General features: G+C 42.1%; 1 protein-coding gene across 1 annotated transcript; it reads right to left on the reverse strand.

Annotated features, from left to right (window-relative positions):
- Positions 1-23370: 23370 nt before the first annotated feature.
- MET (MET proto-oncogene, receptor tyrosine kinase) lies at positions 23371-93632 on the reverse strand. Its single transcript, XM_082479444.1, has 20 exons — positions 92418-93632; positions 77737-77928; positions 66036-66170; positions 64454-64627; positions 58590-58750; positions 57297-57399; positions 56955-57091; positions 54299-54463; positions 53337-53436; positions 44416-44634; positions 38276-38422; positions 36092-36248; positions 35143-35283; positions 32491-32721; positions 30014-30094; positions 29216-29397; positions 27514-27623; positions 24797-24962; positions 23760-23896; positions 23371-23626 (listed from the first exon to the last, which is right to left on the reverse strand). The coding sequence occupies exons 1-20, from the start codon at positions 93615-93617 to the stop codon at positions 23416-23418; spliced, it is 4149 nt and encodes a 1382-aa protein (XP_082335570.1). The 5' UTR covers positions 93618-93632; the 3' UTR covers positions 23371-23415.
- Between the last annotated feature and the right edge of the window lie 50547 nt (positions 93633-144179).

Here is a 144179-nt window from a genome sequence, read left to right on the forward strand (position 1 = left end):
GAGGAGTCAGATGACTTGTTTGTGAAATCCTTCCTGTTCCTTGGTCAAAAGTGGAAAGAACATGGGAAATACTGGTGTTAGCCAAGTTGAGTTTTGTGGAACACGGGGATAAAGTTTGAATAAAACTGGGTGTCTGTAAGCTTCATCTCATTAATATGGGTGCCAATTTCCTGGATGATATAAGAGCAAAGGCAGCTGAGAGAACAAAATAAATATCCTCATTCCACATTCTAAAAAAAAGACAACCCTAAAGCATTATGAAGTAAATCTAAATGTTACATTGCTTGTGAGGGGTACATCTTTTAGTTTACTGCATATTAATATGTAAGATAATTTGGAGCTTGAAAAGATTATATGGTTAGTATAACAAAGTTAGTAGGCAGAGTCTTGTGTGATGTTGAAATTGATGAAATTGACCTAGTTCTTCAGGATGGGAAAGGTAAAAAGACTGGTGTATTATGCCAGGGTGGCCATTAGCTGCTTCAAAGTGAGAGAAGTTTCAGAAGAATAAGAATTATTTATAAATTAAAGTTCTAATTCATTGAACGAAATATGGTCTGTCATGCCACAGACCACTTGGTCTTGCTAGAGAATATGTTGAACTTTGTAATGGTTTGTTTCTAATGTGTGGGAAGAGGAAAGTTTTTATTGTTACTTCAAACTGAAGGAAGTATGGTGGAGGAATTATATGTCCAGTGATAACTCTTTGGTAACATTTAAAAAATACAGCACAGTGTACTTCACCCCAGTTATGATGGACAAGGAAATGCTGCTCATTGACTGGAAAATCACTGGCGTCAAGATACATCTAAGTCAGTCATGATTAGTGGTATGAACGCAGCCAGCTGCTAGCCAAAGGATCTTGTTATGCTATAGAGTTCATCCACATCTGTCTGGCTTGCATGAGTATTTGTACACAATGATTAATGCTGTCACACGCAGTATGGCAAAATATAGCCAACATCTAGAATTTTTCAAGGCTATCAGTCTAAGTGCCCTAACAGGACTGTTACATGGAAATGAAGGAAAGTGATATCGGACAAGAAGTCATTATAGTGAAATGGGTACGTGGAAGTTACAATGGCACCGAAAATCAACGTAGGAACAAAGGATGAAAATGAAAAATAGTCAAAATAATGAATGTACAAGTTGGACAATGTGACCGATTCAGGAAAATTGAGGAGAGATTTAAAATACCTGTAGCCATGGAGGATAAAGGTAACGGACAGTAGTTTATTCGTGTCAGGAACAAAATAAAAGACAACCAAACCCAGTGTTTGATAAGGCCATTGCTAGATGCAGAGTGGTGAAGTTTGGAGCAGAAAAGGTACATCTAAAGGATGTTTGGGTTTGGAACATCTCACATATATTATTCGGACTCAATAATAAAAGATAATAGTCTGTAGCATGGGAAAGCATTGTGCAACATTCAGTTTCACACAACAGGACTTTATAATTTCCACCCAGGAGTCTTAAGAGTAACTAGCTGAGGAGGTCTGTGAAATGCTCCTGTTAATTTTTAGCACACCTTGGGATTTGCCAGCTAGGGGATGTTGGCAAGGATGTTGCTCTATTTAATATGTATTAAGAGGATAGTTCAAAAAGGTAGATCTTCTCAGATAAACATGAATAGTTTTCTCATAAGTTAATATATCTGTCTGTTGGATCTAACAGGTTTACACCATTTTTTTTTTGTGAAGTTTGCTAAAATTAGCATGATGATTCAGAGGAGGACTGTGTAGTCATTGTCGATACTAATGGGAACCTTCTGCATAGTACCCTGGCAGGTGCTTTACTGTGACCTTAGGACTTAATGGGAAATGAACAATCAAGCAGAAATAAGTACTGTTCTTGCCTTGTGAGTCAGTGTTTTGGAGCACTTATGTGTCTTTTCAGGAAGAATATGGAAATTTCAGGAGGAATTAAAGGAGGACTGAAAATAATCCTGAAGATGCAGACCAAATTTGAGGATGTGAGGCTTGAGGATGTGAGGCTTAAGGATGTCAAGATTAAGAAGTGACTTAGGAAATAGCAGTGATACCTGAGTTAGTTTGGAATTGGAACTTATATGCTTCTTATCTGGAGTCATACATCTTTACTTGCTGTTTTAAATTGAATACAGCCAATTTCCACACAGTAAATCTTCTCATGCTATAAAATTCACCCACATAAGCGAACTTTTTCATGTGCCAGTGTCTCTACACATTGATCAAAGGTTAATTTGCACTACAAACACATACAGAACAGCAAAATTTTCTATTGCTAGCTAGCTAGCTTATGTCTTTGTAGATGTCTTGTCCTACTACATGAAGCTCACTTTGGGCTAACAGATCTGTCTGATGAGCAGCGTGTGGTTTACTGATGCAATGAGAAGAAAACAAATGATTAAAAAAAAAAAAAAGAGCAGGTATTGAGTTCTACTTGATCTAATTGGACACGATAGAGCTACCAATCAAGTACCTTGCTGTTTTGCCGTACTACTTCTGTAATTTCTTTCTGTATTGACTCTTGAGTAGCATTGGGAGGAAGGGTGCAGCAATCCTGCCTGCAAGGTCTCCCTGCAGGGCTGTCAAAATGGGACAAGTGCAGTTTCTGTGCTAAAGGCATCCTGAAGGCTGGCGAGGAGGCAATGAGACATAGGGATTAGCACAGCACTCTGTCCTTTGTCCTTCTGTACTGGCCCCAAAGATTGAGATAAGCCACGCAGAAAAAAAAATAAATTGCATTTTCATTCTTCCTATTCCAGACAGGTGATTGATATTTGACCTATTGCATCTGTTCAGAGGACAAATTGATGAGAGGTATATTTAGTGCCTCCTCGTTTAATCTGGAGGATGCACCACACTGTTTCCTAGGACAAAGGTGGACTCCAGTCAAGCTCTGAGCCCTGCTCAGATGGTGCTCCTGGCAGTGGGACAGGAGGAGTGCCCAGAAAAATGTGGAGGGCTGTGTCCCTGCTGCCTGCTCCTTTCTGTGAGAAGCGTCTCAGTGCCTCCTGATACCTGTTGGTATGAATCCTCACGTTCCTGCGGGTCAGTGGGAAGCATAGTCCAGTTCCTGAGATTCCCAAATATGTATCAGATCTTAGGGCCTTGGGAATTGCCTGCCAATTTGTGTCTGTATTTTGGGGGGAGTTGGTGTTTGCAAACCTCGCAGTTTGCTCTTTGTACCTGATAGAACCTTAGTGGTGAAAGCAAATGGGTTTTTTATAGAGGAGTTGAATGTTAAATCCTTACAGCAGTGTTGGAAAGCAAGCTGTGACAGGAAGAAAACTATAATAAAGTGCAACTGTACAGCAAACCTGAGACTGAGCTTCTGTTTTAGGTCTTTTAGGCAACAACAGACATTCAAGAGAATGACTCAGTAGTCCTTCACCTGGTGTGGAAGTCCCATTTAGAGTCATAGAACAGCCCAGGGAAGGGACCTTGGAAGATTATCTGGTCCAACCATTCGTGTGAAAGGGAGCATAGGTGAGATTATCTCACACCCTGTCCAATTGCATCTTGAAAACCTCCAGTGATGGGGACTCTGTCGCTTTCCTGGGGAGGTTGTTCCAGTTCATGATTGTTCTCGCTGTAGATGTCTTTCTTATATCAAGGTTTTTGTTGATACCTTAGAATTTACTGTCCTTTGATTTCTTTGATCATCAAATTTGTGACCTTGCTTACTGTGGCATTTTTAAGATTGTTACAACATTCTTTATGCTTCACAACCATAATATTTTACAAGTTTTATTAATTTTGCATCATATTCTATGTTTTTCATAGAGACTATGCGTGTCATAATTATTTATATGACAAACTCGATATTTAGAGTGGATTTTTTGGGTCAGTTTTAGGGGCCTTTATTACCATACTTACCCTAGAAGCTCTTCTTGGGTTCCTCTTAGGATCACATTCAGATCTTATCCAGGCTTGCTCTGTGACTTCCTACTCTGTTTCTATTCTTGGGAGTTTTCTCAGCTTCTTTCTCCCCCCCCAACCCCCTCCAAGAATAGTCAGCTATATATCTTGCCTTACATAATTCAAATTCAAAGTCTTGCATTTGCCTTTCTCTTGACGTGTACCTATGTTTTAGGGATTAGATACCCATGCTGTTTCTTAGATTTATCTTAAAATGCAGGCCAGTAGTTTACTTCACTGGTGACAACAAGATTTAGTTCTCCCATAAATCAAGGTGCTTCTAAGGAGATGTACTCTTTTCAGAATTCAGAGTGGGATTATCTTTTTGTGATAGAGATTTTTTATTCAGGGATGGGAATGTGCGAAAGTAGGGTGAAAAAGAGCAAGTGCTGAGCACTCTAGAGGAAGGCAAGCAAAGGAAGGAAATACACCTAAGCCTTGTTGGCTGCTACTCCTGCTCCAGCAGAGATAAGGAGGTTGCAGGTCTTTGAAGGCAACGGGCAGAAGTGCAGCAGCATCTGCAAAGAGCCGAAGGCAACAAGAAGATGATAAGAAGGAAGTGCTGCATACTAAAACTTCTATTTTTGGTTCTAGTCATTCCTAAACTATCTTTTGGAAGGAGCAATTCTTATATAATCCAAATTATGTACAGATTTTCAGAGGTGCCAAAACATTTCATGTTCTACTGATTCTGAAGACTGTAATCTTTATATGTGGGGTATGTATTGGTAGGTTTCTCCTAACGTCTTTGTTATATTTGCTATCTTAGTATGTTAACTATTTTAAACCACACCGTTAGCTTTTAAAAGGTTGTCTCTACCTGCCAACTTCTTTTCTTCACCTGCCCTTTGACTTCTTGAGTGTATTGTTTGATAAAGTTGTCAGACTTGCAAGAGTGCTTCATCCAAAATTCTCTGATGAAAAAATCCCGATTTCCTTCTGAAATGTAAAATGAAGTACTGACAAGCAAAGAAGATTAGTGACTGCTTATAAAGCGTCTTTCATTACAGAATATCTTCTCTCAATGCTAATTTATTGAATTCTGATGCAATGTAAGGAACAGCAGTGTAGTAAAAGTGCATTCTAAAAGTATTCTTGAAGTTAGCAGTGCACGATGGATTGCCAGTACTGAGCAATTTTAGGAGTTTTCAGGAAAAATAGGACAACCAGAAATGTTTTATTTAGCATTGTTTACAGTGTTTGTGGAAAAGTTGCTAACTTAAACATTAGTCTGTGCTACAGTGATAAATATTTTATTAATAAGTTATATCATAACCACGTGCTGTGACAGTGCTTTGGAAAGAAGAGTATTAGCATGTCTATTTTACAGCCTGGTTTTCAAAGAGAAATAAATTAGCTATAGACAGGTACAGCTAGAGGTTTCAAGGAGAACATTTATGAATTGCAAAGGGTTCAAAGAATAATCAGGGACTGGAAATATGGACAATCCAGTCTGGTTAGTTTATCTGCAAAAAGCTTAAAGGTTTGTGAGTACTTATTGGGAGACTGGGAAGCTGTTAATTGGATTTTTGATGTATTAGGATATTACAGGATTCATGGCCATAAGTTGAAACAGGAAAAATTCAGGCTAAAACTAGACTTAGTAATAAATAAACTCAGTATTATTTATCAGAGTAGTTGACTACTGGGACAATTTAACCAAGGCAACACTGGCACTAGCAATTTCAGAGTAAAGATTGACCGTCTTTCTAAAGGATATATTCTACAGTTCAGCAAGGACTTAAGGAGTCTTGTGGCCTGTGTTGCAGAAGAAGGTAGCGAAGAATATGTTGAAGCAATCCTCTCTGACATTGTATGGCATGATCCTCTGAGCCCTTTTCCTGTTTGGCAACTGGTGAAGAGAAACTCAAGTGGTAACAGAAGTGGCTCCATGGAAGAGCCAAAGAAGAGAGAGTATAGCTGGAGCGTAGTGAACTGCACCCAGGGAGGACGGAGTACAGAAGGGGGGCTGGCTTTTAAAAGGGAGCAAAGAAAAGTACCAGGAAAACTACTGAGGTTACAGTGGGTATTAATGAAACAGGTAAGACCAGGGTCAACTAGAAGGGCTGTAATAAGGTTTAGTGGAGTATTTGAAATGGGCTTATTTGGGGAGTATTTTTGATACTTAATTTATAAACACCTGCGTCTGAGCTGGTAACCCTCGGCTCCTGTTACATCAACAGGGAGAAATAAGCACTCCAAGGGTGAGATTCATCTGACCTAGTTAAGACATCTGTCTTAGGATAAGATTATTGGCTGTAATTAGGTGGCTAGTTCAGACCCAGCTGTCTAAATATTAGGTGCCTGTGTTATGACAGCCAAATCCCCTTTCAGTATTAGAAGATCAAAGGGCAAGAAGGTGATGGACCAAGGAAGGGAGACAAGGGCTAAGGGGAAAACACAAAGGACAGCTGAAGTTACAAGGCTAAGGGAAGGGAGAAAGGGCTACGCTTGTAAATTGAGCATTGCTCTGTGCTCCTCAGGGAATCTATACTCAGGGGGGTGGATCACACACTTATCCATAAATGACTTTGTACCAAGAGGGCTACATTTCTGTACTGCCTTTATTGCAGCTCCTACTCGGACATCAGGAATGCTGTATCAGTAGCTATTGATAATACAGAGAGAGAGCAGGATTAGGATTAACAAAAGGAGAGGACAGGCTGGGGATTAGGAAGTGGGGGAGAATCAAAGTGTAAGGCTGAAGAGGGTCTTTAAGATAACTGTGTGCCTTACAATAGCTCTCAGACTTCTCTGAACTGAACCAGTCTAGCTCTGGCATACATCATTTGTTTGCCTTTGCTGTGTGTCAGGATAGGTTGGGAAGAGAAGGGAGGACCTGTAGAAAGCAGCAACGGTGCTAGGAGAAAGCAAATAAATCTGAGAAAAGCAAAGGAGTTGGAGTACTGCTCTCCCCAGCCATCAACTTGTTATAGGAATAGAGCATTGACTCACAGGAATAGAGCAGCCACCTGATTTTGAAAAGCTCCATGAGAAAATGCAAAAATTCTTTTCCTTCCCTCTCACTGAGCCTGGTTCCTGTTTATATTTTTAGTTATTCCTTTCTGGAGAAGGAAAGTGTAGTCTTCTAGCTGCATTTATTTACTTTAATTTTAAAGGAGACATTGTTTAGCAATTTTATTTTTCAACAGGAAATGGCAAATGTGCTGATTTGTTTAATGAAGTTGAAATTCACTGGAGGAGTCCAAATTCCTTTTTCTTTTACTCTCTGTAGAACTGAATGTCTTATGAAGATAAAATCTCAATAAGGGTAAAACATGTAAGCAGATGTGACTGAAAGGCTGAGGATTACTGTGGCTGCATAGAGAAAAATGCCTCAGAGCCAGTGGTACTTCAGGCTGCTTAACAGTTTTGTGGGTTCTTAATTTTTGATCTTCTGTCACATTTTAGAAGAAATAGTAGGAAGAGGAGTTTGGATTTTGAAGTAAAGCAATGTAATTTTATTTTTAATTGTTTGGAACCAGAATGATGCCCCAAATTAGTACTTGAGTACACTTGCTTCTGACCTCAGTAAAATTCCTGAATGCTAAATACTTGTGAAAATTATGGCAGTGTCTGAATGTTGATGTGGGAACATAACTTCAGTCATCTGCTTTTGAAACAGTTGCCACGTTGTGTATTTATAAAATCAAATTAATCTATTAAAAGAGGTTTGGGTTTGGTTGTTGTTTGTTTATTTATTTATTTTTGTTCAGCACTGTTTCATGGAAGGCTGGTGCAGATGGTGGTGCATTTTGCCTGTAGCAGTCATATAAACCCTGTCCTGTAGAACTCACCGGTGGCCTCAGAGCCCAAGATCTGCTTCCTTGGGAGATCTGTCATTTCCTATCTCTGCACAGGGACACAGTGAAACCAGCTGATATGTAAAAGAAACCAAGGAATTTATCTTACCATTCTCCTTTAGCAAAAGTAATCCCATATATGATGGTAATAATGGCATTGTTCTCAGTTTTCTGGTGCTTTAGAAATTAGTAGGTCTCTGACTACAAAGAGAGGCAGGATTTCACCCACCTGGATTCTGAAGTTGATGACGACCATGGGCCATTTCAGGTAAGATTAAACGATCAAGAATCATGGGAAGAGGTTACAGGCAAATGGACAGTGTGTCTGTGGGAGGGAATACCAAGTTTTACATGTTTTTACATATCAAGCTAGTATTTATCTCGTTTCATTTAAAAAAAACCAAACCACCATTTTCTTATTCTGAGGCCTCAATTTTGCACTTCATTGGGTTATATAATGGTACAGAGGGCTGTTGTATTTTATTCTTATTTTGTACTCAGCTGTGATCAGCTTCACAGGCTTCATATTGACACCCCTTTATTCAATGGTTTACAAGGAAGAATTCCCATCTCCTCCCCCAAGCATTTCCACTATTGATTATCTCTATGGGAATGGGATTTTCATTAGGTTAATAATTCTGTCAGTTTCTGAGAAGTTTGTGAAGAGGGGAAAAAAAGGTGTCTTTTTGTTGCAGTAAATTGGGATATAAGGATAGTTGGTCAAATTCTCCCTCAATTGGCATGACAGACAACTGACAAAAAGTCTAATGCAAAACCAGAGGAAAAACATCCGACCATACTGCCCCCCCCGCAAGAAGTGATCTTTTGGTTAAGAAGAACAACTCAGACCAAAAGTAACACGAAGATTAAAGGTCAGATTATACTACTTTCCTTTCTCTGTGTTCAAGAAATACACAGAGGAGTAAAACGTTATGCTTACTCTGAAGAAAATGCTGCCATTTTCCTCTTTGTGGCCCTTAGCAAGCATTTCATGTGGACTAATGGGGAGAGGAAAATATTAAAACCAGAACTGTATTTTGGTAATAATTAATAACGCACTAAAGAATTTCAATATCTAGATGCACTATTTTGAACCAAAGAAAACGCTTTTGATCCTGGAAAGGGAACAAAGTTTTATTCCGCATGTGTTTTAACCGGTTTTCTGATTTTTTAGAGAATTGCATTTGCTGTGTGTCTGTGCCTGTTTTAAGTGCTACTGCTGCTGTTACAATGATATCCCTGACTGATATGGATCGTTAGTCTGACAGAAAGCCTCACGTACTTTCTTTCCAGATGGTAAGCTCAGGCTTTTGCAATCTGTGGAAAGTTAGTGCAAATACTGCGCTCCACTTCCTTCCTCAGCAGAAGATTTTGAACTTCTGGTTTTAGTCTCATGTCGGATTAGGATATGCAGCAAAAGAAAAAGGAGTCTCATCCCTGTTGTGATAAGTAGGATGAGATGATGAAGAGATACAAACAAAAGTGGGATATCCAGATATGTAAGGTAACACCATCTAGAGTGGCAGTGAGGGGTCTCTGTTCTCTCTATTCTTTTTCAAATTTTCGTGGCCCTCAAGTCAAAAGTCATTTTTAGGGAAAGAGGCAAAGGAGAGCAGCAAGGAGACTTTATAGATGTTTCAAGTGCAACACAGGAGAAGACAAAGAGTTTTCTTGAAAATTTAATGATGGCAGGATGTGAGACTGGTAACCTATGAAAGACCTAGAAGGAATGATAATAGGCAGGAAGTGCTGAGACACAGTTGGACCACTGTTTTCCTGTGCTGCTTGCTGACATGATGACATGAAAAGCTGTTTCTAACCCAGCTGAGCTTATATGCAGGCATGCTCTGAGTCCAGCTTCCCCATGTGATCTGTGTCGTCGCACAACGCTGGATGTCGTTTTCTGGCTGGTCCCTTATGTAGCACGTGATGGTTGGACCCCTATGTATTCATTTTGGTAGTTTTTAGCTCTTCATTGCTACTTACTTTTTTCTGGGTTTGGCCTTACATTCGTTTTAGTCATAGTCTTTTCTTTGCTCTGAATCACATCAGGTTGGTGCTGCCACCATTGTTCCCTGCCTTGTGTGTTGGGACTTCAAGTCAGGGAAGAAAGAGGAGACCTAGGAAAGGAATGGCAAAATGGGAGGGCGAGGAGGAGAGGGAAGCAGATGTCATGGCATGATTTTTCCTTACAGCCTGTTGCCCTTCACAGTTTCCGTGCAATACAGCCTGCCTCTCATCGTGGGCTGTATTCCAGGGAAGGATTTTTCAAATGGGCTGTTAATAAGCCCTCCATCTAGTCATAAAAGTCTGTTGCAGCCCTCTAAACTTGGTAAAGTTGGGGCTTTGTTGTGTGTGTGGTGGAGGACCTGGGGGGGTCACCTGCTGGTGACCAGCCCTGCAAATGGCCGAGACTGGGAGGGATGGTGGCGAGAGCCTGCTCCTGCCCATGGTGCGTGGTGGAGGGGAGCGGGCTAAAACAGGCCAGATCTGTGTCAGCCCAAGGGTTTTGTTCCGTGTTTTAATATTTACGGGAATTTCTGTTAGCCAAGCAAAACAAAACAAAAGGGAAACCAAAACAAATAGTGAAGTGGTTTCAGTGGGTGTGGAGGGACTAGTTCCCCTCATGTCAGGGGAGGAGCTGATGAAGAAGGCAGAGAGGAATTTCAGTCTTGACTAAGCCACAAAATCTGAAGGATGTGTGCTTGACTTCTGTGTGTGCCGCACAGATCTGCGTGCCCAATGTCATCTGAGATGTGCCTGACACAATTTTGTATGGATTAAAGATTCGCGATACCAGTCTAGGGGTGCAAAAAAAACCCCGGTGGAATATGAGTCCTTGGGGTAGAAAGGAATCTTAGGCAATTGGCATAGAGATTGTAATCTTTCTTTTCCTGCTGCCCGATATACAGCCTTTATTTTAGGTTCCCTTTAGTAGTTTAAGGCAATCTGTGTTAAGAGCTGACAATGGATGTACATTAATCTAGTGTAGAGGGCCAAGTATGATGCTAGAGGCAGTGGGAGCACTCTACAGGGGTTTGGGAAAGGGAAACCAAGTCAGCATTCAGTGTTCCTGAAAGAGAATATTTAATAACAGGGGACATTAAAGTAGCCAGAGAGAAAGCTAAAATTGGGCGGCAACAAAGTGGGAGAGCAATTCTGTGGAATTGTGACTTCTGCGAGGGCTCCTTACATGGGTTGGATCCTGGCTCTTCCAGGGAAGAGGGTTTAGAACCAAGCCCTACATGCTCCGTCAGTGACATATGAGCAAAAGAGAAAAGTTAATGGCTTACATTTTTCTGATAAACACGATCAATGTCCATTAGTGAGTGGTATATTTAGCAGAATCTAAACAGATACTACACTACAAAAAATAAAATGGTACTGTCCTTTTTTTGCTTTCTATTTTTGCTCACTGTTGTGTATACATACACATCTAATAAAAAGCCATGAAAGATATCCAGAGAGCCTTATCTAATGTATGTTAGTGCATATTATAAAAGTACCCTCTAAAGACAACAGAGATGTTCCAGTGTAGCTCCTTTGAAACAGAACAGTTTAGAAACCTGAGCATTACTGTCAATTAGAACTTTTTTCAAATTTCAGTTAATTCACAGTAGTTAACTCTACTAATCAAGTAGATTTATCTTTATAGTTTTATTAATTATAGAAATGTAAATGTGATCTAAGACTTTCTTCTGGAAGTAATGTATTCCCTGACGGTATGACTTGAAACTTAAGGCGTATGGAGTGTGATAGTAATTTATCAGTCCTTTTTCGTGAGCATTGGGAAATAGCTGAAATAAAGAGTGATGCCCGTGATTCTGCATGGAGCTCTTTGAGCACAGCGGTACACTAGATGGCACTGTTGGTTTTAGTTTTACTGCTGTCTTCCTCTTCTGGGGAACTTGTCTTAATTAGCTTCCTTTTGAAAACAAACATGCTGTTTCAACAGAGGGTCAGCGTACATTGTTCTGGGCTGCTGCTTTTATGTTTATAGTCGTGTAATCAATATGTTGGAAGGGTAATTAATTTTTAACTTCAAGCCAATTGTAGATCAAATGCCAGTAGAGTTACTGGGTGGAGACAGTTTAATTTCTTTTGAAGCAATGATACTGATTAGCTGTAAAGGGTTTGCAGTGAGTTACTAGAGATCCAGAAGACCTTCTGCTTTGAAATACTGGTGTTAACTTTAAAGTAACATTATTACTGTGATACAGATTAATGAGATGTGGCATAATTCTGATAAAGTTCCTCTCATGTACTTGCTATATTTTGTCCTGTCAATTCCTATTTCAAAGCAGCTTTATTTGCTTTGACTCTTCAATTCCTATCAAAGGAATGGTACAAAGTCAACATTAAATTGATCAAGCTCACTTTCTGCTTTTTATCCCTTTTATCTCATTATCTGTCTTCAGGGACTCTAGAGGGCCCATGGCTAAGGATGAGATGTGACCCTCCATACAGCAGTAGATAACATACTGTAAGAAGCTGGGGAATTCTGAAATCTCTCCAACCCATGCTTGTGGGGCTCACTGGTGTCCTGGCCTCCCTTACCTTTCTCCTGCTGTCTAGGGCAGCTCTGGTCGTATCTCAGGTTCCTCACTTGGAGATACTTGCTAGCTCAATACTTCCAGTGCTTTCAGCCCGTCCCCTTGATGCTTCCTTGTCCTCTGAGCTGACCTTTCTTGATCATATTTTCATCCGTTCTCTCTCTTTCATCTTCTTCCTTGCCTCTGTTCTTCAACATTCAAACAAATTAGAATCTCAACACTTAGCTCTCCATCCCTGTCTTACAACTTTAACATCTTCTTCCTGCTCCTTTTTTTACAATCAATAAACGGGCTATTTTCATGGATAGGCTATTGATCACTTCTCCAGGTGTCTGGATTCTTTCTGATCTAGTGTCTGTGCTTTCCATTACGTTAAAATTTCACTACAGGCTCTGGCTGTCCATTCTTGGGCAAGTCTCAGAGCCTCTCTGCTGTCTTCATCTTCCTTGATCTCTTGGCTGACTTTTGATACTTTGATCATTTAATTGGATTTCATGCCAAGTAAAACCATGAGCACTGGCTTAATCTGAAATTAAAATTTTGTTTAGTCTAACATTAAAAAAGTAAGGTCAATTTCAAACCCAAAAATATTTCCCTGAAAAAAGCCAGCCTCTTGTATTTTTGGGCTTCAACTGTTAATTAAATTCAGTCTGGACTGAACAACAATTTCTGTCCTTTTGAGTCATACTTTTGAGTAAATCTTATCAGTTAATGGGAGTGTGTTACTGAGCTGTGCTGCAAACGTCTCTGATTTCTCCTGGAACCAAGAATAGCCCTCAGTATGGACAAGCACAGCCATCAGCTATTGAGACTTGTCAGATTTTTAACCTTTTCAGAGATACAAAACATCGTAAGTAGGATAATGATCAGCAGAGGTTAGGGTCCACGCCATTACATTTTCTGTCAGAAATGAATATTGTGACTAATATAGGCAAGACTGTAGTTACTGCAGCAGACTGCTCTGTAGACTGTAGTCTACAGTTGTTTGCAAGATATTAGATTAAGATCATGAAATTTATTCTAGTTTTGAGACAAACTAGAGATGGATATTTGTAGCATACAAGAAGATCGAAAACACGATTATCATAACCACAAGAACTGAAAAGAAAAATCTATGCTGTCTTTCTGTCTGTCGGTTCTGCAGGATGCATTTTTCCAGCGATCTTACTCACAGTGCTTCAGAGTAGTACTTTTATCAAAACTGACCATTTTGGGAGGTGATGGGGTGGCGGAGTAATGTATACCGATGTATTTACAGTAGAGGGAGCTGATGTTCAATGAGTGCATGTGTGAGTTTTTACTGCCGTGCCAGTCTTTGCACAGTATGAGCCATTACCAGTGCGTGTGTAAGAACTGTTGAAGAAGTATCTTCACCAGTTTGAGGGGGATAGCTCTGCGTCCCTCGCCCGCCGGCGGCCGTCACGACACAGCTCTCTGGCAGGGTAAGTGGCCTCAGAGAGCACTTGGTAGAAAGAGGCACCTCCAGGGGCCCCTGGGCATTTTTCCATGCACCAGGTTTGACATGAGGGAGAGACTGGCAGTGCTCTAAGTATAACATTGCAAAAACGGAGCCTCAGCGCACCTCCTCCCTTACCTACTGAAGTCTGATGTTTCCATCTTTCCAAATATCATAACTTCCCATTATACCGCAAACAATGTCTCTCTTGTGCTCTTAGCTTCGCGCTGCCCCCAGGGTTTGGCCTGGTTTCTGCCTGACCCGTCTCGTGAACAAGTGCTCAAGAAATACTTTGCTTTACAGCCCTCTAGTTAGAAGCCAGAGCTCTCTGGTTCTCTGGCAGTGCCTGGCTGGATTATACAAGTTATTCAAAGTTAATTGAGCAAAATTCTTTAAAACAGAGACAATGTAAATGTGAAACATCAGAATACACATGCATTCAAAAATATGAAGAGTTATCATTCTTTTAAGTGAATTTTATTGGGTAATGTGGGCTAAGGGACTGAAGGATTGGGGTTCCAACTAACTGAGTTCCTGCTCCTGGCTTTGCTGTAGCTCTTTGGGTGGAAGCTGTCCTACCAGTGAGGCAGCTTTCCCGACTGCAGTGGTTCAACTAAGGTAATCACAAAAGAATTAGTTAGGGAAGGGACACTGTCCCGAGACAAATGTAGGATCTATACTTAAAAAAGAAAAAAAGAGAGGAGTCAGAGAATTGCAGACACATCTAACTTGTCTAACCAGAAAGATCCTCAAGCAAGTTATTAATTTGCCTTGTTAGCACCTGGAGCCGTACTTCTCAATCTGCATCTGTTTGTGGACAAAACCTCTAAGCACGTAATGTGCTCTAGTCCCTTGCTTTTCCAAACAACTTGAATTATATCACTGGTGGCTTTCTTTAGCCATGAGCAACAGAGCTGCTGACCTAATCACTCTATAAAGTAGTATTTTTTGAGAGTACCGAGTTCATCCTTGGCACCACACTTAAGAAATGTGGATAGACTGGGAAGAACCAGAAAGAAGAAAGTTAAGATGTTTAGAAAATAAAGGACATGAGTAAAGGTCGCAGCAAACTTTTAAACTTAGGAAAGAGGAGATTAAGATGAGACATCTTTGGTTAAAAGTTTTCTGTAAATAACGTGACGGTCATTTGTTGGCTATGTAGCCAGTGTTGGGGCAGAAAACAAGGGGGGTGGGTCTCATGCTGCAACAATGAATGTTTAGAAAAGAAATGCAGAACAACTTTGGCACTATACAGATAATGAAGCCCTAAAGTCCTTGTAGTTTTTACAGTTTTTTTTAAAGAAAACACATTAGACAAATGTTTGCTGAGGCAGTTTAGGTGCGTTCACCCTTTCTTAGCGATGTGGGATGGACCAAATGATCCCCTGACATTCCTTCTGGCCCTGTATTTCTGTGCAAGTGCTTTGAAATCTATTGATGAAAAGCACTCTCTCCAAACTGGATAGTACTATTCATTATAATTCTTCTTAGCGTAGTTACAAAGGAAAACTCTTATCTCCAAAATTGGTTCTTTCTGCTCATTCTCTGGTCAGCTTTTCTCCTCGTGCCTTGGCGCTAGGCATTATCACAGCAGGCTGAAATTGTCACTAGCTGTTTAAACAGAGCAGTGTTTGATTAGAAGCATCAAGAAAGGGAACAAGGAGGCTTTTACGATTACATTTCTATTAGAGAATTCTCCCAATGTTTCAGTATTTCCTAATCACAAGTAATTTTGGTATTAATTTCCTTAACCAGTCCTCCTCAGGGTGATTGATTTTTGAGCTGTGTGCTGTTGTCCCTGTTACTGGATAATACTTTCATGTCGGACAATGTACTGATGTTATCTCAGCTGATCACAGAGGTAGGATGGATTTGCCTCTTTTTCAAGAGCCTTTTATCAGTTTCCCCTTGTCTTGAAGTATAAATTATTGTAGGCCGAGGAACATCTCTCATATTCTCTAAGTGGAGCTCGACTCTGCGGGAAGATGTGTTATATATGCAATCCGTATCTAAAGAAAACCCACTTCACAACATAAGCACCTGAAGTTGCAGTTACCTTTTACATACATGAAAAATACAGCACTGGTGTTGCAAAACATAGATGAGCCAAAGCAGCAGCGCTCCTCATTCCGATCCCCTATATCTGACTGACACAGCTTACCTCTCTGTTGTGCTTTACCGCTAAAGAGAAGTTCTCTTGCAACTGTGCAAGTCTGTCACTTTATGCTTAGATATTTGGAACTTGCGATACAGCTGGGAAGCGAAAAAAAAAACGCTGGGAAGCGTTTCAGATCTTGAAGGAGTTGAATGCTTCAAACAGATGGCTTCTTTCCAGAGAAAGCTCTTCCAGCTTTCAGAAATGTTCCTCATAAAATTTGACCTAGCTGTTAGGGGTGGCATATAACTGAGTAAGGGGGGTGGGGAGGAGCGATATTAAACTTGTAGAAAACAGTGTTGCGTACCTTGAGCAGTAAAATCCTTTGATCTCATTGCAGTCTCTAATTTCCTGATTGTGGCTGAATTTATGAACCATGGACAAAGTTTCTGTATTCTCATTCAGGTGGTAAAGGAAGTTTGGGGTTTTTGGGGGGTTGGGTTTTTTTTTCAGTTTTCACTGAAATGAGACCTTGTTAGTCTGAATTCAGATTGAAAATACCAGAGTGTTGCTCCTGTATGTTGTACTTTATGAATGAGTCTGTTTTATAATATCTGCTTGACAGACTGGAGCATAAGTACAGTATGACAAATATGATCTAAACCAAGTATTTCATTAAGGAAGGACATTTGTTATTGTCTTAAGGCCGTTAACCTTCACGGACATAAGTTTCTCTGCAATGAAGTTACTGTTTCAACGCCATTCAAGGTTTTATGCAGTAAAATATAGGACTACATAAATTTTAATGCAGTCGTGGTAAGTACTATAGGGACTTTGAAAGGGGGTGCATGGGAAAAGTGCTGTGTTGATAATGATTTGTTCAGTGCAGCAATAAGGATTTGTTTACATTGATCATCACCATCCAGACATTATCTTCCTATTCAGGATTGTCTGCAGAAAATAATATTGGGTAGATATTTGCACAGAGAACCTCCATATCGTGATGCTTTCTGGTCGTGTGAAGATCCTAGAAACAAGAAAAAGGACAAAGTACTTGGTAAGTCAGTTCTGGTGGACAGAAGAACCCTCAAGTGCTGCAGAGAACACTAGTTTCTGCCAAATAATCCAAAATCAGTTTCCCTGGACTCGTCCTCAACCAACTCAGCTTTGAGAAGAAAAAAAAAAAACCTATTTCAAGATGCCCAGAATGGCTAATAGAAGAGAATTCCCTTCATTTATCCAAATAGGCTGGCTGGTATATTTTGAAGGCATTCACTTTCCTAGACATACGACGTAGAACTAAACATATTTTAAAATAATTTACTCTGTATTTTTGTGATGGTCTTAAGAAAACCCTGCTGCTATAAATCAATATTAGGATACCTAGCAAATATATTGTATTATTGTTGCAGATGTGCAAGTATCTTTCCTGGATATTTTTGAGTAAACCTAATATTCACAAAAAGAAGTAGAAATAGTCCTGACATAGATGCTGTTTATTTACCTACATTTCGTACAGCAGCCCGGGTTTACGCTTGTCAATGAGGTGAGTTTGTTTTCGCCGCTTCAGTGACATGATTCGATGCTGGTGGGGACTGCGCGGCCCTGACAGACTTTTACCCTTTTCCCATCTGATTCAGAGCTGCTGTTCAAAAGTTCTGCCAATAGCTGCAACAATTTGGTGCTCAGAGGTGTATGGAGGACACAAGCAATCCTGGAGCATTTTTACAACTATTGAGCCATTGACCTTTGAGGGAAATACTTCGAATGCTGTTATGACTCTTGTGGCAGGTATATTCCATAGGCATGGCTAGTAATTCAGTAGACAAGCTAATTTTAATACGTACGTTTCTGGTACCTGAAAATGAATGAAGAAGCTATTCAGATAATTACATTTCTCCACAAAATGCAAAAGTTAAATGGTGAGAGTGTTTTTGACTTCTGAAGGTGGTTGTCCTTCCTGTAGCAGTAACCTTTTCTTAAGAAAACCATTAGCGTACAATTGGAGTTGGATGTGACTCACTCCTTGTTATGTCCCACTTGCTGACGAGGGCGTACAGGTTGTCACCTCATCGCACGTGTTTGCCATGAATTCTGCACCATGACCTCCAACCAGCTGCAGCTCCGCTGTCTTTCTTAAATTGCCTTTATTTTTTTCGGAGCTGCACAAAAGACAGAGAATATACCGCTGTTGTCTGAAGGCTGTTTTTCCTCCCTAATTAAAACTCAGACTGTATTTTTAGTGTTTGTGTTCAGTTTTGTCGCGCTTGCAAAGCATGCCAACTGCCCCAGTGAGCTGCAACCTCGTGGCAGCTGAGGTGTCCATGTTTGGTCATGCACCCTAAAGTTCTTGGCAATAATGCTTTTCACATCCTAAAGGAGGATATTCAGCTGTCATTTGTACCAGAGAGGGGCTCAACGTGCACTTGGTAATTAGAACTCTGGCAAGTGTTAATGCATAGCATTTGTAGAGACGCACAGGGCCTCAGAGGCCCGAGTGAGGATATCTTCCTCGTTAAATTGTAATGAATGTGAGAAGACACTCAGCAGATACTATGAACCTCCTAATGGCACCAGGCCGTGGCAAAGTACTTACTACTGAAAGAGAAAAGCCCATGGAAACCACATTAAATAAATCACCCTTCTTTGGTGTTCTACCTTGGATTGTGCAAACAAAATCCTATCAAGCCTGGCCTGCAGTTTCTGGCTATGTTCACCTAAACCCCTAACTACAGCCGTGCTGCGTTGTTGAACTCAGGAGCCCCGTAAGGCTGCAGAGCCGAAAGGTCAGTCTGCTGCCCCGAGGCCTTCTGTGCCAACTCCCGACCCAGGGAGGACGGGATGAGATGACAGCAGGGGGAAAAGAAACCTGAAAGTGCCTCTCCTCTTCCCTCTGACCTCAAATAAACAACTGAAAAACTAAAAGCTCAACGTGGTCTGCACGTCAGAGACTTCTGCTTAAGCCTGGTTCGGCTGGATAGCACCTGATTGCCGTTGAGCCGGGACAGGATTTACCCTTGGCTGAGGGTCTCTCCCCAGGCATGGTGTGTTGGGAGGAGGCTGCCAGCTCTGAAAAAGAAAGCACCAAAGTTAACAGTAACAGCAGCCAGGGAAGCAGTGTTCCGTACGAAACAGAAACCGTTTCTCTCTGTCCCCCCAGGAGGTCGTGGAGTGGCTACGAGTGCTTGACCTTAATCAGAGAAAGAGCCTGTCGGCGTCCTCATTGGAAGTGATTACACCTTGAGCGTTAGCAGGTGGGTGGGGATTTCAAAAGGCAAATTCAGGTTTAATGTCAGAGCACACGGCTCCCGTTCCAGGGAGAGAGGCTGATCTCCTCTGGGCTGGTGGCTGCCGAGTCAATCAACTTGCTCTGAGTTCTCCCTGCTGTCTGCGAGATCACAATTTCTTGTAAATGTTTTTACTAATCGGTCTGGCAAAATCCTAAGATTTCCCGTGTCTTTCTTCGATGCTCGGAATACTCAGTTCATGGCCTATTTGTTAAAAATAACGGTGATTGGAATTTCTGAGGAATAGATGTTTTGTTCAGTGAGTAAAAAACCTATTAGGATTTGTATTTCATTTATCTGCTGTGACCTTTTCTTGTGATGTAGAGTTATGGCTGAATTCCAGCAATGAATTTTCTGAAGGGAGAGTTTCATTTTTAGGTTTAAAATTATTTTGATGCTAGTTTGCAGTTGCTCGCCCGTACTGCTTCTGCCACCGTAACAAAAATTGCGGCATACCTTTCCTCTCTGTTTAGTTACATAAAGCATTTAAGTCAATTTTTCCCGATTTAATTTAACACGAGAGACAAAATCAGCAATATGCGAGGCCTTAGCAAACCCAATGGTACAGTGTGCTGTTTTCCTTGCTTTTTAGAGACTTTTAACATTGTTGGATGTATTAAAAATCTTCCTTAATACAGGCAAATTATTTTAAATGGTTAATAATTCACTAAAAAAGGTTTGTGTGAAATCAACAGGAAAATTTCTGTGGGGTGAGGATATTCCTCCCTGTTTTTTTTTAATCTCTTGGCTTTTGCGTAGGGTATCTGTTATGCAATTTTTTGATCACGGGCCACCTCCGCTGTTAATATTCATGCTGGGGGAAGGCTGCCAGTGTAAGTCAGCTGAAGATCTGCTGCAGTGCATACCTGGTATAAATAAAGTTACCAGGGTGAAAAACTGAGCATGGGAAGCTTGTGATTCTGTTGACCCTTTCAAAAACGCAATATATAGCATCCCTTAGAAATCATGAGAAGTAATCAGAGGAATGTGTTACAAATCTGGCATTTACGTTCAGACCATCATCTGGCTGTGTATGATGCTGGTTTAGATTGAAGACCCTGGTATTAATAGCGGACTGCAGTAAAACCTTGGATTTTTTACTGACCTTTCAGGGAAATCCTGAAAATGTGTTGGAAAATAAATTAGATGTAAATAATTAGAATAAAAAAATGTCAGACCTTTTAGCTGGGTTGGGCTTGTGACACAACAGAAGAATGTTTTCATCCTTAGCTGCTATTTTCAATGCCTGTTCCCCCCGAAATACACTTTGAGTTGAAACTGCGCGTATACATTCTCTGTTAAGAAGTAAATGTGTCTGGAGAAAACGTATTTTGGTGTTGGTTTGCTTGATATTGTGAAATTACAAGAGCTTATAAATGCTGTCTTTAATCAGCTGTGACTTTATGCGTTAAAATATTTCTGAGTCAAGTATAAAATGTCCAACCTGAGGTAACCCACTGGAGAAACGAGCTTGTAGTGTCATCTGGCTTAAGAGTGGCACAGGACAGTGCATGTTGCAGTGTTTGTGGGGTTCCCACTTAAAATACACTTCACAGAAGTGAACTTGTGAATTCAGTGGGAGGCACCTAATGTAACTGGGAGGATGTGTGTGGGAGAAGAGCGGGGCTGGCTCCTGTTCCCCCAGAAGACCCCTGGGGACTGCGACACCTCCTCTCTTCAGGTGTCACAGGTACAAAGCACCTCGCAGAGATGAAACGTGATGGATGACCGTGAGGGACAGGGCTTCAGGTGCTTCAAGTTTCTTGTGGATCATGACTGACTAGGGAGCTTGGATCCCAAACATGGGTGCTGGCATCCTTGTTGGGCCAAGCAGCTACTCTTTATGATGCCTAAATTTGGAGCTTCAAATGTTATCCCCCAACAAGTTAGAGGAGACTTTCTAACCAAATGGGCTATGCCATGATTATTCACGACAGAATCTTCTGCGCTTTTCTCTGAGGCATCTATTAATGGGTAGGAGGCTGATGAACTGCGCGTTTGATTTACGGGGGCACTCTCCATATTTTTATGGTTTTGAGTTGTTTCCATGCACAAGGTTGCTTTTCCCTTGTTCGTCAGAAAAAGCATACAGACTTTCATCAGCTTAACAGTCAAATATTAAGAGTAATTACAGCACTCGGAGCGTAAAGTATTACAATAATTCATTTTAATAACATGTTTATTAGGTCATAACAACAACTATAAACGTAAGTACCATTGAGCTCTTTTGCAGATATATGAACTTACTAACATCAAATCTTTACCAGAATCACGTATTCTTACAGGTGTCCCAGACACAACATTAACTTTATTAAGCAAAAGTTCATAAATAGTAAAAATGTCCTCTGTTTCACATTGCAGCGTTCCTCAAGCATGTATGTACAAGTTTGGAGTATCTTCTCCAAATCTATGTGTCATAAACTTCCTTAGCTGTTTTAACAACCATAGAGATGATTTTTTTTTTTTTGCCTGCAGCAAAGCCTTTTGTCCTTGAGCAATCTACAATTAGTATTGCTCTCAGCAGACATGAAAGTTCGTTTCTGAAATGAAAGTGGTGATGAAACACAATACAATATTATCTACTCGGTTTGCTTACACGCTCTGCCCTCATTATAAATCTCTCAGTTATAACACTGTCTCCCAAGAACAATATATCTCCCTTATATCAGTTCTTTATCTGCACTACCTCTCTTTGAAGGTCTTAAAATGGTTGGCTTGCAGCAACGGAGATATTATACTTAGGGTGGAGTGTGTTTACAGTCAGTTCGTTTCCTTTTTAATATTTACACGGTATTTTTTTTTAAGGTTGCTACAATTTATGAATCATGTACGTTGACATACATTTTCTGAAATGTTCACAGTGCAGTATTTTGTGGCCTAACCAAACTTTGTAAATGTCATTAAAAATAAACTTTTTTTTAATATAAAAATAGAATACTTTATGTGTTTACACCAACAAACCCAGTTCTATCCTATACTAAACAAGCTATACAGTAGTATGCACAGAATTCCACAGGAACAGAAATGACATGTGATGCTTGCCCTAAAGCTATAGTACTCTTCCCTAATGAATGAAAGTTTTATTTACTGTCTCTTTTCAAAATTGTTTCTCTGGTCATAATTTAGAAATAGAAGTAGGTATCATAACTCCCTGGGTTGTGCGATCCAAGAAAAGGCTAGGGGGGCCTACAGCCGTTTCTCCTTTCGATCGGTCTTCTCAGCTCTTTAGGGCTGGCACGAAGAAGTTATCAACACTCCTGCTATGGCACAGTCTTTTTAGGTCAGGGCTGGCTGCAACGCCTCCACTCCTTCCTCGCCTTTGGCGGCAGCTCCACCCAAGGGTAGGTGGCAGAGCTTCAGCTACTCGCTGCGTGACTCACCAGACAGCAGCTCCATAAGGTTGCCAGCCTGCCTGTCTCCTCGTCCTCTCTAGAATAATGCGGCCCGTATTACTACATCCCAGGGATTAGCCTGGCATTTAATATGGATGCCTTCAAGTTTTTATTCTCGGAGAGTGGTTAATTCTTTATTGAAAGAAATGGAGGCTTCGCATTTTTCGGCAAGAGATCTATCAATACAGGCTGTTAATCAAAGAAGTGGTTGAAAGTTGGAATAAAGTTGACACTAGAAATGCTTTAAGCTAGATGATTTTCCCTTCATTTTATGTACCGTCTGACTACACCAGAGGACTGGCAAGGCTGACACACTTATTTTACTGCACACCGTCTTTTGATGTTGATTTCCGTCAAGACATTTACCACGAGGCTGGCTCTCTTGGCTGTCAATGTTCTAAGAAACCTTGTTGATGTAGTGCAAAAAGCCAAAGTTTGGACTATGCGGGAGGAAAATACATTTTAAACTCTTGTAACTCTCATTGTTTGTCTTAGCCTTTTGTGTGAAAACCATTTCTGCACTGCTCATTATCCTAAAGTACATGCAACATTATCAGTCCTTCCAGCCGTACTGATTGGTATTCTGCTTTCTCCTTCATGGCATTAATGATGGATCTTTGTTCTTGGGTCTGAGCACACATTAATGAGAGCTAGTGGGAACTAGCTCTGGATGGTGGCACACAACATTTCCATTTGGTAAATTGACGCAGTTGTCCAAATACTCGGAAATTACTGTGACGGTTTATAGAATCCCATAGCCTTAAACAATACGATGTCATGTCCTTGTACTAGTGCAACTTGGGCAACAACATAAACATGTGCAACAGTGTTCTCACAAAGACCGGGCAGTAAAAACTAGTGGACAAAATGTTTCGCTTTTTGTTCATACAACTAAGAATGGATTTTCCTCTATTTCAGACATACCCGTCATGTGTCAACATCCATGTCTGTGTTGTCTTGTGATGATAAAAGAGAAGGATAGGGAGCAATGCACTTCACGTTGACATACGTAGCATTGACATGAACGTAGTGTTCCCCAATAAAAGTGGAGAAGATTGTTGATATTTTTGAAACAAGTTCAGAAAACGCTGGACGCATCTCAGGTTTTGGATGCCAGCACTTCAGCATGACTTCATACCTGCCATTCAAATAAAAGAAGTGTTCAATTATGAAATTACGTAAAAAGAAAAAAAAACCCACCTCTTTCCTCCCACAGTCTTGCTCACTATAATATCAGAATTTGCAGAAGGCTTTGCCAACTATTTACTTACAGTGGGTCGGGGCAGTATTCAGGTTGTAGCAGCCTTCTTCCTTGTAATAAGTAAACGGTTATATCAAAAGAATTTACATCAGGATAAGGTGGTGCCCCTCTTGTCATAAGTTCCCATAACAACACACCAAAGGACCACTAAGAAAACAAAGAAATAAATAATAAGTGATAGGGTTGGAGGGCTTTACATTCCAGTTTTAGAAGATGGTTTGACAGATTCAAGCATTCAAATGCATGGATTTTCCCTTTGAAAAGTTATTTTACTGCATTCAGCTTTCTTTTAAGTGGGCTAATAAATGCTGTAGGGACTTGAGGAGCCACTTAAATTGAGGAGCCAGAGAAACTCAACTAAGTAAATGAAAGAAAATAAAAGCCTATAGGCCTGCTACTTAGCTGGTATAAATTGGCAGACCTCTTTTGAGGTTAATGGAGCTCTGCCAATTTACATGAGCTGACGATCTGACTAACCCTGTGTAAATACTTTCTGAAGAGCATATACGTGGTGAAAATTCTATGCATCGCAGCCTAATTTGAATCTGGATTGAAAGGAGAGCTAAAATACAAAGTGATCCAGCCAACTAATGACTTCATCGTATAATTTTTTTCTTCATAAATAGCCAGGTAATACTTGAGATTGCTGTAGGCAGTCAGTAAGTATTTATAAAGCAAATAAAGTCTTTTTGAGAACTATTAAATTTTACGAGTGTCAAAGTTAACCTGTTTTGTCAAGCTTTCCAGAGCCCCTCCTATAGCGAGGTTCAGCTCCAACTTGGCTTCTGGGATTGTCCTTAGTTTCCCTTGGAGTGGGATTAAGCTCCTAACTCTTTCCTGAGCAGTAACAGATAATCAGGTCAACGCCTCGTTGCTTTGTAATTGGGACAAATACTGGTTTTGGATGTAGAAAGTGTCTCTTATGTGAACTGAAGTCAGATTCAAATACAAGTTTTGGTTTGGAGTTAGTCCATTCATTAAATGCTAGAGATGCCTCAAGCAGTATAAGATAAATTAATAGGTAATACAAATATGTTTGTACATTACCACATCTGACTTTGTTGTGAACTTCTGAGTTTGTAAACTTTCTAAAGCCATCCATTTCACTGGCAGTTTAGCTCCGGTTTTATTGTGCACACTGTAGTATTCTTTATCATAGACATCTCTAGCAAGACCAAAATCAGCAACCTTGACAGTGAATTTTTCATCCAACCTAGAGAAATGACAAAAAGCATTATCTGCAACTGAGCAGGTGAGATTTACAGTGATGCTGGATTGTAATGAGCATCTTGCATTTTTGAGACTGTGACTTTGGAAGGCAGTACTTTACCTTGGATCTATTAACTATTGTAACAGTAAAACAAAAAGTGCAGCAAAGTATATTTGACACCCACTTAACACAGTGAATGAACTCAGGAAATTACTGATATTGTTTTGATAATAAAATTTGAATTACAGTTCTTTTAAAACAATTGCTCTGTATAAAAAGATCTTTTCTAATAGCCTATACATTCGGATTAAGTGCTACATCATTTTTTTTCCACAGCTCACTCTTCTTCCATATCCCAAGGAACCTCTCATTTTTATTTCCAAGTCAAGGCATCATCTTTCCTGTTCACTCTCAATTTGCATAAGGAAGGACCCATCATTATCTCGGTGATTGCCCATATATAATAATGTAGTCCTGTAATTAAGGGAGTGTTTGGTGTCTTTACGGAGAAAGAATGATGGTATAAGCAAAGTCCTGCTGGGGTTACAGCTCAGCCATACCAGATGATCTCCCTAGCTTTGCTCCTCCTAAGCTTAGTGTTTGTCCTGATGAAGTGGTATTATTGTCAGAAAACAGATAGAGCATGGGTGTTGGCATGGTAAGCCTCTTTTTCATTATCTGAGCAGACCTAGCTACAGCAAACACCTGCTTTTGGGCTTCTTCACAGAATCACACAATCACAGAACGGGTGAGGTTGGAAAGAACCTCAGAAGAACATCTAGTTCACCATTACCTCCCCCGCTCAAAGCAGGGTCAGCTACTGCAGGTTGCCCATGACCATGACCAGTTGGGTTTTGAATATCTCCAAGGATGGAGACTCCATAACCTCTCTGGGCAACCTGTGCCAGTGTTCAGTCATCCTTACAATAAAACTGTTTCTTCTTGTGTTTAAATGCAATTTTCTCTATTCCAATTTGTGACCCCTGCCTCTTGGCCTGTCCCTAGGCACCACTAATATGAATATGGCTTCATCTTCTTTACTCCACCATATCAGGTGTTTATACACATAGGTAAGATCCCCCTGAGCCTCTTCCAGGGTGAACAATCCCACCTCTCTCAGCCTCTTCACGTGGCATTTCCCTGTCCTGAATTTATGAGGCTTCTGTCTGGACAACTGTCTAGTCTGTTGAAGTCCCTCAGAATGGCACACAACCATCTGCTGTGTTCACTGATGTAATAGCTAAACCAATACCAATGAAGGAGCATGAGGGAACTTTGATGGGTCAGCAGGGGACAGTTTATGCCATAGCAGATTCCTGCACCTCTTCCAGGTTACTGGAATAGAGTCAAGGGTCCACAGGGACTGTGCTTTCATCCTGGCTTCCTTTCTGATGGACATCGATGTTGTGGCAAGGGCTGTGCTTCTGAGTGCTGGATTGCACATGGGCCCTGGGGAACGTGGGTCTTCAACCCTACATCTTCTCAGGTGGCAGCGGCTTTCCAGGCTCTGAAGTGCTGAGCCATACAGAAGTACAAAAGCAGCCACTCAGTTGGCAATGTGAGGCATCCTGATAATTGATCCCTCCTCACCCAAAGAAGAGACAGTAGGCCAGAGGGAATGTCCTGTTGCCACTATTTGGACTTTAGTTAGATGAACCAGGACTTCTATCCAGTAAGCCAATTCCTTCGTTCTTAGGAAACCTGAAAATCATATTGCTTGTGGCTTTTTTCCTCCCTTAAAAACCAGCAGCTGTAAGAAAATGTTCTTTTTCAGAAGCTGTTCAGCTGCACGAGTGTGCACCCTCTGAAAAGGAGTAAGAAATCTGATGTCACAGGTGAATAACCTTTTTGCAGCCAGAGTTTTGGATTATGACATGCTAAAACTAAACTCTACTGTTTCATCCTGTATCTCATTAATTCATAAAATAGGTGCTGAATCAACATAATAGTATCAGCAACTCCTGTATCAGTTAGTCTGTGTGTAAACTGAACTGTCTGGCTACCCAGACACTAGTAAGATTCTTTGCATGCTCTGATTTTTTAATGTTAATTTGTGTGCGCAAATGAGCCAAAGTAAGATCATACTCATATAATGAAGTATTACTGTCAAGAGGTCTCTCTGGTGTTTCTTTGTGTTCCTGTTTTTCTCACAAAGTTCTCCTTGTGTTCCTCTCCCTCCTGCTAGGTGCGGCAGCAGAGATGTGCTGATTTTGAGGAGGTTGGGTAGAAGCACAGCAAGTTGAGACAACAGCAGTTCAACTTCCCTTAGGAGATGCCTTTTAAACTCTCTAACCAATGATTTTGAGAGACTACACTTTCACCTCAGCTTTTCATATTTCCCACACTCAAGAAAAGCTTATGTGTAAGTGAGCCCTTAGCAAGCTGAGTAGCAGCTCATCAGTATGCAAGACAAACTGGTATAATTATGGAACAATGAAAAAACCACTCTATTTTGACAAAAAAAGCAGAATCTTGGAAACTTTCATTTATCTCATCTGACTGTCTTACACAGGAGAGTGTGACAATGTGGCTGGAATGAGATGTTTGTACTTACATACAGTTTCTTGCTGCCAAGTCTCTATGGACAAACTTTTTGCTTGCAAGGTATTTCATCCCTTTTGCGACCTGAAGGCCAAATCCAATTAAATCTTTTACTGTTGGGTTCTGTAAAATACAAACATTTGTCATACAATGAATGCAGAAGCCCAAGGAGCAGACTGTTTTTTGCTGTTACTCTCAGTTTTAAGACACACCTATCTTGCCACCAGAATGATCAAGACAGGTTGGTGCTTGTAGTAAAACTGGCATAAGTAAAACTGGCTTAAGTGTTTCCTCACTGGAGATCCAGTGAGGAAACACACTTTAAGAAATCAAAAAACTGACAGACGCCAGAAGACTGGAGTTTGCAGCATAAGCAGCATGACCTGGGCTGGGAAGTGGAACAGTATGCTGAAACCTCACCATCACACCTGATACACAAAATTCACATTTGTGGACTTAGAGTAATAGCATGTAACTCCGTAGAAGGTGCTAACTGTGAACTTGGAGCTCGTCAGCTGGAAGCGACCAAGAAAGGACAGAGTCCTTTGAGGCAAAGTAAGTACAAGCTATCATCAGTATGGTGCCACGGAAAAGGCAAATGAGACCTTAGCAGTTACCAGAGGAAAATTTTCCGCAAAGATTGGTAACTCTTTCTGCTGGTCTGCAATGCACGAGTTAGACCTTACTGAAAACGTTAAATACAGAAATAATTATAATCTGCAATTCTTTTATCCAACAGCATGACTTGTTATGTAATAGTAAGGTCCCAAAGATTTTTGTGTTGTTGGCGTTGCTCGGTATCATATTCCTCTGGGGAACAATCCTGTTCAACTGTGGCATTACTCTATTTATTTCAGGAAGGACCACGGCACTATTCACAGACAAGGTCCCTGGTGCTTGTAGAATGAAACAAGCTCAAAAGGGAAAAGATCTCTGCCTCAGAAAGCTTAACTCCCCCAACAACTCGTCAAGATGCATTTATTTATTTTTTTAATTTTACTGGCTATTGTTGATTGCCATAGAGGCTGGGGTGAAATCCCGTCGGCTCAGAAGTTGCTTTATCTTGTCCTAACACTGGGAAATGGGTGAAATACTACAGTATAAAGTGGGCTGACACTACCTGAGGCAAGACCTGTGGTCTCACATTTGAGAGAAAGCAGTGAGGCATGTTTGAGAAATCTGCAGTCTTTCAATGAAAATGGGGAAAATCTCTGATAAGAGAGTACTCATAGTTTGTATAACAATTGCTGGTTTTCTATCTTAAGAAGAAAAAAAACATTGGTAACTGGGACTATGTCTCTAGCTGGACATGAGGATCCCTTACCTAGGAGTTGGAAGAGCAGATGGTGACAACTGGCACAGCTGTGCTGAAGTCAACAGAGATATGCCAGTTTAAACCAGCAGATGGTTGGGCCCCTTGACTTAGATCTCATAAACACATTTGTTTATGAAGAGGCTTATGGATGGGAAATGAGAAATACTTATTGCTGATAATTTCTGGGAAACATTCTGGAGAGGAATTTGAGGGGGAAGGGAAGGAGTGGCAGCGCTGTGGTCGGGCTCGGTGCCAGCCTAGGCAAGTGCTAAAGGTTAAGGTGTAGTAACAGGAGCAAGTTATAGACGTAATGTAATTATCAGAGCTTATAACCTGTGGTGTTGGAGCAGGGCGTGGCCAGACTTGCATTACCGTTTGGTAGATCTCACCAGGTACTTACATGAGTCTCATTCCTAATGAAGTTTCGAAGATCTCCGTGTTTCATGTATGGAAGAACGACTAAAGGGGATCCTTCATTGGGCAAACAGATTCCCAGGAGCGACAGAACATTGGGATGAGTGAAATCTTTCATGATTATTCCTTCTTTCAGAAACTGAGCTACTTCTTCCAAGTCTGTAATCCCTGAGAAATCCGGTAATAAAATGAATTAATTAAAAAACCCCAAACATACTACAGTTCATTTCTGTACAGCATGTCATTGCACAACAAAGTGATAATGAGAAGCTACAAACATGCTCTCCATCTCCCACATTGCAACTAGGTTATGTGCATCGGTTTTCTTGCAATGATCTGATACAGCTTGTTGATTATTTTGATTCCATTTCTCCTTTTCTTATCATGAATTATTTAGAATTGAATAACAACACTTGAATAAAGACTTTAATAAATGTTGTCATAGTCTCTTCCTGTTTTTCCAGCAGCTTTGCCTGCTCTCTAGCAATTTAACTTCCAAAACCAAATCTTCAATAGTCAGTAGAATAAAAAATGACACTGCCTTTCCCTCATTTTCCTCTGTGTTTTCTTTGTAGAGGAAATACATGGGCATTTCATTTGATGCACAAATATATACCAATGCTTTGTGGGAATCTAAAGTCATTGGAATTGCTCCATAGATAAATCTGATCCAGCTGCAACTAGGAATCTTTACTTCTGAAAGTGCACTGCACTGTGATTAATTAGTTCACCCAGGTTATCTTTGGAATTATGGTAATGTCTCACTATTAAACGTGTAACTCACTATTCAGTGACTTCACAGCACAATGAATTTTCCTGCCATCGTTATCCAGCAGTGTCCCATGGTACACACACCCAAAATGTCCTGTGTAAAAAAAGAGTAAGATTAGCTTTAATAAGTAAAATTAACTTTCTGGTATTTTCCACTGGGTAGCAATTATGCTTTAAGAAAGTGATCACACTCAGTTTCTGTCCAATTCCCAACACTTGTAATGTATACTTCATAACTAACACATAAAACCACCATTACATAAAACCTTCATTACATAAAATGAAAACTTTATTTGCAGCATAATTGATATTTCTTGACCTAGATGGAGAGTATAAATAACGACAAGGCTGGCGCCACAACTGCTTCACGTTCTTGTAATGACTGCACACAAAAACCATGTCAGCCCATTCCCACTGTACTCTCCTGTTAGATATATGTCAAAGGAGGGCACTGGAAGGCATAAGAGAGCAGTTAGAAGGAGCTGACGTGACCACTGGATTGGTGGTTCTCTGTGGTCTGTAAGCCCATGCTCAATGATCCACTGGATTGTACAGCCTTGATGCCTCTTCAGTGGAAAGTTGTATAAGGAGGGTCACTGTGGACTTACAGTCTCTCAGGTCTTGCTATTCCATGGAAAATGTTGAGTGTTAAAAGTGGTGTGTTGGCCATGAAAGGTTTGGGGGTTGCTCTACCCATCACAAACCGACCACAGCACGAGGCAGCAGTCCACAGTCTCTGCTATGGCCTAGCTCCTAGTGCAAAATATCCCTAAAAGATGATGAGTGAAATTTGCCTTCTTGCCAATGGTCTAAGGAGTGAAATAAACTGCCAGGGACACAGAAATCCTTCCTGATCCCATGCGTTCCTGTCAAGCAAATGGGGTAGTCTGCAGAGTTGGGAAACCTACTATGAGAAGTCAGCTTGACCTGTTTGGGACACTCAGAGAGCTTTGAGCTCCAGGCACATGTGTTAATTTATCCAAATCAAATGATGTACATGTAATGGTGGCTTTCCTTCACAGATGTACTACTTACTGGGCACTTTTAAAATACTAATATTTGCAGTTAGAAAGCAAAATAGTTATTTTTTTGTCAAGTGTGAGTTCTGCAGAGAACAACACTATCTGATTAATACGACTAGGTTCCAGTCATAAGCACTGCTCAGAGCCCAGTTGGCTTTGATTTTGGCTTGGGGTAAAATTAATACAAAGTTTGTTTTATAAAAGCAACTAAAATCCCAACAGACCACAGATTGTTTGGAGCCTGGGCACAAATCCTAGAGCTTGGATTGGGTGTGTCTGAAATATTTCTGGGTTTGGCCTATTTCTAGTTATGGAGGAGAAAATTAAAAAAGGTTAATTACATCGGTGTCATTCCCAGTATTTTTCAACATTTAAAAAATGGGAAATTACTTGGCCTTTTCTGAAACAAGACAGAAAAGAAAAAGGCCCACCCTTGCTTTGGGGATGATGAAGTGTAATACATGGAAGGGAAACACACTGACTGTTTGTTTGGCTATTTCCCTGCAGAAGAGGCATTAGGAATATAATTTATAGCAAAATTTTTAACAGTATTCTGATACTCAACAAGTGATCTCTCATGCATGATCCGTAGAAGAACTGACAATCCAGTTTCTGCTTGGGTCCTAATAGATACTCAATAGTACAGTTTAATAAATGCCCCTAATAGAAATACTGGCTTGGGCTCTGAAACAAGGAGGGAACCTGCTTACGGAGATGTAGAGGAATAGGAGTGATGGGAGAAATTCAGAAAAATAGGGGACTTGCTATATCAGGGGCAAAAATAAGGGGAAGTGAATCAGGAGCTATGCATTACTGCAGCTGGGATGACAGAGGAATGAGGGGGAACAGAGAGCCGATGGCAGGAGGAAACAAACAGCGAATTCCTCAGAGCTGGGGGAAACTTGTGGAGGCAAAAGAGGTGTGTGCGTTTCCCCTGGCCCATGGGGACTTTTACTGAATGCAGTGGTGACTGCAGGAGTTTTCAGTGTCCTGTAGCAATCCTGACAGCTCTCAGGGTCCGAGTTTAAGGTCTCTGGTGCCCCCACCTCAGCATCCCCTGTCTCTCAGGCATGTCCTTTAGGCTCGTGCAATATTCTGCAGCGGCCCCACTCCTGCACCGCAGCCTCGTGGATCAGAAGCCCTGGCTGAGCTTTTCCGTAGCCTGGAAAAGGGTGAGAGTGAGGCAGCTAAGCGGGAACCAGCAAGTCTCTGAGTTCAAAGAAGCCCCATTAATTGGCAGACTCCTTCTTCCCTCTGGTGTCTTCTCCAACTGATCAAATGCACAACCCTTCATCTGACTTCAAAAGAAAGCTCCTTGGTTCTCTCCTTGATTTGGTGCATGGGATGCCGTGCTGTAAGGGGCAAAAAGCTTGAAAAACCTCCATGTAGACACCTTATTCAGAATGGTTTGTAATGAATGGGTGTGCAAAAAGAACAGCAGTGCGAAGGACAGAGCCGCAGTACCCACCTCTTCCTATTACTTCGCTGAAGTGCACAATCAGGCTGTCAGCACCAATAACCACATGCTGCACTTCTTTGACCAGGTCGGGATTTAAGGCACTGATGTCAATGTGGACATTAGTTTGGAGAAGCGGACTGGCTAAATCTGAGTCTCCGCTGGATAGAATTGGGGAGAGGTCGGAGTGAGGATACTGGGCAGGTCTGCACGATCCATTCTGAGACATGCTTGGAAACTGATCTGCAAGATGAACAGAAACTGTTATAATCCTTTCAGACTTCTCCTTGGAAAGTGAAGAGCTTTATTTCATTGGTGAGCAAGGGTTTGAGTTTATCAGTTTGGAAGTGGTTTGGCTTTGCAGCAGGTTTTGGTCACAAACGGAAAATGAAAATATGCATTGCTAAGCTGCCAAACTCCAGGAAAACCATGTCACTAGAAACTTATGCTTGTATCAGCTCTACTTTTATGAAAGTAAATGGCAAAAATTCCACTTTTCTGAGAGGATGGAATGAAGCCTTGTCACTTCTTGCCAAGTGTAGGTTACAGCATTTCTAGTAATTGGGAGTAACAAGAGTAAAATGGAAAAATGACAGCGATATGGGAGGAGGAAGTAGTGAACAATTAAAAACATGAAACCTTTTATTATTGTCTTGTTCTAATTTGGTAGGGAACCTTACATTTCATGAAGGTTTCCAAACTGCTGGTGACTAGCTATATTTATCCAATGGTAAATATTCAACCAGGGAAATGCCTAGAGGTGATTCATATCCTGTAACTGCCGAAGATAATACAGTTGGTGCTACTCATGAAAATAACATGAGCCAGCTGATTTAAAATAGCAGAAATTAAAATGTTTCAGTCAAGCCAGGAGTATTAATTGAGAAAATTTTTTTTGTCAACAGCATGTTGTTCAGCTATTTTAAATTGCTGTTGTTGAAAAGAACTTTTTCTAGTATTTGGTGTAATAGAATCAAGGAATTTAGTTTAATTTACATCAATTTCAGTCTGGAGTGATTCCAGTGGAATGAATGAGCAGAATTTAGCCCAAGGTCAAAAAAAAAAAAAAAAAAAGAAAAAGGGAATAAATTTAACAAGAGAAATTATCAGATATTTTATCACAAAGAGTAAAACGTGTTGCACAGACGTGCTTCATAGATTTATGTATAAAACCTGGGAAGTTTTCATATAGTGCGGTTATCACTCTGGGTGCTGAGAAAAACTCAGTGCTGCCCTACCTAGAAGCAAAAATACTAAATCTTCCATTTACAAAGCTGCATTTATGTTACCAAGGGCAAATGCCTATTTAATAATCACGGTAAAATACTCTAGCCATGGTTGCAAAATAATTTTTACAGCTGCTACATGTAAACCTGCATGTTTTCTAATGCTCCCGTTCATTTTATTCTTCGACAGTAATTGAACATTCCCACAGGAACATTAAGTGAAAGCACCTCCTGCTTTGGTGCCCTCTCTGCTGTGCTTTGCCAGCGCACAGTGGCCCCAGGACCACTACAGATTTACCTTCCACCAAGGATCTTTGCATAGTTTTGTCTTGTGTACCGCTTTCCCTTCTAACCGGTGGCACAGGCTTTCCTTTTTCTTTGGGAATCTTTCAATCAAGAAACATCCTGTGCGAGCTGGTGGCAGCAATTAAAGAATCATAAAGGAAGCTGGGAACGGGCCTGGCTCTCAAACAGCTCTGCGACTGGGGATTACAAAGCTGGAATAAGGGTTTGGAGTGATTTCTGTTGAGCTGTATATGACAGCACCTGAAATAGTACAAGACTATGTCTATACAAAGACTAACAAATACCTGTGATATCTCAAATATCATAATATGGTAACTCCTAATATTTAAAGACTCTCTAATGGTAATCACAGAACATGGGCTCCACACGTCTTAAAGGACATGTTCAGCCTAAAGTGGTATGATAAGTGCAGCAGACGGCTCTTCTAGAGAATACCCACTCTAAAATGGTGTTATAAGGCACAAAAATGTATTCAGCATAGTTACTCTTCCCTCACGCCCACAGCCCTAAAAGTGAATAGTGTGTTTTCTGCGCCTGGCATCCCAGCACACATGGACCTCCACTCGATCTGTCACGGTTTTAACATCCCTTTAGTGTAATTTTAAAAATGAACATTTCTGCATAATGCAACATGCTATTTTATAGGAAATGCATGAATAGACAAAAGAATATCAGTTTACAAAACTTCATGTCCCATGCTGAGCTGATAGAACTGCTTTATAATGACTGCATGAAGTCACTGAGACATACTAAACCTACAGCCACTTGATGCTATCCTTAAAATCACTTTTTCAGAGTGTGTTTGTGCATGGTGTGATGATAACTCAAAATCACCAGCTCCTAGTTAATTGTAGAGCATACTTACAGTGATTTTTTACTAACAGTTTTTTATATACTCCTCCACCCTGAGTAAAAATAAAAATCCTTTGCATATTAATCTTGGGAAGCACCTGAGAAGCTCAGATCAAACAGCAAACCTGTGAACACATGGAAGACTTAACCAATGGAGACACAGACAAACCAGATGAAAAAGTGAAATTAAGGTATTGATCAAAATAGCTATAATCCGAAGACATGAAAAGCAAGAAGTATAAAACGGTATCATCCACACAGATTCCTAATAGAGGCATACCTTCTAGAAAAGTTGATCTGTAGTCTACAGATTCGCTTGAAACCATTTCTGTCGTTGGACTTACACTCCTCGCGCTCACCAGCCTGTCCAGGTGAGGAGTGTGCACTCTGCCATCGTAGCGCACTAGGTCGCTTCCCAGATCTGAAGAGGGAGGAGAAAGAAATATTGGAAAACCCTCATGTTTACTGTTGCCAACATATCATTTAGGTATTTAATTAAGATGTTCTGCTCTGCTGGGAAGAGGGTCAGGTTGTTGGTGCAGCAGACACACGCAGGACCTGAACTTCAGCTACTTGACCAGCAGAAGAATTGCTGTAACTTGGTGTTAAAGCGCTGCTCTTGGCCCCAGTGGAGGATCCAAGAGAGCTTTGAAGCCTCTGGGGCCAGCTTCATGATCTGACATGATACCATGTCAGAACAAGACCTGCTTATATATTAGCTCCCCTCCTCTCTTCCCCTTGCGTAGTACAGTGGTTCCTACTGGAAGGAAACCCAGAAATGAGGGACAGAGAGGAGGCACACTCTGACCGAGTTCTTGATTTGGGTGAATAGGAGAGCAGGATGGAGCCACGCTCTGTCTTGCCCAGCCTAGGCACAGCCTGGCGGACTACAAGGCAACTACATGAAGCTGAAGTACTTGTAATTCCATACATGTCATTTGCTCGTTCCCTCTTCCAAGGCTGACCGGGGAAAAGAACTCACTAAGTTTTCTTAATAGCACAGAATTCCTCCAAAATCCTTCTCCTGCAGGCATAGTGTGGCCCTTCACCCAGCTCAGGCAAGAGCCAAGGGCTGAAATCTAAGTAAACATTGGATTTGATTGTGAAATGTGTGCTGACAGGTTACAACAGGGCATTGCATGGCAGTTAAGCAAAGCATGAATCGATGTCAGTTTTTAAAATCTAATATACAATTATGGAATCATTTGACAGAATTGACTATGATGGACCTTTAATTTGTTTCTTCTTCCTTCTCCAGAGGAAAAAACCCAAAAAGATCAAAATTAAAACTGATGTTGAAACAACTCCAGCAATTAGTCCTGTGAAATTCTGATCTTGCCGGATCAGCACTTTTCCGATAACAGTTGACAAAACTTCTTGCTTCCACTGAAAAAAAAAAAAAAAAAGAAAAAAAATAGCATGATGATTTCAAAAGACAAGTAAGAGTAGATTATTAGTACTAAAGTATGAGCTGATATGTCCCACATGTATTAAATCTTGATTTTGTGATGCTGTACTGCGGTAAGACACCGGGAGTAGAGAAATTATTATATTGGTGTATGCGAAAGCAGATCTACATTTTTATCATTCATTTCAAGAGCTCTGGTAGTGACACAGCTATGTATGTGCTACACCATACACATGGCACGCACTCGCAGACGCAGTCTGGATAACAGGGTTATCAGATGTTAATTCAAAATGCTAAATTCATAGTTTCACTCAAACGGTGCAGGGAAATGTATCGGCCTATGGATATATAAGCTGAGACCTATGTTACAAAAACTACCCCAAATGTCTTTAATATGTGTCCTTCTGGCATAAATATGCTGTAACATCCAACTCTCTGTTGACAGCGTGACAGCGTTTTAGTTCCCAAGGTCACGTGAGCCTGTTCCTTGCCAGCTTCTAGCTTGTCAACAGTTTAAAGAAACAAAACAAAACAAAAACACAATCCCCAAAATCAACAACCAAACAAACACCAAGCAGCTAACAGGGAAAAACTGTTTTAGGTCACACAGCACTAGCTCAGTCAGTTGGAATGCATTTGGCCATCTTTTCTCTTCCTCCTGTGGAATTCATTCCTCTGGGTACTGTAATGATGGATTTGCCCGTCAAAAGAGCAAATTTTCTTCTTTGCTGGGCAGACTGCAATTTCTGAGGCTCCTTGCCAGTAAACAAGTAGAAACCTTATTTAACCCCTTTATGTTGCGTTCTTTTCTGCATACAAAATACACGCCATGCATATCTGTTTCTTAGAGGTTAAGGAAATATCACATAGTAGAGCTGATTGAATGTAGTGCCAGTCCTGGTTGCATAGGTGAAAAAGGTACAGAATGCAACATACGCACGAGTATTATATGAATCTAGGCATTTACAGGTCTGGGAAACAGGTTTGGCAAAAGGAGAGCTGCATCTAATGTTATAGTTTGCCTGATACATCCAAGAAATTTAATTTGTACTTTTCAAAGAAAATTGATATTAAAATAAATTAATATTTACTGTATTAATAAAGCAAATTAGTTATTACTATTTACTTAGGTTGCAGTAGCACATAGGAATACCGTTCAAGGCCCAGGATCCTACTGAGATAAATGCCATAAACAAATAGTAAAAAATAGACAGTCCCTGCTCCAAAGAGCTTACATAAATCTGATCCTAGTCACACTTACATGACTGGCAGTTTCCACTGTTTTCAGTGAATCAGAGTCCATGATCATCAAATTTCATAGTTTAAAGGTAATCCCTATCCGCTGTGATTTTCCTTTTTTATATTTGAAATATATATAAAATATATTTAAAAAAATACAAAGTTACTGAATGATTTATGTCTTATTCTATGAATCAGTAGGTCAAAACTGTCTACAATTTAAATTTGCAGTAGAGCTCTGAATAACTCTAGTGAGACCACTTTTAGAACAATAATTTTTGAGCTCAAAGATTTGTCCTAAGTGTCTGCATCTTACAAACAGAACTGAAATTGAATTATAAAAAGCAGAAAAAAAAATTCTTTCAGAAAGAATCTGATCCTCTTGACTGCAGCAGAATTTTTTGCTGAAAAAAAGGACTTGTGAGCGTCAAAGTAAACCTACTCCATTACAGCTTTCCATTCTTCCCCATATGTTTCCTCTTGTGTTTGGATTAATAACTGTCATTTTATTTCTGTGTTTAGTGTAGGTCCTGCTTTGTGCCTAAGGCTCCATAAAGTCTTTGTACAAACAGGTAATAACAACGGTGCTGATAATTCTTTTAAAACAGTCGATATTATTCGAATTTCCATCCCAAACAAACAGGGATAGAGGTATCTCTGTAAACACAGGCTTAGGCTTAAATTTAAAGTTTATGCGTTCAATAGTGACATTGGGAATGACAATAAAAATGGCATTAATGTCTCATGTGTGGTGTAGCTGCCTCACCTCTATATTTAGCTCGCTGTTGGATTTCAGGAGATCGCTGGGAACCGTACACAGAATTGATTCTGACTGCAGGAGAAGGTTTTCGCAGCTTTTATTTCCAACTTTTAGCACCTCTCCTTTAACAGCTTCTGAATCAATATAATTTCCCTTGGAAAAAAAAAAATCAATTTCATATTACGTAACCATCTCGTAAGAGTTAAGGAGAAGTCCATTCATTACACTGGAATTTTTTTTTAATGGAAAAACAATTATGAAATAAAAGACTAATGCAAATTTACATTGCCCTGTCAATATGCATGTATCAGTTTTTTTCATGCAAATGGGAGTTTGACAGACAGGCCAGAGGGGGATGATAAAGTTTAAGGATAAAATCTGCTGTCACTAATACTCATACAGACCATACAGACTTCTAAACATGTAGATGTCTGAGGGACAAATTCTGTTGGTCCTGTTTAGATTTTTGCATAATTTGCACAAGAAAGGAAGCATTATGTGACCCTGTTGTTTATACGAAACTGGCATTATATTATCCACAAACTAAAGACATCTCAAACATTTTGTTTTGCAAGTGGTTGTGGTAGCAGGAGTGAAGCTTTCAAAAAGAACTAATTAATTATAATCATAAAAATGCACAAATCTGTTAAAATCACATTCCACAGACCAAAGAGGAACAAACCCTGGTAAAAATGACAGCATGAAAAGTGCACTCCCTACTCAGAAAACCTGCTTTCACATCCCAGACTTGGATAAAATATCATTCCTTCTGGTATCGTGACAGTAGCGGCCCAAGGCCAAGTCCAGGATCTTTTGTGCCCAGGAGCGCATCAGTATTTAAAAAGCTGCCCTACCCTGTGTGCAGCCCGGCTTAAGATGAAAAAACAGGCATGTTAAGCGGGAGTAGAAGGGGAGAAGGAAGGGTGGGGAGTAACACTAATCCAGGCTATTTATGTGGTCTGGATCTGGGAGTTTCTCACAAGAAGGGAGGAAGACGTCACGGCTGACACTGCTACGAGGCCTCATATACTGGAAAGAAAACAAGAACCCCATTCTCAGGGGCAAAAATATTTTACTGTGGAATATGTTTTTGGTTTGCTGCAGAATCATACTGAGCGCTGGGAAAATGTTAATAAAAATATAGGAGAGCCGGTCTAACGTCCTCTTTTGACTGGCAAAGCCACACCCCAGGTGAGTGCTTTTTCATTGCGGGTCAAAAAAGTCCATTTGGCACTCTATCTTCTGTCTACCTGGAGCCATTCTGTTTAGTGTAAATTAAGTAAATATTCAATGCTTATTGTTTATTAGTCTGGAGGCTTGCTGAAGATTGTGAGCCACTCATGTTCAAATCTTCCCTTTGAATGATGTACCTCAAAAGACTCAAAAGAAGTGGGTCTTCCATCTCCTGGATAAATGTACTATTCTGGAGAGTGTGGGTGAGTGCCCCCTCTTCTTCTACAGCAAATATTAAGAATTTTTTCTCTACCAAAACTCACACTTACCCAAAGGAAAAAAAAATCGTATTGACGTTTCCTAAGTTGGTCCTTAGCCAGTTATAATGAAGACAGTAGGTTTTACTTATAACCATTACCATTATATTTCAAATACATTCAGTATAATATCTCAATATAAGAAGAGTTTCAAAACTCCTTCAGCAGTGGTTTTGCTCTTTTAAGGACCACAGAATTTGCCTATGAATTTAAGAAAATGAGGAAACCGACTCTTCTGAGAACTGGGAAATAATATTTTCTATTTTAAAATGTGTATTACCCCCTTTTTGCAGAGCAATGCCCTTGCACGCGAGCTGGAGAAGCTAGTTACTGGACTGACTACCTGTTGCAAACCAATCTGATAGACCGACTACCTCACAGTTTTAGAGAGATGGGAATAATTTGGGTGAAAGTCTAGGAGCAGTAGAAGGGCCACAAACCAAGTTGTAGAAATTTTGAGATTGGTGTCAGAAGAATTTTTGAGGTTCTTAAGCAGAGCGGGTTGACTTGGGAAGAATGAGTTCCTGCAGCTGCAGAGCTTCCACGTCAGCTTGCTCAGAGAAACCAGGGATTCCGTACTGCATTTGCTTGGACCAGACATTGAGAGAAACATAATTTTCTATGCAATGTGGGAGAAGATTGAAACTAGTGTGACTTATAAATAGACAAAAAGAGTTCCTTAAGATTGTCTCATAAAGAATGTGTTGTTCTGGCTTAGGAATAGAGTGGGCAATTTAGTAAGTCTTGTCCTACTCTTAGTTTTATTGCAGATGTGCCAGAGGACAGCCAAGATCTGAGATGTGATGTGTAACATGAAATGACAATTGTGTTACTTATTTCTCTGCTGGAAGATTTATATTTATAAGTACAACCTAGTCACCTAGTGACCCGTTCCGAGGCCTCCTCTGGAAGCATGCAGAGACCCCGCACTGTCTTGGTGCACAAGCACAACTCCAGACCAGGCCAGGCTTCTGGGCAGACTTAGGTAAGAAGCTGTTTCTTTCCTTATTTATCTACGTTTTTTGGTTTTGGGGTGTTGTTTTTTTGTTTTGTTTTGTTTTTTTTTTTTTCACAGCTAGGACACACTGGGCTGTCAGCAGGCCAGCTTGCAGGTCTGGGTCAGTGGCTCTTGTGCGAGGCAGCAAGTAGACTCTGTCCTCTTCAGCAGACTCAGGTCTTTGGTTGTTCCCAACAGCAAAACACCAGAATTTATCCTGCCCTGAAAGCTTCCCGTGTTGGCAGGAGATGGGAGCACTTCTGAAGTGGTGTCTTCACGGTGCTGAAGCAGAGAAGTGCCTCAAACCACTCTGCCATGACCCCTCTGACTGGGGCATGGTGGGCACTGAGACTTCAAAGAGCCACATACTTGGCAGACGAAGACAGTGATGATGTGGGACCCCGAGAGGCCCTGTAGTGTCAAAGACAAAAGGGCTGGCACTGAAGACAAGAAGGGCTGGTATTCATGGCACACAGTGCCCTGAATGTGTTTTAGATTGAAGACTTAAAGTTTTCTTGTGTGTAACATTTTCTTACAAAAACATCTTATGGTCATCAGGGGAAACCAAACAGAACCTTTCAATCGGTACCTACTGTCATTTGATGAAAGCCAAATATGCCACACTAGATTAGTTTGACTGAAAACCTTGTGATGAAGCTCCCTCTGCCCCTCTGAAACTCATTAAGAAAAAGATAAAAGAACTTTGGTTTGGTACAACAGACTGTTCACTGAAGCAAGCTGCCATTTAATTTCATGCTGAGCTTGCTTAATTACTGCACAAAATATGACCATGAGGCATGTAAACTTGTGTGTGTGTATTTTTGAATGCGGGTATGGGATGAGGGAAAAGTGTTGCCAATATGGCTTGTAATGATCTTTTGGCTCCCGACTATAATTTCTGAAATTCGCCTCACTGTTTTGATAGAAGCATCTCACTATAACTAATGTTACTTAGAGGAAGATGTTAAATTGGTGCTTGTTCATGTTTTGTTCTAGGAGACCAGCTTTCACTAATGCTATTCTCCAGTTGGTTGCCGGGAAATAATCAGGGCATTAGGCTTAGGTAGACATCTGCCTTGGGTGTCATGACTACAGGTGACATCAATGCTACAAAATTGTGACATTGGTCAGTTTTCAGTGGGAGAGTCCTCAGCCAGCCTTTCTCATCTGAATGGCTTCTTCCCAACACTAAATAGCACTAGGGACTTCTGCTTAAGGCAGAATAAAAGGTTCAAGAGTAAAAGGAAGAAGAGAGTTAAAAACCACCTAATTTTTAAACTCAGCTCCTGGGAAGATTATGAAGCAAGTCCTCATGGAAGTTCTTCCAGGCAGAGGAAGGACGAGAACGCAATTGGGAACAGCCAGCGTAGGTTCCCAAGGGTGGATTTTGCCTGAGCAGCCTGATGGCCTTCTATGAGGAGATGACTGGTTCTGTAGATGAAGGGCGAGCACTGGATGTTTACCTTGTTTTTAGCAAGGTTCGCAACACAGTCTCTCCTTGCATTGAAAACAAATTGGGATGATATGGACTGGATGGATGGACCATAAGGTGGGTGAAAAACTGACTGCCCATCAACTCAACGATTAGAAGTCTAACAAGTGGCATTCCTCAATGGCTGATACTGGGACCAATGTAGCTTAAAATCTTTATCAGCAACCTGCACGAAGGGACAGGATACACTGTCCTTGTGCTTTCAGATGACATCAAATTTAGGAAAATTACTGAAACACTGGAGGGCAGGATCAGTGATTGCTCAGAGTGACTGTGGCAAGCTGGAGGAGTGGGCCAGCAGGCACCTCATAAATTCAACAAAGACGGATGCAAAGTCCTGCACCTGTGGTGGAATAACCCCATGCATCAGGACAAGCTAGGAACAGCAGGGTAGAAAGACACTCTACGGAAAAGGAATTGTGGTTCTCGTGGACCACAAGGTGGAACGAGGCAGCAGTGTGTGATGAAGGCTCACCACATACTTTAGCAGCAGCAAAGCCAACGGATTGAAGGTGATTGTTTTCCTCTGCTCAGCACTTGTGAGACCACATCTGGAAAATTGTGTTAAAGTTTGAACCCCACAGAACAAGAGAGATACTGACAAATTGGATGAAGTACAGCAGAGGGCCACTGAGCTAGGACAGGAGCTGAAGCATGGGATGCACAATGTAAGGCTAGTGGAGCTGGGTTTTTTAAAGCTGTAAAATCTCCATTCTTAGAGATCTTTAAAAATCATCTCGGCAAGGCCACAGGCAACCTGACCTAATTTTTAACTTAGCCCTGTTTTGAGCAAGGGTGTTAGACTACAAAGACCTCTGGAGGTTCCTTCCAATCTAAGTTTTTCTATGAATCTTCTCAAATTAGTCTTCTTTCCAACTGATTGATATGCATGACCTGGAAAATACTGGAAAACACTGCTGTCACTGTAGAGGCACTGAGCCATGCAGCAGCTATATATTCCCAGCTCTCTGTTGACCCGCACACCAGAACTCTTTCTAGCGTTTCTCCATAACTGAACAGGAGAATTGCTCTGCATTGAGGAAGGGGTGATTGTACGGCCACAAGTTCCAAGTAGAAAAATGGTAATAATTGATTATTCTTTGGAATTTTCCCAAAACACTTTGTGGGGACAGATCAATATTAAGACAGTTTGGCTGGAACTCAGCATGGCTGACAGAGGCTCTGAGGTAATTCCCTCTGTATTCCCGCAGCTCAGGAGCTGGCCCACTGGAGCATCTTGGAGTCAAAGGCCTCAGGGCTTCAAGATTTCACAGCTGTCATAGGGGAAAAGAGTTTGGGTGTACAAAGCTATGCAGCAGCTACACGAAGAGATGACCCCAGCATTAAGGCTGATTGTCTTCTGTAAAGCATTTTTTATAGATTATATTCTGTATAAATTATAGATAACCTATATAAATTTCACATACACTTTCATAAACATTCATTATCAATTACAAATACCTGTATTTATACTGTTCCTATTTGATACTCTTAACTCTGAAAAGCACTAGATTAAAGAAAACTGGACTCTCACAAAATGGATTTAACTTTCTCCACAGCACTCTAGTAGAGAGCAGCCTTTGCCTGTGAGGGCCCCGAATTCCTAAGAGATGTTTCTCAGTGCTGTGTAGACTATTCCCAGCGCTCTTTTAACACGCACTCAGCATCAACTTTGCATTTTTCATGGATCCGTAAATATTTAGGCTAGAGTGGTGACTGATCCTCATGAGTGACTTTGTGCGCAGGCCAGAGTTTCCCTCAGCTCTGGAGAGCCAAAGCTGCTAGGCCACTTTCTAAAGGCAACTCCACATCTTTTGTGAGGAAGGACATAAAACCCTGTGACAGTAAGAGCTGGGACTCACGCGCAGACCACACACTACAGGTTCTGGGCTGCTGGCCGCATTTAAGCCTGAACTGGTGATGCAGCTCATCTCAATCAGAAGCTGATGAAGTGTGGTCCTCCCATGAGGATGCGGTTTCAGCTCTGCACCTTTTAAGTTGTACCAGCTGGGGGCTTGGAAGAACGCAGTATTGAACACACCACTCTCCGTCTCTCGCCGCCCCTGCTTCCTTGGGGCTTCTTTTATTTCATCAAAATGTTTGTTCCACACTACGCTGCTGATGTGCGCTTGCAAATAATTGAAAAAGGTATTTCAACATTTCTTACCTTAATTTCCAGAACGTTTTGGTTGCCTCTTGAGATGAACACTGGCTTTTCAAAATGCTTAAATACAGGATTATTTACATAATCAAAATCAAAGTACAAAGAGCTGACACCATCAAAAATAAAGAACACTTTGGTTACAAAGGGCGGTTGGAGATTGAAGGCTTTCAGTGAAGGAGTTGTACAGCAGATTATCTCTGAGCTAGAGCGGTGGCTACATGCCTATAAGAAAGAAAGAGGTAATTGAGTAAGTGCATAGGAAGTCACTGATGAACGTAACTGCTCTTTAACAAAACACATATATTGAAAAAATAAACACCAGAGGTCTTGTTCTTCTTTAACCGAAGCAAAATCCTGATCAGTGCTACACAGCATTTATTTAGAGCTGGGAGAAAAGTATAAAAACTTCATGTCAATGGTGTTTGCGCTCTTGTTGAGGAAATGTTCAAGTAAACAAGCTTCCTGGCCTGATTGTTCACAGCACTTTTAAAGTAAATATTTTGCAGATAATTAATGGAAAAGTATTTCCAAAGCCAAGGACCATCAGGAGGCTATCCTGATGGACTGAGCTGTGCTGGGACACAAAGCAGCCATAATTCAGCTTACCCAGCCTACGTCAGAGTGACTGCCACATGGATCTCTCTTCCTTTCACACTACCAAAGCCATAGCAGGGGACCAGAGAAGGTAAAAACAGGGCCAATGAATCTGACTGAAAAAGTGGAAAACAGAAGTAAAGCACTGTTTACCCAGAGTGTAGCTAAGCTGCTATGTTTCCAGAAAGACACTACAGATGCTGTGAGAAAGCACTTTAAAGTCAAAACCACCATGGGATTCTGGTCCAAGAAAGCTCAGCAAAGCGTATCTTCTTTCAAAAAATGTATGTGTAAGGCCCCAGGCACGTGGTATTAGGTGCTTAGGTACGCTGGTGTCATGCAAGTCCCTCATAGGAGTGTGGACTGTGGGACGTCCTTCACGCTGGAACTCCTTGGACCAGCGGGGATGAGATGTTTGCCCCTCACTGCTGCGCAGGAGCCGCCTGACAACAGGCGTGAAGCCACGCTTGCCCCTCGCTCTGCCTTTACTCCTCCCGAGGGCCTGCTCTAGGGGTCCTTCCTGGGGAAAAGCTGCTGGTACACCCCACACTCCAGAAGATGTGCCAGGGCATGTGTTGTGCTGTGGGGGTGCAATCCAGTGTGAAATGTCTGGCCAGGGTTCTTCCCCCTACGCCATACCGCCTTGTCACAGGACTCGTGGGAGAGACAAGACAGACACAGGTCCTTCCTAAAAGGATAGCTGTGTTGCCAGCAAGGGCAGCACGGGTTTGCAGGCAGCCTCATCTGAAGCTGAGTTTAGGCATTTTTCAGGGACAACGTCCTTGCAGAGGGGATTCACGCAGCCCGCATCCAGACACCTGCATTGGAGTTAGCTGTCTGAACTGCCTTTATTGTCACCAGAGGGAAACAGGTCACCTAGACTGGGATTCATCTGCTCTGTTTTAGACAACAGCTTTAATTAGATTAACGGTGCTCTAGAAGGGTCAACTTCTCTCTCTTGACTCTGAAGGTTTCTACATGACTAATTTGATTACAATGTCAACAGCACATCCACAAGCGTTGATGGGATGCGCGGTGGGTGCTGGGCAGCACCACGCAAATTGCAGAGTGGGTTGTTTGTGACTGTATCGTGTACTCCCTTCTCTGTGCCTCCCTTTCATGCTGCCTACCGCGGATATGGTTGAAGGACTTCTGGCACAAACAAAGTTGCTTCAGCTCCACAGAAGTTATTTCTCTTCCAACTGTATAAACCTTCTGTAAGTAGTTCCCTGTGCACTGTGCCCCGACAGTGATTACACTTTTTTTTTTTAGATCTAAATAGAGTGACTGACATGTGCCCCGGTAAGAACGGGGCTTAGCTCCTAGTCATCATAAATCTTACATTTGTTCTACAAGAAATTTCCCTGGAAAACTAACTGTTGAATATCTGTGCTGTTGAATACTTTTGTGCATCTACAGAAAGCCAAAAAATATATTTTTTTCTGTTTTGTTTTTCAAATTAAATTGGTTCTCATTATAAAATGCTGCCTGAAGGAGCTGTGAAATTAGTTTACATTTGTCTCTAATATGCTAAATTAATGCAATGTAATTTTGCTGTTTCGAATCAGTGACATAACCATTCAAGCTATATCAGTTACATACCCACATTAGCTTGAAAAGTGGGATTAAATTAGCTATCTACAAATCAGCACTATTTCTTATCACCACAGCAATTCATGTTTCTGTGCATAATATTGCGAAATCTTGAATCTGCCACGGGAAACACTTTCAAGGCTCTGAAACTGAGCTGTAGAGTTTTAGAGCTCGACTACAAGGGTTACATGTCTGTGAGCTGTGAGTTCGGCATTCAGTTAAATAACTTGGCGCATCTCTCAGTGATGCTAACGGGACTTGCACCCGTGTAACTAACAGCCCATTTAGATTCCTAGCACAAATTCAAAAATACTTGTGCATCCCCCATGACAACAAGGTAATCTGTGGGACACAAGACAAGGCAGATGTTCGCTCCATTTGCTTACAGTATTAGGCTGTTCTTCCTCTTTTGAATACAGTTTTATACCCCATTGACCATATCTCAGGCTTTGTTCTATCACATGGATCTAGAAATTCATTTGAATCAGTATGGTAATAATAAGATGCACCATTACTATAATGGATGATCAAGCCATAATTTTCCATGATATATGAATATTCGTAAAGTTATCTATCATAATGTGTCGATTCTAAAAAGGGATTACTAAAATATATATAATTATAGAACCAAATATGTCCCAGGTAATCATTATATTTATTTGATTAATGTAAATTCATTAGACTTTTTATCTACTGTAGAGTAGTGATGTCCCTTAAATGAATAGCAGTGGTATTCATAACTTTGTTTGTGGCTATCTATTAGAATCAGATACTTTACTTTATCAGCCTGGTCTCTGAAGAGGAAGCTTTCAGAAAATGATAAAAATCTAATGATACTCTTTGGAGGGGATGCAATGTGACTGATTGGTAAGGTCAAGAAAAATCTTATTTGGGATGCCCTTATTGGTACATGATTTGACATGACATTTCTACCTTGAAATTGGTTTTAGCAATTGAGGAATATGACGGTTTAGTTTTCAAGAAATATTGGATTGAGGATCTATAAGAAAAAAACCCTAATTCAATCTATTGCCTTCTCAATTAAGATACTGCCTATCACCCGGCACCTTTAACTTTTATTTAATTAGGCTTTAAAGTACATTCACTTTAAAAGCTAAGCCTACATTCTTCTTGTGACTATAATCTACATCTGAAGACAATAAGGAAGAAAAGATGTAAAAACTATGGAGCATTTCACAAGCATAAGTAAATACTATACCCCAAGGGAATAATAATCCATTGCACAATGCATATGACTCATCACTTAAAGGTATGTATTCTTGTTTCATTTGTAAAATATGACCCTTGAGGCAATTAATTCAAACCTGACCTACAGAATCTGAACTTCGGTACCCAATTCAATTTTTTTTCAACTGATAGAACAACAGGAAAAGTATGAGGGAGGATCTCTGAGCTCCAGAGGTCTCCCAGCAGCTGACCCAGATAAGAGAGGAGCAGTTGGATGTGTATTACAGGATCTGTAGCAGTCAGAAGGGAGAAAGGAGCCAATCTGTCCTTTCATAAAAAGTAAACTTTTGGAGTTCCGGTGAGGAATGAAAGATGAATGACGTTAAAGACAGACCGGGAGACTCTCCAACCATCTTTGCCAAAGGACAATTTCTCAATAGAAAGAGATGAGAATTCAGGTCTGACTTGAGGAAAGCCCATTCAGAAGGCTTTTCTGTGTCAGTGAGAAATTGAGTAGTGATGCTCAAGCAGGGTATCTTGAAGATTTTTCAGAGAACTCATCAGCTTTTGCTGCCATTTCATGTAGTGCAGTGAATGGCCCTAATGGATCGGTAGCATTTTTATTCTAGTTGTCTTCCTGGATGAAGGCACAGGAGATGACACTTCTAGTCTATCAGATCACTGGACCAGAAGGTAGAGTAAAACCTCTATTGCTCAGGGTCTGAGAGCCAGCCCTTTGCACAACGCGACCAATAATGACTGGGAGTCTAAATTCCTCCCTGAGCTTGGGATGGTCAATGTACCTGCTAGCACCACATCCCTGGCATCCTATTGATTTCACAGGATGGGCTTTTCCCTGACACCCTCTGCTGCACACTTTCTGTGGCAGGAGATGTACATGAGATGCAGATTCGGCACAGACAGAAAAGCCAATTGTTCCCCTTCATGAGGGAAACTCTTTGCTGGGCTTCTGTGACAGCTTTATGCCACAGAGTCAACACAGATAGAAGATCCAACCCTGAGTGTCTTTGGATAGGTAGTCAGGAACATCTTCAATAATCACACGCTCACCATCCACAGTTTCCAGGAAATCTCTTCTATCATTATTTAATAAATGTAAGATGGACACTCGCAGGTGAATTCTAGACATTTTGATGAGTTTTAGGAGTATGGATTGTTCACAGACTTGTAAACGTTGATGGAACTTTAGGGTATTTTAAAATTCTCCTGTAATACAGCAGGAAATGGCATCTAGCAGGGAGCAATTAAGAAATACTAAAGATCGTTCAAGAGACTACTTACTGAAGAGATAATTAAAAGACTGTGGAAAGGGATGGTCTTGCATAGCTACAGGGTCAGTTGTTGAAGGTCATGCATTAAAAGGTGCTCCTCCCTAATTTTGCAACCTTGCATATCTTGGGACATTCATGGTTAGAAGAGATTAAGCAGTGAGAATATATATCCAAACTAGTTAATGGATGGAATATTAAAAACACTATAGCAAAGGATCCCTGAATGACTACTTGTTCATTATTGGGGAATCAATGCAAAGTACAGGCTTTCAAAGAGAATATATTGGCCTCAGGTGCTTCAGAAGCAGAAGAATCATTTAGCACGACTTATAGCAGAGGTTAGAAGACACTTAATTTGTAAACAGGCTCCTAATCAGATACCATTCCAAACTGTGAAAAGCTTTCTTACAGGCACAATGGAAAGGGAAAGGAAGGAATGAGCTGCTTCCCTCCTTGCGTACCTCACACAGGAACTGGATGGGTGAGCATAAATGAGAGGGTTTGTGCATCCTTCTGCATTATCTAGAACTGTCGGGAATTTATGCAGCACTGCCTAAATTCATATTTTTTGTTCCTAGTCAGAACAAATGGTCAAAAGAACCCACGAAATAGAAATTAAAAAGAAACACATTGCAAGTATTGAAACATGTGGTTCAATAACTCTAGAATATTTTTTTCATTCCTTGAAACAGCAAATTCAAAGAAGCCAAAAAGTATTCTTTTGATAGTGTTAACACAGAATGTAATATAAACAAAACTAGTATGAACACAGTATTGAATAATTTTAAGGAAATTTAAATATATATGAAATGAAAATTATATAGTTGAGGCAAAGTATTTCTGCCTTATAGAAGAAATACTGAACTTCAAACATGAAAGCTGAAAAGCTCAACTTAAATGTTTCTTCTACAGGAGGCGGGCATAGTGCCCCCAACACTTTTCAGTCTCAGTGAAACTGCATTTCTTACGGGGAGTTGTTCCAGGAGAGCCCTTTTACCAGTTGTACTGCTCATCTCTTCCACCGGGATGGCAAGAACAGGCAGAGAAGAGCAAATGCCCCAGGGCATGTCAGCTGGCTCTGCTCCCTGAGGCTTTGAGATGCAGAGCATCCCCAACAGTTCCTGCTGCTTTCCAAAGAGACCCTCCACTCTCACTGCGACTCTGTCAGGGCTCTAGGCCACAATTAAGCCCGAGGGAGTGAACTAAGGGTCTGGGGACAGATAGCTGGCAGGAAAAGGTGAGACCTCTTTTAAATTGGGCACCACTAGTTTTAGGCAAATGGGAGAGGGTCTGGGAGGTGGCAGAAAGAATGAGCAGAGCTCTAGGAAACAACAATTATCGGGAGAATTTGGAGTGGTTTGTTTTGTTTTAACTGGAAAAGAGAAAGGCTGAATCATAATGTAGCTCAAATATGTAAAATTAGCAGTAGAGACTGTTAATCTGTTGTTTGTGTCCACTGAGGGTTAAGCAAGAAGATAGCTAATTAGCAGCTAGGATTTGGGTTAATTATTAGAAAGAAGTCTTTCCAAACCGCTAGGTAAGCAGGTAGAGCAGCTCTCTCCAAAGCTTGTTTAAGCAAGGTTGTGAAATTTCTTTCACAAGGAGCTTTAATAACAGCTTAGACAAATATCTGTCAGGCAGTGGTCTGCGTACATTTGCTCCTGCCACAGAGAATCGGGCCAGGCTAGGTCTTTGTGGTCCCTCCCAGCTGTACTTTCCTTTGATGCTCTGGGATGTGTTTCAGTGCTGGCTTTGGTTTTCCCAAGAGCCAGAGTTTCTGAATGCTGACAAAAGCAGCTTCTTGGAGGAGGCTGGTGAGAAAAAACTGAAAAGAAAAAGGGCTTAAATAACAATAAAAAAAAAAGACTCAGTTGGCTCTTCTCTCCCAAACTAAGAAGTTTCTCTCTATATCTATATCTAAAAAGATATATAACCTCAGCTGTAGGACTTCTTGATCATTTTGGTTTGTATTGGACTGTTTGTCTGGGTTTTGTCTATTCAGGACCACAACACTTTTTCTCCTTTAAGGGATAGCTGGTCATTGCAGTGCTACCGTTGTTTATTTTTGTAATGGCTGCACGAAAGTTTTATTTTTTGGCATATCGCTTATGCATAGGGCCCAGAATCTCCAGCTCGGGATGGGGCAGGCTGCAGCCATAGGCATCCTCCACCAGCAATTTCCTCAGTTACACAGTGCAGTTTTGTTTCGCCACTTATAAATCTTCCCTTTCTCCCTGAGAACTAATATCCTTCCTCGAGGAATAAGCTCGGGGTAAAGAGTAGAGGCAGAAGGAATGGCAAGCAGAGCTGGGCTGCCAGAGGCAGGGAAAGCCACTGAGTGCCAGAAGCCTTTAATTTCAATAGAGCAAAACATATTGCTTGGGCAGCGTCAAAGTATATAACACCCTGGATTATAACATGTCTGAGGTTATATTCCACCCTTTGTGCAGGGAGAATGAACTTGTGTACAGCTGCTTTTACACTGGGGCAGATTATTAGAGATCGGCAGTGGTAGGGGACAGACATCCTTACGGAAAAGGAGGGTCAGACCTGCCTCCTCTGTGTTGGCAAATATCACGCACACTGCAAGGTATGAAAAGCAAAAGAATAAGGGAGATAATTCTGACTGTCTATGTCCACGTCTTTTTTTCCAACAGCAGGTTAAAAGGCAGGATGGCAGCATACCACTGCTCAAAGGAAAGGTTGCTCCCCAATATGCGGGGGAGAGTGTGAACAGTGTTCATTGCCTGGAGTTGCCAGTCACTTTTGGACCGTGGATTTAGTTCTTTAAAACTTCATATCCTTTCAAATCTGCTCAAATTCTGAGGAAGTCCCAACTATTTGACAAACAAGGTATGCAGAATCAGGGCCTGGAGAGAAGCAATATTGCATATTCTCACAGGGGAAGACAGAAAGCAAGTGAATGATCTTCAAAAGAAAGGCTGCTCAAATCCATACAAAGCAAAATCTAAAGAGCTGATTTCAGCAATGATCTTTTCTTTGGAAATCCGTACTTAAAAATAATCATGCCCACATTACTCAAAACCTAACAAATTTTGAGTTTGGTTGATTTCACTGAAATGTTTTGCTTTCCAACTCACGGATAAAGTGTCTTTTTGATAACATTGAACACCATGTTTCATTGCAGGGGCACTGATTTTCAGATTAAAATCTGAACCCATTAAATTACAAGCCATGATTACAACCAGCTGAAATTCAGGTCCCGACACTCATAATATTACACAAATTAGGATCATGAAGAATATTATGACCTTGAAGCTATAAAAGACTGCAAATTTGCAGACATACCGTTTAAAATGCTTTGATCAAACCTAGGTCTAATACTTAGAATTCAGTGCAGGAAATAGCGTATGATGATCATTAGAAATAAGCTGAGAATATGAGCAGTAGTGTAGCACGTCATAAAGCGTGCAGGTCAATTTATCTTCAGTTAGACTAAACAGACCTTATAGGATAAGAAAATGTTGGAGGTGCAAGATAAATGTGTAGGCAAAAGCTTACAGGAAACAGCTCCAGTACAACTAGCCAATAAATGACATCTTTGCCTTATAAAAATTAAAGTAAAAATCACATGGTCATATCTGAACACCCTATTTAGATTTAGATACTGTATATCATCAACTCAGGTAACAAAAGAAGGCTCAGGTCCGTGACTGACCCTCTGATCATGTGGAAGTACCCAACTGCAAAAGCCCAAACTTCTCTTAAAACTTAGTTACTGAACTTTGATGAGTTAGGAAAGCTTTGCCCCAGTAGGCAATCAGAAATTCTTCAAAATAATACTTACTTTTGAATTTACGTATTTACTTTTTCTTTAACGCTTGTTCCATTTTCCTTTTATATCCACAGTCACCCTTTGAATTTATTTCCTACCTATCACAGTAGCACTTGAACTTGCCATGTAATCTGACATACCTGTATGCCATTGTTCTGTGCATAGTCACCGAATTTACATTGTTAAATTGCAATATAAAAGTCTTGTTATCAGACACTGTAAAAGCCTTATTTCTTTGGAAGAGGTTCCTTGGAAACTGTTGTTCTACTCCCAGCTTAATTTCAAATTTGTTGTTGAGTTTTGCCTATGTGGTGGAAACAGTCTATGCAGAAAACACCAAAATGTTGGTGGAAGCCCTGAAGTTTCAAGGCAAAAATCAAAGTATTTTGACTGAAAATTCTGTGCCATTCACCACACAAAGATGGCAAGATAACAGATTGTCTTCTCCAAGACTGACTCACCACAGAGAAGTTCATTCCCAGTTTAGGTACAGTAATCACCATCTGAGGAAAGCACACTGAGTTCAAGTTGATTCCCTGAGCTGTGATTGTACTTCCACCACTAGGAAAAAGGAAAAAAAAAAAAAAAAAAAGAATGAGTAGGATAATGATACATCTGCTATGATAATCTTAATTACAAATTAAATTTTAGAGTAAATGACAACATCAAACCAGAATTAAGGATATATGGGGTGAATGCAAATACATAGCTTTGAGCAGTGAGATTACTTTTCTGGGAAACGAATTCCACACTTGCTATAACAACTAATCAAATACAAGAAAAGAAAAATAATTTTTAAAATCGTGGTATGACAGGATATAAAACAAATGTGTACATTTTAAAGGAGGGTGTATACTTGTACTTAGCATTTGCTAACTTAACTTATTGCTTTCAGTGGTGCTGAAAAAGGTGTCTTTTTTACTGCTGACATTTTTTTGGCAAAGGCAGATGTCTTGGATTAGAGCTACTGAGACCATAAATATGTCACTTAAAAACACACACATACTACCATACATATATATTCATAATATTTATGTAGCACTGGATTTAGACTATTTTAAAATCCATTTGCTCTCCTGAGTACCACTGACTTGTCACATTAAATGATTTGCCTCACTAATCAGTGTAATGCCCAGATGCAGTATAGGAGACACACTTAGCTGTACAGTAGGTATCTCAGCAGGACATCACAGGTAGGCTCAGCAGCAGCTAGGAGTTAAATCACATCAAGAAAAGAGGCACCCTTCCCCCTTCTCCTCCACCTCTGAAAGGAAATGATCTGCCCTCTGCAACTGCACCGTAATAGAAGCAATTGGCATGGCAGATAGAGATAAAAATGCAATTTCTTTTGATAGATTGCCGCACACTGTAGCCATTCTTCTTTCATTCATTACTTTTATTTCTATAAGAAACTTTTACTCACCTAAGGAAAGATTTGGCTGGATGAATTTTTAAAACAACGGGGTCTTCTCTGTATGTGAAATGACCGCTTGCGTCTCGAACAGCTTCGTCGATTCCCACCCTCACGCGATATTCCTGGGGAATTCGTTGTGCCGGAGTGTAGCATTCCACAGTGCTCGCTGATATGCTGGAAGGACAGAAAAGGGCTTGCTTGTCAGCATTATAAACCTTGTATTCAGTTTAAAACATGGTCCTTTAGTGAGACCCAACCCCACCTAAGGACCCACTTGTAAAAAAAATGTCATTGATTCCCCCACTGGATGATCATATTGCAGTAAATAAGCATGGCATGAGGTAGAAACACCACCACCACCACCGCTTAGGCTCAAGATTCATCTTAATTTGGTTGACTTGCACCTTGCCTGCTGGGAGGTGCTTCCCCAGTGCTGGCAACAGCCACGTCAGCTCCTGCACCCTGTAAAGACAGCTTCCAGCCTGGAAAACAACAGCACACTCCAGGTTTAAGGAGAATGACTTGTTCTGCTGTAACCAAGAGATAATGTCTTTCTCTGTCAAATCCACAGGATTCACCCTGTGTTAAAAACCTCAAGAAAAGGTGCTGGTGGGGGACATACCAGCATGTCAGAGATGTCCTGCCCTGGGGGCACCTGCTGACTCCAGTCACTGCTGAGGGACAGGCATAGGGCAAGGAGAAGCTAGGACAAGGTGAAATTTCAGGAGGAGCTGGCTGAATTCAGCACAGCAGCAGAGTCTCTGGGATATTCACCCTTCCCTTGCTCTCTCATGCTTGGCCCTGGAAGTCCTCCTCCTACACCAAGCTCAGTGGGTGAGTGGGCAGTGGAGGGGTGAAGGATCCTGAAGCTTGAAGCCCATGAAGTGTGGCTGCAGGGAGCGGGGAACATCAGAGGCAAGGGTAACAGATGAGTGGAGAAGCAAATGTAACTCTACCAGCTGGTTTCAGTGGTTTGGGCCCAACCACATCCAGGAGCCCTCCAAGTGGGCCATTCTCAAAGGATGTGAGAGATTTTCTCCAAATTAGACAACGGGGGCATTTGCTGCCATTTCTGAAGCTTTCCAGGAAGGTGGGGCTCATGATGTACTGTAAGGGTTAGTGATTTGTTCATATGTATCTGGAAGCTTTTTAAGACCTTTTAAAGGAAAAAAATAAACCCTTGATCTGGCTGCCCTCAGAACAGGGGAAAGCTGCCAGTTTAGGTAGAGAAATACCTGCCCTCAGAAACCAGCTAAGACCTGTGTAGAAGTCTCCAGACAACCTGGCTGGTGAGAAAGAGGGGTGCTGGATCATCTTTCTGGATCATCTCCAACTATGGTTCAATACCTAGAGGCTCACCTGACCAAAGCAGATGTCTGCCTCTGAGCAGGCTGTCATCTCACCCCCACAGTAGATTTCTCAAATGGATCAGATGAATCATTCCCAAAAGGTTTATATATCTGCCCCTTACTTGACCAGCTGAAACGATGACATCAATAAATGCCACCCTAAACTATTAAGTAGCCACTGAACAGAAGAGCTGAAGATCTTGGCAGTGATTAAATAACAGATTTGAATACCTAAATCCCTTTCTCGATTTAGTCAGACTTAGCTGATTTGATCAAGAGCATACAATAAATCATTTAGCAGCAAAGAATAAAATTTAGCTCTCCTGACTTTGAGTCTGACGTTAACTAATAGGCTATTGCTTCCCTACGTTCTCCACAAGTGTGATGTTTCACCACTACAACTTTCCATAATCAGTAGCAGAGACTCAAAATGTAGAGGAATTGCTGGACATCCCGTTTCTGGGACACAATGGGCCAGATTCTGCCCTTGGTCGCAGAGGTGACAATTCTGTTCACTCCAGCCGGATCCACCTTGCTGTACCCCGCAGGATTTGCACTGGATTTGATGGTAGAATGGCCACCAAATTCAGAATGCTTGTCTGCCCACAGCAGAGAATCTGTGCTTAGTATTCAACATTTATATTCAGCTGGGATGGAAGTAATTTCCACAGAGAGCATGTTGAAGATTCTTGACTCAGCTCCTACTGGATCCAGTACAGAGCCATGACAAATTCTGGCTTAATCCTCAAAACAACTTTATATATACCAGGAAAAGTCCCAAACTGATGTTGCCTCTGGTTTGCAGGCTGTTCACTGATAGTAGCTCAGAAATAGCTGCCCCTCTGCACGGGATATGCATTCTCACACTGGTCAGGTTTCCACTGAACAAACCAGTAGGTAATGGCAACCTGCACCCACTGGACGCCCACTGGGAGCTGCTAAATGAACAGCAGCTCTTGCTAATACAAGAGAGAGGGCTGAGTGTGTGGGAGTCGGGGTGACAAAAGATATGGGAAACAGGCAGTTTCAAGTCCATTAGAAGCTGATTTGCTACTGATCTGTAACCTTTTAATGAGGTTAATGAAGGCATTACAGAATAAACAAGTCTTCTAGGGAACCGTAGTCCCTTCTAGGAACCTTTCAGACATCCTAAAGTCAGGATGTAATCCTGAACGGAACGCTTATTGCAGTATCAATTCTCCGATGTGTAACACAAGGAGAGGAGAGCAATGCATGTTTGCAGTTTTTTTCACTTCGAGACATTTTAATTAAGCCATTTAAATATTAAATGCATCATGCTTTAGTGACTTCATTACCTTTTTAAGATGCACGGTTTCTCACCAACAAAAATCCTTCTGGATTTTCCACTGTTCAGGTATTTTCCAGCTACAGTTAGCAATGTTCCTCCAGATTTGGGGCCATAGGTGGGAGAGATACTTGTTATTACAGGATTCTGAGGGGAGGTAAAAATAAGAACAGTGGATTGTTACATTATTTTCAAAATATGAAGAGGAAGAATCATAAAACACTTATTAGCATTTCCATGAAGTAATAATAAACCAAACAGGAATTGCCATACTGGATTTGACTCACGAGGAGTCTCCTTCCAGTAAATATTGAAGCTAATTTTACAATAAAGTTTTAATCATAGTGCTTACCACATACGAAAATGTATTGAATAGTGTTTTGCCATGTCCAACAGAAACACTACTGGATATATTAAAACTTGGATTTTTTGCAGCAGGAACTGTGCATTCCAGCCTTTGGAAAAGAAGGAAAAAGATGGGATCACATTTTTTTTCTGGCATTTTTTGTATTAAAATAGAACCAACTCAAACTCATAATAATGGAGGATCCATACTAAACAAATCACCAATCTACGCGCGTCAGGGACATTTCAGAAATAACAGCTAAAAGAACTGTGGTCATCTTCTTCAATACTAAATACAAACACTTATACTTAGCCAGAGAAAATTATTTTAATATACCAGATAAATTTCAGCAAAATAGAAGCATGCTAAAGAAAACAGTTACCTCCCATTCAATGGCCGAGGTGGTTTTTGGAATTTTCCTTTAGTGCCAAATCTTGGCATATAACAGGATTAGAAAAAAAATGTGTCACATACACAAGTTTGTTGTATAAATTTAAATATTATCACAAACGAAAGTTAAACTCTTGCGGCAGCATATGTCAATGTATTACATTACATTTACACAGTCTCATATATAAGCTAGTTTCCTTAAATCACTTTGTTTGCATTAAGACTGTTCAGAGTGGCAGTTAGGGGAGTGCTCAGTACTTCTGGAGGGTGACCTTTTTGCTGCTGTGTATATGAATAAGGAAGCCGTGCCACCATTTGCACATTGCTTTGGTAGTAGATAGTCATATGCTTTGAACCCAGAGAGGATATTCATTGAACTTCCTATTTCTTCAAGATAAAACCCAGAATAACCTCTGTCTTAAACTTAAGCCATTATCCCACTGTCTCAGAGACATATTTCTGAGGAGGAGGAGGAGGAGAGGTGCAGTTGAGGGTCATAAGCCTCTGGATGACGAAACACCTGCATCTTCTCACATTTCTCTCCAGCAGCCTCAGAGATCAGGAAGAAGGAGGTGACATAACTGAGCCCAGCAGGATCCTGGCCAAAGGAACCTGCCCCCTTTTCAAACCTTTGAATAGTTTCATTCTTGCCAGCTCCCACAGATGTTGAACAGCGTTTCGCAGACAAACCAGAAAAAGCTGCTGCAGGAGCTATCGGCATTAACATTTATTTGATCTCCATTTCAAGCACCTTTTTCTTGGGGAGCTTATCAAACCAAGGGATTGCTTCCTGTTTGGAATTTCAGAATCGGAGATGACACTTATAGACTCAATGTTTGTATCATTAAAAAATCCATACCATATAAAGAACATCTGTGTAAAAGGAAATTCATACTTTAGGTTTCTTACTTGTTTTTGTTGCTAGATTTTGCTTCCAGAGCACAAACTTGTCCTCCAATATAGACTACTGTATTTTTTAATTCGAATCTATTATTTTTGCTGAATCCGAAGTCCCATCCACACAGTGTCAGTTTTGTCCCGCCTTCTAAGGGAGCACTGTTTGGGAGAATCTGTTTAAAAAAAAAAAAAAAAGTGTTAGTTACATCAGGTTTTCCTGAACTTCAAATGGAGTTAAAAGAATGTGCAAAGAAATAATTTTAGAAAAGGATTTCTTCTGGTAGACTATGTCCTACCATTCATCTTAATTGTTCTTCACCTTTCATTTGTCACATTATGAGCTTTCTCTGACAGTAGCAATAAATAACAAAACCCGTACTAGAAAGCTTTGAAGGATAGTGTTTAGGGGCACTGAACAAGCTGTGCATTGTAACAGTCTTTTAAATCCTGCTGTTCTTGTCTTGCACATCTTATTTCTGGCATGTAAAACATACAATGTACTTATTTTGTTAGGAGCTGAATGCTGAACACAAAAGAGCCCCAAAATGACCATTTTTTTGTCAGCTTGATGAAAGTCAGGTTCAGAATGAAGTAGCTTCAAAGACACCAAAATCCGATATCGCGTTGGCTGTGATAAAGTTAACGTGACTTCTGCTATTCTTTCCTTAAATCTTTTACATTTGGTCACCTCTAATTCCGAGTTAAAAAAAAACCCTACCCCTCAGAAACACAGAGACAATCTACAAAGGAAATGCTTTTTTTTTTTTTTCTGCATATTGTAAATTGTCCTGTAAAATATAACAATGGTGGGAAAAATGTAGGAACACTATAGAAGTCTTACAAAAAACTCAGTAAAACTACTGGTCAGTACTGCCAGTTAAAAAAAAAATAAATCAAAAAGACATTGGTTCAGGGTTTATGGAGACTTTTAACAATACTGCATAATTTTGCAAACATACCAGTACCACTGGACAAACAGAGAATGTAAGACTGAATTTATACTTGTGGTCATAGTGCCTAAATGTCTCAGACTTAATGCTTTAGTGATAGCAATTTTGCCCCTAAAATGCAATACAGCTGTGCCTTTCAAAGGACCCGACTTCATTTTCAAGCTGAAAGGAAAGTGTTTGAGAGATACTTGGCTATTATTTCATCTGGAAATCCAGTAAGACAGCACATTTCTTTTCAACTCTCTTGTAGCTATACTTCAAGACTCTCACAAATGAACTATTGTAGATAGAAAGGCAGCTGAAGAGTACTTCAAAAGAATTATACCATATATTCTATATGGGGAAATTTACTGCCCCCATTAGAAACCAGACAAAGAGTCTGATCTAAAATGCACTGAAGCCAGTAGGAATCTTTCCTATTTTAATGAGCTTTGAATCAGCTCTGAATGAGCAAAGAAGAGGGAACCTATGCAGGAACAGTACTTTTGCACAAACTTCATAAAAAAGGAGTGATGCTCACACAGCCCCCTGACACACAACACTCCAGCGAAGAGCATGGAGCAGTACTGTATCCCGTGGAGTCTGTGCTATTCCCAAGTTTAACTTCCCCTAAATTTCTTTGTTTTTTTTCTTTGAAATCTGGATTGACTTCAGATCCTAGTTTTCCACTCTACTTAATATCTCAGCACACCATCTATTTTTGGAGTAACAAAACCCTAGCAGAAACTGAAATTGCTCTGTGGGGGTACAGGATGTCTCATGTATTGTACAATAATGCATTGACGTGTGGCATTTGGAGAGTCTGAAATGTAATCCATAAGTTAGCAAAATAAGGGCGTTAAAAGCAGGCTTCACAAAGCCATACAGAATAAAAACTGAAGGCACTTAACTGGTTTTGATTGATCCGATCTGCCAAAAGAGACTTGTGTGATAGCAACCCATGTGCCTTAACTGAGGGAAAGTATTTACTGCATTCTGCCAGCAAATTTAGGAGGCAAGATTTCTGAGTAGACAGCAAAAAATAAACCAAATCTTACACTTTTTTAATTTAAGTTCTGCAGAAATTCCCCCAGAGTGTTTGTATTAATTTCTTTATTTCTAGTTCACTTGTTCTGTACGATGAAACCACTGAAAGTCAAAACATGGTTTTGCAGACTTTTTCTTGGGAGAGTAAACGGGAATGAATAGTGAACCTCCTGGACTTTCAGCTGAGGCATACGTAGGCATCTTCTGTGTGCTTCCGTCACGCAGGTAGTAACAGAAAGTAAGCAAAACCCAAATCCGTTATAAATGTTAAGAACTTTAGAATTCAGAAGTTCTCTATAGCAAGGAAACTCCACTGATCAGATGGAATAAGTCCTGCTGCAAGGCCCGATGTTCTGCTTCTCCCTGCTGCTCTCTGGACTTTGGGTTAAGCGAGAGAAAGTTAACTTTTTCTTTTTGGAAAAATTTAAAGTATTGTGTTTTTCCTTTGTTTATGTTGACAGCCATTATGCTAATATCCACTCACATACCTTATAAATTGTTGGAAGAAAGTATCTATTTATTAAAGTTTCAAGGGCCCATTCGTTTTAATTAAGAGGCAAGAACATGTACAGGCCACATGTGAAATTTCCAGCAAAACCTCCAACCTAAACAGGCAGCAGAAGGCCCGATGTTCTTGATACATCTGAGATAAAAGCCAGCTAAAATGACTCGCTTTAAAAACAACAACACACCAGGTCAGGTTTGTAACCACAACAAAGAATTAAAAGGGAGACCAATTTATTTCTTCTTTTACGCCGTTCACCTTTCAGCGCGACCTGAGGGCCGCACACAGATGCCTGCAATTTGTTCCAGCACCAAGTCATCTCCCAGGAACCTCTTCTGAGTCCCACAGCTTTCCTCTCGCCCCGCCAGCCCAGGGGCATGACAAAAACTTGCCTCCTCCTTGCTGGCAGAGGCGGTGGGTGGGAGTGGGGTACGGAGCCGAGGCGTGGGGTGGGTGCCGGGCTGTGGTGGGGACGTGTCCCGGCACCATCGCTGCTGCGCTGCCTGTAGCAGAGGGGATGCTCGAGCAGAGCTGGAGCTCTGCGCTCCCCGCAGGGCTGGGGTGCGTGGGGTCCTCCCCGCCACCCACGGCTCCAAGGAAAAGTGCTTAAAGCAGGGCAGAGAGACGAAGGATCTGCGGGACTCCACTGGAAAACGCTGGCTTTCTTCTCTGCTATCCCTCATGAGGGGAAAATCTTCTTTTTTTTTTTTTCCACTGTGCTCCACTCTGTAATCACAGTATCACAGTACTGTTTTTTTTTTTCCACTGTGCTCCACTCTGTAATAACCTGGGAAAACTCTGTTGAAGACTCAGCTAACGTCCATTGGATCAGACCATCAGAGAACCTTCGTGTTCCCCTCAGGTTAAAGCGATCATATGACATACCTCAAGCAATCTGTCCCTCCAAAAGCTGCAAAATATTAGGGGGGGGTGTGTCAGACTGAATTTCAGATACCATGCAAAGCAGGTCATCCTCCGTTTGTTAGGAACAAAACAAGCTTGTTTCTCATATTTTATGCATATGGGTTTAAAGACAGATCAGAAGATGATGAATAATCTGTTTTATATTTTTTTCAGTAATAATGTTAAATGTCATGGTCCAGTAGAGCATGAAATCTGTCTTAACAGCTAGCAATCCAAAGGGATTTAAGTACTCAGCTGCATTTTCTTCCTTACAAGCCTTCTAGAAGCAACTTCTACCAACTTGGGCACGCTGTAATTTGAGATTCACTTTAAGATCCATCAGTGCCACAGATCCATATTCATTACAGGGGCAGACGGGGCTTGTGCTGAGCAGGCAGGGCTGAGCCACTCGGGGAAGGGGAGCACCCGGCCGGCCCCACGCCTGTTCCCACTGCCCCGCGTCCAAGGCGCACTCCCCTGGATGAGTCCTCCCCGTGGCTTCACGGGGACGGCAGAGGTGGCCTTGGGAACACACCTCTGGGTCTAAGCATCTCTGCACAGGCTCCAGGCACTTGCTTATTAAAACTGCTGAGCTCACACCCTCATAATTAAAATTAAGGAGGGCTGTATGAGCTCAGCACCTCCGAAAATCAGAAACTAAGCAGTTCACTGCCTTAGAAATCCTTTTGGAGGTGTGGCAACGTACAGCCACTGCTGGGAAGTTTTGCCGAGAAAAAATATTAAGGGCTGCTACTTGTGCTTGAGCTCTAGGAAGCACCAAACAAGCTGTGAAGTATAGGTGTGAGTAGCTTGGTCCTGCAGAGGTATATAAAAATGTACATTAATCCTCAGTGTATCCCTCTGAATGGGTGATTCATAGTCTCCTACAAACCAAGGCCAGAAAGGGCGATTTGATTATCTAATACAGCCTTTTTGAAACAAATGTCTTCTTGTATAAAGGGAAAGTAAACTATTTGCATTCTGCATTAGCAATTTCTTTACATCTCTTTTGCCCAAAGGTAAATGGCAATAGAAGGCAAGGCAAACACACACTCCTTTCCATCTATTTTGGGTTTGATTCCTATAGTGCTTCATTATTTGTTGATTGAATTTTGCCAGTGTTAGTCCTAAATTTTTTATCTGAAAGGTGAACATGAAAAAGAAAAAAAAAACAACCTGTAAACATGGGTTTCTAGCTTTGTTTCTAGATTATTAGCAGTTTTGCCTGTTTACTCTTTAAAAAGTTGTTGTACGTGAAATCATCCGCCTGGTTGAAAGAAATACATTGTTAATTTAAAAACCCCTTTCTCTCTGAGAGTTCAGCATGTCAAATTTTCATCTCCATTTATAAGCTGTATAAAGGAAAATGTATTTTTAGCTACACAGCATAATTGAAATGCACTAACAAAAGCACACGGGCGCTACCAGAAAGTTTTATCCCTGTCCTTCCTTCGGTTTTCCAGTCCGTTAACTGCCCTGTAAACCTCCGCCTTCACGGTTATGTCACACTTCACACGGGACGATTGGGTTACACGTACAGCCGGCCACTATGGATCCTGCGTTAACCATGGCTAAACTAAAACAGGAACACGCCAGCGCGGCGCTCTGCTCCTCCGTGAGGTTTCGTTCTCCTATACCCTTTATGGGCCTTGGCAGGCTGGCAGCCGCCTCCGGCTGTCCCCGTCCCAGGGAGGGCCGCAGCTTATCCCCCTCGGTGGCAACTGGGTCCATGGGAACAATCACAGAATCGCAGAATGGTCAGGGTTGGAAGGGACCTCTGGAGATCATCTAGTCCAACCCCCCCGCCAGAGCAGGGTCACCTACAGCAGGTTGCACAGGATGGCGTCCAGGCGGGTTTGGAATGTCTCCAGAGTGGGAGACTCCACCACCTCTCTGGGCAGCCTGTTCCAGTGCTCTGCCACCCTCAACGTAAAGAAGTCCCTCCTCATGTTTAGATGGAACTTCCTATGTTCAAGTTTCTGCCCATTACCTCTTGTTCTATCACTGGGCACCACTGAAAGGAGCCGGGGAGGGACGTTAGAAAAAACATCTCCCTCAGGGTGGTGTTTGGGTTGACAGCTCTGTTGCAAAGCTGAGGTAGGGGAGAGAGGGACTTTTCCCCACAGGGAAACACCACCCTTTCCTCCAAGGCTGGAGCTGGTGTGGGGATGGATGAGGACTGGGGGGCGGAGACCTCCTGTGTTGGGCATCTGCTGGTGGGAAGCACCTTCCTCTCTTTGAGAGGGGTCTGAGGGGAAGGGTGCTCCTTCTTGTGGTCAGACAGACATGTCCACCATGAGCTTCTGAGCCTGCAGCATTCAGGGACAGTACGTGCATCCAGCCAGAGCCTTTATGGACGCCGAGGCAAAAGGGAAGTCGAGGAGAGCCCCCACTTCATTTATCATAAGTGCACAAAAATAAACAGAAAATGTCCACAGAGCGCAGACGGCGTTCTTTCCTCAGAGCTAAATGTGAGAAATCCAGCGTTTTACCTCGTAAACCCTTGGCAAGCAGGTCTCCTGGGTCCAGGTGCCGCCGGGGCACTCGGGAGACCTGAGGCACCGCTGGCCGCACCATCCACAGCGCATGAAGGGAGGCGCCAGCAGGCACTGGCTGCAGGACCCGAAGTGATGGCAGCCCGGCCCCGTCAGCGGGATCTTCGTTATCTGCCGGTGGAAAGACACGATGCGCGGATCCTTTTTAATACATGCACCAAGGCGGCAAGGAGAGTCTCTATTTATGCCACGCGCTGCGGTGCTACTCAGGTTTCAGATGTGCAAGCTGCGGTTCGACTTCTCCGTAGCTCAGTAATTATAGGATCTTATAAGTAATTTAACTGACATGATTTTAAATTCGCTTGGGAGAAACCCTAAAGGCATCTTAATGTTATATACAGTTACTACCAGCATCTGGTGTTTACAGCAAGATAGCAGTTTTTGCTGATGGAAAAAGAAAACAGCAGTGCGCTCCTCCCATCTCCGCGCTAGTTCTTGGAAAAACCAGTGTATCTCAGTATGCCTTAGTTCATACATTGGTAAAAATAGGCACGATGGCTGCTTCAACTTTGGTGAGGCTGTATTAATATCTGTGACACACTTCCACCACGTGACTGCCCGTGTACTTGTTGTTTAACACCTACTGCCAAAACCCCTATACTACACCGAAAATATGAATTAAAATTTATATTATTTAAGATATCAGGATATTTATGATAATAGTCACTCTAAATAAATTCTTTTTAGTCAAAATATTAAAATTAGTATATATTTACATTAATCTAGAAGTACATCATACTTCTTTACATTTCAGTACCTTCCTTATACTTATTTTGGACATTTTCTTGAAGATTACTCCTATAAATATCTCATACATTTCTAGTAAATGATTAATAACCATCTTTACTAATGGCCGATGTATTTCTGTAAATTCTTATAGAACTCAAGGGGTCAAATTATTGCTTACGATTATGGTTTAGGATTATCCGTAATATTATCTGCTGATGTTTTAAAGCTGTTCTACAATGCTTATCTACTTATGACAATAGCATATTTATGACAGCTCTTCATCTTTTATTAACCCTTTGTAGACCACATGCTAAAGCAATCTGCAAACCTTACTATGAACCCTGGCTCCCAATTTTAAACCCACCCACGTAACTCTTGCACACACACCCCTCCTTAAAAAGTTATAATGTTATGACACAAACCCGCAAAAGCCAGGAAACTGTGAGCACCATTCTTTCCTTAAGCCATTGTGTGTTTTTTCTTTGCAAGCACTTGAATTAAGGACAGGGTTTCAGCCTTAAAATTTGCATTTCCTGGCTTTTGTTGGTTTATACCACAGCTCTCACATTATTTAAACATTTCTCAATATTAGGCTGTCGGTTTGTTTAGTGGGGGGGAGGGGGAAAGTCTTGGAGGAAACTTGCCCCTCCAATGTTCCCGAGGGAATGGCAGGGCTGGGAGGATGCAAAGCGTAAAGCAGCAGTGTGAATAGTTGCTTTTATTGAGAGTCGCTGCTCTGAAGGCAGGTTTACACAGTGCACACAGAAGGATCAGATTATGAACCACTCACCTTTTTGCCAGTCACTACCAGGGTATAGCCATCATCTGCCAATGAATTCTCGACAACAACTTGGGGAGAGACGGGGTGGGAGTCTAGCTGAAAGCTGACATGTGGAGCTGTGGGTTCTGAACGGGAAACCACTATCTAAGAAAGAAAGAAATTGGCAAAATCAGCAGGCGGCGCGTGACACAAATGCATGCTGCTCAGCGGTGTCACGTTCCTACCGCTTCTCTGCTTGCATTAATTACTCTGCATTACATTGCATAATATTTTGCATAATGTTCCATCATGATCTGATTAAAGCGCTATAAAATCTACTTTATTTAAAACAGCAAAATCATGGCTGTTGGAGGATCCTCAAAATACTTCACATTTATTAAAATACGAAGGAGTCATTGCATGTTTTCTAGTCCTTTAATTTCAGGTAAAAAATGAAGATGGGTCATTTAGTCAGCCCTGTACACTTAAGAAAGGAGAATTTTATCTGCCATGTCTGTTTAAAAGAATCTTAAAATTCCAGGCCTTCCAAAGTCAAAGATATTTCCATGTATTTTCACTTTGGCCCTTCAGTTTGAAAAGTAAACTTTACCCTGCGTCAACAGTATCTGGCCTTGATGCACGTGGGGCCATTAGAGTGCAAAGCTATGGCAGGCGCAGGTTGTCGCTGTGAGCAGCGCTACAGAGCCACAAGTACACGGAGCTCGATTCCCAAAGCTGGGGAGGTGGCTATTGCCGCAGGCAAGTTCCTCGCGACATGTGGCAAGGCACCTCGAGCTCTGGCTCCTCCTGATTTCTGCGGGAGCCGGGTGTCCAGGACAGAGCTGTTTTGGAAGACGGTCCAAAACAGGAGCCTAATTTAGTTGTCCTGAAGACCCTTTGCAAGAGCCCCCCCCCTATTGATTTTAGGAGATCTTAGGGAGATTAGTCACACCAGTATGAAATTCCCCCACTAGTCATCTCTCTGCATCTTGAGTTACCTAAACACTTCTGAGAATTTGGGCCTATTCCTGCAAACACACGCTTAACTTTACTACTGTAACTTTGTTGACTTTAATGGGATGAGTCATGGCTGTTAAGCACCGGCATAAAGCATCTGCAGATTGGGGTGGATATTCGATAGCGAGATTTTATAGGCTTGGGCCTGCAATCCAGAGGGATGTGCGCCCAAATGCGATAGCATCAGGCAACAAAGGCAGAGGATTGTTTACATGAGGGAAGATCATGTTCATGTTTCAAAAGCTGCACCATGTGTAGTTTACTTAAGGAATTTAGATAATCAACATTTGCTGAGGAGTTGAGATTCAATGGGGTTCATTATCTAAAAAGATCGAAGCCATTCTGCAAATAACTTGTATGTCAAATGTTTAATTTTTCACTATAATGAAGCTTTTCTTCTGACTCCGAAGGCAGCTTCAGAACAGCTAGGACATTGACTTACATGATTTCACTGGCTTTTCGCACTGCCAAGGTCTTTCAACAAGATGGCTGACTCCAAAACTAGACTTAGAGATGCTGTAATTACAGCTGATGTTTTGTTGTAATTCAAGACTTAAATAAAATATATGAGCAGTTAATTCATGGCGACAAGTGCTTCACATCCCTGAGGTATTTACAGTTTGGAGTTACAAGAGGCTTTTTTTTTTTTCTTTAAAATGAAACTGGCTTTTTTAAAGACTTTGCCATGGGTTTGTTTCACAGCGCAGAAAGCTCAGCTTTTAGAAATCAATAAGGTCTGATCATTTTCGGTGACACAGAAGTATGGTCTCTGACTCAGTATATTAGGGCATGAGCTCTGTTTTTATATTCAGGACAATGAAAAATAGAATGGACTGCAAAGCTGCATGAAAAAGCTTGATTAATGTTGGCATTATGGGGAGAGGTAGCACCACAGCTGCAAATACCTTTTTAGTTGATCATTAGCCATGTCTCATCTCGAATACCCACTGCTATAAAATGCTAAGAATTCTTTTCTATCATTAATCCAGGCTTCCTCTTATTGCCAAGCATTCTTTCTGATTGAGCCACAGTGTTAACCCTTTAAACACATCTCCGTTGCAACCTCAGAGCAATACATGATAATTTGGATCCCATCTCTACAATCCTGGAAAAATTATTTGGTACTTTAAACACTGACCGATCTTCATTTTACTGAGGCTGATAGTCAAATCACCTGCTCAGAGCCCAAGTGAGTAGACTTTGAGCTCATGACATACAGGGAGCTCAAATTACACTCCCTAACTCATTTGGGACTATGGAATAAAAGTTTGGGGTCTGCTTAGAACTAATCTACCAGCCTACAGTGCTGCCGTAACAGACACTAGATGCAAAAATGCTCTTTTTGGTCTATATAACTTGTGCGTTTTTTGCACGCATCACCCCAGTCCTTGAAATTCTATCTAACCCTTATCCAACATAATCCTGAAGAAAAAAGCAATTTGAAGACAGCTTCTACAGCAGCAAGAAGAGGGTGTTTAGGACTCCAGTGTCGTTCTCAGAAACCTCTGATTTTTATTGCTTGGGTCTCGGCTGGTATGCACAAAGCATGGCTTTAATCTACTGTGGACACACCACCATACAGGGGCTACTTCTATCATGGAAATGGTTCAGTAATACAGAAGGATTTCTTTTTACAAAGACTATAAAGTGCTGGTTTGTTTGGGGTTTTTTTGGGGTGGTGGTGATGTTTTTTAAATTTTAATAATTAAATTAATAACCAAGCATTACTCCAGAGCATAAGGAAATGATAGTATCTATGTGCCTGCACTCAAGCAGTTAGGAGAGAGGGGAGGTCTTACACAGATAAATAATTGCCTAAAGAGAACAAACAGACATTATCAGTAAATGCTCAGTCCTTGCAACAGTGAGAAGTCACCAGAAGTGTTCTGCAAGGTGTCTATGCTGGGATCCACACTGTTCAATATACCCATAAAGAAGCTGGAAAAGTGGTTGAGCAGTCCAGTGACAAAGTTTGCTGACGATCTGAAGGTATTCAAGGTGATGAGGACAAGGACAGACTATGAAGGATGGCAGAAGGACTTTACAAGACAGCATGTCAAGGCAATAAAATGGCAGGTGAAATACAACAAAGAAGATGAATTTAAAGTGGTATATGATAGATAGTTCTGTGAAAGCATCATCTCACTGCTCAGCAGCAGTCAAAAAAAAAAACAACTTAGGAATTAATAGAACAGGACTAGCGAACAAATCAAAAAACATCCCAGTGTCATACAAATTCATGGCTTGCCTGAACCTTGAATTCTCCATGCAGTTCTGGTTGCCTCATGACAAAAAGAGTATGTTAAAAAGGGAAAACGTTCACAGAAGGGTAACAAAGATGACCAGAAGGCTGTAATGAACAATGACTGAGTACTGTAGGTGTGGAAATGCGGTGAAAAAGGCATACAGAATCACGAGTGGGTAAAGACTGATCATTTACTCTCTTCTCATAAAAGTACTAAACACCACCAAAAGACAAAAGCAAGAGTCAGGCTCAAAGCAAACAAAAGAGTAAGACTTCCTAGCAATATGTGATGACCTATGGAACTCCTGGCTGAAGGATGTGAATACAAGAGGAATACAAATTCAAAGGGAAACTCCACATGTACATGGAAAGAGCTAAACAGACAAAACCCAATAGCTCAGGAAATCCCTGGAATGGAAAATAGTTGGGAGGCTTGAAGTAGAAGGTAATACATATGTTGTATCCCTAGGCATCTACTTGCCAGCGCTGCTGGAGACAGAGCACTGAACTAGATGGACCCTTCATTTAAACTCTTCTGATGTTCTTACAAATAACCCTTCTGACAATCACATTCATTATCAGTAACTACAACCCCAGACATCCTTCTCAAAGCAAATGCAATATTTATGTCCCTCTATTTAAGTGAAAAACAAAAAAGTATGTGGTCTTTCAGCATAGCTCAAAGTACTTCCATGAAGATAACAGCCAACATTTAATTAATTAATGAATATATTAATTAATATATCCTTTATACTGGAAGTCAGTGATCACTTAGGTCCATGAACATTAAAATAATTCATTTAAATATTCTTTCATTGCCATCAGCTAGTATTATTGTTAAGTAAGAAGACTTGACTCTAGGTTTGCTTATGCATAATATGGCAAATTAAGACTGTAATAACTTGAGTTGAAAACCAGCATGCAACAGCTTCTTTTAAAAATCATTCTGATGCTCAGTTCTGCTAGTCATCAGGATTGAATTACAAATGTTACTGTCTGCATGTTGAAATATCTTCTGCAAAAATGAGAGGCCTTCTAAAAGCAATCCCATCTAAGTATCATATTGTTATTTTTTCCCTAGATGTATGGCAGGTGTAGGCCATTACCCAGCAGAGATAGGCTCAGGGTTAACTTTATTGTGTAACGCCTCAAATGCCCTGGGATATGAAGTGTAGCCTTGCAAAGGGCACATATGTAGCTCTCTAAATGCTGTATATCATTCTAATCCACGGAGAGTATAATGGATCTCCTCTGAAGGGTGCAAGCTTTTCGACTCAAACTGAATATTAAAACATGTGTGCTCTCAAACCAGCTATTTGGCACCAGGTGTTAATTTTAATTTCACTCTATGGATTTTGCATTATGCAATATTTGATATTTTTTTCTTGGAGCATCAAAATACATTCTTTACCACAGAAAGGACTGCTGTTATAAAACTGTTAAAAGTTGAGCTAAAGATATGAATACGTTACTTTTATCAAGAGTTCGCCACAGTTTACTGTTAGTTTAAAAATGATAAAGTGGGAAGGATTGCAACTATTCGCATTTCTACAACTGCACTTGTGCATAGTTTGCATTTAGCCCTAAATAGGTCAGACTGCCAGTAGTGAAAAGCCAGGTGAATTGCTGGATTTCAAAGGCAGGACAGCAGTGGCCACTGAAGACAACCCTTGCAATGCCTCCATGGGCATCCCATCACTCTTTCCTCCTTCTGGCTCTGTAAGGTTCAAGGTCCATGCTCATGTGTTTCTTGACCTCCTCACACTTGCATCCAACATGGCTTGTTGCTTGCACTGGTGGGTTTTGTTACCACTACATTTGTCTAGTGGGACAGGAACTAGATGAAAAGAAGTTTGATCAATTCGAAGGTGGAAATGGTTTCCAGTATACTATGGTATAAACTCGATTTGAATGGCCATGCTGAAAGATGCAAAGCTCTGTACTTCTTTGCTCTGCGTCAACTCTTTTTGCTGATAGGCACCATGGCTTTGAGCCTTGATTCCTGGAGCGGTGAGGCCTTGTCATTTTTCTGTTTGCAAGAGGAGAGCAATGCTGAAGGCTTGGCTCTCTTCTTGCTCAACTCTGGGACAAATTTTTCCAAGTCTTGACTGCAGTTACAAATAAAAAGCAGATGTGATTATTTTTGTCTATATTAATTTCTGTAGCATGCATTATGTTCCCTGGCACGTAATCTATGAAAGCAGCTACGACACATGCTAATTTCTCTCTTTTCAGGGAAGTGAGATGTGTGTTGAAGTTTGGTGGTGGTGGTATTTGTTTTTTAATCATAAGTATTCCTGGGAAATTAGTGTGACTATCAAGTGTTCTGTCTACTTGGATGTGAAAGCCAACAGGTTCCTGCTCAGCGTGTGAAAATTTCCCAAAGCACTGACCTGTGAGAGCCCCGTCCCTATGCCTCATCAGACAGAATCAGGGGCACCAAATGAAATGATAAGGCAGCAGGTTAAGGAAACCCCAAAGGAAGATCTTCATCACTCAAAGCAGAATCAAATTGTGGAAGTCGTTGTCACAGCATACCATGGAGGACAAAACAACAAACAATTTCAAAAAAACTATAAGCAAAAATTATGGAAAAGGAGTCCATAAAGGACTATTAAATGCCAGATATGGGTGCAATTTCCAGCTCTGTGAATCTCTGGGCCACTGAGTGCCAGAAGGAGGAGAGTACAGGAAGAGGTAACACTGTGTGCTTTTACTTGCCTCATACCACTCCCTTATCCACCTTAGCCCCTGCCAGAGATAGGAAACTCTGCTCCTTGAACCTTTATTCTAGCCCCATACATCCTTTCTTAACAAAAAATCTGGTTAAAAATACTGGGATGTAATGGGTCCTTTGAATAAGGCTTATTATTCTGTATTGTATTGTGTCTAACAAGTGCAGAGAGGCCCCACGGAGGGTGAGTGGCCTGTTGTGTGATGTGCTCTACTCCAGTGAGGCCTATCTGTGCCATCACTCTTTGGTTCTCGTGCCTTAAGCCATTTTCAGTCCAGAATCTGTTCAGACATGACAGTGCGTGACCATGTTTTGCTAACGCTTGGCGTCTCAGCTAGAGCTGGCTCATGGCCAGCTAGATTGGACAGGACTGCAGCCAGCATGTGGCTGACTGCATCTCAGGGTGTATGTTATACCCATGGGAAGACCCTTTCCTTACCTCCAGAAGCAATAGCCTGGATGTCCTACTGCCCTTGTGAAGATGAGAGGGCACATGGAGGAGCTCCTAACTCCACACGCACCCCAGTAGCTGCCCCACTGTACACTGAGTTTTTCTGGTATAGTCAAAAGGATGGGATGGCCTTGCTGCCAAAATTGCATCTAAAGAGAGTGGTTGCCCATAGTAGTTGTAAAACGTACAGTGGAAACTTCTCTATCCCTCTCTTCCTCAAGAAGGTCACCACCAAGCAGTGCATTTGCTTGGGCTTCACCTTGGTGAGGCCAGCTTCAAGCATAGGGACCACATGCAGTATTCTGCTTCCAAAAATAGCTTTATGCCGAAAACCAGCCTCTGCATACGTCAAGGGCATCGGTCTCTTGTTCATTGTTAAGGCCAGACCAAATGTGAGCTTTTCAGAATAAATCTTGTAAAACTTTCCCATATCCCACTCTCCCCAGAGCTATCAGAAAGATTTCCCCTTCCTGAAGAACTTTGCACTTTTCTTCATCACTCAAAAGTCACTGTCTGAAATAATACCAAGCTCCAGGAGGAAAAAAAAATATCACCTTGGAACTAAACAAAAATAGAAGTTACTTTATCTGAATGTACCATGGGGTGTTTTTTTCTTTGACAAGCTATAATTTCCGCAAAATACTGGCTGGTAATGAAAGTGTCTTTTCCAGTTGTGAGTTGTATCCTCAGTGTAGCTTCTTTGGCTTGAGCGGACTAAGGCTGCTTTCCCCCAGCTGAAAATCTGATTCCCCAGCTATAGCAGTGTGACTGGGTGCTGTTTTCTAATCAAATAACCACTGTGAAATACCTGATTCACTTTGCACCCAACAGCTGTACTTTCAGCCTGTGTTCCCAGTCACACTCTGCAAACAAGCACAATAAGAAAGGCCAAAACAGCTGCAAGTTCTCAACAGAAAAAAAAAAAGAAGGGGGGGGGAAAAAAAGCTTGTTGTCAGGCTCCAGCTTAGGAAGGAAGTAAAACCATTTTTCTTTTCCGTCTCATGCATGTCAGCTGTCTTAGAAAAATTATTACTGCTCTGTTTTGTAACAGAAACTCCACAATATTTGGTAAACTACAAACTCCAATCTATTCATGGCCAAATACAGATTTAACATTTCTGATGCAGCCAAAACATGCTCAGTATGTCAATGGGCTGCAATTACTCTCCAAGAGAGCTTTGGAATTCACCTCCTGGCCCCAATTATCCTCCTTAAAAGAACTCATGAATCTTCTGTATTCGGACCATCCAGATCAATTTGATTTTAGTTTTAGATTTTGGCTGAAAAAAATAAACATTTAGTGAAGGAGGCTGTATTTCCTTGCCAGTATTAGTGCTCTCCAGAGCTGTTTAAGGGAATAATTCTATTTAATCCAACTAAAAGCACAAGCAGAAAACAACAGGTGACTGACTATTCGTTGGTTGGATAAAACACACCTTCTTTTGCATTCTGAATATTACTGGCTCCTCAGGTGACTTTCTTAAAATAAGCAAAATACAGGCTATATTCTGAGTTGGGTCATTAGCACACTTTTGCCATCAGCTTCAGTGGAATCACTTGTAAAGGTAGGAACTGTTCATTGTGGTATGGCTCTAAATAAATCCCATCCCCAGAATCAGGTAGCCATCATCTACAGAAGGAAAAACTTTGTTCTCAGAAATTACATGTTAAACCTTCTGTTGACTTCTGCAGCAGTGTTGTGCTGTAGCTGTGTAGTAAAGAGAGAAAAATGGATGGAGATGGAAACAGAGTCAGAGATGAGGGGTCAGTAGGAAGGCAGAGCGATAAGCAGAATACAGGGCAAAAGGAGATGGAAAGACTGCAAGAAAAAGTACAGAAGGAAAAGAAGGAGAATCAAGTGGTTGGCTGCTGATCAAGTATAAGCAAGTGGAATCCACCAGGGAAGTGGTGGATTCCCCATCATTGGACACTTTTAAGATTCAACTGGACAGGGTGCTGGGCCATCTTGTCTAGACCGTGCTTTTGCCAAGAAGGTAGGACCAGATGATCCTTCCAACCCGGTATTCTACGATTCTATGATATAAAGTATAATGGAAGAATATGAGAAACATTTTCAAATAAATTTCTCTCGGGTTGAGCATCAGTAACTTGCTGCTGCACCTAGCGCAGGCTTGAAGCTTCAATTCAATTTAGGTGACATGATAACTATGTTTTAAACATTTTTTTTTCCCCCACAAAATGTTTCGTAACAATTAAAGGAAACCCTAAATGAATACAGCAAAAATGTGAATTAAATGTTCATGACTTCCACCAAGCTGTTTCATATTTGGGCACTTCAGGGTGCGGTTGTCAGAGACGGAGGTACTGTAGGTCTATTTCTTTTAATCTCATGGATGACTGCTAGTGCTGAAATTTATGTCACAAACTAAATTGTCTAAATATGGTAAGGTTTGGTATTTCAAAGAGGATACAAGATGAACTAGATTCACTGGAAGGGCTGAGCTGATTTTCTAATTTTAGAAACCTATATATGAATATTTTTTTCTTTGGCTTTTAAATAGTTGGCATGAAAATATGTTTGCAAGATATTAATGCAATATAACCAGTTACAAAACAGGTTCCCTGACAGGTAGATTTTGCAACTAACTTTTTCTGAAAGCATACCTATCTCTGAAGGGACATAGTAAATTCTGAATAGAAACAAGTTCCAAGGAGATTGCACAGGAAAATTCAATATTTGCATGTACAAAGAGCTAAAAATGAGTGCAAATGACTGTGCAAAAGTGAGGCATGTAATAAGTGAAAAACTGAGGATTCTTTGCAATATGTTCCAGTAGATTCATGAATGAAACAAAAAAGAACATCACTACATTTCTTCGCTAAAAAATGCAGGCAATTGTTTGGGGTTATCTTTTTGATTAATTAAGTCATTGTTAGATTATCCTGATTTTTTTTTAACCCATTTTACTTCACTAATGGTCGTTTAATAGCTCAATTTTTAATGATCTCCATCTCATTGCATTTAATAGCTATATTTCCATAGAAACACTGCAAATCTGCTTTAGTTGGGCATCTGCTAATGAACATGTTTGAAAGCACTTCCTAGATAACTGTTAGTGAAAAAAAAAAAGAAGATTTAATGTAAGTGAACATTAAATTCTGCAAAAAGCTGTGTCTTCTGTATCCTACAGACCTAGTATCCCTTTCAAGATCATTTAAAGACAAAGCAAATACTAACCTTTTTTTTTGGAGGCAGTGTCATTGAAGGTAGTCAGTATGCTTACTCTCCTGCTGGTTTCACCAAACCCTCAAAGAAAGAGTTCCTACTTATCACAATATGAACCCAGTGATGACTTCCCCCTGTAGCTCAAGCTAATCTAATTCAATGATGAGAATATTTCTGCTAATGGCAATGTGCAGTTTACACAATAGCCTTTCTTTTGATCTGTGACTGAACCTGGAATGGGAAGTGTATTCTGGAAATATTTTAATTGTTCCTTGAGTCAGGCAAACGTCTGAATGAAGTGTGTGCTGCAGGACTTGAATGAATAATTTAAAGAATGTTACAAATAAAAATAATGCTGCCTTGTGCTTTCCACCAAACCTCCCTAAAAGCTTTGTGACAGCCCAGAAAAAAATGCCGCGAGTAAGACAGTAGTTGTTATTAACTGTATTTTGTAGATAAGGAAATGGCTTCAGAAAGGTTAAACAAATTGATCATGTTTGCGGTGTGAAGGAGTATGTACATTTAAGAGCAGAGCGTAGGTTGCTCCTGTGCTCAGTGCGTAGCTCTTAGCATTTGCCTTTCCTGCGCTGAAGAGAAATTGCAGCTTCAAGTTATCAATCAAGGTCACCATGGGAAGTTCAGGTAAAACTGGCAGGGTTGTCACCAAACATTTTTTAAAAATTCCTGTCTTTTAGGGGGAATGAGAAACATGATTTTCTCCAGTTTTTCATAGGTCCGTTGTGGTAAGTCACTTTGGCCTCCTGCCCTGTAGGAGCATTACGGATTTTCCATTATGGGGCAGGTTCTGTGTCCAGTCTGTGCAGAAGACAGAAGTGGAGGTATAGGATTCCCTTTGTCCAAAAAGCTGGAAGGGCACAGCAACTCGTGACAGCAGATCTCATCAGGTTTCAGTTCATGATGGTTGGGGGACAACGCTACTGGCTTTGATAACTCTCTGCAGCCTACAGAGCAAGAAGGGCCAAAGGCTGCCAATACTTCAGGAAGCCCACTAGAAGACAAATAATACTGGCAGAGTAAAAAGACACAGGTCCTTGGGTGTAAGAGGGATCCAGGCTGAGATGCACATCCAGGCTGAACCCTGTGGCAGCTGGAGAAGTCAAGCTCTCCAAGGTGGTCATTGCAGGATGACAGTGCTTGAAATAAAATGGGCGAGTAAAGGAAGCCCTTGGTGCTTTCAAAGTATTTTGTCTTCTGATGCTTGATTTTGACTGCCAAATTTTTAAAAGATTGTTGGCCCTATGGGTTAGATTTATGTTGTTAGTCATTCCCAAAGAAGTCATGTAGTGTAATCTACCTGTCCAGATTAGTTATGTACTCAGTGGAGGGAGACAGACTTTTCAGGAGGGGGATTTACTACTTATTATGGAAAACCGGATTTAGGACAGGAAGAATTACTGTCCAAAAGAACAGAGTGGAAAGAGAATGAGCAAGAGCCTGAAAATCTAAGATGCACTTAGAGAAACTTTAAAGTAGGTGGAGGAGGAGCTAATCTCAATTCTACAGCTGTGAGTCATAGGCTATGGTTACATTAGCAAGTAATTTGGTGCCAGAGGAGTGCATCAGTATATAGAAACAACTAATGCTCAGGCTCCTTCTTCTGTGCTGTAAGATGTCCCAGAATTTTACTTTGAACTAGGTTTAATCTGATCTTCTAGACCAAATGACCATATGAAGCGTATATCAGAAGCTGTTTGAAGAATCAATCACTGTTTTGGACCTTCCTGTCCCAGCTGGGGTTGCAGCATATTTGATGTGTATCCAAGACTGAGCTTTCAGTTTAGTTTCCTTTGAAAGAAATTGAGTTTGTATGGACCAAAACTGCTCTGTGAACTGAGCCAGCTGGACTAAGTGGAGATCATGGTGGAATTTACTCCACAACCATTGCTCCAAACCACAAAGCCCATATAAACACTTAAAATGCTGAATGCTCTATTAGGCGCTTTGTTTATGTTCCAGACACTCTATTTTACTCAGCAATTTCAATTTTCTAATGCCCTGTTAAACTGGGGTAACACTGCTCCTCACTTTTCGCCATCCTGCTAAACTCTGGCATGTTTTTTTAGTGTGAAGGCATACCTGCATGAAGCGGCCCTCCGAAGTTCCCAAATTAGCAACGGTAAGGTTCCCTTTGGTGAAGACAGATATCGAAGTCAACAGGACACTGTTGAACTGGCCCATGAACAAGTCAACTCTCTGCAAAGGAGTCGTAACTTCTAAGCGGTATTCATCATCTTGCGCTCTGCAGTATGAAGCATTTCTTGAAAAAGCCTGTTAGAAAATGAAGTACAGATGAGTACGGTCTTTACGAGTACGAATAGATCTTTGTCAGAGTGAAGTCATTTAGCACAAATGCATTTGACCAAAAGTATTTTAAAATGTTTCAAACTTAATTGCTTCATCAGTTATGATGTTCCATGAGGAAGGCAACGACTTCTTAATGTTACGGGAATGTTTCTTTTAACTTTTTTTTTTATCCTGTCTGTTGGGAGTAAGACATAGGGTCTTTATTTAACCAGATGATATATGCAGAAGCACATATATCAAGGCATCCTTTCTCTTAGAGACTTCCATAACGCTGCTTCTCCAAGGATCTCAGAATTCCTTGACTGCAAAGCCTGCCTAGCAACACACCTGCTTCTAAAGCAGTGATTCCTAGAAATTGATTGTCTAAAAATGTTGCATTTTTTAACCTTTTTTTTTTCATTAAAATAACAATTTCCAGTATTCTTCTCTTTCTGTTCTTTTTTCCACACCTTTTTCAGTGGTAAGACAGAAAAGTGGAGAAAAAAGTGGAGAAAGAGAAAAGGGAGATAAGCCAGGAAAAATACGTTGCTGATTGTGTATTTAAATGAAACGATGGGGATGCCAGCTTTTTATAATTACTTAGGCTTTTATATTGATCATTTATGTCTCATGCACTATTTTGTCCAATCTCTAGATGTCTTGAGTGTGCTATAATAGTTGCTGCATTTGCAAGATTTTCTCTTTCAGTTTGGGAATAGAGATTACATGTTTTTAATTTTCATTGGAAAAATTCTTGAACAATACACTTTAAGTTATCTCCAGAGAAGAATATAACCTGCTGTCCTCACAATTCAATAGTAATCTATTAACTGATAATTCCATTACTATTGATACTACATCATCTGTTTTGGTGAGATCGTACAGATAATAACCAGGAACCCCCTAAAGGATCTCTAAGCAGTTTAAATTTGGAAGTCATCTAGCATGTTCCCACTGTGACATACTTTATGAATAAACATGTAGGGAGGTTATAAAGGATCTTATGGTGGTTTCCTCTGTTTAAATCAATAGAGAGCTTCATGTTTCCTAATTTTTTTATTGATTCGTTGTTGTTACAAATATGTTTTAATTTTTTTTTTAAAAAGCTTGAATTAAACCTTTTAAAGACAGTCAGAGTCTTTCTGCTAAATTCAATAGATCAGGATCATAGCTTTAAAGAACAAGTGGGAGTAAAATTTTATTTTCTTGATTCAGATGGTTTTCCTTCTACTACCTATAATCAAAGTCTTATGAGAAAGCAAGCAATGAACCAAGAGTTTCTTGCTGGCTTAACTCTGGTAAATACTGGAGAAAAAAACAAGGCATTGAAAATGCTATTAGCAAAATGTTCAACCTAAATAGCTCAGTCCTTTGCTGCTGAGTCGTAACATTTCTGAACCGTGCACGGCAACAGCACTGGCGGGTGAAGCTTTCTATGATCCCTAGGAGTTGCAGTCAACTGTGGTGCCAGCTTTTCTCCGGGTGCACCGGCAATTTACTGTACCATTTAGGTAAAAACCTGCATAAGACCAAACAAGAGCAACGGAAATCTCTGTGCACTGCCTAACGATACAGAAAGAAGGCTTCCCGATTAGATCTGATACAGCAGTGACTTAACAGTTTGGTTGTCCACATGCTAAAGTGTTTGCCGTATTAGGTTTTTTTATTTACTGTTAAAGTATGGTGTGTTTTTCTCAGCAGGAACCGAACTTATACTTTGCACTAGGCACACTGAACATTCATCAAATACACTTTAAATATTTTTGACTGATCAACAAGGGACAAGTTTAGCTTTTCTTTGCTTTGGCCACCAAACAAGCTAAAAGCTTTACTCTTTTGCGTTCATATCCTATCCATTCTGAAAGTATTTCTGAAACATCTGTGCAAAGATTACTCATACGATGAGTATGAATAGTTCAAGTGCAGAAAGACGTACAGTTTTCATGCTTTTTGAAATAAGGCAGATTTCTGAATTTGCCCTCCTCCAACTCAGGATCTCTGCTCTTTGCTGTAACTCCTGTTTTTCCATAAGCAAATGGCTTTGGGGAGAGACGTTTCTGTGCTAACCTTAAAAGAGCACTTCCCCCTATGTAGTCATCTTAACACAATTTGAACGTCCTGACACGCCTCCCAAACCCCTGTTCAAGTTCTTTTTACCAAGTGGCTAGATTTTCCTGCTTGCCGCAACACCTTTCCTAGCTTCCCCGAAGTCAGCTCAGCCACAAAGTCAGCTCAGCCTTCCTCAGAGATGTCGTAATTTTGGGTATCTGCCCGAGAACCTGCAGACTGTTCCACATATGGCTCTCTCACAAAACCTGGCGCTTCATGGATTAACCATAATGTAAGGTTAGCTGTTTAAGAAATAGGAAGGCTTTGATCTTGGAGTAGAAACGCAGAGATTAAAAGGCTACTTAGAAAACTAAAGGAAGATTGATAACATGGAAAAAACTTCGGCAAAGAAGCTGCTTTAAATTAACTCTTTGAAGCCTGAATCTCTCCCTCCCTCCCTCCCTCTCAGTGCACACATAAGTATCCATTTGGCTGTCAATGTGGAAAAATAACTGATGTCAGATGATGCACTCTGGATATTATGCCAAGTTCCAGTGACAAATCACACAACTATTGAAATGGACGATTAGCGAGCGGGTAAGTGCTTGGGATGGGCTATATTGCTCCTCTTGGAGGTGCCGATTGTGCGTGATTCATAGTGAGGGCTTTGTGAAGCTGGTGTAGGTGTGCCACTGGAATGCAATGAGGTGTGGGCACGTCCTGCCTTTCGGCCGTGTCCAGAAGGGTAGGAGATAACCATCACTATCATATTTGTTCATCGAGGAAGTTGTGGTGTTTCGGAATTTAGCCTGGATTTGGTCTACAGAAGACGAACGCGCCAAAAAAGTCTCTCAACATCATTGAGCTGGACTATCAGGAGCTGTCGCTGTTTGGCAGTTAACTGATGATTTATATGTCATATTCAGTGAGCATAAAAATAATATTTTGGACAGAGTTGCACATTTGAAGCCATAACTGCAAAGGGGGGAGGAAATTTTAAAGCCCCTAATGAAAATCTCAAAAAAATACTCAGGTCAGTGTCAGAATAGAAGTGACCATAGGGTTTAGTCTCTAATCTGAATAACTAGACTCAGGGGGAAAAAAAAAAAATCAAAATTTTAACCAAAGACTTTTGGGGAGCTTTTCTATTGTTTGCAGCAACTGCAGTTTGGAGAAACACTCCTTCACGCTTGTCCTTCTAGAGCTGGCCAAAACCTGTTCTTCTTAGTTAAGTGCAGTGCTCAATTAGAAAGTGATATTATGTGTAATATCTTGATATTATGTTTAATGTCTTGAATAAACTAGAAATTAATGACTTAATCACTGCAGAACATCTAATACTGTCTTTTGAGCAATTTGGAGGAAATCATTAAAATTAAAATTTAATTTGACAGATTGGAGAAATGGTCTGAAAGTGACTAGGTAAACTTTCCTAGTGTCAATTGTAAAACACTACGGTTATGAAGGAGAACTGAAGTGAAAGTAGGAATAAGCAGGAGTTTTATTTCCTGCTGGTTTGTTTATATGACTTTTAACTTGTTGGCTGTCAGGAATCAAATTCCTAAGAATCAACTTCTGTTTTCTGCTATGTATCCTGGGAGTCTCCCTCAAGAGAAGTGGGCTCCCAGAAGTGCTGACAACATTTCTCCTTTGAGCATTTCTATGGCGTAACATGGAGCAGGGGGAAATGACCTACTGCTAAATGAGCTGGATCCTGATACCTGCAAATGGCAAAAATCCTTTTTCAAAGAAACTGCTGTAGAGTGAACGAATGGAAGACTCTACATAACAAATTGATTCCTAAACCGATTAAAAATAGAGACGGTGTATGAGTTGCTTATCTCTTCTGTTGTGGAGGTTAGTGAATTAAGATGAATAATAAAACTACAGTTTTCAGGAGTGTGTCCTACTGGAATCAAGAACATAATAGTGAAGAATTTATGTGAACAGCAGACTCTGAACAGGAAGAGTAACTGTGAGGAACACAAAGGAAGCTTATCAGATTTTCCTCTCTAAATTTGCTTGTGTATTTTTAGCCGACATAGGTTTGCTGTTCTGTAATACATATGAATTTTCTGGGTAGTTTGCAGTATTTCTTTTCAGGTGAGAAGTGGATTTGATCACCGCTTCCCTCCATGTGAAACAGAAGAAGTGAAATTCTGGCCCAAATAACTCAGTGAAGTTGTTGCCTGAAGAGAACGAGTGACTTGATCAGCATCATGCTTGAGGTCTGTTAGAGGGCTGGAGTTAGAACCTGTAGTCTGTTTCCCAGTCCCATGCAAATAAAAGTGAGGGACGTTATAAATTTCTCCTGTCTATCTTTGTTATCTTTGAAAAGAATTACTCCCTAAATTTCATAAATCTCATAAATCTTCCCAGTTGTCACGTACCGCTCTTTTTAATTCTGGACTCAGTTAGAGATGACTACTAAGATCCCTGTACTTATAGCTCTTTGACAAAATGGGGAGAGGAGAAAAATAAAGAGGACAAACTTTCTGGCTGCTGGCACATTTACAGACTCTGTTCACTTCATGCCTTCTGTCAGTTCCCTTGGCAAAGGGACTATCTCCCTCCTCCTTTCCCATGTGGTTTTATGCCATAGCTGGTCAGAGCGAATAAAGCGCAATGGAGAAGAGGAGAAATATATAAAAAGCTTTCTACTATGCTATCACAAAGAAATATTTTTCCTTTGCCATTTGCAAGACAGAAACTTTGTGAAATGGACAAAATTTTACTACTAGCAATTCTAAAAAGTCATAGTCACGTTTACTGTCCTCACTATACATAACTGTTACAGGGTGTCTGAATTCTTTACGGTTATAAGCACATTCAATGATGATACACGGAAAAAATATGGACACATTTATTTTTTGGAAGTAATTGACCAGAAAAGAATCTCTTGTGAACAAACTCCAGCACTATGCAACAGACAGAAGAGAAGCCAGCCAGCACTGAGGAACATGAGAAACAGAAATTCTTTGGATGTAGCATGTTGGCTTTTGCCAACATGATCAACTGCAAGTCCACAGCGAGGCTCCTCACCTGCTGGGTCAGCGTCACGCCAGCGTGAGTTCCCAAAACTTGCTGCTGCATTTCCAAGAGAAGCGACTGTGGGTAACTAAACAGGGTTGTCCATATGTCAGTACTAGTCACGGGTACTGTTCAATAGCAGGCCAAATGCACGTGAATAGTGTTCCTTCTTGCCACCAAGACTGCATTACATTCATATTCTCCCATTTCACTTCCTTTATCACATACTATCAATTAAGAGATTGGGTCTTTTGTATTGAACCATTGCACACAGCTGTATTGATAGGGTCAGTAAGCCCTCGGAAAGAGGTATCCCAAATGGATGAGTCAACTATTATTCGCCATAGAGACTAGAGAGAAGCTAGACTAGAGCAGTCTGCTGGGGACAGGCAGTGCGTACCCCACCTGCTGCTCTCACAGCACGGAAAGACAGCTAATTTCCATGTTAAAGTGGCCGTGATAGGTACTAGGGATGCTGAATTTCTCTTTCTTCTTCAAGCCCTGTTTTGTCAAACAACTAACTTGTTCTTCCCAAGAACTCCATGTTCCCAATCAGAAGTCACATCACATGAGAAAAGTATTTGAAAACACAGTGTTCAAAATGCTATGTGCTTTGTAAAACAGATTTCTGCGCAGCAGCAACAGACACCGGACACCGTTACCAATCACTTCTTGTAATCCTAAGGAAGGAAAAAAAAGAGTAAATGGAACGGCTCGATTTTGCCAGTGGACACAAATTGGTGTGCTAAACAATTCCCGCAGAAGGAGACCCACCATGCTTCTGGTTTCTTCTTGACTAGTGAAAGACACATCAATGGTGTAGGCGCTGTGAACTCAGTCCGTTGTTCATGGAGAACTGAACACGCCTGGGGCAGGGGATTGGGTTCTCCTGTTTCTAAGAACTGCTGAGGCACTGAAGCTTTACTCTAAAAGGTAAAAGAGTTTTTTCCTGGTTTTGTTTTAAACAAAGAATTGTTTCCCTCTTCTTCCTTCCTCCTCTTCCCAATATTCCTCATGTATTTGAATGCAATTCAAAGACTTGTTCTAATAAAATGCAGGAGAAGTATGTTCCCTTTCTGGGAACAAACTTTTCAAATCTCAACTGCAAAGTAGGAGACTTGAAGAAAAAGCAAGCAACTGGAAACAGTCCTTTCAGATGGAAACAATCAAGTGATCCCAACTACGCAGTGGCCACTACTATGTGTTGCTACTGCCTGGAGATGGTCCGAGTTACACAGGAAACTGACACTTCAAAATGCTACTTGTCGCAAAATAAGGAACAATTTAGAGGGAATTACAGAAGGATTAATTACCTTTAAGCTACTCTTTCAACTTCGAGGACTTGACCTAGAACTCACTGAAGTCAATGGAAAGATTACACAATTTTTTATGACCCCTAGAGAAAGAGAATTTTTTTTAAAGAACTCCATTGATGTAAAATTTTACATAGTGTCATTCCACTAACTCTTAAGACTTGTTGCTTTGATCTGCTTCACTGCTAAAATGAGAGGGGGGAAGGAAGTTAGTGTACTGATGCTCCACTTAAGGTAATAGGTAAGAAGACATCCATGTTAAATGTAATTAGTTAATACAAATTAAGATGATTACATGTTCTATTGTCAAGATCATTCAAAGAGTTATTTGCTTTTGTCATTGAAGAGTGCTGCATTAGTTCTCATAATCTGGTTAGTGCATTAGCACTAAGTAAATCGTATTGATTCAGCAGATAAAATGGACCTAAGTAATCTTCGTATTTTGCTGATTTCCCTTATATTAATTTAACGTTTAACTCAGTATACAGATTATCAAAGGAGAGGTGTTGACTAATTACACATTTTTAAGAAATAAAATAATGTGTCAGAGATGTGTTGATAAAAGCAGTTTTGCTGTACACTTGTAGTATACATCAGGTGCATTTTTCATAGAAGTCCTTATTGATGTGGAAGCAGTGATGTAATAGAAAAGCTGTGAATTCCAAGTAGAACAGTTATCCCAGGATAATGCTGAGTGTGGAGACTCTTACTCCAAGATAACATTGCACAACCACTGCATGTCTAGCCAAAACAGTGGTGCAAGAAATGTGTGGGATAGAAAGGAGTCCAGAAAGTAGGAGAAAATCATGCAATTTTCCCTAATTTCCACAGGCTGTGTGTTATCGCTTCCCCAAGATCATTCCTCCTCTAGCATGTCATTGTTTTCACCCACTCCATAGACAGAGCAAGTAATATTTCTTTGTGACCTACACTTGCTTTCTGAACCTTTTATGCCATAGATCTTCTTCCCTAGCAGTATTTTTTTTTTTTTATTTACTGTGGGATTTGACTCTGGTTTTACTTGTACGTTTGGAAATGAGGAGTAATTCCACTCTGATGCAAAAGCTGTCTGAGATCAGAAACCCACATGCCTCCTAGAAAGTTCGAGTAACACAACACTGTCCTGGGTAATTATAATTACCTACTGTTGCTTTAGTGAGCAATAATGACGGCAATATGTGGTCCTGAGTCAGATCAAGTAGAGTAACTACAGAAACTGCTGAGGTAAGGTTGGTGCTGAGTGAGCTGAAAGGCAGATGTCTGCTTTGTCAGGATTTATGTGTCTCTCCATCGTTTGGCAGCAGAACCTGAGGAAAATTCACTGCTTGCTTAGATGTATCAACTACCTACCAAAGCCAGGTGGGATGAATCCAGGACTTAGATCTGCATGTGGTGCACTGCAGAATCAGCTCCTCTTTCTCTGGAACATGGAACTGTTTATAAAGAAATCTAAGCAGTTCTTTCAAGAGGGGCTGACACAGTCCCATTGCAGAATAGTCATCATCAGAGTAGACAGGAACTTACTCTGGGGCAAAGGAGACCTAGAATTTGGTCTGAAGCCAGGAAGAGAGGCTTAGATCTCAATATTACACAACTCTAGTGAGTGTCCTTAATGCTTCATATCTGCTAGTCTACACTTTACACATCTCTTCTTGTGGGACTGTAAAGGTTTTCAAATTTGCCAAGTTACATAGGGCAAGAAAATTACTCTGTGTCCAGTTCTAGTCTTTAGCGCTATTTAAGGGCCTTCTGAAACTCTGAGACATAAAAAACACACGACCAGAGAATCTAGATATCCATGTTAAAAAAAAAGACTAATTTTACTTTCTGCCTGAAATTATTTCTGTGCAATTCCAGAGTAAAGCAGCAAAGTCACTCTTCCACACTAATAACCAATAGGGAACCCTGCCTTCAGTGGAAAAATTTGATTAAAAAGTCTGGAAATGGAACATTATTAGTAACTCTGGCTGATAAAGCAGTGCCCTTTGCAGAAAACGGTAGTTTAAGTGATACCACTTTTTCACAGACAAATCCAGCTTTCATCGAGAAGATGATAAAATACCAAGCAGCAGCACTGGGAGGCAGAGACAGGCTTCTAACAGGGCATCAGGAGAAGGGAACTCTGTAGTTTTTGCAGCACTCAGGGACTAACAGGTCAGTGCCCAGACCCCATAGCTCCTGGGGCTCAAAAGAGTCTGCAAAGATATCTACCACTCTGGGTGGTGCGGTACTTTCCAAAGAAGCTCCCTGACCTGCCTTTGTCCTTGCCTTGCCTTTTTCTTGGGAACTCCCTTGTGACGGTGTCCACATGGCCAGTCCCAGGGACAGAACAGCCCTTACCTCTATAGTTACACCTCTGCTGAATCTGGCCCAGCCTGAGATACCCATACCATACCATACCATACCATACCATACCATACCATACCATACCATACCATACCATACCATACCATACCATACCATACCATACCATATCATACCATACCATACCATACCATACCATACCATACCATACCATACCATATCATACCATACCATACCATACCATACCATACCTTACCATACCATACCATACCATACCATACCATACCATACCATACCATACCATACCCCCTACACACTCATACCCATATCCGTACCCGTACCCACGCCCATGCCTCCCTCTTATGCAGCTCACCCAGACTCTTCCTGCAGACCCTTAGGCCGTACTGTTTGCCCCAGTTGGGTCTTGCCTGGCCAGGTGGGGAGATGGCCATGTACCTCATGGAGCTGGGTGGGGAGCACACCCTGCCTCACACAGTATCATCCAGGGCACAGTGGGGACCCTCGGGGTACCACCTGGGCTTTCAGCAGAGAGGCAGTGAGCGCAGAACAGGAATGTGGATGCAGCCGGTCACCTTACTACTATGGTTTAAGCCCGTTTTAAAGGGTGCCAGTGCATGTTGCCCATCACCCAGACCCTCTTCGTTTATTCTTCTGAGGTGTCAGAACCCACAGAGAAGGTCACACAAAGTCTGTACGGAGTGCTGTATGCCATTTGATATAGCATTTCCAGAGGAACAGATGACTGAACCAATCCGATGGATTCTGGTGCCTGACTTTTAGGGAAAATATTCAGACGTGTTCTAGTTGCAATATAAAAAATATTTCCTCATGCTGTGAGATTATCTAAATAAGCTACATCAACCCTTCCTAATAAGAGAGTTGTGGTGTTATTTTTAAACCTGCTAAATTTTTTTAAGCCAAATGGTGTGGGATATTACGGTTACGGGGCCTCAAAAGAGTTATTTGTCTCTGTTTATTTTATTAAATATTCCTAGACATACCCTTAGGATGACAGATCAATAAGTGCCTTTGCGGTTTCCTGATAGAAAGCAGCAATTATTTTCTTCCATTACAATATAAGCATAACCCAATTTTACTCATCTATCATATGTGTAATGGTAATAAAGAAGCATCACCATGTGTTTATTTTACTGTCACTTTATCTTTTGTTTTGGCGATCTTCTGTTTTCGTTTCATGTTTCTCCAACTGTTTGTGCCTTTCATTTGATGGGAGTGGCAACCAGTTTGTCTTGCTTTAGGATACTTGTTGGGAACAGGGTAGCAAAAGCCTGTCTGTGGTTTCTCTTTTCCTGTGAGGTGAATGGAGTACTTTAGATTTTCATCTGAACTTACCTGTAGTAGAAAAAAAAACAAAACACTAGAACTTTACAGAGCTGAATCTGGATTTCATTTTTAGAGGTGTTTTTCCATGGAAGTCAGTAGTGATTGAAGTTGGGTATCAGAGGACAATTAAGCTCACAATCGTTTAGCACGTAGGAGACACAGAAAGGCTAAACAATGCCCATAAGATTATGATCTAACTAATGACAATAGAAATGTATAGTTGAGACTGTTGAGGCTAAACTCAACCCATCTTCCTCACTTGGGGAATCACATTTAATCCATGATAGAAGTGCACACTACTGGACTATTTCTGCAAATGAAATAAGCAGCATTTGTCTCCTCATCTAAGTAATCCTCTGCTTTGAGAAGTACCACACCGGGCTGGTAGTGACTAACTGACCAAATAAACTCTGCTAAAAGCCAGCATCCAGTTTTCTCGTCATTGTGGGTGAGGAGATTCCTGAACAGTGATTCAAAACCCTCCACAGCAGCTACCTCTCAGATATTCTTGTCCTGACTTGGGCAATGAAACCCTTTTATTGTGACTCCAAATTTTTCTTTTAATTCAAAGCCAGTTCTGTTTCCTCCTTGCTGTCATTGAAGTGACAGCCAGTGCTTCACTGAAGGAAATTATTAGGAAGTGCTAACTGGTCACAGCTCCGCTGAGGTACATCTGATATCAATCAGATGCGCCACTGGATTCACTTTTCCTAATCCTGGCTTCAGTGAGTCCAGGCTTTGGCTTATTATGTATTTCACTTAAACACAACTGGAAATGTTTTATTTTGATTTTATGTAGTTTTCCATGAGCACTGGAATAAGTGAAGCACAGTTGTGTCTGGATTTATACCTTGTGGTTGGTTGACTTTGCTGTCCAACTAAGCTCTGATGGAGACTTCTCCCATGGGTGAGCAATACTTGCTTTGGTCCTTGTGAGACCTTCTGATGTTTATAAAGGGGCTCCTTACATTTCATTGGCTTCCGTGGCCTGAGCGTATATTGGATCTGCCTCTGGATTCACACCTGGATTCCCATCTTTAAGATTTCTTACTGTGGAGGTTGTCAGGACAACTAACAGAAAGACAGGCATACAATCACCTGACCACATAAACTTCATTCCTTTAGGAAACAAGGCTAAAAGTTAACAAATATTGTCAACCACACTGAGATGAGTTGAAGTATTTCTTTCTAAATACTTAAAATCTGAGAAGAACGGCTTGAGGAAGTGTTTTGGATGTTTTATTCTGGTTTATTTTGGTCTAATTCTACCTTTAGCAGCCTCAGACTAAACAGTCCTGAGGGACAGCCACTTAAAAAGATGGACTACCCAAAGTCCAACAAAATTATGTACAATTGTCTTGTGGGACTTTTTTTGATAACATGAAATGGCCTTCATCAATCAGACTCTAACTGTAAATTATCAGAGAGCACTCCCTTGCAAACATTGCTAGAGGCTCATTTTTCTTTTTAATGTTGAAGTTAGTGGTGTACCATATTCACTGCTGTACTCTTTTCACTGTCCTATGACTTAATCTCACAGTGGTCAGTGCCTTTCACTTGCATCAGTGGTCTGTGGTTTCATTCTTTCAACATCAAAGAGAAAGATCATCTTGGCTACATTACAAAAAGCGAGTTTTGAATTTTGCCAAAATAAACTGTGACAAACTCTCACAGTTTATAAAAGCTTTCTTTTAAGTTGAAGGTGACTTACAAAGGGGAAAAAATAGGTTATGCCCTCATGTACGTTTTAATAATGTACAAAAAAAAAGGGCCTAAGAAGAGTTGAGGGGTTTGGGCTTCTTTCTTTTTTTTTTTATTATTATTTTATATCCTGCAAAATCAAGGAAGACCAGAGCTGACATCCCTGACACAAGCACAAGCATAAAACAGGCTTTCCTTCTTCTGCCTGCTCCTTCCCTTCCTTCACCTTCCAACCTTGCAGGTCTATTTTACACACCTGAGCAAAAGAAGTGTATAAAGGATGCTTGGCAAATTCTTGCCAATCTTTTTGGCCAATTGAAACCTGAAAAAACTCAGGGGACACTTTTCATTGGAGCCTTAATAAGTCCTCTGAAATAAAGCAAAGGAAATGGAATGGCAAAGCTTGACAGTCTTGATATTTCAGTGTTAAGCAAACAATCAGGACAGAAATTTCTGACTGCCTTTATGCCATTTAAAGCAACTACAAGAAACCACAGAAACATCTTCCCCTTTATCAATTTAATGTAGCAGAAATCAGAGTTCTGATGACATTTCTTGAAAATGGGCAACTATAATAAACCGTCTGCAGTATAAGACATTCAGTTCTGATATGCAAAGCAGCAGCAGACTCTGGAAAAGCTTTTGAAACAGGAAAGTACTTCCCAGCATGTGAAAAGTGGCAAATTATTCTGTCAATATTTTAATGGTATACTTTGGTATGAAAAGATCACCTTATGAAACAGGTGTATAGGCAAGAACAGAATGAGATAAGTTAAAGGCCACAAGCTTTAAAGTCAGTCACTCACAAATAAAATGCCCCAGGAAAAAGGAAAAAAAGTACTTTCAGAGAAGAACAATGTTCATTGTTAAAAACGAACTGAAAAATGAAAAAAAAAGGATATTAAGGCCTGAAATGAAAAATTAGGACAGCAATAACACAGTGAAGAAAGATAAGAAGTTGCTGTGCTGAATGTTTGCTAACTTCTTTCTAGTTCCTGAAAATTGCCTTCCCCCCTCCAAAAAAAAAGGGAATAAACCGCTAGGTCTGTTGTGGTTGCTGTATCAGCATCCACTGGCAACACCTACATCTGAGTTTAACACCTGGAGCCTGCAAAAAGCAGTCGTCCCCCGAATGCCAAGGCTGTTGTGATGATGCTCAAGATGGGGTTGGACCCCCCTCTGAGCACCTTCCTGCTCCTGGGGAGAAGACACAGCAGCTCTGTAATGGATCCTTCTCCCCAGAACCCCCTGTCTCACCCCTGGAAGCAAAGATCAGCCCTTCTCTTTCACTCAGGAGGCTCCCACCTCCAACCAGAGCATGTGCCAGCACCCCATCCTGACGCCCTGTGCTGGGCAGCCATGCTGAGGAGGACTCTGGTGGTATAGGGATGATGAAGGCCTGAGGTTCCCACCCTCACCAGGAGACATCCCAACAACAGGGCACGACAGATCCCATCAAGCCCAAATGCAGGCTGAGCTGTCGTTCAGTCCCGACACAGGGCTCACACTGGCTGGTGAGGCTGAGCAGAGCCCCACCATAACAGCTCTGGCCCTGCCGCCTAGGAGAGGACAGCGTGCCACCTCTGAGCTCCCGTTTTCTTGTATTTGAGAAAACCAAGCTCCCCAGAGGTGACATTTAAGGCCCTGCCGCGTAAACAGGTACAACTCAAAGCTCTAGCAGTTTATGTTTCAAAACAGAATCATAAAATCATAGAACAGTTTAGGTTGGAAGGGACCTTGAAGATCATCTAGTTCCAACCCCCCCGCCATGGGCAGGGACACCTCCCACTAGACCAGGTTGCCCAAGGCCACGTCCAGCCTGGCCTTGAACACCTCCAGGGATGGGGCCTCAACAACCTCTCTGGGCAACCTGTTCCAGTGCCTCACCACCCTCAAAGTGAAAAATTTCTCCCTAATATCTAATCTAAATCTACCTGCTTCCAGTTTAAAGCCTTCCCACCTCATCCCATCAATAAAATAAATGTTTAAAACACTCGATTCCCCGATTATGTATTTCCTTTACAAGAGCTGAAACCTGCACAGACACTGGCCAGAAGGGAAGAAATAACTTCTGTGCTTCCTTCGCTGGCAATATTTCAGGTGGCTGGAGAGCAGCAACCACCTGAACACACAGTGTACAGAGAGGCAACCCTCCCGACCCAGACTACCAGCATCCTCATTCAGATACACTTCTCACAGACACTTGTTTCATTAAGAAAACTGATTGCAGTGGGACCGTTTATGTATCGAGCATGAGTAATTGTATTACAATCTGGCTCTTCATGGCATGTTCCAAACCAGCTCTTTCATTTTTTTCTAAAGAGGGCAGTGATTCAGCATGAACGCAGTTTAAAATCTGAGTGATATTTTCAGGGACTCCTCAGTGCACATGGATACGAATGTTAATGAATAGTTTTTTGAGATATTGAAAGAAATAATTGCCTAAATGTTCCATTTATCTGCATCACAGTCTCTCAAGAACACAGAAAAATAATGACTTACAAACAAAATAAAAAAAGGAGTTTTTCCCCAGTTCCACTTATACTTTCTTCGCACCATAAGGACCTCGGTGATTTTCATAGTCAATTTACAGGAACTAATCTTTACAGAGATGAATCATCAGCAATGTGAAATAATCTGAAACTGAGGGGACGGCTACCAAGCAAAGAGAGAACCAGAGTCCCAAAATGTAACAAATTAATTGTCACTTACCCTGTTCAAGCAGTATTTGCTTTCTTTCCTGTAAAAGTGCTGGAGACATTTCATGTTCTGCTTGTCGACAATCTTGTTGAAGAACTCATTGATGGTCCGCACGGAGACGGCGCAGACAGCAGATCTGTTGGTTGGCTGAGAAGAGTCTGGTTTGCTTTGTGCAAAAACGCCGTAGAGAATATCATCGCTCAACCCAAGGCCCATTTCATGGGCTAGAGCTGCACCTGGCTTGCTTACGTAGGCAGCTTGCAAAATGTTGAATACCTCCTTTCGGATGGACCTCTTCCTTCGCTTTTCGGTAAAGATACACTCAAGAGGCATTTCCATGTAAGAACGCATCTCTGAGTCTAAAGTGCAGAAGCGGATAATTCTGGTGTGAAAAGCCTGGGAGTCGAGAGATTCTCTCTGAACAGTCAGAAAATAGACAAAGTGATCATTTTCAAAGGCATGGACATACCTAATGGGATATGAGTCGCGGAACTGAGGGAGGATATCTATATAAGACTGATCTGTGAGAAATTCAAAACCGTCCTGTGTTTCTTTTAACCTTCTAACCGATATTGAATGAAGTACATGAGGAGGCTGAAATGTAGATGCCACAGTATTTCCAACAAAGAAGTTGACAAACCTGTCCTTTTCAGTCACCAAAACTTTGGTTCCTAAAGTGCTTACAACACAGTCAGGACAATTATCTGCTTCTCCGTCCACCCGGGGTGAATACATGCAGTGCACCTCGCTTTCGATGTCAGCAGGGTTGTCAGGGTGAATGATGTGACGGTGGCAGATGCCTCCGGACACGCTACCACAGCTGATGAGCTGATCATCATAATAGGTTTCCAAAAGCAGCGCCATGTTGACATTATCTTTCCATATGCTGTTAGATAAATTGGCTTTATCTTTGCAGTCTTCGCATGGCGCACAGTCAGGGTTCTCCAAAATGGGCCCAGTCTTGTACACAGAAATGTTCTGGAGAGTTTCATTTAGTACATAAATCTTGTTGACTGCTCCAACATAAACATGATGCTTGTATAAAACTACATTCTGAATCGGTGTTTCTGCAATGAAGTTAGGGAGATCATATTTTACACTCAAATTCATCTCTGATTTTTTAGCTGCTTCTTTGCATTGTCCATGGCTCTTCTGCAGCAAGGCCAACAGGAATACGATAAACCCAGAAGGATGTGCAGTAAAAGGCTTCATTGTCAGAGATTTAATCTGTCAAAATATATTTAAAGGAAAGAGTGGTTATATTTCATATACTAAATCATCAGTTTATCAGTCAACAGAAATCCGTGTCTAGGCTGCGTGTATTAGCTGAACTATTTCAGTGTAAGAAGTATCGTAATCTTGCTTAGTGTCATTAATAGTCTCATGCTAGAAACTGCTAGCTACCGTTCTTCACGGGTACCCATTTCACCGCTTTCAGAACAATTCACAGAAGGATTTTCTTATGATGAATTTTGCAAGACCCCTCAGTGTGTTGCACGGCAGCAGAAGAGAGACGACTACGTCCACACGGGCATTAAACCCCTTAAAATCAGCTGACTGATACGATTTAGAACAAGATGGGGCACAGGTAGGTGAAAGCAAATCTGCTCTGGACACCCAGGACACAACTGCACACAAAGCACTGTCGCGCTTCAGTGTGTGGAAATAAGATATTTGGCAAGTTCCTCCAGGGGTTGAGCTGGTTCTCAGCACAGCTGCTCAAAAATGAGAAGTAGGAAAGACATGAAACAATGTGAAGATTTGAGCTGGAAGTGGGCTTCTCTTTTGTTCTGTTGACATTTGTGATTAACCAAGGAAGAGACTTTTCTCACCCGACTAAAGGAAGAAACCCCTCTCTCTGTCCCTCCAGCTCCCCCAAATCACTGTCTTTCATAAGGGCCCGGTTTGGGGAAAAAAAAAAAAAAAAAAAAAAAAAAGAATGTTTTTTTTCAGCCAGCTCTATTTCTTGGAATCGTCATTTTCCCCAGTGTTGACGAGGTTTTGTAATATATCGTTAGAATATTTTACGCATCATGTGGTGCCTGGCATGTGCAAGTTTTATTTTAGGCCTTGTACCACAGCAGTAAGTCACTCTGGTGAACCTTTACAAGATACAGGCCTATCACTGTCTTGTAAACAAAGCAGTATCAAGTGACCTACAGCCATTAACTGATGAAATCAAAAAACCTAGCACTTTCCTTTTTTTTTTCACTTCTCCACACCATTGTTTGAAGTGGCTTGAAAAACCAAAGGCAGATGACTAGTGTGATATTTCACCCCCTCGGAAGATCAATTAAATGAACTGTGGTTATGAGCGTTTCGGTGCCGTGTCCACGCTATGCCTTGTCACACCAGACATTTTCTGTTAATGTCATGACACAGTTGTTAAGCCAAATTTAGCTTCTTCATGGAGAAAACAATTATGCATTCTAACAGCAATGTGATAACATACTTTGGGAAAACACTTATAGTTTGGCTGTAGTTAAGCAATTGTTGCCAATAGGGAAATGCTTATGACCACTGAAAGGATTTAAAATAGACAACCTTGAAAATTGCAAGGTAATAACAGGGATCGGTACTGACTTTTTATTTCATTAAGACTTTAAGCAAAATGAAAAGATGACTATAGACCAGAGCTGTTTCAGCTGAGTATAAACTCAGTGTTTTCACTAGATTGGTTAAAACAATCCATCAATAATCTCCTGCATTCCTTGTGACATTTTATTTCAGCGTCCACTGGACTCTTTCTGTGGCTTGCCTCATTAATTACACAAAATAATAGGTTTTGGAAACAAAGAATTGTTCTTCCTCCCTGTTACCTGATAAGAATCACGATCGAGAGCTGGGGATAAAAACCAAAACCACAGGCTATTTGCAGGTATTAGCTGGTAAGAACAAGTCACACTTCTGGTATTGAGAAATTAAGATCTTCCTTCAAATCAACATTTTCTGATATTAATTAGTGATAACAGAATCCTGGAAACAAACCAAACATGGATTTAAGTTTAAAAGAAAAAGAAAAGAAAGAAGAGCAGGGATATTGCTATAATTAGAAAATAGCCCCAGTACACAGAGCACTGACTTATATATTGTATAGGGCGGGAAACAGTTTTCTCACCCTCTGAAACTTCTTGCTATTACAGAATTTTTCCTGCTCTGTGCTGGGATGAAACCAAGAGCTTTTGGAGTTTGTGTGAAACACCCAGAAGTCACACCCGATCCAAGAACAACCACGTCCACGTCCCTGCCTCGCCAGCGCCCGGCGAAGGTCCCGGCAACGGGAGGAGTGGGAGCCTGGTCTGACTGTCTGCCTCCTCTCAGCCGGCACTTCCACCCGAGAAACTGCTAAAAACTGATACATTCCTGCAGATTCACTTCTGACGAGTCAACATGTTCTGACAAATACTCGATTAAGCAGAAAATTCCAAAAGTGCTCTATTTCTGACACAACTCCGAGGCAGGTATACTGTTTACTGCAACGAGTTTAAACCCACCTAACAGAGGAGGCACTGCCGTGGAGAGAGAAAACAAGGTGGGACAATAATTAGATGAGGATGATCGACCTCCATTGCAGGAAAAAAAGATGCAGAGTTACTTGAGAGCCAGGCACCTACTTTGTTGCAGTATATCACGTGCTACCTTCTGGTTTGAATATGTTCCCAAATAGATTTCCCACCCAGCATGCCCCTCAGTCTTCAGCTTACAATCCTCACCATTCTTCCAGTCTCCGAAAAACAGGATCTCTAGCTGTCCAACTGTAAATACCAGCGTGCACTGCAGAGGGATTTAGAGCCATAAATACTGGCTGACTTAACCTTTCCCTCAAACCACATCTTGGGATGTGAGGCCAGTATCCTCTGCCCACAGTCGGCTGGTGAAACGGCGCTGGTTTGAATCTATGCTCTGGAGACAGAAAAGTCCTCCTTAGACTCCTTTAGCAAGTGAGATCGGAACCAAAAAGCTTAACAGCAAGAGCAAGGGCGGGATTTAATGCAATGCAAAGGATGCCAGGAATAATAGGTACTGTATTTCACCACCACAGGAAGGAAAATCTGAGCAATAAGTGAAAACCAAGTCATCTTTGCTCTCACATTTGAGCTCCATCATTGTGTCTTCCTTTGTATGCTTTTGAGGTGTTTCAAGCATCCTCCCAGACAGAAATCTGCTGATTCCCACCTATGGGAAGCTCAGGCTCGGATTTATGGGCAGCTCTAGGGAAGATGGTTCCCCACAATCCCCGCCTCCGGCACGCTGTGAATCTTTCCTCAAGGTGCCTGAAAGCAGAAGGCACGTGCTCTACTGGGAGACATTTATAGCTTAGGGAGGACACAGGAGATATGTGAAGAGTACAACGTGCAACTCCTTTTTTTAGGTATTTGTTTTTCCACAGTCCTCACATCATATAAACTCTACTGTTCCTCGGTGAGACTCCGGTGACGTTCGGTGCCTCTTTTTTATCTGTATTTGACCCAGGGTCTTTCTCTATTCCACTGCTGCAGCCTGCAGCACAGAGCTGCTTTTTTGTAACCTCCAGACCAGGTCATTGCAAACACCCTTCACTTGAATACATCCTGAAGAAGCAGGAAAGCTTTGGAGAATTAAAAACTCGGTCCCACCTCTCTTCAAAGGTGCGCCAGTTCTCCTTAGCACATACTCAAATGTAATTTCAGTTGAACTTAGGCACTTAAAGAGTTTTGCTGAATTAGAACCAAAATACTTAGGCTATAGATAGACTTTTTGAATACAGGTCAAAGAACTAGTTGCTGCCTATCAGTTGCAAAAGGAAAACAAGTAATCCCTTTGTTTCTCTACTTGGTTTGAATGATGGATGCTGTTCGTTCTTTTGCGACCTTCCTCTGACTTGTGTGTCAGTGTGTCTTTCATGTGTCTACAGGAGACTTGTAAGCTTTGGCCTGTGCTAACTATCAGCAAGCAATAGCTGCGGATGGATTATTTCTTTTGTAAGAGATATTTTCAAAGCCTGTGTCACGATGTGCTCATTTTTCCACCCCTCAGCAGACACTAGCTTGTATAACTGATGAGAAAATGCATTTTGGTCAACTGTCGCAAGTGGCTAGTAATGATGTGTCATATTAGTGTGCCTGGCAACCTCAAGTGCTATGGCTGATGCTTCCCACCAGGCTTGGTCTTGAGTGTTTGTGTACCATTAATGGCTTCCCAACAGCAATCTTTTTCCTACAAGGTTCATTCTCCCTAATTATGGCCTGGGTGATAATTTGTAAACATTGAACATCATGTCTCTTCTTCACACTGTTTGCCACCGTGCTGACAAGTCAGGCCTGGCTTTACTGTGGAATAATGTTCAAGCTGTCATATGCAAGGAAGCCAGAAAACACAGTCATGCTTGTTTTCCTCGCCCTCACGTCAATAACTCGGGTCCCGTTTAACTCTGATCACAAAGCACGCCACGGATCTGCACACGCTAAGACAACACGCTGACATGGAAGCGTTTTGTAGGTTGTTTGGTGCGTCTCATTTTTCCTTGCTTTATTGCAGAAAAGGAAATGACAGGGTCCTGCGTATTCTGCGTAAAGCGTGTTTGAACAAGACTACATTTAGTCCTCAGGTCATTTCAGGTTAGGTAACAGCAGAGCCACATTAATTCATATTTCAAAAACTCTATTCTCTATTCAGGTATCCTTTTCACCTCTTTAAGAAAATATTTGATAGCATAGTTTTATTTTTTTTTCCAGTGGGATAGTACACCTTGTTACTTCAGGCTCTGACAGACTTGTGGCGGCAAATTTATGTAGGATAACCATAGTGGTTACTGCTCCTGAGAGTTCAGTTTGCTTTGCTATCCTGGACTGAAATCTGTGCCAGTTCAGGACCTGATTCCCTGTGGATCACACGCCCTGCCACGGAGACAGCAGCATCATTTACCAGGACAGGGCAAATGAGAGGGGGAGATGACAACAGCTCCATCCATCGGACTTTAATCTATTGTTGCAAATCTGTCACAGCACTGGCATCAGCTTCAGCAGACTAAGCCCACAGCAGACGTGTCTTCACCAGACTTTTCAATTAACCGATTGCATCTGTAGACAAGATTGGTTATACGTAAAACACGTACTGAGGTTAACCTATTTTCTATGTCCACAGTTTAAAAATGTTCTTAAGTCAGAATTGCTAACCTGAATTAGCTAACTTGACTTAAAATAACAGAGAAAACGAGGAAATTTGAGAGAGTAAGCCAGCAACAAACATACACATGACCCCCGAGCTGAATTCAAATAGCTAATCTGAGTTAAAATCCACGTTCCCTCATCTCCAGCACTATTTTAACTCTAGTTAAGGTTGCTCATCGTGACTAGGATGGGAACATAACTTTCCTGCAGCGTGATATGTACACTAACATGATGCATCTTCCTACTGCATAAAGTCACAGGACTTAGTAGTGGTGATTTAGGTCATAAAATCATTCATAACAGAGCTAGGCAGTCTCTATGGTACTCCAAGAGGTGTGTGTGCATGCAGATGGCTGATGGTGAAGAACTGGTGGGCAGGGCACAGCCTAGGCAATTGCTGGAGGATCTACCATTAACTTAATCCTCTACGTATCCAGTGCATCCGTGTGTGTCAGAAGAAATTGCTTTCATTAGCATGTTCAACTGATCTATAAGCCTTTTCTTACAATATCCAAATAAAAAAAAAAAAAAAAGAATCTAAATTCTCCCAGCATAAAACATACTCTTTAATATACACGGTCCATTACTGGGTCCAATATACCATTGCAATTCACAGCAGCTATCAATAGAAGCATTTTCATTGTCTGCCAGGTTTATTTTTAACAGGCATTAAAACACAAGAAGACTAATCTATCCTTCGCAGTGGAGAAACTGTTATTCTTACAGTCATTTAGCATTATTTTTTGTATATGCCCTGCAGTGCAATAAAGTGTAGAGTGTTTTCTTTGAAACTTGCTTCAGATCTTAACATCCTAAAGCCAACACATATCTTGGGTCTGTAGCACAACTGGATTTATTTAATCATTTTTTTTGTTGTGACGGGCTACAATGGCACTACAGGTTCTTTTGTAACGAACCTCAGCAAACACTGATATATTACAAATGAGTGGAGGAGATCAAGAGCTATAAATTTCTCAAAAAGACTAATTTAAAAGGTGGTATACAGCATTTGTTGGGATTCAGGGAAATTTTTCATGTGAGGATGTGGTACTCATCCTAAGGGCTGAGGAATCAATTCCACAAAGGACAGGAACTAGAAAAGAAGTGCAAAATATACCAAAAATAACTGAAAAACAGGGAGGAAATACCCACAATAAGGTTGGTCCTTCCTTGTTTGTTCACGCTTATAGTTCCAGATGGATTTGGATCTTTAAATACAGGAGGACAACTTTCCACATCTGGATGCATAAGGGTGGATTATTTTTTTTTACATTGTTTAGTGATAGCAGGAAAATAGAAAGTAAACTTGAACAACACAACCCTATTGATCCACTGCATTCATCTGAAATGCAAGTCAGCAATTGTGGACCTTCAGTAAGAAAATACCTGTGCTGCTATTGCGGCTCTTCACCACCACGCTGATAGTACAATAAATCCAGTTCTAGCACAGACTTAAGCTTGGTACCCGCAGCAAATAATTCAGCCTGACAACCGACACGTGAACATCTTATTCAGTCCAAGTGTTCAGTCCAAGTAGAAAAGGGGGGGGGGGGTAGAATAACATTGTATGCTTGTTATCGTACGTCATGACCAATAACACAGGGTAAGGTTGGTCTTCCGTTTCAGGTGAGTGAATATGGAGCTATTTGGGTTTCACTCCCAATTTTTCACGTGTTTGGACAGACTAATTAATCTCTTAATGTATTTTCACTGCATATGCAAAGCAAGGATGTTTATTGACTCTAGCCAGTTGAGATGAAGGCAGACGTGTGCCCTGGTTCACCGAGGAAGTCGTACAAGCTCAGGTAAAGATGCAAGTCTCTTTTGGTGTGACAAAAACACCTTACAGTAGGGGAAAGCAGTTTTCTTGTATTTCTGAGTCGATCCTGTTGATCGACTTTTTGCATGAGTCTGAGCATTTTGTGGTTGTCTGTGCAGAACGGGGACAGTGTAATTTCCTTGGAATGTAGTTCCTCCTTTCGTAAAGAGCCAAGTTGGCAAACCTGGCTGCAAGCACAGTTTTAGTGCAATTCCCTTAACTACTACTCACCACTTACTTAGATTTTCTACTTTATGCTTTATGGTTATAGCATCTATCCACCTGAATTCTTGTCTAGAAATGCAGGGCAGATTTTGGAACCCCTTCCTGTCTTGTAAAGCTAACAGCCGTCCATACTGTGATAATTAAAGGAATGGCATAGGTCATAAAATGAAAAAGATTAAAAAGCAGATAGCCATGAGTAACCAAGACAGCATACAGATTTGATCTAAATGTTCTAAGAGCAATTATGAATGATCTTGATGCAAGGCATTTCCTGCAGTTTAATTGTCATTTGGTGCTAATGGTTCTTAGGAGTCCCTGAGACAATAACTCTTCATAGCCAAACATTAATCTCTTTAAAAAAAATAGAGAGAGTTCTGCACATCAACAGACAGTGATGATAAAGTATATTATATGAAAACTGTACCAAAGGATCTACATGCCTACCAAATTATTCAGTTTCCTTTTGATGTCATGGTAAATATAATAAGTATAATAATAACAGCAACTAAACCCCAACAAGTCCCTGAATTCCTCCAAGGTGTGGTACAAATACCGAGGATACCAAGCAAAAAAAAAAAAATAGTTGTGCTGGCTCTGTTCTTTTCTCTGACGGAGCTGGCAGGACGGTGTCAGCGGCTCTTCTGCTCCGCGGGCGCCCATAAAACACGCCGCTGGGTGCCATGACTTCACCCTTCTCAGTCAACGCGCACCCGAGAGCCACAAGGCAAATTAGCGACAAAACCTAAGGTCAAGGATTTCCAATAGGTTGTCGACGCCTTGCTTGATACATAGCTCGTCAAGCCGAGATGTCACGGTCAAACTGCGTGCAAGGTCCCAGCGAGATCAGCACATCTGTAAGAGCGAGCGGGGCCCCGGCGTCGGAGAGCTCGCCCCAGGGCTGGAATGAGACTGCTGGGGGCTGCCTTATCCAGGCAAAGGAGAAACCGGGATAAAGCTCTGCTTGCAGACCTGTGTCGGCGCTGCATAGAGGTCTTTAGGTTGCCTCCAAACCCCCTCCTTGCATCTTGGAGATTTTGTGAGGCTGCTGAACCCGTCTGGCCTGGCACAGCCCGTTGGGCTGATACTGTGATTTGTCCACATGTCTTATATTTAGCGCTGGAAAGTAGACTGCACTCCTTCCATGCCCAAGCTGGCTCCAAAAGCATCATAGCCACCATCCTGTGATGTTGCCCCTGAGATAACTAGCCCGGCCAAACACAAACTGCCTCTGTGCAAAACTCACTGGATAGTCTTTGCTCCATGAAAAAACGTGGTGCTGACCCTCAGCACGGCTACAGAGAAATCTGAATTGACTGTGTTTGTAAACCGCCTAGTGAAAGTAATGAAGTTTATATTTATGCCTCAGCTTAGCAGAACACATCCTTTATCTGATACCAAAGTTAATAACCTGATGGTCTACTTAGCTTCATCGCAGCTTTTTGATAATCAAACAGGAGCAATGTCAAGGAGAGTGTTCATTTCCCATCTGTGTTTGGTGAGGAGGTTATGACCTTTTCTTTTTAATGCCGACCTCGCTTTTGTCACTGCAAGTTTATGTTATTGCAATGCACTTTAACTGATGCCCTACTTTCACTCGGTTTAGAAACGTAGTTAATGATGGCTCATTGGCGTGACTGCTGCCTTGCTGTGAACCTGTGATTCATGATCTGCTTCCAAGGACTTTACGGTATTGGTGTTCATAAATCCCGAAATGGCCTGGGACCAGCCTATCTGACATCCTGGCTCTCACCAGAGGCAACAGTGTCACAGCTGCAATCAGTAGAGTGGCTGATCTGGAGCAGCCTCAGCTCCTGTTTTTTGGCAGATCTCCCTCAGCGAGGGTCCGTCAGCCACAGCTTTTATTCTGAAATATTGTGCTGACCTTCAGAAGATGCTGAAAAGCTCAATAGTTTGAAGGTGTTCAGGGATGGCTGAGCAGTACAAGTTTTTTCATGCTAATATGTTCTTTTTTTTTTTTTTTTCTGAACGGATTTTTCAGCTGCTTCATTTACTTTCAGTATATCCCCTCCCCTCATTTTGAGGAGACCTGGGGAGCTTAAATGTGCCACCGGTGCTCTCAGGGGTTCTTGTTTATACAGGGCCCCAGTGCCAGGTTTTGGACTTGTCCAGACCCCAGAGTGTCTCCTTTGGAAATCTGGAGCCGGATTCAAGGAGTCTGTGAGATAAGCAAAGAAGCCGTTTCCAAATTTCAGAGAGTATTTACCTTTCTCAGAGGGGTGACGTGAGGATAAATTAGCGCATTTTTACAAAATACCTCTGAAATACGAAGGGCTTTGTGCCAGTGTTTTCAACAGGCACAGCACAGCAAGGCTGAGCTGTGGGACACCGCCTGCCATAAAGGCGCTGATTTAAACCCACGGTCTTCATCCCTGCGTGAACAGGTTGGCTGAAGGTCGAAATGTGGGACTAGGACTTGGCTCTGCCCGTCTCTGCCGTCTGTCCTCCCCTGGGTGCAGGCAGCCCCTGCCTGCGCTCTCCTGCCGTGAGGGATCCAGCATCCCACCCCGATGGCCGTTCCTCACTCTCCTCCTCCCGACCCGGCGGGAAGATGCAGACAGTGGCAGGCATGGATGCGAATCCTCCTAGGCAAAGCGGTCCTCACGCTTCGGAGCCGAGCGGGCTGGGGAGAAGAGCGGGGATTTAGCGTGGGACTGGAGGACGCCTGTCAGCATCAGGACCAGTCGGCGGTGCCCGGCTCCATCCTGTCTGGGGACTGCAAACCAGCTCAGCTGGGAGCTGTAACCTGGCCAGGACCAAGGGCCTCTTACCGCTCCACGTGATTTCGTCTCCTGCCGAGCTGAAGCTCAGGTGAGATCCAGGGAATATTCAGCACGAAGGGCAGGCACCGGCTAATCTAAGCACCTGAGAGCTTTGTGGCCAGCGAGTGTTAGCTTTCTGGATCCCTTTCTTGGACTTACGCCCTGAACTCACTCTAAACCCCATTTCAGATGCCAAAGTAGCCTCTCTGGATCGTACCCGTAATTTTAAGCGTTGCCTGCTTATCCAAAAGGAAAATCAAATGGCAGTGGTAAAATTGGAAACGTCAGTTAATGTATGTTTTTAATTTAGGACTTTATATTACAACAATTGCTCCTGAGCATGAGGAGTAGTTAAGTAGTTGACAGCACTGAATTCAATACTCCGGGCACTGAGCAAAGGCCACTGTCATTTAACAAGAACATTTTCTTCTACATCCCTGCTCCTACTTAAAATATTCAAATTATATTGTATTGCTTATTAGCACCACATACGTCATGTTCAGATAAAAACAAATGGACTGCTCATGTGATTAATAATTACTCACTTGAGCAATTTAAATTTGAACAAGATACAGCTGTCGGGGGTGATGATGGGAGGGATCTAAAATTCTTACACATCTGGATTTTCACATGAAAGCCTGGTTTGAGGCCTAAGGTTTGCCAGGATCAGTTACATTCCTTTACTGTGAAGCCGCCACCTTTTCCAAGACTCAACTCCACAGTCTTTATGCAAACAAATTCTCATCGATTCCTGTGATAGTTGAGCTGACTAAGGACTAGAAAACGGGTTGCTTAAAACAGCCTGAAAGGCAGAAGATCTGTTGACATGACAGAATCTCAATATTACCTCATTTAAAATGAGCAATAGATGATACAGGGTAAATACTGAGATGTAGAAGGCATAACTTAACAGGGATGATAGGTGCAGAAGAGTAAATCTTTAAAAATCTTATATATTGTTAATGAAGATAATCATTACTCTTTAAAGAAAGACTGAATTAACCTACATTGCATTTCCAAGTAACTAGCTAATGGACACGGGCATTATCTTTTCCTATGTCTTTGGAATCCCTATAAACCATGCCTCGTCAAATATTTGACTGATGGGCTTTTACCCCTATTAATAGCACGCAATGGAGGTCTCGGTAAATAACCTGCCTTCGGATTTGCCTTCTCCAGAAGGGAAAGGGGTACTTTCTTATCCTTTAGCCACCTCTTACTGCTCCTTGCTGCTTCCTGAGAGGCTTTTTGTACTGTGAAAACAATTCACTGGTTGTTACCTTATTTTTGTGCCCTGCGGGGACTTCAGGCGCATACTCTCCTCAGATAAGCAGGAAGCCCTCCCGCTGCAGTCAGGGGAACTTTGGAAGTGATGCGTGCTTATCTGCAGGCAGAGGTTGGCCCAGCTTGTGTTTAGTTTACGAGAGAAGTGCGGTATTATTTGCATAAAAGGAGTTCTTTCAAAGCATGTTATATGAAAACCTCTCAATTTGAAAACAAACAAACAAACAAAAAAAACCAACAAAAACCAACCCACCACACAGCAATTTTCAGGAAGCAGCAAAGATGTCTCTGAGCTCTCCCCAAGCTGATTTTATCATGGCAGCTTACATCTGAAGAAGAACAAACACATACTTATTTTCGCAAATGTGTTTTCAGAAGGAAAGAAGACTCCAGAGAACTGGCAAACAGTCCTCCTGACTGATAATGACCGTGCACCGTGTTTTCTCATTTCAGCCCTGCGGGAAAAACATGGGATTCAGTTCTGCAATTAGGTGGTCATTAATGATTTTTGCGATTTCATGCACTCTGTGCTGACTTTGCCCACCTCCTGCGTGGCTCTCATCTCTCCCACCTTCTGTTAGCAAGCTGTGCATTCCGAACTAATCCTCTCACGCCGCCTGCCACAGCTACCCAGGAAAAAAGATAGCTGTCCTTGGTCAGGTCTTTCTGAATATAACCAGGAGAGGGAGGGAATCGTCCCTTTCTCACAAATGGACGTGCCTTGCAATCCATCTCTTTTGTATACGTAAGAACAGGGTAACAAAGACAAAAATCCAATGGAATTGGACATAAATAAGAGTAACTGAATGCTAAGGGATTTAATGGAAGATAAAATGTAATGGGGTTTTAACATCTCGCAGTTCTGAAGCACGAACAGAATTGATATTACATTTCGCAGGATAGTTCAATAACTTACAGTAAGGTTCCCAAGTTGGGTAGATTCAATAGGATCTTCCCATTGAAAGGCTGAGGGACTTGGGTCTTTTTAGTCTAGAGAAAAGAAGGTTGAGGGGGGGATCTTATTAATGCTTATAAATACTTAAAGGGAAAGTGCCAGGGGGTGGGAACAGGCTTTTTTCAGTGGTGCCCAGTGATAGGACAAGAGGTAACGGGCACAAACTTGAACATAGGAAGTTCCATCTTAACGTGAGGAGGAACTTCTTTAATTTGAGGGTGGCAGAGCACTGGAACAGGCTGCCCAGAGAAGTTGTGGAGTCTCCCACTCTGGAGACATTCCAAACCCGGCTGGACGCCATCCTGTGCAACCTGCTGTAGGTGGCCCTGCTTTGGCGGGGGGGCTGGACTAGATGATCTCCAGAGGTCCCTTCCAACCCTGACCATTCCGTGATTCTGTGATTTGTTGTGGAAATCTGACTGATGAGCCAAGGTGGAGACCTGGCAGGATTTGGACAACGCCACAGGAGAGGACATCCTCAAACCAGGAGCTATTTAATTCTCCGAGAAGGCAAAAGGCCACAGAGAAATGCTGCCACTGTGCCATGTTCTCTGGCGATTCATGCGTAAGGCCGATGTTTGCAATACCAGGAAAAATAGACTTTTGGGAATTTCAGATCCCGACTACAATATACTTAATAAACACTAAATACGAGGAAACGGGGAAAACAAAGCAAAGCATAGAAATGAAGCCACAGTACAAGCGTGGGTCCTCTACTTGTTCTCAGCACTTGCGCAGTTTCCACTGAAGGTGACAGAATTCACTTGCACCCAGACACCCTGACTTTAACTAAAGACACCTACATCCTGGCTGGGGGAACACCCTCATTTACTATTTAGAAGCGCTGCAAACACAAACGAGGCTAAAACTCATTATCACGCAGCACTCTGTCCTTGAACACATACGGGAAGGCAACAGCAAAGCAGATGCCAAAGTTTTCCTTCATCAGAAGGGTTAAACAACAGTTAAAGTTTTCAATCAGCTACTGCGGGCTAAATTGCATCCTCAAACACACACAACATTTTCCACTGATTTGAATGGATGGTAAACACATTTTTCAGGGTGAAATTTGGATTATATTCTCTGATGCAGAAGTGTTTAATCACACAGGGAGCTTCACATCGGCTCACTGCTTCACTGGAGTCCAATACTGTTTGCATTCTACCTACTTTTTAAAGCATTATTAATATTGCGATTGTAATTTTTTTTTTTTTTTTACTGCAGCTTTGGGCTTTTCTAAGAATGATATAAAATACCGAGTATTAACAAAAAACATTTTTCCCAAGGAAAAATATTAGCCTCTAATCCAAAGAGCAAAAGCAATAAACCTAAAGAGTTTAAGCAAAGGTTTTGCAGGACAGTGATATATAACATTTAAAAATTAGTATCCACTTTCTAGAAGTAGACAGGAAAACTGAATATAAATCCAGTAATTCATTTAACATTTTCAATGACATTAGGAAGGAGGAATTAATCAACTTTTGACGTGAATTTAACTACCAACACCTTTCATTGTCTTCAGTAAAGCTGCTTCTCTCTGCTTTATCAGACCTAACAAATAGAATCTGGTATTTTGGAATGGTAAGACACATGTCACAAAGGCACACGAAAATGATATAATGATACCCATAACAGATATGAGGATATATGATAACAGATAAAGGCTATATAATTCCCATAACAGAAATCCTAATACAATTTTGGCTGTATAGCAGTATTAAAGATAGAGAGAAATCCAAGCCTCAGTTACCCCAGCATATACCTGAAGACAGATGAAGCTTGTGAAGTTATTTCAGTTTTACAGAGCAAAACATGTTCTTTTCTAGTCATGCATTAGGGACAACCCACAGATGTGGGAATTTTCTCAAAGGCTGGGGTTACTCGGAAACCTCCTACCTTTATCCTCATAGGATCAGCTATGGGGTGGGTGTGAGGGGGGAAGAAGCAAACCCCAATGTCTTATTTAATAACTCTAATTGTTCTGAAGTTTTGGTGATTTAGTTTGGGCCAACCAATCCAAAACGCATTCTTATTCATGATCAAGCTAAAGACAAAACAACAAAAAACCATGTATGCCTCTAGGCATTCACATGGCACAGTAGACCTCTACCAAGTTTGAAACCATGCTAGCTAAAACATTTTCAATATGGAAAAAACAACGTAAATGAAAGGTGAGGTTCAACATCCAGCTCAAACAAACTAAAAAACATACAAAGAAACAAAGGAAATATCTCCTAAAATAAGGGGGAAATAAGTAAGCTTGGAATTCTAACTGTAGCTGGTAATTGTTTTCATCTGCTCATTAGACATGCTCAGAAAGGATTTCTGTTTCCACAAAATTTAGACAAAAATAAGTAGCTCCTGCAGGAATTATCAATTTATACAAATATTAATGAGAAAAATCTCATGCGGAAAAAGCTACCTCAATCTTCTGTTGAAGTTGAAGGAGAGGAAATCCAATTTGCAAATACTGTGCAAACACACACAAAAGCAGAGCTAAACCCAATGTCCATGAAGAGTCACCAGCACGACTCCCAGGGACAGCCGTCAGGCCACAGCCTTATGGCTTCCTACCAGGCAAGTACCACAACCACAAGAGGAGGTGTAAAAAGACGGTCGCGTGTGTTGTAGGTCTGAGCCATTGCGGTGGGCGATAGAGGGACTGGAATTCAGCTGAGGGCCGTGTTCTGCCAGATGTGGGCAGGGGCAGCAGCTGGCACAGCTGGAGCAGGGCGCACACATCCCGCGCCGGGGCCATGTGGCTCTCAGCCCTAACAAACGCTCGGCGTAATCAGTCCATTAGTCCAGGTTTCTCCCGGTCCGCAGACAGTTGTTTAAAACGAGCATCATTTGAAGCAAACCAGAAACCTTAACACTGTATTTAATAAATAACCGTAACTTTACTGGCTAAATTCAGGGTGGTCCAACCTCCTTACTGTTACAGGCAAAACGCCTTTCTGAGTCTCGTAACAGCAACTCTCCCCTCCGAAAGGGGTTCAGATATGGCACGTAGGGTGCAGGGGCACACGGCAAGGTCACAAACCTCGGCACCCCAGATACCAAGAGGCAGGAATATTGTATATGCTTTGGTTTTTGGTCACCTGCTCATGTCTACACAGCTGAAAGCCTTTCAGGTACTGCAAGCAATCCTCCTGCAGTTGGGCTCTTGCCTGGAGGCCACTTGTTGGGCTACTCTTCGCTCTATGAAGAGACTCAGCAGATTTTACGGGACTCTCTTCAGTCCCGACCAAAGCTGTGATCCTAGCCATTATATAAAATAAATTATCCATTTGGCAAATTTCAAATCCTTATGCTGAAAGAACATCTGCCTGAAGCCAAAACCTTCCTGTGTGGGAAGCGAACAACTCACATTGTATAAAATTGTCAATAAAAGTTAATTACTTATTGCCTAAATCTAGCTGTCTTTATAACTGTGCCGCCTCAGTTAACTGAGTTTGCTTGCAGAAGTGTAACTGAGAGGCCCCTATGCTTCATCATCAACTCCAGAGCCACGCTATTTTGAAAATAAAAGACCTGTATCCTGTCCAAAAAAATAAACTCTGGAGGTGACTCGCCATGTTGCCATTTTGGATTACAAAAAAAAAAATATAAATAAATAAATCAAAAATACTCAGCCAACACACAGGGGAAGGCTTAATTCCAGCAAACACACACATAAACAGGAAATCTCTCTCCAGTCAGAAGGTATTTTTCCTTCGTACAATGGGGTTCAAAGATGTGTCATCATATAGTTTAAAACAATTGCTAAGGAACCTTACCATTTCCAATAGCTTAGCAGTAGAGTCAGCTTCCACAGTCGAAAGCCTGTCCGAACTTGCATGGGAAGCGCACAAACACTAACAAATATATGCTGGCTTCGGCCAGCGCCGAGGTTTTAATCAATAAGCATGTCAAGCTGGGGGACGGAGAGGGGAGGGAATCAATTTTCAGAAGGCAAATGGTAACAACTGGAGATTTAATCAAATTGCAGCTGCAATCCCTTACTATTCTCAATATTTTTGAAAGAAAGTAGCTCCACGGCAAAGAATGAATTTCAATAAATGTCACATATTTAGTTATATTGCTGATTTTTTAAATTCATCAAGCTAGGTCACTGATCCTGCGCAGAAATGATACCAGGACATGTCAAAGAGATCCTGATACTGCTTAGTTGGATAAACGTCAAAATGAAGGAGCTACGGTAGAGGAAAGCAACTTACATAGAAATTGTTATTTCTCTGTTACTACAGGAGAAAAGATATGCCAACGTGACCCTTCAAAGAAAGGTTAAAGCCACAACGTACACAACAAAATGGATGGCTATCAAATACCATGGCGATGGCCGTGGTGTGAACACTTGAGCAAAATGAAAATCTTCTGAAAGCATTCTGCAATTTTCCTTTCGCATGCATTTGCAACCAAATTTATCATGAATTCAAACGAGACCCCTTCCACTGCCTTCCATACAAAAGGATGATTGCGTGTTCATTTTCCCGGGACGAGCAGAAAGGACTATCATGGAGCTGTAGGACACGCAAAAAAGGGATCCGTTCAAGTATTTTTGAGCTTATTAAACTCCTCGGCATTACAGAAACTCTTCTGTTATTGACACCCACTTGAAAAATTAAATGCTCTGAGGCATTTGCTTCCCTGGAGAGTGGCGCACCAAGAGGAGAGGCAGAGAAGAGGGGTTCTGGGGCATCCACCGCCTCCCCGTTTGCACCACTTGCCCCCCGTGCCTGGGTTATGCACACAGCCTCTCCTGAACATACAAGGGCTATAAAACCCTTAAAATTTGAGGGTTATAAACCCCTCAAATTCTTTATCTCCATTTCTGTTCTCTGCTCTGATACCTGGTCTACTCAATCGCAGCGAATTCAAGGAAGGTCCATCTGAGCCAAGGGGACTCGGTCACCATCCAGCCATATCAAGTGACTGAAAAAGATCACAGTGTGACTAAAAAGTCTCAGAAGAGATAAAAAAAAAAAAAAAAAAAAAAGGCAATCTACTTGGGAACACTGTTTCCTTCAAAGGACTTATATCCTATCCTCGGTCTGATAACTTTACCTCTCCTTTATTTTTCTAATGTGTAAAATTGGAGGAAAAAATACTTTATCTTCTCATACAGCATCATAGTTTTCCTGAAGGCAAATAGCTTGGCAATTTGCTGGATTTGTTAATGCTAGAGGAAACAAGTTAGCACACATACCATGTGTTTGAATGCCTTTGGAAATTAGATTGAAACACTGATTTGATTTCCTAAAAGGTATCTTAAACAAGGCAAGGTTAGAGATTTGGAGAGTAATGAGAATTTGTGTGACTTCAAACAGCTCTACATAAAACAGACCTGATATTCTGGGGGGAAAAAGGTCACCTAATTATTCGTTTCCTGAAGGCCCTGTCTATACTACATTTCCCCTGGGTAAGGAAACTGATTTAAAAATGGCTTCTGCTAACGTGCTTGCATCAGTCGCTATGTATGAGATATAGATTTGTTAAAACCATTGCCAAGAAAAACGCAACATTTTTACAAGGAGAGAACAACAGAAACCTTCCTGGCTTGGCTGCGTGGGGAGGGACAGGCAAAGAGGTGCCACCCTTGAAGTCCTCCACGGAGCGGTGGTCCTGCCTCCTCAGTGATGACGTGCTGCTTGGGACTGTGCGGCAGCCTCCGTGGTGTGACCGTGCGTTTAATTATTGGCTACAAACTTTGCGTGGGAGGCAAAATCACAGGCTGTGGCCGCGGCAGACGAGATGCACAGGTTGATGGCTGGGCTGATGGTAACCGCCTAATGAAACATGAAATCGTGCCACTGGCTCGAAGGCCAGCCAGCGAAGCAGCGACGGGGAGGTGGGAAACCTGGACACAAGGGTTTCACAGGAACTAGCTGTGACGGTGTGGTTGCCACCCAAAATCTTAGGAAGGTTTGTTTGCCCCGTTCCTTCTCTCTTGCACCAATCAGATCCTGTAACTCCCTTCTGGGTTTCGTGCTCCTGTAGTTTCAGAGAACACTACTATTCAGCTACTCTATTGCTTTCTCGTTCAAGAAATGATGTGTTTCTGTAGTGCTGAGAGAGCCCAAGCAGGATTTCCCTTACACTAGATACTCCACAAAAAGGTGTGGAGATGCAGAACCTCTCCTTGCTTTCTGCCTGAAGTGAATAAAGTCTAGACAGGTCACCACCACAAAGCAAGCGTGGTACAAAGCAGATCATGCAGAGGTCTGGGGCTCCCACCGCTGCAGCTCAGGCTCTCCGGCTACTCCAGCGCAGCACGTTCCCGGCATCAGGTTCCCTCTGTGGCTGCGAAGGCAAAGCTGCTGCTCTTGCTTCTCAGTTACTCTCTGGAGTCCTGGAAGCCAGAGTTGGGAGGCAGCAGGCTTTGAATTTCTCCTCCGAGTTGAAAAATACAGAGCAGTCACTTGCACATCACAGAAGAATGAGAGTAGGTGGGTTGGCCCCTTCAATTGCATTGGACCAGCAGGAGGAGGTTACAGGTCAGCAGCTAAGGTACCAGAAAACAATAAATGCAGGGAAACTGGGCTGGGAAAGGCAGTCCTGTGAGGACAACATTTGCCACTTGGTGTGGCATTCATTAACTGTTCATGGAACCTCTGCTGAGTTTTGGCTTTCTGGCTGCCTTGCCCTGACTCAGTGCGCTCTCCTCTATCTATAGGCTGCACTGCCACCTCCCCTGAGCAAACGACACCTCCACGAACCACTCTCCAGCCACAACATGTGCAATTTAGTTTAGCAGTAAAGTGCAGTGGTTAACCTCTGGTGGGAAAAAAAAAAAAAAAAAAAGAAAAGAAAAAAGCCCTATAGGATAAGAAAGACAGACAATTCATTCCCTCCCCACCAAAAAGGCAGAGAAGCTGACTCTCTCTTCTGTAAATAGAGATGAATGTTTTACAAAATATTCCTTTTTCCAAATGATTCAGTTTGTGTTAGCAGACAGTCAGAAAAAGAATCATACAGTGCTGAAGAAGGATTAGAGCATACAAAGAACAAGCGATACAGTCATTCTCTAACTTACTTTGTTTTCAACATGCAGCCCCTGCCAAAGGCTAGCTTTTTGCTCTCGCAGTGTATGATCTGTAAACATTTAACCAGCTCTTACAGAAACATGTGAGACACTTTATCTTGCCTGATTATGAATCCAAACCTCTCAGATCTCAAAAAAAAAAAAAAAAAAAAAAAGGAAAAAAAAAAAGGCACCATCCTCTTTTTGCTGGTGGACAATGAAAAAAGCACCTGTAGGATGAAAGCAAATGAACTGCCACACATGGCATAGGTTCTTTGGGAAAAGCATGCATTGCAGCTTGAATAACCTCCCACAGGTTACAAACTCACAGTTTGTTAAACATCGCTGTTACTCGATTATTAATCCCTATTTCCAGATTTATGTGTGAAACTTCCAATTTGTAAGGAGCGCGCTGAGCGTTTATACAGCCAAAGACCACCTAATTTAATGCTGACACGGAAACAGTGGTGGAATGCCATTATACGGTGGGAATTATTTACCATTTTAAAGCAAATTCTGCCTAATAATGGGGGGGGGGGGAGGGAGGGGGAAGCCGCAAGTGCAATATGAGCGCAAGGAAGACCGTGAACGCAACGCTTGTACGACCGCGAAACGCAAATCCCCATGGTGGGGAACCCTCCACGCTCACCCCGAGGCGGCGGGACCGGCCACCGCAAACCCGCACCTCGGAGCCACCCGTTGCCCAGTTGGAACTTCCCCGGTCGACAGCCCCGCCGCCAGCAGCCGCCACCGCCGCCGCCGCCAGCTCCGCTCCCGCGCTCCTTCCGCGCCGGCGGAGCGGCTGCGGGGAGCGGCAGCCCGGGGAGCGCTGCCCGCCGAGCCCCGGCACCGCCGCTGCCGCTTCGCGGAGGGTCCTACCGGAATCCGCACGACGGGCAGGGGCGGGCCGGTTACCGGCGGGTCCCGCACCGCACCGCTCCGCTCCTCACCTGCCCCCGGCGGCGCCCGCCCGGCGCGGAGGCTGCCTGTCCCCGGGGGAGGGCAGCGGCGACCGAGGCCGCCGCTCTCCCGCCAAGTTGCCGGGCGGGGCACGGCACGGCACGGCACGGCACGGCACGGCACCGGGGCCGCTCCCCGTCCTCCCCCCCCCTCCGCGCGTTCCTGGCTCATCCCGCGGCTCGTCCCCCCCCTCCTCCTCCCCGCCGTTGCCGGTCCTTACCGGAGCGAGTTGAGCGCCGGCACCGCCGCCGAAGGGGCGAGCGCTGCACCCCGGCGGGCTGCGGGGTGGCTCCCGCGGTCCTCGCCCAAGTAGCCAACACGGCACGGCACGGCCCGGGAGGGGCGGAGCGGAGCCGGGCGGAGCGGGGCGCAGCCCACCCCACCTCCGCGACCCCGCGCCGCTCTGCCCGCTGCCTTCCTCAATGCCCCCCCGCCCCCTCCCCAAATTCTCCCCCCCCGGGGCTCAGCCGGCCCCGTCCCCGCGCTGCCGTCCCTACCTGGGGGCGGCGGGGGCTGCGCGCCCCGGCGGGGCAGGGGCCTCCCCGCCCGGCACCTGGGCTGCGGGGCGGCTCTGCTCGCCCTTGCCTCCGGCGCCTCCGCCGCGCTGGTGGCGGCTCCCAGCGGTAAATCAGCCGGTCCCCTCGGTTCCCTCCGCCCCTCCGGCGCGGTCCTGACCTGCCTGTGACTCACCACATCGCAGGAGCCCGGGTGTGCGGCGGAGGGAAGGAGGGAGGGGGCGCCTCCTTCTCTCCCTCCCCTCTATCTCCCCTCCCTCCGTCCCTCCTTCCCCCCCCCCCCCCCTCTCCCCCCATCCCTCCCGGCCAGGCTCCCCCGGCCTGGGGGCAGAAGGGATGGCTGTCGCTCCCCAGACGGGCAAAACTACGAGGGGACCCTTGGTGGCCCTTATCCCTCACCCGGGTGTTTTCAGACCAAGCGGGCACCGGTCGTGCAGGCACAGCATCCCTCCGCGCTCTCGGCCGCTGGGCACTGTCAGGTGTCTGCACTTGAGTGATGCTAAAGCTTTACCCTGTGAGGGCAGGACCTGAGCACCCCCAGGTTTGTCCCCTGAGCCCACAGGCTGTCTAGTAGCGAACAAATTCGGCTCATCTTGCCCCTGTCATAGTGCCAGCGCCAGCTGTGCTCTGAACCTCTGCCCACGTGTAATTCGGAGTCAATGATCTCAATTCATACAGACCATCAAATAGCTGTTTCCCCCCATCTGTGCCGCCGACAGGGTAGTAAACAGAACGGGTTGGGGTCTCCCCCTCAAAAGGTTTGCAAAGCAGATGTTGTCTTCACCTTTCAGATGTGCTGAGAAAAAGACTCACCGAGCAATGCCATGGATACTTGCGGAGCGGCTGAGAGACTGCAAGTCTCGACACTGGGGTCTGCACCAGAGTACCCATCTTTTTTTGTGGTAATGAGTTTCAGCAGCTACTGATTTAAACCAGATTTTAAGTGAAAAGTTCCATATTCCAATAGAAGTTATTGGAGACATCTATTTTCCCTTTGCATGCTTCCTTTTCTTGGCCCCAACTCTGCTCCCCTTAATCATACCGTTTAAACCGATGAATGTTTTGCATGAGTAAAATACGAGGAACTGTAAGAAATGTTGCCCAGTTTCATGATGAACCATGGGAAAAATGTCAGACCTTGCATCAAAACGTTTTGAAAGGAAAATTAAATAAAGTATTGTACGCATTTGGTTTAGGCCTGGGATGTCACCCTGGTGTGTATATAGACAAAGCTGTACATCAGAACAAAATGCTTTTAAAAAGCAGTTAGCCAGGCTGCCACTAATCTGCATCAGCAGCACTTTCACAATTTGTTTATCTGTCTCCTCTTTCCTATGGGCTTTTTGGCACTGGTGATAAAGACATCTAACCTAGCTATAAACCAATTCCCTGCAAAAACAAACGTGTGATTGAAGCAGCGTGTAACCTTTTATGTGTTTCACTTGTGAAAGTCTTACTCTGCAGTATCTTTTAATGACTACAGACAGCAAGAGAGGCAACCCATTTCAGTAAGAAAAGCGTAGGATGGCTACAGGTGAGGTTGTACTTATTGCTGCCTCACTTTGTGTGCGTTAGCAACAAGCTAAAAATTACGCCAAGTGAAAATAAAACCAGCCCCTTCTCTTGCTCCCTGGAAGATGGAATTGCTAAAAACTCACCAGCAATACAGATGTTCTGACTGATCTGATCCCATTTGTTTGAAGTCAGTGGAAGTCAGTTGTTAGGAAAGAGAGACTGGGAAGCAATACGCACAGTGCCAGCCCCTAGAGGGAAACGCGTGGTCACAACGTACTGCTCACAGGGCTTCGATTAGTGATCAGTTAATCCGTGTGCATCCGTACAGTTACACCAGGTTTGGAAGAATCTTCCTCCTTAGTTTTGAAAGCAAGCGATAACGATTTCCGTCCGGTTGTTCATCCTCTCCAGGATAGCGCCATGAGTTATCTGTTCTCAGTCCGCTCCGCAGTTCCCCGCAGTTCCACCTGCCCGGACTGAACAGCCAGCGCCCGAGCCGTTATCAGTGGGACAGCCTGTGCTATTCTAAAGCTAACAAATGGGTTGTCACTAACATAAAAAGGAGAAACAGATGTTTCCTTTCCATTTTGACCATGCCGATGCCATGTTATTTTAGGTCAGCTGTATGAGACAGCTACACTGCAGCGGGGCTTTGATAATCCTCGGATACTCCCTTCACTGTGCTTGCAATGATGTGTATGCACCACGAACAGCTTCTCAGAGGCTTGAAGGACCTTTAAGGTGCGGGAACTGATGAAAAAGAAACTATGACCTTCTTATTTATCATCCTGTTTTTCTTATAAATTTTCCTCGCTTCCTTCTCCTGTCCAGAAGGAGCTGGTCCTCCACACTCTGTTCAGGCATCTGGCATCAGTATGACGGTGTGGCACATTTTAGAAAGCTGACGGCACTGGAAAAAACAATTCAAAAGTGTAAAGGAGAGTCTGTCGGGGTGATCTGTTCGGCAGGAGAACTGGAACGCACCGTGGAGAGTATTGGCACATGCTTCCCAGCCCTGACGTGTTTCAAGATAGGGAGCTGATGAGCAAACACTATCACTTGTCCAAGAATACAAACACATAGTCAGAAAAATGAATTGCAAGGCTATGTTTAAGCTGAACTTTCAAATGTAAAGATGAGGAATGAAAACACAGGATGATTTATATTTCTATACATTGGCAGCAGTGCATCCCCAGCACACCCAGGGTCCCAGTTCGGTCCTACGGATTTGATTGTGACTTGTGTTCAGAGCCTAAGAAATGATTGATCCTAACTACAGGTAGCAAAATAGAGTCCAAAGACTAGATTCACCTAGGTAGCCAACACCTATTTAATTTCAACAAGGTGAAGATATTTGTGAATCTGGATCTGACCACCTTTTTTAAACCTGCAGAATCAAAAATGAGTCTACTATACATTTCTGTAGGACCACGCTATACTATATGGCATCGCAGCTATATGATGCCATCAGTGGATTTGCTCTTTGTCCTCTGCTGCACTCATTCACACCTTTGGGAGCGGATATAAAATGCAAATGTCATTGTGAGACTCCAGAGACTTCTGAATTAGCGGGGCTTACTCATGAGTAAACCATTTCCCAAGGAGCAAGACAGTGGAAGCAAATTAATTTGATGCTTAAGAACACATGAGACAAAGGTCTCTAGATCTGAGCTTAGCGGTGGTGGGTGTCAGGTACCCTCCTGAGTCTCCCTGGAGGGTGATACGGTAAAAAAGAGCCTTAGATGACTCCAGCCAACCCAACCATCTTACAGACCAGTGATCCAAAGGTAAAATACCAGTGCAACCGCCTGCTGGTGTAATGTGTAACCATAATTCCTGCAGACCCTTGTTTACTGGAAGGCAGCCTGGCTGCAAACGCCAGGGGTGGTTCGGGGAAGGGGTTGTGCCTGAGGCACAGTTCCCTGTGACTGTTTCGTCCCTTGAAGTCACTCTGACATAATCTGTCTTCCACTTCTGTCTTCCCTGGGTGGAAAAAGCACACGGTGGGCAGGGACGGGTGGTGTTGACCGGGGGATTGAGCTCAGGAGAAAGCATGCCCATGATGGTTGTTCTGCCTCTCCGGAAACCAGGCTAAATGTCACAGTTGCTGCTTAGAACTGCAGGCTCCAAAGATCTGATCATCACTGCGCTTTATGGCTATTTATTAATTATCTAGGCATTTATTAACTAAGCCCATAGATTCTGCAAGCTAAATAAGTACTTTCTGTTTGTTTGTAAGAGGGTCAACAATGGCACTGGAAGAAATTTCAGCCTGTGGCTGCAAAAGTCCCTTGCAAAGCCGGAAACAGAAGTCCCCAGCTAGAAATCCTGATCTCTAACCACCGAGCTACGCTGGGCAGTTCTTCGCTTGTACGGAAACACAGGTCATAGAATCACAGAATGGTCAGGGTTGGAAGGGACCTCTGGAGATCATCTAGTCCAACCTCCCTGCCAGACCTGGTTCAGGTCGTAAATAAATGTGTTTCCACTCGTTGCGCTGCGTATCACAGGTGCTTTCTTTTCTCTATTTATTGACTAAGCAATATTGACTCCCTTTGTTTAACCTGATGGTGGTTTTCTCCTTATTTGTCTTTCTGGTTGTAACCGAACACTGCAACTAAGCGGTTCCAAATTCCGAACGGCATGGGCACCACCTAACCGGGTTGTTTGAGAACAGAGGAAAATATGGATGGGGGTTGGCGCATCTGAAGTCTGGACTGCCATGGGTCTGTGTCCCTGCTGTGCCAGCCCCAGCGCCTCAATGACCACGTGGGAAGCTGGTACGTGAAGTTCAGGAATCCAGCAAAAATTAATCACTCAAAAGAACAAAGATTAGTTTGCAGACAGATCGGCTCTTCAAATCCATCTGCTATGCAGTAACATGAGTGCTGGTGCCTGCAAAAGGACGAGGTTGGAAACCGAGGAGGAGGGTGGGCTCCCGGCAGCGGAGATTTACGTTAGTTTAAACCGAGGAGGCACCTCACCCTCCGGAAAGCAGCAGGGGAACTGGGAGGAGACGGTGTGGACTGCAGCGCTGCTCCCCACCTTAGCCTTGCCTCCCTTCCTGACGGTGTTGAAATACGGCAAGTCCCTGAATGAGTATCTCTGAACATACAAACCCAAGAAATCGTTTCAGGGATGGAAAGCTGATGGGTCTTTATGATTTTGTGCTCACGTCCCCGAAATGGATACAACTGCAGTAGCCCTCGGCTCATTCACTGAGCTTAACAGAAGCAAAGGCTTAACAGAAGCACGCGCTGTAGAGACCTTTTCTAGCATCGCTCATTGTGAACCGCTTCAGGCAAAGCACGGTGGCAAAACCCCAACCCCAATATCATATACACGCCACTTCGGCACAGCAGATTTGTTTGTATAACTGGAAACGAATATTCAAAAGTCAGATATTTACAAAGTGAGGAATTTGCTGTGTGTTCTATTCATATGTTCACTGGTATTGTACGTTTAGTTGCCTTCAAATGGTCTGATAAGTGTAACTGTTTCTTGACATTCTTTTCAGTACATTTTAAATGCGTTTCCCCCCTTCATTTTGACCGCAAACCTGTTGCATTTGTCTTGTAGTAAAATCACTCCGATTATGCTGTTTCCAGGATTATTTTTGGACCAACTGCTAGAAAGTTTCCAGAAGTCTCTTTTCGGTCCGATTCTTGGGACTCAGGTGCAGCCTTTTCTTCCCTTCAGTTTGCTGTTTGTGTTTACAGTGGTGATAGCAGCCAGATCATTGGAAATAGAAAATCTGCCTATTTAAAAGCACAGGGACAAAACCCGCCTCCAGCTGTGTGTGCACCTGGTGAGCAGGGGAAGGGTGTGACTATGCCAACACGCGTGTGAGCACACGTGAACGAACACGGTCCTCATTCAGCCCACTTTTGAAGGACGTAAGCTTCACTAAAGGTAATCGGATGCCTAAAGTTAAGTGCATACCTAAGTTTGGTGACGCTGAGTGCTGCGGCCCGATTTCTGTGGTTGTGCTCGTCACATGCAGGTCGCAGGGCAGGTCCGCAGTGTGCCGTTTCCACAAGTATTACCGTCGGTGAGCGCCTGCGAGTTGAAAGAGAACGGTCACTCTCAGATTTCGCCTTTGTCTGAAAACATCTCAGAATGCTACTGCCTAAGGTAATGCTGCTGTAAGCACTATCTCAGAGGAATGAAACTGAGAGAGATTTGAGAGAAAAAAAAAAAAAGTCCCTTTATTTTCTGCGTACTTGCTGCTTGCACTTATAGCATTTTGCCTGTTGTCAGATTAACTGAAAGATTTTTCCTCAATGGTTTTTTTCGACATATGAGAGAGAGGAAAGCATTTTAAACCCAGAAGTTATCATTGTAAAACTTCCACAAAACACCAAGGAGTACACAAAAAAATAGATCCTACATCGACCTATATTTACTTGACATAGTGCTGACCAGGCATCAAGTGGAAAGAAAGGAGAGGCATTACAGAACGTGCTTAGTGATGAAATCAGTTGCATACATAAGTGTTTGCAGACTTGGGAGTTTGCATCTTTGCTCTCCATAACTACCAAAGTGGGGGTCTGGCAAAACCTCAGACTGATGTAGTTTATAGTGGGAATTTGCCTGGCATGAATAGTTTTGGAGAACTGTGTCAAGGTTTCATCACCATCATCTTGCCACCGCCTCTAGGGGCTTATACACAGGATTATTCATTGATTTGGAAAATCTGGTCCTTTCTGCAGATATGAGTGTGTCAAATTTGTCTTCTACATGGCCATGAAGAAAAAGAACACAGTTCTAAAAACTCGTAGTGGCTTTATACTTAATGTCATTAAATATGAGCTATTTCCCAGATGTGGTTTAGAATGTGTTGCATTTTACATACAATACCTATTCTGATACATTTTTAAAGATAAAGAAATGTATTCTGTAAGCAAGCCAATTTATGGTAAGTCAGGCCTGGATTTGGTTCATTATCATTAAAGAATCTGCATTTTTAAGTTAACTTTAGAATAACATTGTTGATTCTGTAATGATGTAAGTATATGGTTTTTGCCAAAAGCTGTATTTCGTAAGGCTGCTTTAGGATACAGCCCAACTCATAAGAATCTTGATAGGAGATTATTCCTTTCAATAAGGTTCGTAATTTAATTAGACACATGTGCTGATTATGAATCTAATACTATGGAGAATGAAGTCAACGTTAAAATCCCATTATTTTAAATTAGGCAGGAGCACACCCATAATGTGTAGCCAGGAAATATTTGTGCCCTTAACAATACATCTATACTGATAGCAATACACGTCTTCCTTTAAAAAAAAAAAAAAAGGCAAAAATCAGAGTGTCCTTGTACTATTATTAAACATTACCTTTTTTATTCCTTTGGGAGCAGTAACACTGCTGCATAACATCCAGAGAGAAGGCACGTTTGACATACCAGCAGGGACTCAGGTGAGTTTAAAGTTTAACTTTGAGTTTGGGAACGTTTTCAAATCAAACGAAACAGGGAGTTTCTAGGTAATACTGAGTGAAGCCAAAAGTGATTACTTCAGCATTGTAATTTTATGTTTCACTTTCCTCTATCTGTTATCAAAGCGTTTTTTTAACACGTGGTCTCAAGGCAAAATTCAAAGTTAAAATGTGGGTTTTGTAAGAACACCTTCCTGATTTTGGTCACTTTCATGGGTTTAACTTTATCTCTGAGAAGGAACAAAAGCATCCCACTAAGAACTGGGCAGCAGGAAAGAAGGAACCAGTAGGACAAAACCCATCCAGCTCAGGAGATTTAGCCGTATAATGAGTACATCAGAAAAGAGGAACTGGAAGGTGATGCTTTTTTTCCAAATTACATGGTGGTACCCGCCCTGCCTCCCTGCCCAGCCCGCTGCGGAGGGCCAGGGGAGGCTCAGGCGTCCTGCGCTGCTCTTCACCTGGCTCGGTGGGAGCTGTGCGTCTGTGCCAGCCCCTCATAGGTATGGTGACTGTGTCTGCCCTCGGTTTGGCAGGGGTGTTTTTAATAGCATGCTCATTATACAGAAATATTTTCATTTGACAGACAATTTAAATGATCCTATAAAAGCTGCAATTACCATCAGGACAAATCCCGCTCTGATTGACTCCCACGTTAGCTCCCAAAGTTTGACTCCCAACTAGAAGACAAGAAAGATTTTACCCTTTCTTTCTTCTTTGTCACATACGCTCTTCCCCCTTATAGCTGTCTCCCATGCTAAGATACCGAAGAACATCTCAAACTCCTCCTGTCTTGATTCTCCCCAAGAACCACTGCTGAGAAGTGCTATTAGCTTCGTTTTACTGACAAGGGACTGAGGAACAGAGAAAACCACTGTCTTGTCTAAGGTAAGACAGGAAGAAAACCTCTAGGGAAGCAGAGGGAGGAAAGTAGGTCTAATATAGAATTATCTTTCTGAAGGTCCAAAAATCCTAAAGGAAACATTTTTTTTGATGCCTAAACAGGTCAGGGAGATAAGCCTCAAGTGAAAATAAAATTAAAAACACAGCTTTGAAATTGGCACCTTGAGTTATGAAGCTAATTCTGAAAATATTCCTTTTGCCAATGTCGTGTTGTTAATCTATATGTTAGTAACTTATTTGCTTAGCTGGCTGCTCACATAACTGCTTGTTTGTGAAATCCAGGAATTTTTGTCTGCAGCCATTTCTTGAGAAACAGGGAAGAAATCCCTGTTATTTGGATCATCTGCCTTGAGCATCCTGGTCACCAGACAAAGGAGGTCACCTCGGTCGCCTTGGCCAAGTCAACCTGTGAGGTCAGCCGGCCACTTTGAAGCATCCAGGTCACTTCAGCCTGTCCGCTCAGTCCCCTGAGAAATAAAGGATCAGCTCTGAGAAACTCTCAGAAGTTACACTGAAGGCAACGCGGGAAGATTGGCCATTCCTTGGGGGTTTTCAATTTCCCCTGAATGGGCAAGCCCAGACAGATCTTTTACATCTTAAAGCAGATTTTAATGCTTTTCTCAGAGCTAAAAAGTATTGCAAACATTTTGCTGGTGTTAGTGCTCTTTAATGACAATAATGATGTAATAACTGTTAACATTATCTTAGAAGGCTGCGATGTGTGTCGTTGCACACATCCTATTGGCATTAATCAGGGAAAAGGCCTAATCTCAACCCAAACACGTCAGGGGAGCGGCTGGGGTGGAGGTGGGGCTGGAGATAAAAAGGAAAGGCTGCTTCTTTCTAGGAAGGAAAGGAAGGTCTCCAGCCCCACCACCCTGCTGTGGGGTCACCTCTGTGTTAGGGGTGGGTTCGCCTCTGCTCCCCACCTCTCCTCTCACCTGGGCAAAACCCAGCTCACTTCACGTGCCTTTTGGGATGCCCAACGTAGGGATCTTGTCAGTTTGGTCTCCTTTTACAGCAAACAGCAACACAGAGAAAAATTCCTGGGAACGTAATTCGGTGCACCTAAAACATGTATGGCTTTTTCATACACTACCTACAAGATGCGGGACATCTAATGCCTCCTATCTGGGTCTCAGTTGGATAGTCAGAGCAGAAGAACCCAGCCTTTCTGCCTGCGTGCTGCCAGGGAAGCACTGAGGCAAGTGCAAGAGACAGAAGTTTGAAAACCAATTAATTTAGATCAAGTCTCAGTGGAAATATCCCAGCTAAGTTTTGTTATCTCCAGCATTGTCCAAGGGATTTTGAAGCAGGTCATTTTTGTTTTGAGGAGCAAAGCAGGCAAAATCCACAGATGAAAACACAAACCCCCGACACTTACACAGCTCCTAAGTTCCTCCTAAATTTCTTGGCTCAAGACTGCTGGTGTTTTTTCTCATTATTACAGGTAACATTAGACGTCACTGTGGAGTTCTCTCTCTATTTTTAAGATTAAAGAAGCAGCAAAATATACAGGGATAAATTCACTAGTTGTGATAATTAACAGTTTCATTGAAGTTCCATTAAAGGCATGGCTAATGAGATAAACTTGAATTACCAATCTACTTCTGCCACGGTAGTTTTGGAGATGGTTCTTAAATGGACACCAAAAGATGGCAGAGATTTTGGCTCGTGGACCAGATTGTTTCTCTTCTGCTGTTCATATCCCAACAGTTCCAATACTCTGATCAACATTTACTTTATGTGGAACAGGTTGCCATTTCTAAATTTGAACGTTTTCAGTAAGGGATTTCCTAATCAAACCTTGATGTTTTTTCACCACCTTGAGTGTAAGCCTCTTTCCTGGATGGGAAGCAACCTCCATGCCTTTTGCAGGGACTCAGAGATGGTTGTGCCTGTCCTGGTAGCCCTGCCCGGTCTTACAGCGGAGTGCCACTGCTCTGAGTACCTATGGGTGGGTTTGAAAGGCTCCAGAGGTCTTGCTCAGACAGAACCAGTGATTTAGAGACAGGCCAGATGTGAGCATCTGGAGGTAGGTCTTAGGTGGCGGCGTGCCTCGGGCTTGCAGCAGGACACAAGTGACAAAGCTTTGAGGAAGGCTGAAAGCTGTGTCTTAACCAGCTTTGACCTGAGCTTCTGGAGGTGGGAGGTGTTCACAGAGAAGCTGAAAGGCTGACTTGGACAGAGGGGTGAATTGTGTCTTGCGGATGCTGAGACTCATCTTAGACATCTGCTTGATTCCTGAAATAGTTGACGGTATCTATTACACCTCCAGTGTAGCCTGAGCACCCAGCTCACATGTGGACACCTGCAAGTAGGCACCTCCAGGTGGGTGCCTTCATCACCGAGCTGAGCTCTACTTGCAGAATCTGGAACAGCAAGAGAGCTGGGACCACAGCTGAGATGTTAACGTGTGGGTGAGGTTACGCTGGGAGAGAGACCAGAGAAGGGGATGAAGAGGCAGAGCCATGTGGAGAGCTGGAAAAGTAAAGAGGAGAAGATCACACCGAGGGGTGGTCAGGAGAGAAGGAAGAGCTACAATCACAGATGTGACTTTTCAAGAAGAGGACCGTAGCTGCCATGGAGCCCAGTTGGTAATTTTGGAACAAGATGACATGTGGAGCTAGCCGATGGTGCAGTTCTTGCTCTGAGAGGTGGCTAGGAAATCCTAGCAGTGGCTCTGCTGAGAACAGCTCCATTTGTGTGTTCACAGCCTCATAGCCCCGGCATTTATTGAAGGGCTTGCTAGGATAGGGGAGGAAAGCTGACATTGGATGTAAAAGCGTTTGGAATTGATATACTGTGTTTAAATAAGATTACATTAATTAATCATCCTCCTGGGAATCCGACAGATCCTGACGGATGCGATCTATCCAATTGCATTAATCTTCTCAACGTGACGGCAGCTCTGCGTGGGCCACCCGGCTCCGCCTCGGCACGGAGCCAGCAGCCAGGGTGATGGCTGCAGCCACAGCCCTTGGGACGGAGGAAAACAGCCCGCGAGCAGCCTTACAGCGGGCGCGAAGGCAACGGCAGCCAGGGAATTCAAATGAAACCACTTGTTAGATTCTGCATGACCTTTTCCTTCATTCGCAACAGGGATGTTGTGTTTCCTTGGGAAGACCAGAATAGGACAAGGGTATCTCTCCCTTTAGATATTCTTAGCGGTTCTGCGTTCTTAGTGTTTTTAAAAATACAATGCAGATATTTTTTTCATAAACGTAGGGTCATATTTTGTATTCAACTTTCTAAATAAGGAGCTGTTTAATAAAGAGATCTGATATAAGCTAACGTAGGCCTAACATTCAATATAATTGCAAAATAACAAAGTCGGGGAGTGATCAGGCTTTCTAACTAAACCTGGAATAGGGAGAAATTACCATTATTTTTTTGTTTTACTTTTTCTACTGTAAATGAAAGTAGGTTTTGAGGACTGGCTGATTTCAGGGTGTGTTGTTCTGATATCTGTGCAGGATTCGGTCACGTCTGAATCCAGCATCCTTCACAAGCCTCCGTGGGCACCCCAGCACTGAACACCCAGGAACATGACAGATGCCTCCCAGGATGCCGGATCCTCATCTTTACCCAACAGTTTCTGCCTTTTCTCAGGAAAATCATTTTTCATTGTCAGTTTTGGAAATGAAGGAGTTGTCTCAAATACTGCTCCAAATTTTTCAAAACTGGAGTGATAAATATCACAATGGCATTTAGATATTTTAAATTAATGTTTCAGGGTGTGATACTAAGAAAGCTGTGACACTGCCACCTCGTGGATTCTGAGATAATATCTAGATCATATTTTACCATCATTATTTACATGGTGGCATAAACCTGTGTTGCACTTCATGGCCAAATAATAGCTCATTTCTTACCCACAGAATTTTGCAATGCAGAATTATTGTAAATATTTAGGCTTCTAATGATATACGTTAACATCTTGCTATGATTTATGTAAGCGACTGCACAAGTGAAGTTCCTAACACTTCCTTTCTGTTTGGAAGTCTGGAGGCACATCCTCACATAAGCTGGACTTTAAAAGCAATATCAGTCTAAACTTGCCGCTTACTCAGATCCTCTGTACCATCCACAGAAGCTGATGCTATATTGAGATCTAGTGATTTTTGCTAATTGTGCCTGGGAATAATTTTTTTTCAAAAATTGTTGAAGACTGCTAATAGAAGGAATAAAAGAGTGTAATTGCTCATTGTAATATAAAACAAATTTCATAATTCACCTCTGAGAAAGTCTGGGCTATGTGCATCTGAGGAATCCTTTCACCTCTGGTATTGTGGTGTATAAATAACACAGACTCAGAAGTGCTCTATCCTATTGGACCCACTGAATCAAGAAAAAGGGGAAAAAAGCAAAGGAATATCTTTTTTTTTCTGAAGGATCTGAACCATTACTCCAGCATATCACCAGGGACTGCCTAATGAATCAAGGCACGAGAAAAAAAAATACAAATTATGTCAACCGCAGTGCTGTCCTTGCTTTTTGAGTTTATAAAGAACTGTGCCAGGATGCCCAAATCCCGTACATGTGGGAGCCAATATCTGAAGCAGAGCTTCTTGTAAAACATTGCTGCAACTTGATGTGCAGCATGAATCCGTTCTGAGACCAAACTATTGGCAGCTGTAATAAAGCAGTGATATCAATATTTGTATCAAGACAGCTCATCCCTTTAGGGGAATGAAAAATAGCACTTCTGCATATTTAAAAGTCAGCTATGAAGACATTTGTGAAAGAAGAGCTATTGTGCTGTACAAAGACAAAGCAGAAGCTGGGGGAAGGACATCAAAACCTTTAAATAAACAATACTTGAAGACTGCTTCAGTACAAAAATGGGAAAACAGACACCATCACTGGCAAAAACTCCATTATGGTTCATATTTAAGGCTAGACAGTGATTCATACTGTTTCACTAGACTCAGCATGCTGCAAAAGGCACTTGAAATAATTAACACTTAAAATTAAACTACTTAGATTTCACATCATCAAACATTTAACTTTCTGTAATTCCCTCTGCAGCTGTGATTTATTTGCATTTATTATTTTCTCTATTTACCAGTTCTCAGTTGCTTTTTAAGTTGCTCATACTTCCTTCTTCTGTGAGGCTGAACACTGGCTTATTGTTTTGGTTTTAGCTCTTGCATCTTACTCATACTCACACTTCTGCTGGCTAGTTAAAAAAAATGCATTGCATCAAATATGGTCCTCAAATTGCTGAAAGGAGTTTTCTGTTTATTTATTTTAATCCCTGCTTTCACCTTACTTGGTATTCATAACATGCTTACTCATTACTGCAGTTTGATTGTTTAATATTGGCAAGGATATCACTAAATATATTTTTCCTATTTCGCTCACAAAAAAATATTCATTTTGTTTTGATAAGGTTTAAGAAAGAACACATGTGAAGAGGAAGTCTCATTATATCCTGAAGCTTGTATCAAGAAACATAGATCAGAGTCCTCAATATGACAAAGTTGGTGAATTTGTGGAGACAAAGGCCCGATAGATAACTTGGGAAGAACAGACCTGGGCAATATTAGAAAATTCACTAACTTTGACAAAATGCACTTCGAAGGTATGTTTGCACTGGGAAACGTCAGAAAGTATTTATAGCCATAGCAATGAAGGAGAGATCCAGGGAGCGACACTGACTATGTAAGTATATAAAAAATGCTATATTGGATCAGGACAAAAGTCCAAAAGCCCCATCAAACTTCTGACAGCCACGCACAGCATATGTTTGGGGAAGAACCACAAAAACAAGGCAAACAGACAGGGATGTTTTCCCCAGTTTTCCTGCCCAGTTTCCAACTGTCTGTGGCTGGAGGTCTTCCTGAGCCAGCTGCTGATTCCTCAGGCTTTTGTTTCATTGCTCTTGATGGACATTTCTTCCATCCGTTTTTCCTATCACGTTTTGTACTTGTATATACTTCTGGCCTTCGGAGTCCTCTGCCAATAAATTTCACTGTTTAACTAGAATATGTGTGGGAAAAAAACCCTCAACACTTCCTCTTGTATGTTTTAACCCCCCTGTCTTGTCTTTTGTTTGATCTTTTCTCCCGTATTTTTAGAAATACTGAACATTTTTCCTTACCCTTTTTTTTTCCTCTATGATACTTTCAGTTCTTTGTACCTCTTACACTTTCCGCTCATTGTCACTTTTCCAAGCTGGCAAATCCTAATCAAGTTAGTGTCTTTTTTGAACACCATCCTTGTCCTTGTATTCAAACCCTTTTTCTAGCTCCACCGTGTTTTAATGTCAGCTCCAGAAGCTCACGAAAACAAATCTTTTCCAAATCAATAAACTTTCCTTAACAATAATATTACATCTCAGATTTTGAGAACATACAGATTTCTTTTGGAATACATTTTCATTCAAAGTTAGCCCGCGAGTTCATCACTCGGGTCTCAGAAGCCCAATTAATGCAAGCTGGGTGTGAACTGCACACCCACATGTGCACAATTGTTTCTGCATTGTTTTTGCCATTTATTGCATGTATCTGGCTGTGTAATTCCTAGCCCTTGTGCTTTCTCAGTCAATTTGGGGAGAATCTGTTTATCCCTCAAGGGAAATTATGGGAAAGTGCTGGCAGACTATCAGCTTTCGACTGAGTTTTAGTCAGCATCCTCGCTGCAAAATACCAAGTTAAAAAAAAGGGTCTGACTGTAGTCTGCAGTGGGATAATTTACTTGCTCTCAAGGCACTTCCAAAGGAGGGTAAAATTTGTTGTTTGTGTGTGTAGGTGGACTTCAGGGTTAAAATCTTAATAAGAGCTTTGGTTTATACTGCTGTGTCTTCGCAGGCTATGCTGGCAAAGATTTTTACTAACCTTCTGAAAATGCTGCTATTATTACCCTTCCTGTGCTTGGTATTTGTTGAAATAGCTACAGTGAGAAAATTGCCCGGAGCACGCTTGGATTAAAACCTGGAGTAAAGACAAAAGGTGCTGGTCAACACCTCTGTACAGAGCAGGGGGCTCAGAAGAAACCAAGTGCTTGGATGTGCCTCCTGTTGGTACCCACCAGAGCTGTTAAGCTGCCATAGGCCCCCAGATTTCATTGATGAGCTGCTTTTCACAGAGCTCATCACCTCAGAATTCAAAACATAAATCTCAAGCTCCTGTAATTGCTGAAAATGAGATTCACCTCACCTAATTTTGAGAGTCGAAAGCCTGGTGTGTCATGTAAACTAGTCAAATCCTATCTGTAGTCAATGAAGAGAGATGGATCCATCTGGAGAGGAGCGACTGTTCTGCCTACTTCAGACTTCACTTTTAGCATGCCCTCAGCAGCCCGGACGACAGCTGTAGAGCTCACGTCTTAGAACATTAGCGTTGATTCTAGGTGAGTCCCATCCTGAGAGCCATCGTGGACCGGTACTCAAATGGAAAACAAACTTACCTGTAAAGGGGACAAGACTCCAGCAAATGAGAAACGTAAGAGGAAACCTGCCACATAACCTAGCCGGTCCCATTATTCTCCTCAAGGCAGTTGGAATCAGCTCCCAACTGCACTCCTCTCTTCAAGGGCAAAGTCTAGGAGTGGAAGGATGGGCAAAGTCTTAAAAAAGGTACAAACCAGAAGATGTAAATGCAAAAGATAAGTCAGCAATGATTCCCAAAAATCAGATACCAGACCTTGTACATAGTTGTCTCGCGGCTTCAGTTTTCCTTTGGCATTTCTCAGAACGGGTACATATTTACTTCCTGGCAGCTCCGTGGGAGGACGCGTTGACGTGTGTGCTGGTGTGGTGGAGTTTGGAGGCAGGATGAAGTGAGGTGCCACTAGCGGCATCCTCAGAAGGCTCCAACTCTTCGCCTTCCCTACCTGTCCCCAAGGACACACCTTACCTCTCAAGGAGGTTTGGTCCAGGGCACTCAGAGGCTGTGCCGCAAGGTGAGGCTTCATGATAAATGGAACAGTCTTTGTGGGGCTAACTTCTCCTTAGGGCAGCGGGTCTTTTTCACAGCTCATTTCCCAGCCCTGCAAGGTAGAAACGCACTGGTTAATGCAACACTTCACGTAAACTGAAGAAACTACCATAATCCTTCAGGGAGTGGAAAGACACTATAAAAGCCTGTTTGGAGGCAAGATGACACCATAAATTCCAGAAAGAACCTTACGGGGCAAAAATACAGAAAGAAACTAAGAAAATAAATAAAAAGCTGCAGGCAAAAGTGAAAGCCAAACCAAATGGTAATAACTGTGAGCATATTTTGAATCTTACAACTGTAATTAACTATTTGAAGAGGCACAATGTTTTTGATAAAAGCAGCGAGGGACTATGTGATTAGACAATCATAAAACTAGTTTGTTGTTTGTTTTCCTGATAGAGAACTGGGCTTTAAAACAGCATTTTGGAGAAATCTGAGAGCTGAAAATCATTTTGGAAAGACATTAGAAAGAGATTTCGTCATCTTGCTTCAGGGAAGTCAGCTTCGTGGGTTTTGTTACGCTTTGCAATACTTCATGTTAGAAAGGAAAGTTTGTAAATTTGAATAAACAGAATATTTTTCAAAAGTGAATTTTGAAGAATGATTTAGTAATTTTTTGTGATTTACCTTTTCATATAGAAATAACTGTTTTCTGGAAGAAAATACACTGTCTCCCAAGTAAACTTCCCCAATTTCTTATAAAGAGTATTGTTTTCTGCAAGAATGATGAACACATCACAATGATGAATACTTTGAGCTTATCATTGCTCATTTTTCAATTAGCCCAAATATTAGTTGATTTTTTTATTACTTGAAATAAGCTTTACTATTTAAGAACAGGAGTGATTACTATTGCTGTCATCTCAAGTCTGATCCCACCATTTTGATGTTCTGTTTTAGAAAGGAGGCCCAGGTAATAATTATGCATTTGTAACTGACACTTGCCATGATACATTCTCACTTGTGCTCCAGGAAATACAGGAAAACACACGCAAAACAGAATTACGCAGTATGAGTTGTAACTGGTCTACAATCTACAATGCCAAGGGACAGAACTACTCTCAGGTCTTCTCTTCCAAGGAACCTGCATGAAAGGCCACCATTGTACTTACCACTGAATCCCATCTTTTCTTTATCACAGGAAAGACACCCCGATTTTAAAAGAACCTCTTTTTTTTCTGGGTTCCTCTAAAGCAGCACCAGGGGGCTCGTACACAGTTATTCCATAAAAAGGCTCATTGAGGATGTTGTAAGACACAGCTTGGGTCTAGCGGGATTGTCATCAGCACATTTTCATGCCAGTCTCTTTATTTGAAATTACGTTTATGCTACGTATAAATATATAATAATATATATATTTATACACATTTCTTTTTAGCTGATGAAGGGAACGCTATTCATTAGATGGCTGCTTAAGTAATCTGGTTTAGTTTGAATGTGAAACTACAGAACCTCTTATGTTATACAGGTACGTAACCTCACCCTACCATTATTATTTGTTGGCTTTCTGTATAGCTAAAGTTCTGATTACAATTCAGCTGTAAGGATGCAATTAAATTCATGGATAAGACTTTGTCTGCTACTGGCTATTCTGTCTTGGTTTTCACTGAAGCATTGCTCTTGTTACTTTTAGAAATAGGGGAGATGAACACATATTATTTCAGGCAGTCACAGCATAAGAAGTTTAGAGATTTGAGTTATTTATAGTCTTGGAACAGGGAGTGGTTGTTTAAAATTTTGCTCCCTGGAGCAATGTCACTGTAAGTCTGAATTTTTCTTTCTTTCTGAAGAACATAACTACATTCTCTCTAACACTATTGCACCAATGAACTGCAGTGCTCTGACAGAGGAACTATTTCTCAGAGCAAAAGGATGGCCCCTCTGGAACCGCTCAAGGAAGATGTGAGAAGGTACAAGGTGTGACAGTGTTTGTATGGTCTGAACATGTTCACTTGAAACTGGGCTAAGACTCTTGAAATGGTTTCAGAAGACAGAAGTTGATGGATGGTTATAACCAGGACTGAACCTCTTCTTCATGTTTTACACAACACAACTTAATGATCTGTGTTCTTCTCAGCAATAAGGAACTGCCCTTCTGGTAATGAGCTTCATTATGAACTGTAAAATTGCCAGGAGCCTCAAGTATTTTGACCTGTTATAGTCCATGCCTCCTTAGCTCTGTTGTTGTCAGTAGCATAACTAAGCTAAAACTGGTTTGGAGACATCTCTCAGCACTGGAAATGCTCACAGTGAGTATAGTGGAGATGTATCCTGTGATTATAACATCCCCATGACATTCAGAATTCAAATCTTTTTTCTCAGGATATTTTGTTAGCTTGGTCACATGCATATCCAAGGATTTTTAGGAGGACAGCACAGTTTAGTCTTGTACTGTGACAGTAAAAATATACATTTCTGTGTCATATCCATCATAACGTGATCCTCTGTTCTTGCTGTTGTAGCTCTGCTTTGGATAATTCTCGAGGGAAAGGCTAAGGCAATAATCTGGGAGGAGATGGATTGTAGATAATCCTCCAGAAACTCCTGCCACAGGAGCTGGCAGAGACCTAGCCAGTATTGTACGGCCACTTTCCAAATTGTCCCATCCCTGGCTGCCAGGCTTCTTGCCTGCTCCTCTGAACTTCTGCAATGCGCCCAAGGCTGAGTTAGAAGCCACGCACGCTCACTGCTTCCCTACTTGCTGGAGTAGGGAACGGAAGGTGGAGATGGTGGGGCCATTGCACCCACACTTCAGAAGCGGCCAGCACACCTGGTTAGGGGCGTTGCACACCACCGGTGCATCTCCATGCATATGGAAGGCAGAAGTGAGTTGACTACCTTCTTTGAGATGGTTTGACTTTTCTACTATAACCTCTACCTACAATGGACATGAATGGCAGTATTTTTATTTTTTTTTTTATAACGTGCATTATATCCAAGAGGTGTTAGCGTGATTTCAAACAGAAATGAAAACCCAAATTGCATGGCTATAGATCATACTATTTATGTAATAAAAGCACCACAAATGTGCTGAAATAAAATCAAATGGAAGAGTGAAGGTGGTGAACAGTATGTAGGAAAACTATAGAGCACTTGGAGTTTACATTCTGAAGCTGGGAGTCGGCTTGAAGATGGATAAAACTACCGTGAAGCATTACTGTCAGTTCCAGTCAAGATGATTTCTTCTGCCTGTCCATAGTCTATTTTAAAATGTACCTTTATTTTTTTCTCTGCTACCAGCTTTATTCAAATGTAAATCTATTGACTTTAGCAGAGTTCTGATATTTATCTCATTTCCTCAGTGTATTTTCCAGTCTTAGGCATGAGTTTTCTCTCCTGAAAAATCCAAGGAAGAAAAACCCACCACGGTCTATTACATGCAAACTGAAGCTCAGCATCTGCAAATTGTTGGAGGCTGAGGGGGGTATTACTGGGTGCTGACCCTGTTTTAATACTCTTTCATAGGCTTCTGAGGTCAGTGTTCTGTCAGACAGAATACTGGGCTGGGTGGACCTATCTGTCTGACATGGTACGGCCTTTATTATATTCTTCTGATTGCTACCCCGCCGTTAAATTATTGAATACTCTCCTAGGGAGACTAATATCGTGAGCTAATTTTAGAGTTTGAAAATACTAACATGAATAAAAAACCCCATCATAATTAATAATTATATATTTTTTTTTCCCCGTAAAAGACCAATGACCAAAATAGAAAAAAAACCACCAAACTCCCTTACTCCTTACTCTGCAATGACATATGGCTAAACACAAGGAAGAGAAATGGTCAGTCTTTTTACATGTGACAGGAGAGTTCCTACTGGATTTATCACGGCAATACTCCTTTGACGAGCCAGAAATCATGGAGGCATCCTAGGGAAGAATTTTTGTTTCTAGAGAAAATGGTTAAGGTCACTGGGAAAACAAAGAAGAAAGCTTGTATTCATGCTGCTGCTACTAGAGCCTGGGATTAACATTTGGGGCTTTAATTTGAGCAGTGTCAAATACCATAGTGCTTAGAAGCAGAAGTACAAATATTTGCACTTAGAATTAAGGCTTTTATTCTTTTACCAAAGCGTACGCGCTTGTACATTTTTAAATATAGAATCACATGTGAGATAAAACTTGGCAGCCTAGGATGCTAAAAGATAGGAAGGTACCAGTCCCAGGGTACTCCCTGTGGGCTGGGAGCCTGGAAACTGGCTAAGAGAGGAGCTGGGGCCCCTCATCTTATTTCTCGTAACCAATCTGGAGACCTTTCCTTCTCTTTTCGTTTGGTAGCTTGTCCATCTGAGGACTCACCTGAGGTGAGGGGGATCAGCACTCAGATCCTTCCAGTGCCTGGTGGGATGGGATCCCAGATCTCCCTTTTCCAAGGTGTTTCTGGCCATCCTCTCTTGTGCTTTTGCTTCTGTTTAGCGTTGCATAAATATTGAGCATTGTAAAAGCAGCAATTAGAGATTTCACATAAGCTGTAGGAGAGGCAGTCTCTGCCTCCTCTGAATATTTCATGCGCGTGGTCAGAAGCATCCTCTGCTGGGAACAACTGAGAGCGCTTTTATTTAGAGGACCCAGCAGTCCAGTTGGAAGAGTTGGAAGGTCAGAGGCTGTCACTGCTGGAGATACCGGTGGCACTGGACCATTGATCTGGCTGCACATGGCTTTCTTGCGGTTTTACTTCAGTTGACAGGAAAGCACCTCTGTCATCCCAAACAGGTGCAAATAGGTACTTAATCAGAACATTAATTGGGATACCAGCATCTTCATCACAGCATGGTTTCTATGGCATTTAAATGCATTCTGATTTATCAAGTCAGTTCTCAGAGGATGGGAAGGGACCACAATATTGTGGTGCTAGGTACGGAGCAATGCTATTAGGATTTAAATGAAAGATGTGCATTCAGTTTGGTGTTGCCAAAATGTAGGTGGCTCTGGTATACTCATCCGCAGAAATGTAGAAAGTCAGGAAGTTCTTTTGTGTGTATTATCTCTAGTGTTAAAGGGAGGTTTGAAGGACGTTCATTTGGGACTTCAGGAGTCAGTTAGGAAACTCAGTCCCTGTTGCGAAGAGAGTAATTGGAGGTAAAGAGCTTTCCCACGCAGCAGAAGTCAGATTAAGCACCCGGTTCCTTGGACTGCGTGCACGCCTGTTTCACATAATGCAAAGCGTCTTCGTAATTGTACCCGTTCAGTTGTGGGCACCAAACGATAAAGAATAGCTGTCTGAGAGCCTGTTTGGCCTTTAGCTGTGTTTCTAAGCGCACAGGGCAAATCTGGCCAGCACAGTGGAAGAGCAGCTACACCCAAGTGAACAGCCTGACTCAGAGTTTCTTTCCTTTGCCTGGATGAAATATGCACAGGAGGGACACGGCAACCCCCACTTTGGAGAGCACAGGATCCTGCTAACTGCAGAAATACACTGTGTTGGTGAGGAGAAGCCTTTTTTCATCCAGGCTGTAATGATCTTTCCCAAAGCATGATGTTTGTTCACCCTTTCTGAGCTGGCAATGCCGGCACTCCTGCTTTCCAAAGCTGTTCCAAGGAATAGCTCTCTCATCGCCCCGGTGGCTGTGGCCTCTCCCAAACCCCACGGATTATCCAGGGTGCACAGCACAACAGGGTCTCCCGGGGAACGTCCTGCGAACTGGCCCCCGTCGCCACCGGCCGGGGCTGAGATTACTTCTGCAGAACAATAGGCTGAGCCGTATTTCACTGTCAGTGCGGTGACAAATGGTGGCCCGCTGAGACTCTGAGACATATGTAACTTGGCTGGCAATCAATGGCAAAGGTCGCGAGTTGTCGTCTTACATCTTAAAGCTCAGTGAGACGGTTTTGTGCCGTATTTGTCTCTGTGTATTATGTTTCAGCAAATTGGGGGCAGGGGAGGAGGAAAGAGATTTTTATCTGGAGTTAGGTGATGTTAAATGTTCTGGATAATTAGATAAGATTGTGTGTGTCAAACTCCGTAAAGAACAGATCATGTGTTCCGATAAAGTGTCTCTGATTCCCTTTGCCTCCCTGCCCTCCAGTACACACATGCATGCGCGCACACACACGCACTTTTTAAGTGGTTTCAGGGCTCATTAAATAAGCCAGGCTGATAGCTCTAGAAAATGTCATTCTTTCTCAATGGGGCAATGAATCCATGCTCTGCACATTTTTGGAAGTCTCAAAAAGTAGCCAAAGTAGGTGAAAATTCACTTTCCATGGCTGATCCTTCTGTTCTCAGAGTGGAGCGTTCAAAGCCTGACTAAGTGCCCATTGCCTGGGCAGCGTCCCAGAGCTCACACCACAACGGCTGCTGCTTCAGCTCAGTTTGCTTTCAAAACTCCTATTGAATTTGCAAAAAGGTGTGCAAAGCTGACCAGGAATAGGTGTATAAAGACACCCACAATGTACTCCTGGCCCCGTTCGAAAGCAGCCTTGACCAAATTTGAGCCATTCTGGTAAAACCTGATGTGAGGATGTGATTATGCGGGGGTGTCCCCATGGGCTGCAGCTCCTTCCGAGACTGGAGGAGAAGCCAAGAGGAGGACTGGCCTTACCCCTTCTGCTCTAAGCCAAGTCTGCCTTCACCCCAGGACTTACCTTCTCCTAAAGGAGAGAAGATACCTTCCTGAGCAAAGTGACATTTAGAACATTTCTTTTATTCATATCCTCTCACTTCCCTGCCTGCTGTTACATCAGTGTTATTAAATTGGGATCTGGGGTAGTTTATTAGGCAGAACGCCTGAAAGCTCTGGGAAGCAAACATACGACAGAGGTAGAAACACCAGGGAAATCACAAGAAAATCATTAAGATGAAGAATGTTTTAAGGACAGTGCCACCGCTCCAGAGGTCTACCAGCCTGGGAGGACTGCAGGTTAGCTTTTTTAGTTCATTACAACCCAGTAGATCTGGTGTCAGTAAAAGCTAGCAAGTGCATCTAGGGATGGAGTTGCTCTCACTCTTTCCAGACAGATACCTTCGACAGCCAAATAAGTTTCTCTTCTGCAGCCCACTCTCTGCAGGGGGGAAGAGGGGGACAATCAGTCCCCATCTGCAGATTGCAGAGGAGCCGTTGTGTGGAGTGATAACCTGAGCGTCCCTCTTCCATGGCGTGGGTGATAAGTCCAAGCAGGGACGCTGCATACCCCTTTCCCACAGAGATGTTGGCTGATGCTTCCTATGTGCGATGGGGTTACAGTCTCTTATGTGGTCTTACAGCAGTTTACTCCTCACGTATCTGCTTGGCAGTAGTTCTCCTTGCTCTGGGGCCTGATTACTATGGAGAAAGGCGGGATGTGGGACTTTGGCTGGGTTGTGTGCTGTGGTGGGGCTGTGGCAGGAGGCCCAAGTGGTGGGTGAATGACTGCTCCCCACGGTCAGTGCTCCCTTGCAGCTGATCTGGGGCATCCTACGGCGCAGCCAGACGGACTACGGCTGGCTGGTCGTGGTACATTATGAGAGCTGAGAGCACCATACTCTACTAAAAACTGATGAAGCAGGGAAAAAGTGAAAGCAGCCATGAAAATTCCCTTCCACGTTTGTTTTTCCAGTGCAAATAATACGTTATGAGCACAAACAGATGAATGTTAGGCATGACACTGGTATTCACTCCTTCGAGCTCATACTTGTCTGTGAATCACCAAACTATGAGATGGAGAGCCATATATGCTGAACAAATCCCGCGCCCGGTGGATGTGAAGGGGTAGGCGAGGCCCCAGGCCAGGGCAGGATTCCACAGGGTGCGTGGAAAAGACTGTGAGACCTCGGGCAAGCCGAGGCTCACCTACGGTGCTCATGCGTAAGCAATTCTTGTAAGAGATGCTGAACAGGAATAATGTCAATTGCGGGGATGCGGAGGTGAGCGTGTGCTCTCCCTTCCCCCAGCTTCTGTGCCATGAGACGATGCGAACGAACAAAGCCGGTGCTTACAGCCTTACCCAAGGATTGTTTAAAAGAAAGAGAAAGATAATACTTTTGAAACCAGGGCCATAATTACTATTTATTTCAACAGCAATTTGCCTTATTATGGGGCACAGCATTTGTTACCTAGGCAACAGGTTTCTGTAGAGGCCCGGCTCAAATTAAAGTAAATCAGGCAAGATCTAAAGTCAATATCAATATTATATTTTAAAACCAAAAGACTAGAGAGTCAGCAATTTCACCCAAGTGTTGTATTTTTTAGTGTTGTCATAGGCAGATCCGAGCAGCGCAGTTTGCATCCACCTAACACTTTTCTCTGCTGTGTCTGCCTGATCTTCTTTGGATACATTTGCAAAGAAAGTGAATTTTACAGAGTCCTGCTCTTTCCTGAGGAAATAACCGTGGACACGGACGAGTAATGTGCAATACACTGCTGCAGCCGTGTGTAGAAGCAGCACCATTGACGTGTCTAACCTGCTATTTCAGTTTCAAGCCCGTGCTCAAGCCCAGCCTCCACGTTGTTTGCGAGCGGGTATGTGCTTGGCTGTGGGCTCAGACGGATATTCAGCATATACTTGGGAGGAAAGCTTGGGTCCGATCACTGCCTTGGTACCTCTTGGGTGACCTGAACAGATGAGCATTGGGGAGGTCAGGCTCCTTGGACCGGTCTACAGCCAGAGCGCATTCATGGGTTGCCCTGAGCTTTGGGTGAAACGAACAGACAGGGAAATGTGCGGAAAGCATCCATCCATGGGTGGAGAGCGTGACATGAAGCTCGATGTCCTCATGCCCGTCTGCAAGCCTGTCTTCATCTCACAGCGTAAGCAGAGGCCAAACACTGGTTTATGAATTCAAAACCAGTGTGCAGTTTGATGTCGTTCTCATCTGTCAGCAAATAATTAAATTAAAGGACTGAACATTTACAAGTGGGATTTAGGGAATAGCATGCAGATATACTTTCAAATGTAGCTTTTGTCTAAGAAGGGGTTGTATTTTAGGACTTTCACCTGAGGGAACACTGGAAATGTAAATTAGTTAGGATATAAAATTTTTAGGAAAGAAATCTGGTTCCAACAGATCTTTTAATGTCCAAGGCAGAATGAATGTAGAAAGATAAAGCTAACCACTATGAACTATAAATATATTCATCTCTTTATAAATTCTGCTTAAAAAATGCTAGTCAACAAACACTAGACAGCTTGGAAATGAGCCATTGATCATTCTAAACTTTTTTTTTTGCACTTTTCTCATTTAATTTTTGCTTTTTTGTTTTTTTTTTTTTTTTGTAAGTACGGAACTTCTGTAAAAAATCTGTCTTGAAAAGCTGAATAGGCCTAGAAAAAGTAATAGGAAGTTTGTAGTGAATGACGAAGTAGGCAGGCTCAAATATTCCCCCCTTTTAAACAGCTCTGCAACAATAATCCTTTAATGGGGGATTTTCCCTGCAGATTTTTGACCTATTATATAGATTTGACAAGCTATTATAGGCTTTCCTCTTCGGATTGGGCTTCTACTCTTGGCAAGCCACCGTCTTTGTCATCTAACCCTTCCTTAACGTACTTCAGTCAGCCTTTCTCCGTCCCAGGGCTGCTGAAACATTAGGATGGCTGAAGCAATTACAGACAGACTCTGTAGCTGCTTTGTGGCTGCCTGTTCGCCCCGGTCACCCGCCCTTCACACCCCTCCACTGAAGGCAGCACTGGGGCACGGTGCCAGCCCACGGGGCTGGAGATCGCTCTCGAGACAGTCACCCGCCTTCTGGTGATGCTCTTCAGGGCTGTGCCGTTTCCTTTCATCCTGCCTCTCACGTACTCTCTGAGAGTGCTGAAAAATCATGGAGAGAAAAGAAAGGTCCTGACTGTTAGAGCCGTTGGGCAGCAAATATTTTGCAGGGAAATCTTCATTGAGATGTTGCAATATGACCCTACGGTAGTGCCCACTTTCTGGGAGCCTTTACAAGTTCACGGCTGCCAATAAATCTCACAGTGGTAAACAACCGCAGCTGCCTGATGTTGAGGGAACAAGAACTTTTTAGTAATCTTAAAGTATTTTGAGTTGCTGTGCCTCACTTGGTTGGGTTTTTAAATATGCACTTGTGGAAGCTGCTTCGGTTTGTGCTGAAAATTTTGGATGCTTTCCTTGCTAATATGCATCTTGTCTGTTGATTCAGTATTCCTAATAATACCAGCAATCAAATGTAGGAAAGACTGTTCTGTCTTAATACAGATGGAGAAAGAGGTACACACGTTGAATCATTTGTTTGTTGGCAAAAGAAAGGAGTTGTACTCAGCTTTGGCAAAAATAGGCAGTTATTAGTTGCTAAGTTTCCCCTGAATCCTTCTTGATTACCTCCTTCACAGGGTCCTAGGGAGGTGCAGCACTTTGGAGGCAGGTTTTGGACGAGGTGCTATCACTGGCATCCATGACTGTTAATGATTAGCAAAGGTCCCCTGGTTCCTTTTTTTTTCCGAGAACATCCTGGCCATGCCCCAATTTCATAACATGCAAATTCCCCACTTCCATTTTAATAAGCCATTGAACTGTGTATGCCACCGGGCTGTTGTTTTTGGAGCTTCTCAGAAATTATTTTTCTTAATGAAAATTATGCTTTATGATGAAAAATGAAGCTCATGTTTTCAACTGAAAATGGTTTTGTTTTGATACCTCAAGCGTCTCGCGGGAGCAGTAGTCTGCATGCTTCATGCTCCAAACCCTTCAGCTGTGTGGGCTTCTTAAACAAACTGCTCCTCCCTTGACCTGCTCTATGAGTTCCTGGCTGTAGGACTCATTATATGATATCTAGTCCAGCTAGAAGACCTGGGCAACGGAGGGGACTGAAGGCAGCTACAGTGTTCATGAACCACCACAGGGACAATCCTGAAATGTTTTGGGGTTTTAGGGGGAAAAAAAAGAAAAAGGTGATTTAGATTTCTGGTAATCTGCTTTTTGAAAAACATGAAGGTTTTTTCTGGTAAATGGCTATTTCTCAGCAAGAAAATTTAGCTGAAAACTTGTCAGAATACAGTGTGATAAAAAGAGTTTACATATCGTTAACTGGTTTTCTTTTTTAAGGAATAATGCTAATTCTGTCAGGGAGCTGGTCTGTTCTGCACCAGAGGAAGGTTTATAAGACTTACACTTGATGAAAATATAAATGGCTGCACTTGAGATAAACATATACGAAGTACCAAACACAATGGAAACTGGGAACCATGAACTGACCACCTGCACTTGGGTGATCAGATTCTTCTGCTGCATAACAAACCTGTAGGATAAGCACTTTACCACCTGAAGACAGTGCTTTCAAACAATTTCAGGCTGATTTTCAAGGTATTTGGACCAGAAGGTCGTGCATGGGAAGTTTTTTTAAGTGGCTTGAGTACTAGTTTGTTATGTGTTACGGTTTGAGGAACCCACAACAATTTATTGTTGTTTAGACGATTATTCTATCACCCAATGACCCCTCCCCACCCGGAAAGGGGAATCGGGAAAAACTAAGGAAACCCAAGGGCTGAAATATAAACAGATTGAATAGAATAAGATTCGATAATTAACATTAACAACATTAAAGAACCAATATTGATCCCAATACCAACATAAAATATAGGAGGATTATACTCAGCCAATTCTATCCGTAGGAAGCTGTGCACTCCCAGTGGTGGACCATAAATGTGGGACGCTGTGAGCGCTATGGCTTCAGGAGGAAGGGAAGGGCTCAGGGGTCCCGCACCAGGGCATGAAGTTCTCAGGATGGCAGCCATCACAGAAGAGGAGAAACTCCTCAGCAAACTTTATAATCTATACTGAAAGTGATGCTGATGGCATGAAATTATCCTGTTGGCCAGCTTGGGTCAAGTGCCTGGGTCTTGCTCCTCCTCGTCCCCGCACCTGGCTAGCTCGAAAATACTCAGACCTTGAAACCTGCATACCGTAGCTGGCTATAAAGTAAATATTTTCACAAATTCAGACACTAAAAGTGTCTTCTAAAAGTGCAGTTTTCCCACGCATCAGAGACACCTAACTGAAAACTAAAATTACTGAAAAAGAAATTAATCCTATGTCACTCAAACCAGGACATTAAGGCTTGGCATGACTGCCTCTCGAATATCATCTGTTTTCCTGCCTCTGTTCTCATTCTTGCTATTTGGTCTTAGCTTTTTTAAAAATAAATATATTACCTTTTTAACTCAGACCCTGGCGTGTTGTTTGGGCTGCCTTATGGTAGCAGCAAGTCCTGATGTTATCTTCTCACACACCTTCATCTCCCCATTTCAGCTGGCTCTTCAGGTCCCTCGTGTTGCTGTTTGCACAAGTGGGGCTTTCTCATGTCTAAAATGCTTTGTGCATTTACTATCCCTGTTAAAATTGTGTTTTCCATGTCAACTGAACTGGTTGGTGAGGTATTCTCATTTCCTAGCTTCCCTGTGTTCATTTCTGTCCACCTCTATTCCACCCACACCTTTTAACCACACAGCAGCAAAAAAAAGAGTTCTTTGCTTAGTGGAAGTCAAGCATAAAATTTTCAAAATTTCAGGTCAGTTAAGGACTTTTGTACTACTTAAAAGTAATGAGCACTGAGAAACAGCAAATTCACAGAAAATCGATGGGATTTAGGCAAGTTAGTTGATTTTATACGAAAAACAACCCATTGTGTCTTCCAAGATACCTTATGTCTTTTGCCTCCCCCTTCTCCTGCTCCTGTGAGACCGATGGAGCAGCCACGATTCACTGACTGACTCCTTTGATGTCAGTGGGATGAAAGTCAGGGCCAAATTGGGCTATAGGCTTTCAAGATGACTTGGTGTATTATGTTCTGATTGCCTTAATAAAGCTACTTTAGCAAATCTACATCTGCCAGGATAATTTTAGTACAACAGTTGTCTTTCTCATAGTGGTATTATGTAATTGTATTGTGCCCAGGAAAAATTATTCTGCCGTGCCTTCAGGATATTTCTGGAGGCTGCTCTTCTACAATATTCATTTTGATTGCTAATCTGATAGGTAAACCTGTTAGTTTACCTATCACGCTGTCGGTCTGGCTTCCTTTGTTACACATGACTATATCGTGTAAGATCTACCTCTGATACAAAGAGCTCGTATTGGCTGAGAGGAGATAACCGAACTGGCAGTCCTACACTGAAATGTGAACATCCGAACTGCAGCGTGAGCTGACTCTTTGGAATTTTTCCTAACTCTCTCTCTTTTTTTTTTTTTTTGAGGATGTTTGCAAACTCTTTGGGATGTGATCAAATCTCAAGTTCAAAGATGCCGTTTCTTTTAAAGACCTAGAGGTGTTTCATCTGCATGGACAACTCAAGTTTGATCCTCCCTGACTCATGTCAGCTGTATGGATTCTGCCTGTGCAACCTGTCTGGCAATGCTGCAGCTCTGCAGCACCAGGAGCAGATGCAGTTGAGCGCCCCTGTAGGTGCCTGTAATGGTTCTGCAGAACCAGGTGGAGTAGGGAGTAGTAAATGCGTATTGTGATTAGAAAATGAGCAGGTAACCATCTACTAAATGGACCACCGTGCCTTCGGAGTAAAACTGGTAGTTTCTGTGCCGACACAGTTTGGAGAACAAATGAACCTTTCCCGTGGTTTTTCATTTATTTGTCTGCTGTGTCCAACGTAGATATGAATGTTGATTTTTCCTTCCCAGAGAAGAGGACTGTAGCGATTGCCAAACTTTAGGTGCTTTACATGTTTATTTCATCTTCTCCAAACAATTACCTAAAGCTTCTTGAAGAGTAAAATTAATCAATTTATGTTTAATGGGACTGTGTTTTAAAAATTATGACATGTATCTTCACTCCTAAGGTAGATTTAAAAATAACCAGAAAACATAACGACTAAGACTATAATTGAACAGTATTTATCTTTTTAATCGCTCGCCGGTCATGTTCTAGTCTTAGCATCTATGACTGAATCTTCAACAAAATATCAGCAAGATTTTCTTACTAGACTCCTCCTTTGGTGCCTAAAGCATAAATTCATTCTTACTTTCAGCTGCTAGTAATCCAGCCAGTAGTCTGTATTTAGTATGCTGGATCTGTGATAGAAACACACACAGGCAAGTGTCTTTGACTTCAGTACAGTATTAAATAACTAATGTTGTGACAATCTTGCAGGAATATCATCACTCCTGCTTGTCAAACGGCTCTTCAACACATTCACAAACCGGCCGATAGCACGCAGCTTGTTAGCTCAGCTTAAATAGTAGCTCCGAAGATATAACTTCATTTACAGACCAGAAGAGACTTTACATTTCAGTCAGGCTGGGTTTGCAAACCATTAAACAAGCTGCCAGGCACAGGGACGCTCTCAGAAAAAACAGGAGCAGCGGTGGCGCTCAGC

This window comes from Vanellus vanellus, assembly GCF_965231255.1.
Source record: "Vanellus vanellus genome assembly, chromosome: 1".
Lineage (NCBI taxonomy): Eukaryota > Metazoa > Chordata > Aves > Charadriiformes > Charadriidae > Vanellus > Vanellus vanellus.

Coding starts and splice junctions, on each gene's coding strand:
- MET (XM_082479444.1), bottom strand. CDS start 93,617: ATGAAGCCTTTTACTGCACATCCTTCTGGGTTTATCGTATTCCTGTTG. Junction 44,635..53,336: donor TGGGAATGAACTTCTCTGTG/GTGAGTCAGTCT, acceptor TCTTTCTTATAG/GCATGTAGCCACCGCTCTAG. Junction 35,284..36,091: donor GAAGAAGAAACAAATTAAAG/GTCCATCATAGT, acceptor CTCCCTCTTCAG/ATCTGGGAAGCGACCTAGTG.